The following is a 117,275-nucleotide window of genomic DNA, read 5'->3' as shown; positions in this document are numbered from 1 at the left end:
AGCTCGCTCGTATTCCATAGATCAGGGTCCTAATGACTGGGGGAGCCAGTCACTGGCTGAGGAGTGATAACTTGCAAGAGTCCTGGGGCAAAGTGGAAATATAACAGCTGCGCTACTAAGAACTTTAATTCAGCTACTTGAACAGGACCAGGAGCTGGATTGATCTCTTAGGGTTTGTCTACACTGCAGAAAGAAGTGTGTTCTCAACTAGAGGTAGCTAATTTGGGTTCAATTAGCAGTGAAGACCCAGCAACTCATCTTTTATCTCAGGTTGGCAGGTGGAGTTCAACCCCTGGCTGCCCTACAGGGCATGTCTACATTGCAGTTGAGGGCGAGCCCCCCAGCCAGCGGAGACAGACGTGCACTAGCTGGGCTCCAGCTAGCTAAAAAGAGCCATGCGGACTTCGGGTCTCGGGCGGCAGCTTGGGCTCTCAAGCCCACCCAACCCCCTGGGTCCAAGGTTGGGGGCTGGCGTGAGCCCATGTCCACACTGCTATTTTTAGCACACTGGCTGGAACCCCATTAGCTGGAGTCTGCTTGCCTGGGAGGGGAGACTGGCTCCCCACCGCAATGTGGACACATGCGTAGATTTTCATTTGGGCTGCGAATCCAAGTTAAAAAGCAAGTTTGTGTCTTTGCTGCCATTTTCACCTGTTATCACCACACCTTTTTTGCAGTGTACACAGTAAGTGGGAGACCACTTTCACGGACCTCTACCCACACACCTGCCCACAGCCAAGGGACCTTCCATTCAACTAATGACATGTCAGAAACATTAGCTAGGTAAATCCCAGAATGGACATAGATGGTCAGCAGAACATCTGTCCTTGGTTAACCAATGATTCTGGTCCCTGGACAATGTCACTTGGCTACCTATTAGCTGATTGTCTCTTTTGTGGGTGCTTGGAATGGTGGATTGTTACAAATCCCTATAGTACAAAGATGACACCGAGCACATCGCATCACAGCTGAAAACAGTCCCAGACACAGACAGCAAATTCCTCAGGCAGATTCTGTCTTGGTGAGTAGCAGCATTGTGCTCCACAGATAACCTCATCCGGAGCGGCACCTTGGTCTCCACTGGGAGATTAGACAGAAAGAGGATTTCAGAACATCAGACATAATCCAACAGTAGAGAGACAAGGTGTGGGAGGTAATATCTTTTATTGGACCAACTTCTGTTGGTGAGAGAGACACGCTTTTGTGCTACGCAGAGCTCTGCTTTGGGGCTGGGAAAGGTACCAATTTAAATGTTGTAGCCATGTTGGTCCCAGGATATTAGAGAGTGCCTTTCCCAGACGTGAGATAGAGCTGCGTGCGGCTTGACATCTTGTCTCTCTCAGCAGCAGAAGTTGAGCCAATAAAAGATGTTGCCTCGCCCATCTTGTCTATCTAATATTCTGTGACTGACACAGCTCCCATTAATTGCATATAATATAATAGTGTTATGCTAAAATGCAAAGCAAAGAACCTGTCCGTTATTTTAAGGCAAAGTAGAGAAAAAGCAGAAAAACCTTCCAGATTTGTGCTATTCTGAGATGGAAGAAACCAAATCTGTTTCTCAGCTACTAATCTGGGTGTTTAACAAATCCGCTCTGGCACCTTGGGTACCGCTGTGAAACTTGTCTTAGCAGTGTTCTCGGAATCTGAGCGAGGGCGTGAACATGCGTGGGAGAAGGTGGGGGTGTGGGAGAAGGCAGTTGTGAAGCTCCCCACAGATGCGAAGCAGGAATGGGGGTGGAGGATAAAAGAGCCGAGGAGGGGTCGCTTGATCCGCTTGTCAAGGAGAGAACACAGGGAGCCCCTGGAGAATCAGCTGCGTGAGGAGCCAGAGTTGCCATCCAGTACCCCCCTTTGTGGATGTCCGGATCTCAGAATGGCAATGCCGGCTCCAGCCCGCAGCGATTCTCAGCCGAGGTAGCTGCTGTAGCCCTGGAGGCTGTACCAGGGAGCCCACTAGGGAGGAATGGGTTGGTAGCAAGAGATAATCAGCTAGCCAGACAGCAATGGGTCCAGGATATGTCATCCTCTCTGTGCTGCTGCTCTGACAGAGGGCTGCTTCCCCTTCTTCGTCAGCAGGGGCTGGAGGAAATGACCAGATAACTCAGTACCCAGAGTAGAAGCTTCCAGAAAGGGGACAAATTCATTTACAAACCCAGACCTGAATTTGGCGTGATCCCTCCGTCTGTCCCCTGGGGCTGCTTCCCCTCAGCCGTCCTCTTGGGGTGGGCGATACGAAGGGCCTTTCTGCTGCCCCTTTTTCTCCTTGTCCGTTTGCTGAAGCCTGGAAGAGGAGGGGGAAGCCAGAAAGACGCCGCACAGTCCGCAGGGTCCCTCCCCAGGTGAGAGCTGGGGTGCTTTGCCCTCCTAGGACCCCTCACCCAGGATCTCCAAGCCCTGCACACACATGGTGCATGTAGTTTGCAGCCCCCGAGAGGTCTCTCAGAGCCTTCGTCCCCTGTTACTGACTGGGCCCTGGTGCCCTGGGGGGTGGAGGGAAGCCCAACAAACAACCATACGTACAGTCAGAGCCTGCTGCTGGAAGCCCACTGGCCCCCGGGGAGTTAACCGATGACACAGCATGCGCTGGCTTTTCAAACTCCTGTTTGTGGGCCCCTGTAAGAACGGGGGGAGCGTGAAGAGGCCCAGGTGTTGAGCACTAATGATCTCTCTGTGTCTTTGTTTTTCTCTTTGTTTTTGCCCTGAAGTGAGAGGGGTTTATGGAATGCTTGTTATCCACTGGTGTGATGAATCTGCTAGGTGGAAACCACCTTTCCCATCAACCTCCTCCACACAGACTGACCGACCCCGGCTTGGCCATGCGGGTCTGGTCTGGGCCGAACTTGTGGGGAAGCAGCAGAGACTGGGTGGGGAGCCAATGCAGACACTCCACTGACCAGTCCCGGTCTAGAGACCTGCAAACTCCTACTCGCCTCCGGCAGAGACTGGGCTGGCGAGACACCGGGCCAGAGGGGCCCTAACCCTCCAGGGGGGCTTATAGATTCCAAGGCCAGAAGAGACCGTTATGATCTTCTTGTCTGACCTCCTGCATAGCACAGACCAGAGACCGGCCCCACAACAATCCCTAGAACAGATCTCTTTGAAAAACACCCAGCCTTGATTCAGAAATTGCCAGCAATGGAGAATTCACCAGGACCCTTGGCAAAGGGCCCAAAATAGGAACTGTTAAATTGCAACTGTTTAAGATCCCGTGTTTAGGCAATTTGCAACCTTCCCTTGCGTGCCGGCCTTAGTACGATACCCTTTCACTTAGCCACGTGTCTTTGTGGTCATTGGGTCTCACCAGGGCTAGTGCCAATGTTGTCTGACTTTTGCATCAAGTCCCTCTTCCAAAGCTTTAAATCACCCCCTCCCCTTCCCCAGCAATCTTACCCTCCCCCTGTTCGAACACGAGTGCACAATGTCGTTTCAGGTCACTTCATGGGAAAGAAGAGCATCTCCGCCTCCCCGCTGCTGGAGTCTCCGGGAGACGCTGCGGCGAACGCCATCCCGCTGGCTTTCAGCCCAACTCTCAGAGCCGTCTGGGAGGACATGAAAGAGCTGCTGACCCAAGAGCTCCTGAAAATCCTCTTGCAGGAGAGACTAATAGAGGAGAACCGAGGAAAATATGATCTTAGAAGCCAGGTGAATACTGAGAAATGGCGTGGAGAGAGAGAGACCTCAGAGCAAGAGGCTACAGGAAAGTGGGGGAGCAGCACAGGGCCAGATGGTCCCCTCCCCAAGAGGTGGCCAGAGAAGGGGCCAGGAAACCCCCCAAGCTGGGCTGAAATGGTTTCCCTCACATCTGGGCTAAGGAAGCCACATAGAAGGCCGAGGGGGGATGCAACCTGCTAACGCCAGAGGGAAGGAAACGCCTGTGTCCCAAGAGGGATTATACCTCCATTGACCCTGCCGCCTCCATTGGAGCCATGCTGCCCTGGGCAGAGACCCCTGCAGCTTGGCGTAAGCACCGAAGCAGCATTCGTTCTGGCTTGGATTTCCAAATGGAAACCCACCAGGTTGGCAGAGGTAATACTGGAGGCTGGTCTGCTGCTCCGATCCCTTCTGTTTCTGCCCCCAAACCGCTGCAGAGCACTGACACCCCCGGAACCCCAACGGGAGAGCTCAGCCTGGCACCGAGCGTGGGTAGGACAAAGACCAGAGCTGTAGCTTCTTCCCTTTTCACAGCCCAAGGGCAGATCCCCAGGGTCGCTGTCCCCTCTGCTCCCGGAGCAGTAGGGATGGTCTGAGCCATAGTGCTTAAAGAGGGAAAAGCCTGCGGTCACTTAGCCCTCGCCCGCCGAGGCCTGTCCCTTTCCGTATACTCTGGAGTGGTAGCGCCGAGGCGTCGCAGGCAGAGGGGAGTGGCCAGGGCCCTCCAACAGCTCTGTGCTGGGAATCCTGCACGCAGGCCAGGAAGACTGAAAGGAGGTAAATTCAGGAGATTCAGCGAGGAGCAACAGAATCAGGGGTGAGCAGGAAAGAGCGTGTTGCTAGATGGGTGAGAATCACCTGCTGGCTCCCTCGCGGCTGTGCCGTTCCAGTGACCTGTAACCCCGGCTTAGCTGGCTGGTTAGCGTCAGTGGAGCAGGGAACGCGGCCCATGTTATGGAGGCACGGGTCTCCCGCGATAGCTTCTGGCTGAGCTGAGTTATGTACATCAAGCGGGGATTCATCCACTTGGTCACATACAAAGGCCAGGGTGTGTTGTGTCCCCCCCGCCTCCCTCCCCCCCGGGCCAGCACTCGCTCCTTTGGGCACAACGACCGCCCTGCAGCGACACCGGGGACGAGAGGAAAACATTTGAATTTGTCCCTAAAAACAGTTTCATCTAATCCAGGCCCACAGCCACTGATGCGCATCAACCATGATGACCGGCCTGATGTCACCCCCAGGCAGAGGCTCCTCTGCTTGCTGCCTGACCTGTGCCTCTCCCCCGGCAGCCGGTTGGCGCTCTTGGCCGTTTCCCCTGAGCGCTGGCTGGCTGGGAGTTGTAATGCTGGTCTGGTGATTAACCTGCACGTCCTCTTAGAGTAGCTGGCAGCGTGAGCACGCACGGCTGCTGGATCTGCCCTTAGCAGGGACTGAAGCGCCAGGCAGGCGGAGCTGTCGGAGAGAGATCTGGCCTCTCGGCGTGGTCTATGCAGTGTTACACACCGAATGGCCTGTGTTTGTGTGGCCGCTGTCGGGTCAGCCCTGGGGGGCAGAACTCGCTGCAAACAAGTAGGGCGGAGGGATAGGAGGGGAGTGAGGGGAGCTACTGATACTCAGCTGGGGGGAGGAGGGGAAGCCAGCTCCAGGCTGGGAACGGGTGTTCTGGTAGTTCCTCTGGCAGTTCCTTGGCGGCTGGTGCCCGGTGCTCTGTGCTCCCCCCACACCTCCTCGGTGACTGGCAGTGCTCCTCTCCTGGGCCGGGTGTCTCTGCTGGGACCTGCAGTGGCTGGAAGGTGGGATGGGGCTAGGTTGGCTGCTGGCAAGTCATATGAATGGCTGGCTCTCTCCCGGCTGGCTGGCTGGCTCTGTGTCACCCCCACGCCAGTCCCGGTGGGCGGGGGCGCGCCCGGTGTGTCCCCTGCATGCCAGCCCTGGCCGGCTTGGCCACAATGGCCAACCAAGTGAAAGAAGACGAGGAGAAGGGAGCTGGTCCTAGCAGCTGGTCCAATCCCAAGCACTAGCTGCTCCTCCAGGGTCCTTTCTTGCCTCCATGAGATATTGGGGGACAGAAAACATTGGGGGTAGAAACGCACATCATCCCCCCCCCACACACTATTTCCATTGTGGGGCACTGGCCCCTGCCCAGCTCCCATTGCTGAGCTGTCTCCACCAACGAGGTCCTTCGTGAAACTCGCCCTTCTTTCTCTGGTTCCACTTACTGCACTGCCGTGGGTGAAAATAACCCAAAGATCATTTAAAAGGGGCAAAACGTCTGGTGGGTCAAATTGATGCTGGTCAGGCTAGGCCATGAGTAGTGGAGTACTGGACTCAGGAACGCAGTGTAAACAAACAGCCTTTTTGATTGAAAACAGGGAAAGGACTTAACCTAGTTCTGATACCCAATTTTATTTTAAGTTCACGTAGGAAGCACAGGGAGTCCTATGGTCATTCCGAGGCAAATTATCTATACTGCTTCATCATAGCCGAACAAGGGATCCGTCGGTGAAATTGAGACGCAGTCAATTTAAAACCAATGAATACTTTTTTCACACTCTGCCCAATGAGCCTGTGGAACTCACTGCCACAGGATACCGTTGAGGCCAAGGGAGTAGCAGGATTCACAAAAGTCCTGAGCCTGAATATCCTGAATTACGACAGTAAGGTTTGAACATAAAAAGCCAAGGTCCCGGTTCTGTGCTGCGCTCCAGTGCCTCTGTGCTGCTCTGGTGGCTGAAAGAGCCTGTGAAGAAACCGGATCCAGCCAGGTGAGAATTCCCTCAGCATCGGGGAGCTCTCAGGTGAAGCAAAGCTGGCATAACCACCTCCTACATCAGCTGCTCCCTGCCTGGCATGGGACGTGTCAGAAGGAGGTGAACGCTGGCACACTCCAGCATTCTGCAGCTGGCAGACAGCCCCTTAGAGCCCTGGCCAGATGATGTAAGTTAGAGCAACCCCAAGGCTACTCCAGTCTACATCTGGGCTGCATCTATGAAGGTGCACCATGACCTGTAACCAGCTCCCTGATGGCCTTTCCTTCTCTCCTGTGCTGTGCAGATCTCGGTGCAGGCTTGAATCTGGGTCCAAGAGTCTTCACAGGGATCCATATATTCCAAGGCATGAGTTAGCTCCAATTTCAGGGGGCTCAAGGGAAGCATTCCCTGGGGCAGGTCATCCCACATCTGCCTCCACAGGGTGCTGGCACCTTCCTGAAAAGGTGTTGGACCATTAGTAAACGGGGCTAGAAGGGCCCCTGGCCCAGTCTATCTTGGAAGTGCCTGTGTTCCTATAAGGGGCTGTTGAAATAATGGGCTTGTATCGATGGGAACGTGAGACTGTCTTTGCAGGTGAAGTTATCTGAGCAAGCGTGATCGAGACACTGCAAAGGTCTGCTTAGCTCCTGGCTATTAATGACCATTGCTGGCTTGGTGGTGTACAGCGAGGGAGGCAGGCAGGCAGCAAGCCTTGTAAAATGCTGTACCTGGGTCTTCACCATTGTAAAAACTCATCGCTCTGGGTTTGTTTTCACCTTGTCCCCAGTCCCCGTGCGATGTGATTGGCCTTCCTGTCAGTTACCGGGCAATCCGTGCGCTAGGCTTTTCCTGTGCCAGCTGTCCCTGAAATCCGACCCGGCTGGCTGCCATCACGTCATGGCAGGATATTCTATCAGGGTGGAAGTCACTCCTAGTGCGGGCGCCCAGGTGATCGGGCCGGCTGCAGGTGATGCGTGGGTGGGCTGGGGAGATGGAATCCATCCCCCAGCCTGGATCTGCAGAGCAGCTCCAGCCTATGGGCTGCAACACCAGCCACCGTGACTGTGCCCCATTTGTGTGTTGGGGCCAATGGCTCTGTAAAATCTCTGCTCCCCTCGCACATCCCAGACCAGCCCGTCACTGCTCTTTTGCTGCCTGGGACACGCTGGCCCCCAAACGCTCCCTGAGGAGCCGGGGACGCCTTGTACAGATGCCCTCTAGAGGGCTTAAGGGATTTCCCAGGACTTGCGCTGCCCACAGGCCTTGGTGAGTTACACCGGGCAGCTGTAGGGCCTGAGGCTCCTGCGGCGCGCCGCAGTGCAGGGACCCCTACTGTTGCTTTCTCTTTTCAGGAGACAGGGTTGTTGCTGAAGGTGCTGGAGAAATCGCTTTCAAACTGAAGAAGGGCCGAAGGTGCTGTGTACAAAGATAACCGATTCCAGCGGCAGGAAGGCCTTGCTGGTTTGTAGTAAACGACCGAGAATGGTGGAATGATGGTTCCGTGTAGCTGCATCACTCTTATGATTTCGTAGTACTGTAATATTGTGAATATTGACCATCTGTACGAAAAAAGCCCCCGGGCCCTGCCTGTATATTTCCCTTGCATTTTCTGCATTACTGCTGTGGTTAAAGAGCCCTTGTGAATAAAACCAACTCTTTGCACAGCACGTGTGAGCGCTTCCTTTGCCGTCAGCAAAGGCCAGCGTTCAGGGAGGAAGGTGGTAGGTTTCTTGTGGGCCTGAGCCTCATATGCACGGTGTGATTGGTAGGCGGGGCGGGATGCAGCAGAAGCGGGGAGGGTGCATGGGTCGGCAGAGGTGGGATTGCAGCTGAGTGAGTGAGGCCTGAGAGGGTCTGACTGAATTTTGTGGGGAGGATGCAGCAGAGGGTGGGGTGGGTGGGAGAGAAGGGCTCGGTGCATTTGGCTGAAGGGATGGAGCAGGTGTAGGCAGGTGTGATGCAGGCTGTGATGAAGGCTGTGCAGCAGAGGAGTGGTGGGCGGTGAGGATATTGAGGTGGTGGGGATGAGGGTTCCCCAGGAGCAGTGTGTTTGGGGCTGGTGGATGTGGGGGTATAATGCCGAGGGGTGTGGTTCTTGGGGTGGGTTGCTCAGAGGAGGGATCCTGGGGGGATGCTGAGCCTGATGAATGATTTCTGGGAGGGTAGGTGCCCGGGGAGGTGGGATACCTGGGGTTGCTGGAGGGGTGGGCTGGTGCATGGCGGGGGGCGGAGGGGCAGGATGCCCTGGGTTGGGATGCAGGAAGTCAAATGCTCAGAATGCGGGGTGGCCAGGGCTCGGATGACAGGATTCTTTCAGTCTGGGGCAGGTTACTAGCTGCAGAGGCTGGAGTATCACTGCTGTTTTGTTGTTGGATTTATTGCAGTAGCGTTTTGCGAGGCCCCAGTCAGGACCAGGGCCCTGGTGTGCCAGGTGCTGCACAAGCACGTTGTGAAGAGCGTCCCTGCCCCAAAACGCCTGCCATCTAGAGGTAGAAACCACAGAAGAGGATTTGTGTAGATCCCAAGGCCAGAAGGGACCACTGTGGTCACCTGGCTTGCGTTATGCAGGAGGTGATACTAGAGAGCTGCCCCTACGTCATTCCTAGGGCAGATCTTTTAGGAAAACATCCATTCTTGGTTTAAAAACTTGCCAGTGATGGAGAATCCACCATTGTTGAAAAAGATACCGTGTTAGTTTGATGGGATCTGTGTTCCATAAACCATCTTTATTTGCATTAATTACATGACCTTCTTTTAACTCTCTTAGTTGAGTGCTGTATCAGCTGCTCCATTATCTTGCTCAGGATAGACATTGGGCTCAGCGTGGTGGCTAGGGGGAGTTCGTATAAACTCTCCCCACTTTGCTGTTGTCAGTTCCCCCCTTCCTAGGCATTTATTATAAAAACTGTTCTCACCTGCCCTGCCACTCCCTTTGGTCCCTGGCTGGGCCATCCCAAGAGCTGCCCCATCTGTTGCCCACCCACGACCTTCTTCTGCTTCAAATGTCCCTTCCCCCAACTGAGGACCTTGGGTTGAGAGAAAGAAGAGGAGTGGGGCAGCCCTGCAACTGACCAGTAGCTGTTCCCCAGCTGCTCAGTTTCTGGAGCCACCTTCCATCCAGCTGAGGAGCTGGGGTCTCCTGCAGCCAGAGGGTTGGGTGGGGCAGGGACATGTCCTTGTGCCATGCTGTGACCAGCGCTGCTAGTATTGCTGCCCTTACCCTCTGCCCTCAAAAGGTTCAAGCCTGAAAAAAAAAAAAAAAAAAGTCCAGCGTAATTCTCCCCAAGGATTTGGTGCCCCAAATGCCAGGATTTGACACCCCTAAATGTGGGTGCTCAGGGCAGCTGCCCTGATCACCTGCCCCTCTGGCTGCCCTGCACCAGGATTCTGGTCTGGGGAGGGTTTTCCTTCAGGAGATTGTAAAGAATTGTTCTTGCCTCCAGTGTGCCTTTATCCTGCGCCTGCTGCAGGGCCCCAGCAACGAAGGTGAGCAGTTTACACAGCTGCTGCCGACCTGCCCTGGGTGACAGAGTAGCACGGCCGCCCCAGGATCGCGTGCACCGCGGGGTGGTCCACGATGTTGTGGAGCATGACACGCGCCCGCGGGCGCTGACACACTGAGCTATGCTTCCCTGCGGGCAACAAACGAACAGCAGGTGGCAGCAGCTACAGAAAGTGGGCATGAAACCCTGGGGAAGCCACAGGGACATGGTACAAAGTGTGTGCTCCGTGCCCCTGAGGACTCCGGAAGGGAAATGCCTCCGGGCACGGTTTCCTGCTTCCCTCGGGTGGACCCTGCAACAGCATCAGCCCTGTGGCATGGGGCAAAGCCACGGGCCACGTCAGCGTTCAAGCTGGAAATGCAGCGGGCGAGTGATCAGTGTGAAGCCCCTGCGGTGCGAGGGCAGCTGTGGACCTGGCTGGGCCCTTTGTTCTGAGCGGAGCTGAAGACCCCTCTGCTGTCTATGGGCCGGGGATCCTGCAAGCCTGGCTCTGATCTAACCATTCGTGGCCATCATATCTGAGCAGCAGCTGTCGCAAATTCCCTGTTGCCGGCATTAAGCAGAGGGCTCGGGTGGGGGGGTTCGAAGTTCTCATAGTGGGGGGAGAAATGGGCCTAGTCTTGTTTGTTGATCTGCCAACAGGCTCATGCCAGGCTCTCGGTCATTCCGGTGGGGGGTGGGGGGTGCCGCTGAGCATAATAATCTTCCGTAGCTTGGGAAGAGAGGAAAGGCAGACGGGGTTTGTCCTTGCCCTTCTCCCCCCCTCTGCAAGACTTGGGAGGCTGGGGGAATCCAAGGGGAGAAGAAAGGACGTCTCGGATTGCTAGGTGTCCTTGCTCAGCTGTGATCTGTTTCCTAAGGCTCAGGTGATTTTGACAGCTTTGGGTGCTGGAGGGGAGTGGCTGGGGTCACTGGGTCACAGCAAGGAGAAAACCCACTCTGGATGTCACAATGGCTGCCTGCGCGAAGATGGTATTTAAACCTTCTGGTCCAGGGTTTACGTTGATCTCCCACGATTAGACACCAAGAGGAGACCTAACATGGGGCCAGTTATTCCACATTGCTTCTGCAAGGGTCTTGCATCTTCCCCTGAAACAGCAGGCGCTGGCCACTCCTGTGGAGAGGAAACTGAGCTAAATGGACCTAGGACTGCTCCGTCTGGGCAAGTCCCTATGTTCCGAAGTGAACCCACGTTTGTAAAAAGTGCTGTGAGATGCTGGGGTGCAGGGAAAACTGTTATGATTTGCACAACCCAGAGCCCCTGGGATAACACTACCAGAGCAGCCAGCAAAGAGACTCCATTTCACCCCCACTGAGCCGAGTCCCTTCTGGGAATCCTTTCTCATGCTGCAGGAAAGCCTGCTCAGAGATGGCTGCTGCCCTGTCTGGATACTGCTGGGCGCCCCAGGGGCAGTCCTCCACAACAGGGAAGTGAAGGAGCTTGTTTAAGGGAAGGCTTCACCCTCTTACGCAGGACCTTGGAGCTGACCGAGGATCTGAAGATCAGGTCTTTGAGGATGGAGGTGCAGGGTGTCACCGTGATGCCTCCTCCCAGTATCACAGCCACTTGAGACTTGTTCCACGCCGGATGGCCCTTTCCGACCGGCCCGTCCAGCTAGAGACAGAAAGGAGCCGGACGTTAGCAAAGCTTCCCTGCCTGCGCTGCTGTCTCAGGGGTGGGGCTGGCTGTACAGAGCCAGGCCAGGGAGGAGTACCAATGATCCCTCTAGGGTGGGGCTGGGGGGGGCCTCAAACCCAGGAGGAACCTGAGACAAGTCGGCCTTTGGTGATGAGCGCAGTGTCATCCTTGAAATCCCCCGACTCAGCCACCCCCTGGGAGCGTCTGCACATTTGCCGGGGGCTCAGGCTGCAGGAGCAGGAGGAGCACGTTGGGGGGGGGGGGGAAGAGGAGGGTCAGGCTGGTGGGAAGAGCATGTGGGAGTAGGGCATGAACACTGGCCTGTTTTCTTTGCCTACATTAATTCCACCTCAGCCCCCAAATCAATTCTGCCTCCCCAGCCCCACCTCTGATCCTCCTGGCATTCTTCATCTCTCTCTTCCAGGCCTGGGGCTGCAGTGGGGCTCCCTCCCCCTTCCAGCGCGGCGGGGTGGCTCCAGGGACTCTTCACCCCCCTCTTCCCCTTCCCAGGCAGGTGCTGTGGGGGGGAGAAGGGGCAGAGTCACTGTCCTGTCCTGGTTGCTCACAGACAGGGAGGGGGAAGGAGGGAGTGGAGCCACCCTGAGATGCTGGGGTGTTTGCCTCCCTGCCCCTCCTGTGAGAGCAGCGTTGGCTCCCTAGGGGGCGGGGAGCTCTGCCTGCTTCCTGCAGCAGCTTGATTGGCTTCTCTTCCCTAGGAGGCAGGCGAGTGAGGAGAGCAGCCAATCAGAGGGGATTTTCCCGGAGGGCACTAAAAATGGTCCCCTCGGCTGTCTTCTTAGAAAGGTTATTTCCCGGGGCTGCAACCCAGCGCCTCTTAAACACTGCCTAGAGGGAAGGTCTTGTAGGGTAGTGCCCAGTGCAGCTCCCGCCTCCCATCATCTTCCCCATGCCCCACAGTGCTGCTCATCACACCGACTGCTGGGAGAGACCAACACCAGACGCACTGGTGAGAAAATGCCGGCCGTACCGTGGGCTATCTACTGATTTCAGCCATGCTCTCCGGGGAGTACAGCTCCCGCAGCCGGGTGGTCCATGGCCCTGCTGCATGGGTATGCAGGCTCAGTGCGTCCTCATGGAGTGCAGAGGGCAGGGTGAAGGGGTGCTATTCATTCATCACCAGGGACAGGCCGGCAATTCGCACCCACTGCCCGGACTCGTAGTCAAAATCCTGCGGCCGCTGAGACTTGAGATGAGAGAAGGGTTTCAAAGGGCTTCCTAGCTGTGATGCTGTTTGGTGAGAAACTCAAATCCAAGCCCACAGAGCCAACCCAAGAGAGACCATCTGGGCATGGTCCTGACTGATCACACAGAGACCAGCTGGCTACTCTGACACATTGATCCAACCCTAACTCTGGCTTTCACCGAGCAGGACACTTCTGAGCCCTGCGTCAGTGGCAGGTTGGGTTCGTTCTGTTGTGACACCAGCAGTGGGTGTTTCTCATCTATCGTTTCCAGACTTTTACTTGTTTTCATAGGGTGGAATTCCAGTTCCCATATGGGCATGCTGGGACAGAGCCAGTGCCAAATGACAGCTGAGTTATGAGGATGATTCAAAGCTTTCCCTCCTGCAACCAGTGAAAGCACGGGCACTTTGTGTCATCAAGATAATAACAGGGATGCTGCTATCTGCAGTTGTCATTACTCTGCCTTTTTCTACTGTGGGCCCAACCCTATTCCTAGGCAAGTCAATAACAAAGCTCCCATTGACTTCAGTGGGAACAAGCTCTGGGAGTTTCCCCAGCAGAAAAAAAAGGCCATAACACAACAAGGCAAACAATGACGACAGTTTTTTTGCATTGCGTCATATTTAACCAATTCCGACTGAAATAAGGCATGCATTTTTAACAGCGAGTTCAATTAAGCATTGGCATAATTTACCAAGGATGGTAGTGGATTCGCCATCGCTGACCATTTTAAATCACGGTTGGATGTTTTTCTAAAATATCTGCTCTAGGAATTATTTTGGTTCTCTGGCCTGTGCTATGCAGGAGGTCAAACTAGATGATCACCATGTCCCTTCTAGCCTTAAAATCGATGACTCTGTGACACCTGTGGTCCAGCTGGGTGAATTTTCACAGCATCTGCTTGCTTCAGTGACAGAAACACAGCCCAGACTTTTGAATGCTTTGAAAATATAGACAAACTTTCAGGCTGCCCACAGATTTTCAGGCACCTAACTTAGACCCGTGGCGTGAGGTGACAATCTGTCATGCATTGCAAACTCATTGAGAGATAGAAAACAATGAGCAGGAACACATGGCTAGTGATCAGCACGGAATGAGGGTAATAGCTGGGTTTCCCAATGGACCACACAAGGCCCAGTTTGCTTAATTTATTTATTAATGATTTGGGAAAGGGGGTGAACTACAGGAAAAGCTGCAGCGGGCCCAAAATGATTTAGGTGAGTCAAGACTGGAATGGATTGTGAGGAATTTCAGAAGCTGTTAAAGCCAGGCAACTGGGCAGCACGTGGGCTGATGAAATTCACTGTAGAAGTGCAAGAACAAGTGCTGGTAAAAAGCAAGCTGACCTACTCTTACTTACAGCTAAGCACTAAAATAACTGCAACTACAAAGGGAAAAAAATCCAGGTATCACTGTGGCCCGCTCAGTGGAAAAAAACAAACCTTTGCTCAGTCTCTGCACTAATGGTCCATGATTCAGTGCTCTCTGCCGTTGCTACCGCAGCCAGCAATGCATGACTGAGTTATCAGGTGGATCTTGGGGCGGGAAGGCCACAGCTACTCTCTTGTAAAGCCTATAATGTGATCGGCTTACCTAACAGTCAGCCACTCCGAGGTGTCAGGAAAAGTCTCCTGTCCTTTCTAAGAATAAGCTGATCTCGTCAAAGTGTGTGTTTAGGGGTCTGTATTTCAGAATCTACCAGCCCGTAACTGAAGCAGCTGACAACACTTACTTTATCTGGTGTAATGACAAACAAGAATCACTGGGAGAAAGTCGCATTCCCTCTTGTCTCTTCAGATTCCCCACCAGGTATGTGAATGTCTGGGGGAACCACATTCATTTACAGGAGGGGGCTTGTTAGATAAGCAGTCAAGCGATGAGTGTTTTGCTTGCGGTCGCTCTGTGATCTGGAGCTGTTCCTGGCCTCAGGAGGGATCTCATCATTTGGGTCTCTCGTAGGTTTCCATGTGCTCTCAGAGATCCTGGCAGTGGAGAAACACAACTGCCCTGATGACTTCTTAAACATCTGCAGGCATGGCAATGTCCAGGTCAGCTCTGGAGATGGGGGGCAAAGGCAAACCCCCAGGCAGGTAATGAGTCTGGAGAAGCCTCATCCCCTGGGTAAATAGCATAGAGTTGTTTGACCTGGCTAAAGAGGCCAGGCAGACAGAGAACTGAGATCTGTAAAAGTGGCCCACCTGCTATAGGGATCCAGTCCAAAGCCTGACATCAGCCTGTGGCCAGAGGGACTGAAGTGCGTTGAACCCTGCCAGGTCTTCTAGTGGAAGGTGGGGACCCCTGGTAAACTAGACCTGTAGAGAAGCCGTTTATTGGTTTTAAGATCTGTTTTCTCTGAAATGGTTTTGTTCCGAATAAATAACTTTTTCTCTCTGGGGCAATGGTGAGGTTAACCAGTGACCCGCCAGCCTCCATAGAGCAATCATAGAATATTAGAGTTAGAAGGGATCTCAGGAGCTATCTAGTCCAACCCCCTGATCAAAGCAGGACCAACCCCAACTGAACCATTCAGCCAGGGTTTTGTCAAGCCAGGCCTTAAAAACCTCCAAGGATGGAGATTCCACCCCCACCCTAGGTAACTCATTCCAATGCTTCACCACCCTCCTCATGACAAAGATTTTCCTAATATCCAACCTAGATCTCCCCCACTGCAACTTGAGACCGTTGCTCCTTGGTCTGTCATTTGCCACCACTGAGAACAGCCTAGCTCCATCCTCCCTGGAACCCCCTTCAGGTAGTTAAAGGCTGCTATCAAATCCCACCTCATTCTTCTCTTCTGCAGACTAAACAAGCCCAGTTCCCTCAGCCTCTCCTCATAAGTCTTGTGCTCCAGTCCCCTAATCATTTTCGTTGCCCTTTGCTGGACTCTCTCCAATTTGTCCACATCCTTCCTGTAGTGGGGGCTCCAAAACCGGACACAATACTCCAAATGCAGCCTCACCAGTGCCGAAGAGAGGGGAATAATCACTTCCCTCAGTCTGCTGGCAATGCCCCTACTAATGCAGAACAGGACAGGAGGTGCTGAACTAAACTCAGCCTTGTTAAGGGGATCACAGCAGACTGCAGCCTAAATTCCCGGCCTAGAGGGAAAGACTCATGGGACTCCACCTTGAGAAGGGTGATTTCTAGAGGTCTGAGACCTGAGCGGGCATCCTCAAGGAGGCCACAAGGGGAGGGAGTCAGAGGTGCAGTTACCTAGGGACAAGTGAAAGCCTCCGCCACTGGGAATGCCTGGCATGGTGACAGGCTCTGGTGCGGGTGCTGAAGGCCAGACATGAGGGGCACTGGCAGAATTGGGGGGCACAGGACTGGAATAGCAGGGGCAGCTGAAGGTCAGAGCTGTGTGAGGGGAAACGTGCACAGCACCTGTCTGCAATGTGCCCGCCCTAATCAGTTTTATTAACCTCTTATTCTCATGCACACGGCAATGTCATTTAATAGTTAAGTCCAGCTGGGAGGTTTCCAAGCCGAGAACAGTAAGTTTCTTGTCTCTCATTTGACAGCAGATTTACCGATGCCTTTGTTTCCCCTTCGCCGTTTCCCAGGCTCTATCAGAAAAAGCACCAGTTCCCACTGAGTCATGCTTTCAAGTTTTACAAGGCAGCAAACGCAGCACGCCAAACCTCCTCTGCCCACCGCATGGGCACATCCCAAGGCTGGATCGCCCCGCCGCTCACCATGGGCACTTCACATCTCCTAGCGCTGGAAACAATGGGGAGAATAAATCCCATGCCTGACATACAGCCCATGCGCCAAGTGGGAGGGGGTTGCAAAGGCTCGCAGACAGCCTTACCAAAGATGCTCCCAGAGTCTGAGACCCCCCTCCCCCCACTTTTTTCAGACCACTGCAAGCCCCACACGCCCCAGAGGCTCCCAGACCGCCGGGATGGGAAAGATCTATGTAGACCCCCATTAGTCGTCCCCTCCAAGGTAATACCCGGGGGCCATCCGTACACTGCCTGCCAGAGCTTTGTCCAGTTCAGCTGTACTTGACTTAAGCGATGTGGCCTCCACCTGTTCCTTTAGGAGACTAATAATTAGTACCACCTGGCTCAGCATGGCTAGTGCAGTGATTTGATTACCATGTATCTGCAGCAGTGCCTCCTGCACTGGAATCTGTGCACCGCAGATCTGTCACAGGCCCCGTATCGCTCACCAAAGCTGGGGTAAACCAAGCGCCCCCCCAGACTGGGCTAGCAGGCCAGGCACCAGTCGGACTGCTCTGGGATGCCCCACGCTATTTTGCAGTAGCTGGTGATTGCGGGGGGGGGGGGGGGGGGGGGGGGGGGAGGGATGACACCAAGTGCTCCTGCCGAGAGGCGCGGCGTGGCTGAAGCGTGAGCTCGCAGCCAGCAGCCCATGCTGGATGGACACCGATGTATTTCAGGGCGGTGCAGCCATCTAACAAGGGAGCAGAAACAACACCATGTGACTTAGGTGACCCATCCTAGTTCTTGACTAAGAAATGGCTAATTGTTATTCTTCTTTATATTACAGCAGCATCTCGGAGCCCGGTTGAGATCCAGAGCCTGCTGTGCTGGGCGCTGTACAGACACAAGGACAGGCAGCTGCTGCCCTGAAGAGCACGGAAGAGAAATGGACACGGCAGAGGATGGGAGTAAGAGAGAGGGAATGGTTTGCCCATGGTCACCTGACAGGTCTACGGCCCAGAAGCCGGGTCTCCCACACTGGCTGTACAGAGGGGAGTAACCACCCACGTTTGCTCAAGCTAAACAGCTGGTGACTAGCGAGTAAACTGGGTCAAATCAGCCCGTGCAATTCACAAACAGGGGAATAAGCTAATTCCATTGACACTGTTGGCCCGGCTCTGCCGCTGACAGAGAGCCCGAGGCACCCCAGGGCCCGCCCTTGCACACAGCAGCAGTTGCAGCAAGATGCGGGCCACCTCCTCCCAGACAACGCATCTCGCTCGCTGCCACGCCGAGACATTTCTGTACAGCGGCAGCAATCAAGTGGGGCTAGAGCCTGGGCTGCAGCCAAAGGCGGGGGCTTGTCATCCGGTGCGCTTAGAACACCCCTGGGGGCAAAGGGCTGGGTTTGTGAGCTGGCACTTTTCGGGCACAGCTGATGCCTGACGCAGGCCGCAATACAAAATATGGCAGGCGTCTCAGCCACCGCAGTCTGGAGGCACGAGTCCTTCTGGCTATCTTCACTATGGCCTGGGTTCAATTCGCCCTGCGTAAGACAGGATCTGTCTCACCCGCAGCATCACCTGCAGTAGAGGTCCAGGGGCTAAGCTGGAAGAGGACCAGGCAGCCATGTGGAGACTCCTGGCGCGTTCATGGGGGCTCTATGCCAAGGCCTGATTCTGCCGTCTTTAGCCAGGCGGGGGGCGTGAGGGGAGCGCTGTTTTGCTGCTTGCTGCGGAAGGCGCAGGGGAGGCTGTGTAACCCCTGCTAGAGATCCTGGCCTGGGTCTGCGCCTGGCTTTGCCTGGGTTAGATAAGTGCTATGCTGTGCTTTGGTATGGGGCTTGTTCCAGGGGTTAACTCCCACCCCCTAGGAGGGGGGGTGATATTTGTACCGAGGCACGTGGCTGGGACCTGGGACCTCTTCCCCAGGCAAAATAGCACCATCCTCCAGGAGTAGCCCCCTGGAATTAATGTAAAACGAACGACACTATGGCAAGCAATTAAGCACTTGCTTAAGTCCATGTCTGTTCAGGACAGCACTTAAACGCACACTCAACTTTCGTTCCATTGAAGTCACAGGTCTCAAGTTAATGGAGTGGATAACGCTGCCCCAAATCAGGGCCGGAGCACAGAACACAGGGACAGGGGACAGAACCGGACTCTGCCCTGGCAGTTCAGCTTGACCCCGGAAGATTCCCACCCTTCCTTAATTGGCTGCTTGCCTCTTTACACGCCGTCACTGCAGGGACTTGGTGATTTTATCACACGTGAAATGCTTTGGAGCTGATTTCGTTCATCTGCCGCCTTCCAAAGCCGTGTAGGAAATGGTCTGTAATCCGGAACTGAACAAAACAGCGCAGGCTGCCGTGCTTCACGAGAGGCCTTTGTGCAACCCGGCCCCACGGCCTTGGCTACGCACCAGGTGAAGTGTTCTTCACTTGAAGGCTTCGTGATCACAAACGTGTTTAGGTGAGCCCCAGCCAGCTGCCAGGCCAGCTCCGCAGCTCGTGCCGCTTCACTAAAGTCAATGCAAAGTTATGCCAGGCGAGGATCTGCCCCAGGACAACAACAAACATCTCTGGAGAACTACAATGAAAGGGTTATTTTTAAAACAACAAATATCAGGGCTACAGGATTTAAACATAGTCTGGTCACAGATTCACTGCATTCAGATGCGGTAAGTCTGTGTCCCCCCACCCGCACACACACGTTATCTGGTCAAGGCTGGACTGTATTCCCTTAATTACATTCCCGTGTGCGTTGTCCACTTGGATAGGTAAAGATGCACTTATACAAGAGGAGTGCATGGTCCCAGAGATCTCTGGGGTTGCTTTGCTCCATTGCATCCCATTTGTGGAGCTGGGGGGAGAGCTCCCTCACCCTCCCCTCCCCTGACTACTCTGCACAAACCTGATTGGCTGGGGAGGGTGCCAGTCAAACACCCATATTAACTCTGACCCCTGGGAAAGTTTGAGTGAATAAGTGGGGTGGGGAGAGCCCAGCCCCGGGACCTGGGAGACTGGAAGAGAAGACAAGAGAAGGCACAGGAGCCTTGGGTGACACGTCAGAGGCAGCGGCTGGGAGGAGAGCCAGCTGCTGGCCAAAGGGCATGCTTGGAGACTCAGCCTGGAGATGAGCCCACGTACCTGACCCACCTGTCTGAGCTTCCCCCCGCACCAGGGCAGAGTGCATGGGCAGGTGGGCCTAGCCCACAGGAGGTAGGGGGTTGCATTGGTGCAGGGCAGAGAGTGTGTGTGTGTCTAGCCAGGTGGGGCATGAGGGGAGCGCTGTTTTGGTGTTTGCTGTGCCAGGGTGGGGGAGTCTGTGTAACCCCTGCTAGAGATCCTGGCCTGGGTCTGTGCCTGGCTTTGCCTGGGTTAGGTTAGTGCTGTGCTGGAGTTCAGTGTGGGGCTTGTGCCAGAGTTAACTCCCACCTCCTAGGAGGGAGGGGGTGATGTTTGCACCAAGGCTCGTGGCTGGGACCTGGGATCCCTTCCCCAGTCCTGGCAGCCCCCCACCTAGCCCATTATTCCTAGTTCATAACGTCACAGCCCTGCTTGTGTGCGGCTGGAGCTACAGTCAGAACACGGCATGTGTGCAGGCCAAATGTCAGGGAAATCCTAGTTCAGGCTGGCCTTTTCATGGTGCCTGGGTCAGGTGTCCAAATTCAAAGGGATCTGGGCACCTAACTCTCTTGGATTGCTTTGAAAACCAGAGCCAAATTTACAGTCTGTCTAAGGTACAGACCTGACCCGAGCATTGTAGCATCTGAGCACCTCAGTCTGTAATGCCTTTTTCCTCCCGACACCCTGCGACTGAGGGAAGTGCTGTTATCCTGGCTTCACAGCAGAGAGCCTGAGCCTCAGAGACTTGCCCAAGGTCCCAGGGGAAGTCTGGGGTAGGATCCTTGCCATGTGGGGACTTGCATCCCCTCGCCTATGCTGGCCCATTCTTCCTCTGCAGCTGTGCACTCTGCTTCCTCACTTAGAAAAGGGAAGAAGAAGTGGAATCGTCCTCTAGGTTTGTGGCAAATTGGGGCACCTGCCTGACACAGGTTTTTGTGAGGGCTGGTGAGTGATTATGTCTCTGTGGACACACACAAAGAATGACATTTCAAGGCCTGGTCCTGTCAGGGCAATCCCTTTGTCTCCCCTGGAATTTGCTTCAGGGCATGCAGGGATTTTTTTTCTTGCTTGGTTCAAATTCTTGCCATTTAAATGAATAGCGGCTAGGAACTGGACTCCCTGAATCATACTGACAGGCCAGCTTCCAAAGCCCTGCCAGGCCAGGCTCCTGGGTCACACCGTGACTAAAGTCTGTGTCACATAGTTTAACTGTCCCGGAGACTGGGCAGAAGTTCAAGGGGATCCATGACAAGGGGGCTGTGGGTTAGTAGCAGGGCCTGTGAAATCTCGGCCTGCTGACACAGCCAGAGGCCCCGTCCACACCTGTTTTAGCACCATGAGGTTAGGTGATGCGCAGCGCCTGTCCGAGTCGCATGGAATTGGTGTTTGGACCAGACAGCGTCAGCCTGGGACCTGACAGAAATGAGGCACTAAAGTCATTCTCTGGAAATCTCTTCTGTCTTGCTGGGCTGTAACAAAACCTGCCTCTTTCCACCCTGCACCTGCCACCCTCGCCAGAGGCTGAGATCTCCTCTTCCAGAGCGGACGGGGTGGGAAGCCTTCCTCCCCCAGTCCTCGCAGGCCTGGCTTTAGGGGCTGGCCAGCCAGGTTTGCCCCCGTGCTGCAGCTTTGGGACTGAGCAATAAATCCTGGTGGGCCCTTTAGCAAGGGCATGGGACTCCGGAGCTCCCTTCCTGGGGAACCCCCCGGCATGACAGGCCCTTCCCTCCCTCCCTGGCCCCGAGATCAGTGGCTCCTGCAAGAGTGATGTGAAGGAGGATTCTTGTGTCTCTGCGGTGGCTTGCTCTCCTGGTACCTCAGCAGGGTTGCCAGGAAGAGTTACTGAGCTGCTCCATGGCTTGCAGTGGGTCAGCCAGGTCACAGTGGGGCCATGGGGCGTCCCCAGAAGCTTGTGGCTATGTCCCCTCTGGGGATGTCCGTGTGGCTCTCTGCGTGAGTCAGCCCTGTGCCCCATGAGTGCAAGCCGCAGAACCAGGCTATAGCTAGACAGAGAATTGTAGCTCTGTCCTAATAAAAGGCTGACAGACAACAAGGAGAAACGCCATCCGCCGTGTTTCCCCCATGTCCTCCCCCGGGGTAAACTAGCCCTGACTGTTGGTCATTCTGACTGCAAGTTCCCTCTGCACAAGTGCTCTGGGTCCATGGAGCTCCTATGGGCGTGCTGTCCATCTGACCTGCGCAGCCGAAATAAACCCAGCGAGAGCCTGGAGTTCATGGCAGGTGTTTCCATGGGAGCCTCTGGGGCAAATTCCTGGGTGCTTCTGAAATGCCACACTGAGCTGTAAGGGACTCACCCCAGACTCCAGCGTTAAGTGTGGCAGATGCTCGGGGCTCCGTTTCCCAGGTCGCTCAGAGCCCAGGGCAGAGACAGAAGAAGCAGACGCTCTAGCAAGACACAGCCATACAGCAGCACTCAGAGACAAGGGGACGGGTTCTACTTTTGGTTTTGGCTGGTGTTGGAATGGAACAGAGAGTGAACCATCACAAACGGGGGCTTCCCCCTGAACTTCCCATTCCAACCCCCGGGAAACTGAACTCTGGTGGTGGGTCCTGGGTGATTGAAAGTGTCAGCCCAGCAGAGACCAGCAACCCAGGAGGCTGAGGCGCGAATCCAGGTCAGGCTGGCCATTGGTAGTCTAACTGTCCATTGACTGCGGACTAAGGAGCATCTAGGGGCGAAGACCATGTTAGAAACCCTCTGTTTACTCTGGTTTGGGTTTAAGCTGGTCACCGATTACAGTTCTGCGTCACCCCTGCTGTCTGCCTAGGCAGGTGCTGGGACGGAGCAGGGTGATTTGGGCCTGTTATAAGTGTTGGGAGTGGGGGGTGTAAGGTATTGTTGCTTTTTTATTATTCTAGTTACTCTGGCTTTTTCCACGTCCCTTATCCTTTGTTCCCTGTACCTAATGAGTTTCCCCATGTTGGTGGTATCGTTACTTTGGGGGTTGTGGTCATGATTTTATTCCTTGTGTACTGGACTACGCTCCTTTTGGTAGGAAACGTTTTCCCAAGGGACAGCGTACCTTGTGTCCTGTGCATTGCGAAGGGTCCCCCTGGGATGGAGGCACCAGGCGCCAAGACACTGAACGCAGGACTCATGCCCCTAAAGTGAGAGGGGAGAAGTTGCTCCAAGCAGCAGGCACCAGGGAGAAGGCTTAAGCCATGCCAGGGGGTCGGGGTTACGCTGGTGCAACTTCCCTGCTGGAGTGGAAGTGGGCAGAGCAGGGAATCATGAATCAGGCACCTAAAATCATGAGATTCTGAAAAATTTAAAACATTCAAAAATTCTTCATGCTGGGGTCTTTTTGACTGCCTTCTAGTTTCTGAGCCTTGGTGATGGTTTCCAGCTTTCCTCCACAACCAGCGGGGCTATTTATTTTCCCCATTAAAAACTGAGATTCTCATGACTCCAGGAGCTGGGGGCTTAAGCATAACAACACTTGTCATGAGGCTCATAATACAGTCATGAGAGTGGGCAGCCTGGCTGCATGCCAAGTTTGGGAACTTGTTTCATCTGCTCTGAGTGGTTGTCCTGTGACACCCCATCTGCACCCCTGGCATGTCATGGGTTTTCCTGCCGAACGGTGCAAATTACTGTGCAGCCCCACTCACTCCTGTGCTCTCACCAGCTCACCCCAGCACCAGACTCGGATCTCAGATATTCAGAGCTGAGCCCGGGATGACCCCAGTGCGCGAGGCCGTTGGAAGTGAGAACAGGACCGGCCCAATGGGTAACATGCAGCCCGGGGGCCTTGGCAGCCCAGATTGCCTCACTGACGCAGTGCTTGATCGACACCTGTTCTGCACACCCCCGCCTTGGGTTTAGGGATGGAGCCTGTCCTGGGGAGGGTCAGAGAGGAGTTCAGCTGCCCCCGAATGGACTCCCTGGGGTGGGCTCATTGAAAAAGGCAACTGGAGCTTTTATCCCCCCAGCTTTTAGCTTGACTGAAACAAAACCACAAGCTGGCTCAGAATCCCCCAGTGCATCCAAAAGGGCCAGCAGGGGCGGGGTGGAGAGTTTGGAACGTGCCTCTCCCCTGCGCCCTTCCAGCACAGCAGGGGAGCTCACCCCCGCAGCAGGCGTGGAGGAGGTCGTGTCTGCGGCTCTGCCGCCTCCTGTCTGCGCCGGTGGGGCTTGGAGTGAGTGTGGGTAAGTGCAGCAGCAGGAAGGTGCTGCTCAGGTGTGGGTGGGGCTGGTGCTTCCCCGAAACACTCGGGCAACCTGCTGTGGTAGGAGTGCAGGAGGCGTAGGCCACAGGGAGAAGCACAGCCAGGACACGCAGACCTGGCCTGCTGCCCATGGCCCAGGGAGTTCCTATATAAAGGGAGAGAGAGCCAGTGCTCGGCAGCTCAGCCGGCCGTTCTGGGAGCAGCAGAGACGGGTAAGATGGCGTGCGTCCCTCCTGCCTCGGTACCGCGTCCCCAGACACAGCCAGGCCTGACAGGCGGGGGGACGTGGGCATTTCTGCAGGCGGAGCGGAGCCTCTGGCCATGGGCAGTACGCGCTTCGCTGCCGCGGTGATAGGGGCTGCTCTGGACATGGGTTCTTGGGGGGGGCGGGGAGCTGCAGCCCTGCTTCTCCGGGGCCATAGGCAGCTGAGCAGGTGCCTCTGCCATGATCAAGCTCATTGTCCATGAGACACAGGAGACACTCCAGTCTCCTGAGCTGTGGGGCAGAGGGTCACTCACTGCACCCCAGAGCCACCCGCCTCCTCTCAGCACAGCCGCAGGGAAGGGGCAGGGTGGGCTCGGCGACAAACAGTGCAAGCAAAAGGGCCCCTCACCTGGAGCCTGGATCGGTCGGTGCCTGGGGAGCTCACCCCCGGGGGGCTGAGCAGTGTAATGCATTCTATCACGCTGGCCTGCTTGGAGGCGCCCTCAGTAGCTCCCCGTGTCCTTTCTCTGAACTGCCCGTAGCTCTGAGAGCCCTGTGTTCCCCCCCTCCCCAGCCCCTTTGTGCTCATGGCTGAGCCAGGCAGGGCATTTGCCCTGGCACTGCTCCAGACCCCAGTGAAGTACACTTGCCTCTCCCCTGCGTGTGCCCGCCCTGCACAAGGCCCCAGCCTCCTTTGCCAGTGCATGCCAGGTGAGCCGATTTCCCTGCGGAGGAGGCAGTAGATGGTTCAGACGTGCGAAGAGGCTGTGAGGGAGTTCTGCAGCGTAGCGCCAAGTCCTTGGGGTTCAGGGCAGGCATAGTGAGGGAGGGGGGCAGCCATGAAGTATTTGTTCTCATGACTTATTAGTTTCCCTTTATTGACTGGAGGCACCTCCATCTGTGACTCATGGTGACTCACTGTCTGTCAGCTGTAAATCGGCGGCCTGGAGGGTGGGCAGATTTCTAGCATGCTCGATGCCCACACCTGGGCCAGATTTTCAGTAGAGCCCCATGCCCATATTCCCAGCCCACGATGCTGAGTTGTCCTGAGAAACTGGCCCATGAAGCAGCCAGAGCATCTGCGCCAAAGCCAGCCAGCCTGTCCCCTCCCATAGTTAGGTGCTTCCTGCCCTGCGCCGGGGCGTGGAGCGAGCATGGGTAACTGCAGCGGTGGGAAAGCACTGCTCAGGTGTGGGTGGGGCTGGAGCTTTCCCGCCACACTCCAGCAACCCAGTTGGGTGTGATGGGCCCAGGCTGTGCTGTGTGAGGGCTCAGAGCCGGGACAGTGGGTGTGTTTCCTCTTTTCCCCAGAGAGGAGGACAGGTGGGGATGTGCCCCAGCTGCGCGGGGAGGAATAGCCGGAAGCGTTCGTTTCACTCGCTGTGCGTGTTGTGTCTGTAGATCTCCTGCCTCGCCCAGGCATTGCAATGACCTTGTTCGATGGCTCCTTCCCTTTCTACCCGAACACCAGGACGTCCTTCCCCTTTAACGCAACCTGGGCCGTGATCATCTCCGTGTTCCTCACCATCCTGGCCACGTTCATTCTCATCCTGCCAGGAATCCGGGGCAAAGGGGTAAGGGCAGGGGGCCAGTGAGGGGGTGGGGGACACACAGCTGCCAAGCCTAGGCTAAAAGCGAGGGGAGCTGGCCCATCTCCTCCTGGCTGGTGCCCTGAGACCCCCCTCCCCCCCGGGTGTCTGGCACAGACTGAATGGCCATGATGGCACAGAACAGCTGATACTCTGTCTCTCGATGGGGGAAACCCTCCAGGAGCAGAGGCTATTGAACTCACGTGCTGGGGAGGCGCGTGGGGGGCTGCGGGTTGAGTGAGCAGCAATCGGGCCACTAGAATAACCCACTGAAGTGCAGAGTAGGTGGTGGGCCCTTTCCTCCCCCACCCCTGGAGAGACAGAGACATGCTCAGTGTGTATGAGACACCAGGCGGACATGTCACTCCCCTAGGAACCAAGTCGGCAGCACGGAGGGGGCCAGCCTGGGCGAGGCCACTGGGTCAGAAGCCTGCTTTTGTGGGTAGGGCCTGGGACATTTAATTGTCTAGAGTCCTGGCGCTGGCTGTGAACTCCATGTCTGGCCCCCATCTCGTGGAGGTCTGGACCCACTGCCGGGCTCGAGCACCCTGAAGTGCAGTGGCGTACCATGGGTCTACCATGCCCAGGGGGCCAATGCTTGCATTTGTGCCCCCTCCCTATCAGAGGCAGTGACAGTGCCCCGCGGGGGGTGGGGGGTCTGTGAGCCTGTTTTCTGCTCTCCCCCCTCCCCTCACCCCCTGCTATAAGTGCAGCTGGGAGTGATGAGGACAGATGCCCCCAGGCCACCCGGCAGCAGGGGGGTGGACGTGACGGGTTCTTCCCCGGAGCCCTGCCACTGGGTTGGCTGCCTGGGCCCCGGTGCGGCTGGGTCCCTGCGGCTCCCTGGTGTCGTTAAACTTCCAAAGCTGGGCTGTCTGGGAGGCAAATCATCCCCTGAATGTGCCTGGGACAGCAGCCACCTCCCCCGCCTGAGCAGCCCTGTGTCTGCTGGTGTCCCAAGGAGCTTGCACCTGCCTTTCTAACGTGCCAGCGTGTGCAGGTGAGCGGCAGATCAGGGTGAAATCGGCAGCATCTTCAGCAGCTTTTCCCTGTGGGGAAGCGCCGCAGTGTCTCATGAGAGTTGCAGTTTCCTGCCCATCTCAGTTTGTTTCAGACTCTGCTGCTCATAGACTCATAGACTGTAAGGTCAGAAGGGACCAATGTGATCATCTACTCTGCCTGCCTGCACAACGCAGGCCACAGAACTTCACCCACCTACTCCTGTAATAGACCCCTGACCTATGACTGAGCTATTGAAGTCCTCAAATCATGATTTAAAGACTTTAGGTACAGAAAATCCACCAGCAAGTGAGCCGTGCCCTATGCTACAGAGGAAGGTGAAAAAACCCCAGAGCTTTTGCCAATCTGCCCTGGGGAAAAATTCCTTCCCAACCTCAGATATGGTGATCAGTTAAACCCTGAGCATGTGGGCAAGACTCACATGCTGGAAAGAATTCTCTGTAGTAACTCAGAACCCACCCCATGTAACACCCCTTCACAGGCCATTGGCATATCTACCACCAGTAGTCAAAGATCAGTCAATTGCCAGACTAGGCTGTCCCATCGTACCATCCCCTCCATAAACTTATCAAGCTCAGTTTTGAAGCCAGCTGGGTTTTTGCCCCCACTGCTCCCCTTGGAAGGCTGTTCCAGAACTTCACACCTCTGATGGTTAGAAACCTGCATCTAATTTCAAGTCTAAACTTCCTGATGGCCAGTTTATATCCATTTTATATCTGCTGCTTTATATATGCAGCATCCCGGTGGCTCAAGGACCTGACCAGACATCCTGATATTGTCAGGACCTTCTGATATTAGGGGCTTTGTCTTATAAATACAACTATTCCCCGCTCCCAACCCTGAAAAAAAGTCTTGATTTTTCTCACTTGCTCTCTGGTCACCACACTCAGAAGAGGGGCAAATTCTAAAATGTGGCGATTCGTTTCGGATTGACATGTCTAACTGAACGCGTTTGTTTCGATTGTCCCAATGGAAAATCCCTCTGAATTCGAGCTTTTCCTGCAGAAAGCTGTGATTTAAATGAAGCCATTTCCTGAAGGGGAAAAATGTCTGGATCAGAAATTTCTGGCCAGCCCTGGCCTGTGGGAACCATGAGCTAAACAGAACTTCTCCGGTTCTGGCCTCATGTACCGCTTACCCCGGTTGAGTTCACAGCCCGGAGAGGGGCGCATGGCTAGATCCTGATCTGTCTTGTCCTCCTCACAGAGGTTCTTCTGGCTCCTGCGAGTGGTCACCAGCCTTTTCATTGGAGCAGTGATTCTCAGTGAGTATTTGCTGCCACGTTCCGGGTTCCCCATAGTCGTTTGCCCCGTCAGGCAGGGAGGCTGGGAAATAGCTAGAAAACTGCCTCGTAGAGAGGGGAGGAAGAGCAAAGGTTCATGAAGAGCAGGGAAGGCGGGGGGGAGGGTGCCATCGAATACTCCATGGGGAAAGAAGGAGAAGATGCGTTTCCATTTTTGACTAATGTTCTGGGGCGTTGGCTCCAGCAGAACAATTAGCGAGCAGAGGAATGGCTGACCCAGGTAGGATAAATTATTTGCAACAAGTCATTCAGGCAGCAATCCTCTGGGGACTGATAGTAAGAGGCAGGGGTCACCTCCAGGGCACTGACACAAAGCCCCCACTGCCGTCTGCTGGGTGGCCCTCGTCGTGAATGTGTCTGCATCCCAAGCATTAGACCCTCGGCTGGACCCTTTGTTGCATCTCGGCAGAGAGGCCTGGGCTGAATAGGTGTGCCATGAACTACTGCCTCCTCCTAAACGCCCTCTTTCCCGGGCAGAGTTGTGGGGCGAGGGTTGTGGAAGGAGGCACGGCTGCCACTGTCTATGTGGAGTCTGATCTGTGGATACCGAGGGCATTTCAGTCCCTCCGGCTGTCCATCCAGCCCTTTCCCTTGGTGCTCAGTAGGAATGCAGGACTGCAATGCCCTGGTTTTCCAGTAGCACAGTACCATCAGCCTAGCAGCAGCAGGGAATTGGCAGCTCTCAGAGGAGAGGCCTCTGACATTCAGTGAGTGGAGATGTTGGAGCCATGGTACAGGATGGGTATTTCTGCAATGGGTGTGAGCGTAACGTGGGGACGGGGGGATACTCAGGCAATATTCAGCATAAATAGATACTCCCCTTCCTCCCGTATCTCAGCTTACCTCTTTGCTGAAGCACAGGCCAAAGTTCTGCCTTTTTGGAAAAACATTGCACAGAGTTAACCTGCCGGGCTAGTGTATGTAAAGCCCTGATAAATGGATACTAACAATTCCCAGTCAGTTTCAAACAAAGAAAACCAGACACTCTCTTAGTAAAACAACCATTTAATGCACCCAAAAGAACATACTGTAAATAGTATAAAATATTGTAGGTAGTGTTTGGAATAGTAGAGATAGCTTTAAACAAAAGCTATCAGACAGCACATCTACTGCTCTTCCTTATACAGACTCTCCCCCTTTTGTTTGTGTTAGAAGCAGGACCCAATCCCATATCTTCATGTTTGCCCCCCAAAGGGTGAGTTATTGACCTCTGATGCTGCCATTTCTAAAGCATTTCTTGACATTTAGGTATCACCATTTTGCCTTCCTCTGAGAAAGCAAAGAATACAATTGCAACAGAGGACGTCTAATGAATACTGTAAGGCAGTGCAGGGCCCTGCTTTGTACATCCAGCTTAAAGTCACTTCTGAACTTTTGATTTGCTCTCTGACAATTTAATGGATTTAGTAGATTCACAGATTTTAAGGCCAGAAGGGACCACTGTCTTCTAGTCTGACCTCCTGTAAAACACAAGCCATAGAATGTCCCCCAAATAATTCCCAGTGCAGACCTTTTAGATCAGCGGTGCCCAACCCGCGGCCCATGGGACAATAGTGGCCCATGGGGTCTTTCAGGGTGACCCGCAGCTCCCCTCCCGCTGGTGCGTTGCCGGTGCAGGCTCCTTGCTGCAGCTCTCTAACTGCAGCAGGGAGCACAGCAAAGTGCTCTGCCTGGGTCCCTAGGCGTTGGGGTCCCTGCTGGAGCCAGAGGGAGGGGAGCACTGATCTCCTGTCCCCCAGGCTGCAGAAGGGAGTCACTGCCTAGGGACCCAGGTGGAGCGCACAGTTTCCCCGCTGCAGCCAGAGGGATGGGAGATCCTCCTCACTGAACTCCTTCCCTCTGGCTGCAGTGGGGGGAGAGGTGAGGGGGGACGCGGGTGCTGCTGGCAGAGTCCGGTGGTCCTTCAGGGTTGTAAAAATTATATTTGTGGCCCTCGAGCCAAAAAGGTTGGGAACCGCTGTTTTAGATAAACATCCCATCTTGATTTTAAAACCGTCAGTGACGGACAATCCACCACAACCTGAGTAACTTGTTGTAATGATTAATTACTCTCACCATTAAAAATGTACACCTTCTTTCCAGTCTGAACTTGTCTAGCTTCAATTTCCAGCCACTGGAGCGTGTTAGACCTTTCTCTGCTCAGTTGAAGAGCCGATTATTAAATATTTGTTCCTTGTGTAAATACTTATAAACTGTAATCAAGTTACCCCTTAGCCTTCTCTTTGATAAAATAAATAGATTGGGCTCTTGGAGTCTATCATTATAAGACAGGCTTTCTAATCCTTTAATCATTCTTGTGGCAGTTCTCTGAACCCTCTCTAATTTATCAACATCCTTCTTGAAGTGTGGGCACCAGAACTGGATACAATATTCCAGCAGCCAGATGCACCATTTCCAAATGTAGATGGAAAATTACCTTTCTGTTCCTACTAGAGTCCCCTGTTCATGCATCCCAGGATCCCATTGGCTCTTTTGGCCACAGCATCACACTGACAGCTCATGTTTTGCTGATTATCCTTCATGACCCCCAAATCTGTTTCAGAGTCACTGCTTCCTGGGATAGACACCCCCCCCCCATCTTGTATGTAAGGCTGGCATTCTTTGTTCCTAGATGTATACATTTACATTTAGCCATACTCAAATGCATATTGTTTGCTTGTGCCCAGTTTACCAAGCAAGCTAGCTTTCCCTGCATCACTCCCCCATGCAATAACAGTGTTAAACATGGCACTTTCATATAACGAAGAATTATCATTGTACCAAAGAAGCTTAGTGAGTGCAGTTTTATAACCATCTTAGAGCCGTATTTCAGTATATTTCTATATCTCTTTCAAACAAGCCACCTTTCCAAATGTGAAGCATATATAAGTTCCCTTTGAGAGACATACACTTTAAAAGTGGGGATTTTAATAGCATGCTTTTAAAAATATGTAGTGATCTTTAAGACTGGAGGTAGAATACAGCGCATCTGGCTTCTTCTGTAATTCTGACTGATCAGCAGCAAGACAAGGTGGGTGGTCCAAGTTTATTAGACCAGCTTCTGTTGGTGAGAGAGACAAGCTTTTGAGCTAGCTACACAGAGCTCTTCTTCAGGCCTGGGAAAGGGTCTCAGCGTGTCACAGCTAAAAACAAGGTGAAACCGAGTGTTTAGCATAAGTAGTTAACACATTTTGTAAGACACAATTCAAGGTGAAGTGGTCAGCTAACACCTCTGCAGTCATAAGACAAAAACGAGAAGTTAATGGATTATAGATTATTGTAAATCCAGTGTCTTTATTCAAGCAGTTTGGAATATCATCACAGGAAGAGAGCGAGAAACATCAAGGGTGTAACTGTCAGGAAAGCCATCCACAAGAGCTTGTTTGAGCAAAGGAAGTTTTAGTGAATGCTTGTTAAGGATAGCATTTATTTTAATTTTGAATGAAACATTAAGATCTAAAGGCCCCTCTCTTCAGCAGAGGCCATCTCCCTCCAGTGAAGAAGGCAGTTATTTTGATTGCAAACAGTCACTCCGACCAATTAAACAAATAAAAGTAGGGCTAGATTTTCTGATGTGACTAGTAACAATGCATGCCCTGCGTGACACAAGAGAGACGGAGTTGATTTGCAGAGGACAGGTGCCCAGCAACCTCTGGAATGCCAGCCCTTTTGAGTGGGCTGAAGTTGGACACCCAGAAACAAGGCCTGCCCCAAAACTTCTGGAAGTTTCTACCACTGTCTTTAATGTTTAGTCCCGGGGCCGGGCGCGCAGGATTTGATCCTACGTGCGCCAAAGTTGGGAGCAGGGAACAGGGCACTGTCGCAGAGCTGTGTACTGTACCTCGCAAAGTAAATCAACCCTTCACGGGGTGGTTGCCAGCACTCACCCCCCTGCATGGGGCCGACAGGCTCCTTTGCCCTGCCTTGTGGAACAGGTTATTCACACGGGGGCCGGAAAGTGAAATCCAGCCCACAGGTGAGCTGGGGTCGGGCATGTGTCATTCAGGCTGCCCAGCAATGCTCTGGGGCTCACGGGCACTACAGAGGCCAGCTGGCTTTTGCACGTGCTCACCCGAAGCCCTGTTCCCCTCAGATTCCAGTGCCCCATACAAAAACCCTCCCCTCAAATTCCACTGCCCCTACAAGCAGCCCCCTCCCCCCATGCCCACACACAGCCCAGTGCCCTCCCCCAGCCTAGCTACCCCCAGGCTGCACCCGGCCTGCTCTGTGCTGAGGGGGGGGGGGACCAGGCGCCTTTGCCCTGAGTGAAGCCGCTTCCCTCACCAGGCGCCACCACGGATGGCGCGTCTTCAGCCGAGACTGGAGGCTCTCTGTGCTGAGGCCGGGGCAGGCAGAACGCGCTGCGTTTTCCGGGCGGCCAAGCTGGACAGGCTCATGGGGAATCCCTCTGACGTGGGGCTGCCCCGTGCTGCCCCTGCAGTCGTGCTGTGGACCATGTCCAGCTGGAGGGCTGTTCCTGCCTGCCCGCCGCTGGGGGCTACGTGGGGAAGTTAGAAGGCAGCCCCACGTGAGAGTGATATCCATGCGCACCCCATCATGTACAGCGCTTGGCTGCTGCCGGGGGGACGAGGAGATTGCCATTAGCTATTTGTACACAGTCAATGGCTGGTCCAAGAGCACAGAGGCCACGTCTAATCACAGCCGCCTTCACAGGTGTTAACTTCTCCAGGGACTGGGAGACCGGCCGGGTGACAGCGAACACCCCCTACAAATCCTTCAGCCGCGCCGTGGTGAACGCAGACGTTGGCCTGCACATCGGCCTGGAGGGGATCAACGTCACACTCCTCGGTGAGTCCTGTCTTCCAGTCAAGAGCGAGGGATGGGGAGACAATGGGGTTGGCAGGACGGAGGGGCAGTGAACTCAGCAATAGCCCCTTGCCCTTGGTGAATGACCAGCTATTCCCAGGCTCCCAGCTCCCCTTCCCCATCTTCTCGGTCTCCTTGATCTGCCGCTGAACAGAAAAGTTCCTCTTTCCTGCAGGGAACCCAGTGAATCAAATCAACGAAACCATCAACTACAACGAGCACTTTGCCTGGCACTTGGGAGCAGACTACGCCCAAATCTATGCCGAGGGCCTGGCCAAGGGGCTGCCCAGCCCCATCCTGTATGTGGCAGAGAAGTTCAGCCGGCACAGCCCTTGTGGCATGTACAGCCAGTACAGGATCTCCGGCCACTACACCTCCATCACTCTATGGTAAGGCCCAGCGAGACGCCACACCTTGGAGAACCGGCCGGGAGGGGAGGGGCTCCTCTCTGGTGGAAGGTCAGAGAGCTGCAGTGGCTTCCTAAGATGCACAGCGTGGCTCAGTGTAGCATCATAACAGGACTGATTTCACTGTCCATAAACCGTCCTTAGGAAATGACTGTCCAAGGCTCGAATAGCAGCTGACAGATCATCCCCGTGATGAGCTGTCTGCAGAGTCATTGAGACGCTCTTAATGATGCGCTAAGGTTCACTTAGCTGGGCTCCTGGCCTGCTGCCATGCTACCTCAGAAGCTAAGCAAGGCCAGGCCTTGGATGGCAGGAACCCCTGCTACATGCTCCAGAACTTGGCCTTGGTGGTTCTGTAGCTGGTGCTCTTCCTCCTCAGTCAGTGACGATTCAATGCATCACACAGGGGATTGGCGGAGGTACCACTCCCAGAGGAGACACAGCCACGGCACAGGCCACCCAGGGTCAGTAAAGGTCACATGGCATTTTTGCAGAACTAGGGATGTTAGCCTCCATCCCAGCCAAACTCCACCTCAGGTAATTGCATTCTGCCTCCCTAAAGCCCTCCTGCAGCGGGGTACCATGTTCTTTCTCGCTTCCTCTCCCAGACTGCAGTTTCCGTCTTGCTTTAGAACGAGGGGCTCTATTGATTCCAGGCCATGGCCCAAGGTGCATTTCTGAATATTCAGAGCACCCCCCCCCGGCAAGGCCACTGTGCGGGGCCAATGTGTCCCTTGATAAGGCAGTCTGGCCTGGGTAGTTAGGAAATTCTTCTGCGTGCGCATGTCCCATGGATCCCAGGGCCCCTCAGAGGGAGCTGTTCCCCTCGGTGAGAAGCGGCGCGTCCTCGCGTGGCCTGTGATTGCTGGGACCCCTGGGCTCACAGAAGCAGCCTTGCACAGTGGATGGGAATCCTTCGGAGAGCACCAGCTGCAGCCCCCGGCCCAACTCTCACTGTACGCCATCGCCAAAATCTTCTGTCCAGGCCCAGTCCTCCCTGTTGCTGAGGAGAAGACAGTTCCCAGGGCAGGTGTGTCAAGCCAGGCTCCTCTAACAACGTCATCCTTGGCACTCAGTGGCATTTCGCCAGGGTGAGCTCAGCCTGAAGTGCCCCTGGGGCAAGGTGGGAGGTTGGGGTCAGAGCAGATGCTGTGGGATCCGTGGGTCTGGCTGTCTGCAGCCCCTGCACCTTGGGCGGTCACTTATACCAGTGCAAAGCGGGCGTAACCTGCCGCCGTTGTGCTCTGCACAGTCACCATCCTCACTTTGCACCCGCGTGAACGACGACACCAGGTGCGGGTGACGAGAGCGCCGCCCCCTCGTGTTTGGAGAGCAGGTCTCGGGAGCAGCCCAGAGCCGGTCAGGATAAAAGCGAGGGGGCAGCCTCTCGCTTCAGCCCCGCTGTTCTCGCGCAGGTTGGCTTTCTGCACGTGGCTCATTTCCAACATGCTCTTCGCCATGCCTGTCCTACTGTACGGGGGCTACATGATCCTGCTCACAGCAGTGCTGATGATCTGCTCGCTGCTCTTCTTCTCCATCCCGAGGAACTCCCCCATGTGCGCCATCCAGTTCGGTCCGGCCTCCTTGCAGACAGTCTATGGGGAATCCTTCTGGCTCACGCTAGCAACAGGTCAGTCGACAACTCCTCTGAGTGAACTGGGGTTCTCCTTTTCTCCAGGGCTGCTGTGTGATGCAGAAACACAGAGAAGGAGAGAGGTGGGACCCAAGGTCACCAACTCCCTGCCCGCCACACTTGGCCCCAGAGAACTGATGGGCTGGAATGTTTCCACCTGATTCCAGCAGGGCAAGCTGCCAAGACCTCTGCTAATAGCCCCTTGAGAAAGTTCTTTCCATACCCCACATGCAGCATTATGTCAGCCACGAGGACTGAGAAAGCCCTGGGCTGTGGTTCTGGAGAGATGGATCAGAACAACATTGAAGCCCAGGGGCCTGCTAGGGCCTTGGATCTGATTAAATGCCAGGTCAGACAAATTAGAGGTTTCTAATCAGACAGCAAATTTCTGCTTCCCCTCAAGGGTGGATAATCCCGTTTACCCGAATCCCTCCCCCTGTTGGGAGAACAGTGCAAGAGGAAAAGCACTGGAAATTCATGCCCATGCGAGAGTTAGTATATTTTCAAGGAAGGCATTCACCGATACAGCATGAGCGAGTGGCTAGAAGGTCTGGCATATTCAGCCCAGCTAACGTTTACCTTCGGGCAGTACAGCTGGGACTGGTTTCATACCTTTATTAAAGACATGGAAAAAGAACTGAGCAGTGAGGTAGCAAAATAGACAGATGACACACAACTATTTAGGAGAGTCAAGACTGGAGAAGAGGGTGTGGGACTTTAGACAGGGCTAACCAAGCCAGGTGATGGGGAGATCTGATGGCAGCTGGCATTCGGTGCTGCTGAATGTAATGTCATGCCCATTGGAAACAGCAGTTTTAGCTATTCAGACTCACCAGTGGGTTCTAAATGATCTGTAACTACTGAGGAAAGGGGCCGGGCTCCCCACAGACAGCTCAGTGATGTCCTGCTCAGTGTGCAGCAGGAGCAGGGATCTGAAAAGCAAACAAGATGTGAAGGCGCTCAAGGAAAGGGATGGATACTGCAGAGGATGTTCTGGGGGCATTGTATAAATCAGGTAGCAATCTGCATGGAACTTGGAGGGACCGGCAAAGCTGCAAGAGGGAAGAGGAGGCACCAGGCTGTCAGTCTGTGTGCGTATGGCTGGGATGCCAGCCCGTGTGAATAGGTCTCTCCATAGCAAGCTGGGTTAGCTTTCCAGGCACAGAGTCCTGTCGTGTCGTTACCCTGCACGTGAGACATGAAACAGGGAGGCCAGCGGCCCTGGGAGGCCATAGTCCATTCTGGTCACCCTGTTCCAAATCCTGGGCTGATTTGCACTGCGCCATCAGAGCAGCGTGGTGCCAGGGCCGGGGTAGTTGGCCAGGCAGTGCAGCCAAGCGCAGGGAGCCCTCTGGTGGCAGAGAGTCAGCATAGTGCTGGAAAGGATTAGAGCTGCATCCCGTAACTAGTCCCCCCCACGTTGCGTTGCAGGGCTGCTGTGCTTCCTGCTGGGGCTGGGTGTGATCGTCATGAATTCTGTGCAGCCCGAGAAGCTGAAGCTTGTCTTTAATCTGAGGGAGGAAGAGGAAGGGGGAAAGGAAGAGGAAGACGAGGGGCCTGCCGAGCGACCCCCGAGAGACAAAGCAAGCTCCTCTGAGCAGGACGTGCTCCTGGCGCCCCAGAGCGAGCATTGCAAAGTGACAGTCACCGCGCTGTAGGGAATCCCTGCTTGGTGCCCGCCATTCCCTGCCTGCCTGGGGGAGCTGAGCCGCGGCGGGGAGGTGTAGACCTGTGCTGGTGCCCGGGCTGCGTGAGGGAACTCTCATGGCCTGTGCACCATTAACTGCCCCCCCTCCCTGCCGCTCAGCTCTGCACAGCTGCATGAGGCACGTGGGCCTGGCCCGGACAGGCCCATCTAGCCTAGCATCCTGCCTCCAACACTGGCCAGCGCCGGATGCCTCGAGCACAGAGGTTTCCAGCCAGCCGCTCCCAGCCACGGGCAGCTCTTTCCCCTGAGTGGCCGTGGTTTGTGTAGGAGCCAGCCACGTGTGTGGACAGCTCTCACGTGCACTGCCTTGCGTGAGCCAAGCCTGATTTCCACTGGCCGCTGTGCTGCCCATTCCCTTGGCTTCCTGCGGTCCCGTTCAGTCTTGCCTAAGCTAAATAGCTGTTGCCACTGCTCCCCGCCTTTCCTAGCTCATTAGTGACTGTGTTAAACGGCACAGCCCTGGTACGCCGCCCTTGGGCAGCCACGCGAGCACTACCCAGCGTCGGGGGGATCGTACTCTGCGGCCACACGGCTTATTTAGCTGCTCTTTGCAAAGATGGCGTCACACAGCTCCCCTGGCACTGCAAGAAGTCCCCCATAGCTGTAATTCGCAGGATCCTCCCGCCTTCCAAGACAGGAGCTGATTTTAATGAGCTCTCTCTCTTAGCTGGATCCTGCCTAGTCTTGGTGATGGGCTGTTCTTTAATTTATCAGCTGGGTCCAGCACCTCCTCCTCTGAGACCTCAGTCTGACAGCACCTCGTCTTCACTATCAGAGAGGAGCAGGGCTGCGGTAGATATCTCCTCAACCTCCTCCATGCTGGAGAGTGATGCATTTAGCTTCCCCTCTGGATCTTTCTCCTCCCAGGGCGTCCTTGGGGTCCAGCAGACCTACTCATCCACTCAGGGGCTTCCAGCTCCCGAGATGCTTTGAGGATTTCTTGCGATTTGTTTTTGTGCCCATGGCTGTTTGCTCTTCGGAGTCCCTCTTCACCTGCCTAGTCTCCATCAATCAGCGAACCCGCTGAAGGTGATGCTACTGGCTTCACTGAGGCTGGATTTCCATCTTCCAAAGGATACCTGGTTGCTTTAAATACCCTCTTGAAACTTCTCTCGCTCTTTGGGTTTTATTTGGCCAACCATTGCTGTAGCGTCTGAGCACCTGCCACTTCAAATCCATAGTATTAGCAAAGTCTCAAGGGGACTTTATATGTCTCTGGCACGTCTTTTAGGGCCAAATCTCTGCTTGTGGGAGGATTTGTGAGTTTTTAAAATTGTATTAGTATTGAGGATTCTTTAGGAGATTTGTTTCAGGTTTCCAGCGTGGTTTTGTGAGTTGGTTGGCAATTTTTAGGTAGAAGGAGGTGTCTGTGTTGTGAGTGTCCTTTTTATGGTGGAAAGATCTTTTCAAAGATGGAGATTCTGCAGTGTTTCCCAAAGATGGTCATGCAATACCCTAGCCTGATATCCTCTGGATGGTTGGCCCATAGCCAGATGGCACCAGCTCTCTGGCATTTTGTCCTCCAGTGTGAAGAGCCTCTATGCCAAGTGTTAGGATTCAGAGTGTCTCCCCTTGTATTTTAGGTCTTTTTGATGAGTTGTATTGGGTTTTTTGGAATCCTGCTGTCTAAAGATTAGCGGTGCAGAGATGTGTTTTTTAATAAGATTCCTCCTACAGGGACACAGAACTTAATTAGACCAAGATCACTGACTCTTGTTTGGTGGCTCAGCTATAGTCACTTCTTGACCCATCTCTGGTGCATTACTTAGGTTTGAATTGATTCTAACCTCTCCCATTGAGCGCCGTAGAACTTGATCTTCCAAGGGACACTCATGTAAAGTATCGACAAGTCTCTTCTCTCACCCTCATCCCCACATGACGTTTGACCAGCTTATGTTGGTCTGTAGCCTGATCTAGTGATTATATATTGATTACTTAAGAATCCCCAGTTATCACGTTGAGGGTTGACAAGTTCTTGTCCCAAAATCAGGCCCAGTATTAATCAAATTATTATATAGTTGGGAAACCCGATGTGAACAGCCACCACACTCACCCTGTAGGAACTCTTCTATATTTACAAATAGTTTATTGATATGTTTAGCACAGTCACAAACACCCCAACTCAGTAAGGGAGACAGAGATACCACAGAATGTACATCTGCCCATCCATATACTCACACCATCCCTTGTAGGACAGCGTGAAATGTTAGCCAGCATCTTCCTCGTCACCATCACCTTCCCCTTCAGCACCAGTGGCCATCATTCTGACACCTCTCAAGGACTACATCTTTCTCCTACTGCCTCTAGGCTGGGATGTAACTTTTAGAATAGGATATGCTGAGGCCACTATGTTTGATGCATATTCAGTAGGGGATTTCCCCTTTTTCTTTATTTGTATTTGCTCACCTTACTAATGTTGGAGTGTCCTTCTCCTGTAGGTTGGTATATCAATGATCTCAACTTATTATCGTATACGTCAATTCGTTACCATGGCCTCCCATGGTTAGGTATCAGCAGACATAGCTCATGTACCTGTTATGTATGTCAGTTCGTTGCCATAACATCCTTATGGTTGGAGTCTCGGACACTCTTGTGGTTGGTTGTACCTGCGGTCAGAAATTCCCCTTAAACACTCTATTTTCAGCTCCCTGATACTTGGGGTTTTCTGTTGGGCCGTTTATCTGTTCAAAGTTTATCTGTTCAGAGTTCATAGGCCTCAAGCCTTATGTTAACTTGCTGAAGCTAATATCTTATAGGATACAGGCCTGTAGGATCCTTGCATTACTGCTGAATATAATGCAAATCAGTGAAGATCATAAAGGCAAGCTAGCCCTATGAGCTACACAGATTAAAATGGAAGTCACCCATTAATGCCATTTTACTGGGCTTTGATCTCCCTCAACAAGGTGGCCTATGTGGGTCTCAGTTGCATTCACACTAAATCCTGCTTAGTAGGTGTCACGTTAAGGGCCCTTCATGCTGCTATTGTAAAGCATTTTGGGATTCACTACATGAAAAAGGTTCATTTAACTGGTTTGATTTAAGGTGTGATTTTAAACTGATTTAGTGCCTGTGGCGGGGTGGACTAGGCCCAGAGACCGCTTGCTGAAGGCCTCAGTGTCCTGCCACACCTGTCCCAGGAAAGGACCAGTAGAGGAGTCCTCCAAGCAGCCTAGAGTGGCTGCAGGAGAGGCAGCCAGTCAGGGCTCAGGAGGGCCATATAAAAGGAGCTGCAGAGCCAGAGACAGTCAGTCTGTTCCCTGGTAGAGCAAGAGAAGTGCAGCTGGTGTGCTTGGCTGGCTAAAGGGAACTGCAGTACCATGGACAGGTCAGTGCTGGAAGGGAGTGGGCCACTGAGGATCTGCTCCTGGCTGGCTGCTGGGCTTGAATTTAAATGAGTCCTGAAGTAAGGGTGAAGCTTTGGTGAAGGCTGGGGCTGGAGGGAAGTGGCTCAGGGAACTGAAAGCAGTGTTGTTAAAGGGATGCAGTGGCTGCTGTTTGTATGGTCCCTGGGCTGGGACCTGGAGTAGTGGGTGGGATGGAGTCCCCCTCCCCGCATAGGCCACTGGGCAAATGTCCTACAAGTGGACAGATAAGCTCCCCCCCCCCCACCTGAACTGTCCAGAATAGTCCATGAGGGTGAAGGAAGGGAGGAAGCCGTGGGGGTTGGGCCTGATACCTGCTGCAGACACACCTGAGCAGAAAGGGCGCTCGTGTGTGGATGGGGGGTACTGTGCCGTTACCGTGCCAGAGTCTGTGTGGACCCTCTGATCTCCCTTTAAACCAGACTTAAGTCCATTAGGGACTTATCTCCAGGGTGATACTCTGCCTGGTGAGACGGGATAAATCTACAGCCCACAAGCCTGCTGCACAGCTACATCCCCTGTGGACACTGCTACAGCCCAACGAAATGTCCGTTGTCCACCCACCCCCATGAGCAGATGCTGCACGGCAAGTTGGCGCGCTGTAGATTCAAACCCTGGCTAGTCGCACAGTAACTTGCTATGGAGACAAGCCCTAGGAATCAATTTAAACTCCACTGAAATGACCCCCTTTTCACCGCTCCATGGATGCCCTTATTTCGGGTTAACGCCGCTTTAACGAAACCACTTTAAATAACCCACCCAACAAAAAACACAAGCGAAGTTACATAGATGCCACTTTCCTGTGCAGACTACATCTCCGCTACAGCCTATGCCGATGTAATTCTGTCTCTGAGGGGTGTGAATAAACCGTTGCCCAAGGAGCAGCATGAATTTACATTGACATAAGCGCTCCTGTCCACGGTGCTATGGCAGTGTCATTCCTAGCTTCTGTCGCTCCCAGAGGCGGGGTTTCTATGCCTGCAGCAGAGTCCTCTCCCACTGGCATAGAGCATCTTCCCCACACATGCTTCAGTGGCGCAGCTGTATTGGTGCAGTGCAAAACATTGAGACATGACATTGGAAGCAGACCCTCAGAGCGTAACAGCACGGAGCCCCCTCTGTTTTCCCATTGTTTCAAGCATTTTGAATGTTTCACGGCTCTTCTAACAGTAGCCCAATCCTGGTGAAACGGTGTGTTTTGAAATTTCATCAATGCATGAAACACTTAAATGAACATGATTTTTTTTTTCCGGTGAGAAGTGTCATTGTTGTAAAAGTCCCAGGCTTCAATAAAAATAATTTGAACCAGCTATATAGAGAGGATGGGGGAGATAGAGAGATGAACATTTATTGAAATGAAAAGAAACACGTTTTGACACCACCCATAATTCACCTGTGGAACTCATTGCCACAAGATGTGTTTGAGCAAAGGACTTATGAGGATCCCAAAAAGGATTAGACATTTCTATGAATCAGAAGAAGCCCCTGTGCCGTTTCCTAGGTGATTGTGTAGCAGGGCTATAAACCCTGTACTGCAGGCTGCAAGCTGAGCAGCAGGCTTAGCCACGGGTGGGTTAGTGCATCATTGGCCATGGGGCAGATCCTTGCACCCCCTGGGGCAGCCTGCGGGCAGGTACCAGACTGGATGGAGCCCTGCTCTGACTCACTGGGGCAGTTCCTCTTTGCTGTCCCCCAGGGAAAGACACAGAACACAGGGGCCCCTCTGGCCAGTAAGTGTGGGGTCCTGCCCAGCCCACAGGCGTCGGCGCGACCCTTCCCCACTGCAGGAAGTGCAGGGCCCACAGGGCGCTCCTCCCTGCCCAGGGCCAGGAGGGGGGAGAGACGGATGCCTGGTAGCCGGGGGCGAGGAGGGGGCTGTCTCAGGAGGTTGTGGGGGCCCGGGATCCGTCATTCCCCCCTCCCTTCCCACGGCGGCTGGGGGCTGGGGTCATGTCCCCGCAAGCCCAGGGCTGAAGCATTTCCGGGAGGTCTCTGGAAGTCATGGAAAAGGGGAGATACTCGTCTCCTTGGTGATACAGTCTGTCCCCCTGCTCCCCCCTGTGCCGATGCTGCACGGCTGCGATCTGCTCAGCCCCGGCCCGGCCCCACCCCGCTGCCCACCCCCCGCCTGTGGCTCGGCCGCTCTTGGATGGGCGCTGCGAGTGCCGCGGCGCTAGGCTGCCTTCCACCAGCAGGTGGCGCGCTGGCTGCGTGCCGCGCTGCTCCCCTAGCGCCGCTGGCCAGGGTTTGTGAGTCCCGCGCCGAGCGCTGCCCTCCCCGGCCCCCGAGTCAGATGGCGGCTGGGGTGAGTCCCCGCGTGTCCCTGAGCAGGGGAGGCCGCCACCTGCCCAGACCTGCCGCCTGCCCCTCCTTACAGCCAGGCACCCGCTGGCTCAGCGGTTCCCAGCCTTTTTTGGCTCCAGGGCCACAAATATGATTTTTACAACCCTGAAGGGCCACAGGTCTGGGCCAGCTCCCCCCTCGCACCCCGCCTGGGTCACCGGCCCCCTTCTGCAGCGGGGGGGGGCGGGAGATCAGTGCTCCCCTCCCTCTGGCTCCAGCAGCGACCCCAGCGCCCAGGGACCCAGCCCGCGGGAGGGCAGCACTGATCTCCCGTCCCCTTGGCTGCGGGGACGCACTGCACCTGGGTACTTAGACAGCGGCTCCCTTCTGCAGCCTGCGGGCGGGGAGCTGCAGGCCACTCCGAAAGACCCCGCGGGTTGGGATCCACTGCTCTGGTGCGCGCCTCTCCTCCCCCCCCAAAGAAGGGAACTTGGGCACAGGGAATATACGACTCATGCTAGGCCACGAGGGCTGCAGCTCTGGTTTATCGGTAACTTCTTCCACGGAATCATGGTTGGTTAGTTAGTGTGCACCCCGCCTGCTCACCCGTGGTCAGTATGCACCCCACCCGCCTGCCTCGCCCAGCTCTGCTCCGGCATGGCAGACTACCAGGGGAGTGAGGCAGGGTTCTGTGGAAGGAGAGCATGCGATTAAAGGGGCGGGGGGGGGGGGGGGCCAGAGGCAGAGGCATAAGGGGGCTGAATTAAGGCTGCAGAAGCAGGTTAAAGTTGGCATTTTCCAACTGTCAGGTGCTTGGCTTTGCAACCTCACTTGTGTTCCTGTGATGTAATTTCCTAGGGGTGAAAAAGACAAATGTCTCCTCCTGTTCTGTGCACCTGTAACAGTCAGTTGATCCCCTACCATCATCAGGCTGTTAACACGGATTATTCAGTGTTGGCTGCTGCCAGGTGGCCCTGGCTAGTATTGAATGGGAATGAGCTGTTAAAGGAGGTCAGCGACACACTGGGTTACCTGCGTGGGAGTGACCCGATTTTACAGGCAACCTAGCCCGGGGCAAAGAGAAGTGCTGAGACCATTGTGGCAAATGGCTGGCATTGGGGGGCCTGTAGTAGCATGGTGGGGTCTAGGCTCAGCTGAATGAAAACAGGGAAGGATACAGAATTCTTAGCCCCCGTCTGTAGAATGACTAAGTCGAGAGCTCCTGGGTCCCAGCTCAGTGCCCCTTCCCTAGCCCACGGTGTATTTTGACAGGGCTCCTCCTTGACCCCTGGGACTATCCCTTTGCCAGATCACAAGTCCTGCTACAGCCCATGGAGGTGCTGGAGATCTTTAGAGAAACCATCCCAAGATGTTTTTATAATGGAAAGTGTTAGCCAACCTTAATGCAGGGCTCTCCTCTGCTCTCACACAGCACAGCTCACCGTGTACGCGTGAGCGTACGTGCACACACCATCAGGAACTGGCGTTTCCCTGTAGGGGGCCCGCCAGATTCATGCTGCCAGCTCGGCCACGTTAAGTGCCGTACAAAAAGTAATAGCTGCTCTACCTGTTACAGCCTGTAATGAACTTGTTTTAGGCATTGGCCTATGACTTAACATCCCATCAACCTTCACACACCTTTCTTCCCGGACACTTTGTGCCCCACAGTCACCATTAAAGCATCTCGGTGTTGTTGCTACCCCCACCCTTGCGTAAACAAATCCAGCATCATTCCTGGAACGTGTGAGGGGTGTGGTTCTGGGACTCTGTGTCCTCGCTCTACAAGGAAGCATACAGCATGGTCCTAGCGAAAAGGAAGTGGTTGGCAGGGAATCGGGCAGGGCAGCCCCTATCAGCTCTGGGTAGATAATGCACTTCTCAGAACAGCTGCCTCTCATTACAGCACAGAGAGAGTGTGATAGTATCTTTGGTCAGTGATCTGCCCCTGCTACAGAGGCTGGTGTTGTGTCAATCCTGATGTCACTATGTCTGTTCAAAGCCTTTGATACCTGTGCGGATGAGGTAATCTCTGAGCTGCAGCTCCTCTGCCTAGCACAGACTTTTGCCATAAGCCATGCCCCCCAATGTGCCAGAAGTCAGAGGCCCACAACCTCAGGTAGGATGATGCCCATTTTGCAGACAGGAAAGCTGAGGTACAGGCTGAGGGTAAGTGGCATAGTGGGCTTGTGGCTTAGGTCCAGATCTTCCAAGATTATTTATGTGCCTAATTCCCATAGGTTTCAGTGGACATGAGGCGCCTAAATACCTTTGAGGATCTGGGGCTACATTCTGTGCTCCTCCAGCTTTATATCACTTTCCAGCCTCTGAATTCTGTGTCTGGCTGAGGGGACCTTGTCAGCCCCTGGTGCAATTAGAGCAGCCCATGGGTTGACTTCCAGGGGGACTTGTGCTCCTAAATCACTTAGGTGCTTTAGAAAATCCCATCGCACCTCTGCTTCAAAATGTATCATGTGCAACGTGCTGGGATGCTGACATCTGGCACTACTGAGAAAGTGGAAAAGGCAGGCGAGGGCACCCCATACAAGCAGTGGTCACCCCCGGGGCAGGGAGCTGTTCTGAGGCTCAGATACCAGTGCTTGGAGCTGTCCAAGCCTGGCAGAAAAGGTCAGGCACCTCCATGTTGCTACACTTCTGTTAGTTTTATTACAGTGTTCTTAGCATAAATACACAAACTCCAAAACGCAACAGGACGCATCACGCATCACACACACACAGACTCTGAAATGCTTCAGGGAATGGCAATCAATAGCAGCCAGCCCAGCCGAGGGGAGTCAGCCCAGAGATGAGGGAGTCACGGGGTAATGGGACACCTCCCCTGAGGCCCCAGGCCGGGCAGAGCGCCCACACTCCAGAGCAGCTGCACAGCACAGCTCTGTTGGCTTCACTGTTTGCACCTCAGCTCGCTTGAGATCACGCCCAGCTTTAGCAAAAGGAGCCAGGCCTCTCCAGACTCGCTGCTTTCCTTCTGGCCAGCTCCAGGAGTGGCGAATGCGCCCCAGCTGACAAGGGGCTCAGCACCTCACAGCATCGGGCCCTTTACTTGTATTACGGGCCTATTGCCAGCGTGGGCAGGGGAGGTTCTGTGGCTGTGACAACCCCTTCCCCCACCGCCCCCCGTGCCATGTCACCCTTACTTCTGCACTGCTGCTGGGCGCGGCGCTGCCTTCAGACCTGGCCAGCAGCCGCTGCTCTCCAGCCCCCCAGCTCTGAAGGGCTCTGGCTGTCAGCCACGCATGGGGCTGATAGCCACAGCATGTGCGGGGGCTGACAGCTGGTGACCCCCCCCCATAATAACCTCGTGACCCCTTGAGGGGTCCTGACCCCCAGTTTGAGACCCCCCGTCCTACTCCCTTGCTGTACTTAGTCCTGCGGTTGCTGCGGTGTTTAATGCAACGCTGCCCCCCCCTCTTGTCATGCCAATATCCCAGCTGCCCTCCCTAGCAGAGATACAGGTGCAATGCTGACCTCACCCCATCCAGCGGGAGGGATGAGGCAGCTAATTAGAAAGCAACATTCAGGAAAGTCATTGCATCGCTTGACGTTTGCGCCCCTTCTCTCCCCCACCCCCATCCACCCCCGATAACTGCTCATTGAACATACTAAAAAGCGTCAATATGCTTCATATTGGGTTAGGCTTTTTCAGTCTGGGACGTAGCATACTGGATGCCAGTATCATGCCAGCCCCACCGGCAGGATGCGAGTGTCTCACGTACGGGACGTGGCTGTCTCCGCTCCTCCATGCCAGAGATCTCCCTACGCGTGGTGTCAACTTCTGCAGCCAGCTGCGAGCCCAATGGCAGAAGGGAGGCTGACTCTGGAAAGGATGTGGAAGAGCCAGCGGAGCCCGTTTGAGCACAGCGACGACGCAGCTCAACGTGGCCTCGACGCTGCAAATAAGCCGCGCAGCTGGTGCACCGTGGGCGGGGTCCCTGCTGGCGCCACAGCAGCGCCTTCCCTTGCTCCGGAGGTCACCGCAGAGGAGATGAACTCAGAGGGTTCTCAGCCCAACAGAGCGTGGCGAGGCGCTTGCTGATTCCTAAAGTGCTGGCAGGACACGTGAGTTCGATCTCCATGGAGAACCGGAGAAGGATCTGGAGTCCCTGGTGCTCCGCTTCCTCATGCGTAGGGAGTGGCGAGGAAGGAAGGGAGGAGCTTCCTCTACACAGTCTGGATGGTCAGTGCAAAGTTATCGTAAGGACTCTCTTTGCTTGTCTTGAAGTGGGGGTTGACGTACACTTCCCCCTGCATCCCGTCCCCTGCCGGTTGGTCCTCACTCAGGTCAAAGAAGGCTTTCAGCACCTTAGGTCTGAGGTAGTGCAGCACAATCACTACCAGCCCGATCAGGAAACACAGCAAGCCTGGAAGACACAAGCAACCCATGCACACTCAGCAATTTCCCTACTGTGCACCATCCACAAGGGAGAGCCCCCGGAGCAGCAAGCCCTTCCTGCAAGGTGACTGATTGCACCCAGCTAGCTGGCTAGGACGCATCCCAGCTTCCACTCCGCTGATGCCCCCTATGCGTATTCTGGCAGGCTCCAGATGGGGAACTATCACACCACCTTCTGCTTCTCAGTGCAGAGACGGCACCAGGGGCTGCTATGCTGGCAGCCTCTGCCCCCCTGCTCAAATCCATGCCACACCCTACAGCGCCATCAGCTGGGCGTTTGTGGGAACATACATAGACTGTGGGAATTCTTACCCCTCGGCCCATTAAGTGCATGTAAAATCCACAATCTACTGAAAGTCCCACAGTGGCCTGGCCTGTCTGCCCACTCCACCCCAGCGCCGGGAGTGATGCTTTTCAGCAGACAATGTTGTGCAAGAGAGCTGTATGTTTCGCTGAGCAGCAGGCCTGTTTCTCCAAACAGGAAAGCTGGCCAGGTATGAGCAATTCAGATCCGAGTTCCACAGGGAGCCACCTCCACCAGCAGCTGCCGAGAGAGAGCTGTGCATCCAGCATCCTCAGCAGAGCTGGGTGAAAGATGATGGGTTTTTTTGTGGAAAATTTAGGTTCTCTCCTTTTTTGTTTTTAATTCCCTGTGATTTTTTAAAAAAAAATATTCAAAGTCAATCAAAAAAGAGTTGGTTTTTAAAAACTGTTTTCAGTTAAAAACCAAAAAGCAACTTTGATTTTCAATTGAAAGAACGTTTTTGAAAACCCAACCCAATTTTTTTCCCCAAAAGCCAAAACTTTTACCCAAAACCAATAACTTTTTCCTGGAAAACCTGAAAAACTGAAAATGTAAAATACCAGAAATTTGCCAATCAAAGTAAAACCTGTCCAATGAAAACATGTCAGCTCCAAGGGGAACTGCAGAGCATAGAGCAGCATGGCGAGGGTCAGAGCCGATGGCCGTGAGGGAGTTAGAACTAGACAATAGGCAGCAGGAGCGAATCTGCTTTCTTCTCGGCCCCTGATCTCGCTCGGAACCGTGTCACACACAAAGCAACCTGGGATGCTTACTTGTTGCTAGCGTGAGCCAGAAGGAGCCCCCGTAGACAGTGTGCAAGGAGGCTGGCCCAAACTGGATGGCGCACAGTGGGGTGCTCCTGACCGTGGAGAAGGAAAGCAGCGAGAAGATCATGAAGGCCCCCGTGATGAGGATCATGTAGCCACCGTAGATCAGGACGGGCGTGGAGAACAGCATGTTGGCAATGAGCCAAGCACAAAACGCCACCCTGGTGGGAAGAGAGAGGCCACAAAATGATTAGACGCGCACACAGCTGCTGGGGTTGGGCCACGGTCTTAGCACTGACCAGTCTGCTGGGCGAGCGCTGGCCTTGTAAGCCCCATGCTCCCATTCCTGCCCGACTGCTCCCCTCCAGGCTGTTGCTGGGCTTCCCCCAAACAAGGTCAGAACAACACACTGGATGCCCCTCCCGGCTTCCATGGGTTGAGACAGAAGGGCTGTTCCTGTCTACAGTAGGGGAGAGAAAGTGGCTCCCCAGCGTGGGTCGTGGCTGTTCCTTTGTAGGGAGTGGGGCAGCGTTTTCCTGTAGCTCTGCAGAGGTCCAGGAGGGTGCTCAAAGCCACTCCAGGGCGGGCTAAGGGAAGAGGCAGACTCTGCAGAGAATTCAGCCCCCGCCCTCCCCAAGAGGGTGGGCACCAACCCTCAAGTCCAGGTGCCAGCAAGGTTCCCAGTCACAGGGGAAGGACTGTATTTCCAGTCTGTCTGTCCAGACCCGCTGGAGTTCACCCACAGTCTCTCCACTCACTCATGCTTCCTGGACGTAGGCCCCAGGGGCCACGATTTTGAAAAATAGGAGCCTAAAGTCAGGCTCCTGCATCCATATTTAGGCACCTGCCTGCTCCTCAATGGTGCTGAGCCCTCTCTAGCCCCTGGACCTCAACACCTGTGATCCCCAGGGCCTGGTTTCTGCTATTTGGTCGCTGTACTGTTTGTGCGAATGGACTGATTTGAGTAGACTCATTCCATTCTTCCCCATTGCAGCAGAGGGAGACCGGCACCGCAGGCCCTGTCTGCTTCTGGGGAAGGGGAGTCCAATGTTGACTTTCCACAGGAGTCTCCTGGCACAGTAGGCTTTGTTCCAAACCCATCCCACTTGGAGCAGGTCCAGGCTGCACTGTCTCTGCTCGCCCTGAGAAGAGACTGTCCGGCTCCCCATGAAGGAGGAGGGGCTCACCACATGGTTGCTGATGCGTAGTGGCCGGAGATCCTATACTGGCTGTACACGCCGCAGGGGCTGTTCTGGGTGAACTTCTCTGCCACGTACAGGATGGGCCTGGGCAGCCCCTTGGCCAGGCCCTCAGCGTAGACCTGGTCGTAGTTTGTGCCAAAGCTCCAGTCAAAGTGCTCGTTGTAGTTGATGGTTTCGTTGATCTGATTCACTGGGTTTCCTGCAGGAAAGGGAAGCGTCTTGTGAGCCTTGGGGCAGGACAGAGATTTCGCAGTGTGGGGGGGATCCAGGGGCCTGGGCAGTAACAGAGGGGTCAGCTAATGACCTCAAGGGCAGGTCTCTTGCTGATCTTACCGCCCCTTCTTACCACCTGCCTGCCCCAGGGACATTCTCCCCAGGAAGATGAGAAGCCCGTTGTCTTCCTTTCCCAGCTCTGCCCAGGCTGACTCGTTCTGGTGGGTTGTGTGTGGCGGACTAGCAGTCAGACAGTACCGAGCGGGCTCGTGAGTAACTGCTCTACCCAACCTGAGACTGGGCTGCATGTTACAGACAGCTTCCTCCCCCACTGAACCCAGGGGATCCAGCAAGCCACCTGGGCAGGGCTGGGGCCAGGGAAAGATTCTCCCGTGCTATGCATGTGGGCCATGTCTTGCTGGTTGATGCATCCCAGCGTTGCACACTCACCAACCAATGTGACGTTGACCCCCGCCAGGCCGATGTGCAGGCCAATGTCTGCGTTCACCACGGCGCGGCTGAAGGATTTGTAGGAGGTGTTCGCTGTCACCCAGCCGGTCTCCCAGTCCCCGGTGAACTGCACAGCTGTGAGGGGAGAGGAATCGTGTGTGAGGGGCTGGCACTGGGCACTGCTACCCTCCTGGGGGCAGAATATAGGGATTACACCTAACCCCTGGACTCTGCACAATCATCTGTTCGATGACAGAGGTTGGCCAAGCTCTGAAAGGCCCTGACTGGCTTCTTGCTACAGAAATAAACCCTCCAGCCTCTCACCTAGTCCTGCCTGGGATCCCATCCCCACCCTGCTCCAGGCAGGATTGTCTGGCCCAGTGGCAAGGAGAAGCAGCCAGCAGCCTTCACATCTTGGATTCAAAGGGTCACTTTGAGTAGGGCTGTGTGATCTAGTGGATAGAGCACAGACCTGGGAGCCCCAAGCAGGGGACAGGATGCTCAGCTGCTCTGTGCTGCCCCTTTTTAAACAACAGACCATTTGTTCATCCTTGAAACTTTCAGATTAGAGATGTGACAAAACTGGAGCCTGCACAGCTTCACTATCTCAGGTCGGTTCGGTTCATAGGGCCAGAACCCCATCCCCCTGACCCTCCAGGGCACTGCCCCAGCCCATGGCAGATGCTCAGAGGTCTGGGAGTCTGTGTGAGGAAGGAGTGGGGTAGAGGGGGTGCATAATATTTTTCCCCTCTCCAGGCCAGGGGCATATATTGTTCATGCAAACTAGGGAGAACAGGCCTCTAAGGGGATGGAGGGGGAGGCAGAGGCCTAGAGTTCTCAGCACCACGGGTCCAATGAGACTGCATGGCCAGGGAATGGGGGAGCTGGAGCTGTCGTGATCTGCAGCGGGGTGCCTTCAGCAGCCCCTGTGATCTGTGCCAGGCTCAGGGGCTGAACCTCTGGCTTCTGCTGTGGTGGTACACACCGAGAGCTCTCCCTTTCATCCACGGGGATAATTCAGAGGAAATGCCCCACGGGCAAACTCTCAGATCTTGCTGCAGACACATTGCAGTCCAGAAGGACTTGGGGCCTGCAAAAATGGTTTTGAACCCCTCAGAGCTCACCTCCCTCCCCCAGTATTTGCTGGGGGCTACAGAGCAGAGGATCTGTCAGTGGAACCCAAACTGGATTTCTGGTTGGGGCAGCCAGAGAAATTCTTGGCTCGGACTCTGAAAACGATTAGTTTTTCTTGTGCGCTCGAGAAACACTTAGACATCTCTTTATGCTAAGAGCGGCCGGTGGTGCCTCTCAAGGGCCTCAGGGAGGGTGGACTCGCTCCCAGAGAAGGGGGTGGAAGTCACGCCCTCTGCCTCTCACCCCTTCTCTGAGAGCCAGTCTTCTGCATCTCCTCAGCATGCTCCCGTGTCACTGGGGCTCAGCCAGCAGCCTGTAAAAGTGGCAGGGGCCGAGCCCGAGGGCTAGTGGCTTCTGTCAGTTACAACACTTGGCATCTCTCCGGCACCTGCCTTCTGAGAGTCCCAGCGTGTTTTACAAACAGGGATTCAGCTGTGCTCAGCCGCCCTGGGAGAGAGACAAAGATGACCGTGCACACACACCACTGCCTACTACTGGCTGGAATCAGAACTACTCAGCTGTGTGTCATAGGCCCCCTCCTGCTTACAGCCATTCTCCTATAGATCACGCAAGGGGCTGTGTGTTTTGGCACAGGGGGAGCTGATTTCTGGTCCCTGAGAAGGTCCAAGTGGCCACAGAGAGCAGCACAGTGACAGCCACAATGTTCCTAGCTGGCCACGTCTTTATTAAGATACTCTCAATCCCATTACAGAGATGGGGAAACTGAGGCCCAGACAGGTTAAGTGACTTGTCCAGCTCATACAGGCAGATTTAGTCAGCGCTAGGAATACAGCCCAAATCTCCTGCGCTCTAACTGCTAGCCCATGCTTCTTGTGTACGCCACCCCAAACAGGAAGTGCCCCTGCTCTGGGGACACATCCCCCTATGTCACTGGCTGTTCGAGGAAGCACTTACCAACAATCACCACCCCGATGAAAAGGCTGAGGAGAACCCGGAGTAGCCAATACAGCCTCTGTGAGGAGAGAGAGAGGGAAGGGGGTCAGCTGCAAGGAGTGGCCCAACCGGTCCTTGGGTTCTCTCTGCGGTCAGTGAATATAACAAAACCATTGCAAAGGAGCAAAGCCAGTATGTGACTGCAAGTTCCCTGGGGCTGGGGCAGTGGCTCTGCCTGTTTGTGCAGCGCCTAGCGCCAGCCCTGATCAGAGCGCCCAGACACTACTGTAATAGAAACCACAACCGGTATCATCATTGGACTTACAGCAAAACTGCTGGGGGGAGGGGAGGGAGAGGCTGGGGCTTGAGTAGCAGGAAGTGCAGCCTGTGGACGGGGAGGGGCAAAGCCCAGGATTGGACTAGCAGCGGGTTGTGGGAGCAGGGCCCTGTGCCCTGGCAGAGCTGTGGTGCCCTGACAGCAAGGCCCCCACATGGGTGGGTGGGGGGAAAAGGGTACACTTCAGCAGGGCCCCCACATGGGTGGGCGGGGGGAAAAGGGTACACTTCAGCAGGGCCTGGGGAGTGTGGGGGGCCTGGCCCAGGCTGGGTAAGTTTGTACTGGGCCCTAAAAAATGATGCTTGGGCCCTGCTGGCAGGGCTGTGGGTACAGGGGGGCAGCGCCTGGACGGACTATGAATGGCAGGTCCAAGCTCCTGGGCGCTCGTTCTCCTAACGCCAGCCATGGCCCTGGTGTCACACTGGGAGCAGCTGGGCGCTGGGGCCACTCACCGCGCGGCCCCGGATCCCGGGCAGGATGAGCAGGAAGCTGAGGGCCAGCGATAGGAAGACGACGATGACGATGACGGAGCTGAGATCGAACACGAAGGCCTTCCTCGCTTGAGGGTAGAAGTTGTAGATGCCATTGAAGAGAGTCATGGTGCAGGGCTGGGCAGAGGGCAGGAAAGCTGGAGGCAGAAAGGAGAGACACTGGGGCTGAGCATGTGTCTCAACACCGCCTCTGGAGCGGGAGATCCTCGGGGCGGGGTGTGCACTGTCAGAAATACCTGCCGGCGGGACCAGGAGCTCCCACATCCCCTGGGGGACTGGATCCCCCGCAGGGGGCTGGGGCGAGGGCTGGGATGGTCCCAGGACCATGTCTCCCTGTCGTTCCCCCTCTGCTGCAGCTCTTTCAGGGGGCAGTTCAGCCCCGGCCGAGTGCCCCGCCTTGCCCTGGAGTCGCTGCAGGGCGTGGTGCTGGCCCAGGAGGAAGGCTGGTAAGTACCTAACCAGCGGGGCTGACCGCGCCTCCGGAGAGATGCCAGGGAACGTGCCCGAGATGGGGAAACGCGCCGGACAAAGGCGCAGGAGAGGAGAGGCTCCGAGTCGGCAGCAAGCTCCGCTACTCGAAGGGCCTGGCGGTTCTGCCCCGTTCTCCAGGGCCCCCGGTGTGGGCTGGGTTTGTGGCAGCGGGAGGGCGGGGAGAGCAGAGCCAGGTCCCCACGGAGCCTCCCGCTTTCCCTTAGCAGCCCGGACCGTAAAGTAGCCCCTGCTCCGCCCCCTCCCAGCGGGGATCCCGCCTGGCGCCGCTATTCAGCGCCCCCGCCTGGCGCCGCAGCAGCGGGAATCTGGGATTGCGCCTGTTGCCGTGAGCCCAGACGAGCGATCTCCGCGGCTAGCCGGTGCCCAGGGCCGCCCAAGGCTGGGCTGTGCCTGGGCTCTGCACTCGTGCCACTGAGGCAGCGATAGAGCCGCCTTTGTATGAGCCGGTTTCCTGGCCGTGCGCTCAGACGCGCGCCGGAGACAGCTCCGCCCGACTGCCGGGCGCACAGGAGCGCCAGCGGGCATTCCCAAAGCTGCCTAGGGGATTTAGATACATAGCCGCCGTCCGTGTTCATGGCAGCCGGGGCTTTGCCGCCCAATGTGATTCTCTTTTAAGATTGTGGTTTGTAATGTCTTTAGGCAAACATACCCCCATGTACAGCCCGCGGGGAGGTGTCTCATGCCCTTGGTCGCGCGCCTTACTCACAAACGGCTGAACTGGTTTTGCTCAAACCTTGCCGCAAAAGTGATTGCGTTTTCCAGGGGAGACCCTGGGCCTGCTCAGCCCAAAGGGGAAAGTTTCATATTGTAGCTCACAGAAAAGGGGAGGAGGCTCGAAAGGGCAGAGCAGGGGCACCTCGACTCAATCGAATCCGGTTCTAATACACCCCCTACGGGACCGCTGACTTAGCAAATGAGCGTATTTACTACCCGCTAGACTGCGCTACCCTTAAAGCACGCGGAGGGTTTGTCTACACAGAGAAAGTGAGGGCAATTCCTACTGTGGAATAAGCTCCCCCGCAATAACTCCCCATGTAGAAGCTCTTCCAAAAGAGAAGTCACTTTATTCCAGAATAATTAACGCATTTCCAAAGCGAAGTAATTATTGAGGAATAAAATTACATGAATTCTGGGGCATTTATGCCAGGAGAATTTTTTTCCGGCCAGTTTCCCCATGTAGACAAGCCCTGAGTGGAACCCACCTGCCTTCGCGGCGTTACTGGCAAGGGAAGTGTGAATATCAGGGGACCAGACTCTGGCTCTAAGGCGGCTCAGGCAGCCCGTGGCTGTTGCGATCGCCCTGATGGATTCGTCTAGAGAAAAATCCGAGAAACTGATCCGGCGGTGTCAGCCTGCCCGGCCTGGCATCCCCTCCATCGCCCAGGGACGCCTCTTCTAGGCAGGGGTTCGAGCCGGATCCAAGACACCGGCTCCAGCCTCAGCGGGCGAAGTCATTTCCCAGGTTCAGAGAAATCTCAGCACCTGCCCGTTTCCCCTCATGCATTTTCCTGATGAAAACCGGGGGTTTGTCCAAAAAAAACCCTCCCCCCCACAGGAAACTGTTACTTTCTAATCATTGCTGGGGGTTCTCCCGGGGCAATTTCAAAGCCAACCCGCAATTTTCATCTGACTTCTTGTCTGGGCAGGGACAGGTCTCGTCCTGCCCGCGGAGCGTTCTTCGAACCCTCCCAAGTCTCCTAGCCCGGGCGGGGATGGGGTGTGTGTGGATGTGTGTGGATGTGTGGGTGTGTGTGTGGATGTGTGGGTGGGGTTCATCCTTTCTGTCGCTGGCTACCGGATTTCTGGAGCGGGGCAGCGGGCGCTTTACTTTTTTCCTCCCTTGTTTTTCTTTCCTCCCCCCCCCCCTTAAACTTTTCAAGAGGTTGGGGCTGGGGGGGGGGGTGGAATTACAGAGCTGTAAAGCGATGCCTCTGGGGACCTGGCCGGTTCTGGCTGTATTCCAAAGGGCGAAGGGGGCTTTGAAACGTTAGAGCGAAAAGAAAAAAGAAAGAAAGAAAAAGGAGAAGAAGAGGAGAAGGGGGGAAAGAAAAGCGGGCGGGCGCGAACCATTCCGGGACAAAAGGAATCGGGGGGGCAGGCGGGGAGGGGGTGCACAGCTAACCCCGACCTTTTTTTTGGGGGGGGGAGGGTTGAAAACTGACTCGGACCCGACGTTTCGCTCCGAATCTCGCGGCGGGGACGCTCCGGTTTTGTTTCCCGCCGTTCCTGCCAAAAGCGTCTAAACGCTCGCTTGGCGGGGTCGCTCCGGGATAAAAGAGGCTTTTCGGAGCGCCCCAGCCCGAGAGCGGAGTCGAGATCCCAGCCGGCCGCGCAGGGCTTCCCGGAGGATGCCCAGTGCCCTGCCTGGCGGGGGGGAGCAGCCCGGGACTTGGCTTCACGGTCCTTGCCCGCGGCCCCCAGACGCCCCCGGGAGCGGGAGCAGGGTCCGGGCAAAGGGGCTGCGGGTCATGCCCCGGGGCTCACCGCGGGAAGGGGGGGGGGAATCTCCCTGGCAATGCCCTGCCGGGGAAGCATCTCCCAGCCGCAGCACCCCGCTTACCTGTCCGGCAAGGCAGCGCTCAGGGTCCGGCAGTGCGGGCAGCAGCCTGCGGGCCGCGCTCTTATAGCCCGCCCGCCCCCGCCCCGAGGGGCCCCCGGGCTCGGGGGCAGGTGACTTATGCAAATGAGGCCGCTGGCCCCGCCCCCCAGCGTTTCCTCCCGCCGCGCAGCCACCGCCCAGCCCCACTCGGCCCGGAGCGCAGCCGGAGCTCGCCGCAGGTGAGTGCGCCCCCCGCGTGGGGACCGCGGCTCGCACAGCCCCGCCAGGGGGCGCCGTGCCACCGGCCCCTCTTGGCTCACGCGTGGGAGCTGTGCAGGTGCCGGTGCCGGTGCCGGTGCCGGGCCCGGGCGTCCGGCCGCGGGCATCCCTCCCGCAGCCCGGGCACAGCCGCCCGCGGTCCTGGAGCCGGCCACAGCCGCTGCGCAGCGACCGCCGGGCCCCGGGGCAGCTTGGCACTTTGGAGGGGCTCCTGCCAACGCCGAACGGCGGTCCCCCCCCCCCCCGACACCGGAGCCCCTCTCCCCGGGCGGCGGGGATCCCCCCCCCCAGTTAAATCTTGGCCACGGGGATGCTGCTTCCTCCCATCCCGGCCCGGCCCGGCCCCGGCCTCAGGGCGCCGCTAGAGGGGCTGGGCTGGCAGGGCTGAGTCCTGGGAGGAGATGTTCTGCTCTGGGGCTGCCTCTGTCTTTCCCTCCACGAGCGGCCTGGTCCCCAGACCGGTACTCAGGCACAGTCCCCTCGGGAGCCTCCTTTGCGGGGCACATGGGCTCCCTGGATCTGTCCCCTTTGCCTCCCCCAGCTGCGGCCGGGCAGGGCTGGGGAATCTCGGCCGGGCGGCCTCAGATGCTGGTAATGCCTCAACCGCCCGTCAGGGGCTCCCCAGCCTCCACGGGTTTCGTTCTCTCTGCTCGATGCTCCCCGGGTCACAGCCCGCGCCGAGCACAGGGACAGCAGCAAGTCCTGCCCGCTCGCCCTGGGAAGGAGCTAAATCCCGCCCCGCCCATGCCCTGCCAGCCAGCCCTGGGCACGGTCTGGCCCCAGCCCCAGGGAGCTCCCACCCAGGCTAGAGCCCTTTTGGGGAGAGGTGTCTGAGCCAGTCAGAGCATCCCTGATCCACCCGGCCCTGCCGAGTGCACAGGGCCATTGAGATGCAGGGCTTGGAAATGTCATCGGGGGATGGGAGGGGACGGAATTTACTGTAAGATGAAGAAGCCGGAAAGCAGCCACAAGCTGGCATCCTGCAGCACTTCTTCTTTTTAAGGAAGCGTGGCACTTAATATCAGAGCCGGAGCTGAGGTCTGGAGCCGGTCAGCTTCCCGGGGCTGTCCCCTCACCTGTCCTGCCCAGCCCTGCTTAACTGAACAGAGCTGGGGTACTTGGGGAATTAAGGGCGCCGGGGAGGGTGTTGGCTGTGCTAGTTTGTAAAAGATTAAATGAGCCAGTGCTGAGCATTGCCGCTGTGCAGGAGCCGCCCCACGGTTCACACAAACGGGTGTGGATGTTTTGGGAAGCTAGTGTCTCTCTCTCTCACACACACACTCACTCACTCCCTTTACAGCTGCTCAGCCGTGGAGGCTGTGTAGCCTTAACATTCCTCCTAGAAGCACTTTGGCGTTGAGGTTTTGTTTGCATTCCCCTTATCTGGAGTGCAGTTGCTGAAGTGTTTGCAAGGTCCCTGTGGTTTTGGATACGATTCACTGGGCAATGTGATGAAGCCTGGAGCCTTTAGAGACATCAAGGGAACCAAGGAGTCCCACGCCCAGACTCCTTGCAGGAGTTAAGGACAAGGGCTTGGCCCCTGGCAGCATCAGGATTTGGTGTTTTTATGGGGCGGGGAAGCTTAAAGCTCTCGTGGGAGCAGGATCAATCCCAAATCCCAGAGCTGGACCAGAGGCGGATTTTTCCAGCAGGGACATGGGGCACAGGGAGTGAATGACCTTCCCAAAGTCATGCAGGGCACCTGGGGCAGAACTGAGCCTAGATCCCCTGTCTAGCATTTACCTGCAAGCACATCCTCCCTCTCATCACAGAAGAGGAGGGTTTTCAAACCTGGCAACCTCCCTGTGGGGCTCTCAGGGCTTGTGGAGCCAGTCCAAGTCTGCAAACTGGTTCCCTAGTGGGTTAAACCCATGTGTTTTCAGGAGTGGTTCAGATGAATTCAATAAACAGGTTTGCTAGATGCCATAAGATCAGGCATTTGTTTGGCGTTCAAGTGGCTGGCCAGCATTTCGGTGGCTATGCTTGAGATCACCAGCACCAATGCGCCTACCTGTTCTCCGAGGTGCTGGGAGAGAACACTGGCCTCCCTTGGGACAAATAGATCAGGGAAATCAGGCACATCAGCCCTGGATAAGTAGATGGCAAAGCACCAAACTGCAACCCAGGCAGGTTGGAGCACAGGTTGGCCACGCGTGGGAAATAGGCTCACGTGCTCAGGGAGACAAACCCCAGGAGACCACGTTATTCAGGCGTGGAGCCTGAAATGCAGGAATCAACAGCCTCTGCCGTAGAAAGGTCCTCGCAGCAGGCCTGAGGCTCAGAGCCCTTGCTCAGACTTGGTGGGATAGACCATGCTGCCAAGGTGCTGACTGGGTAGTATGGAGAAGAGAGAGTTCCCAAAAGGACAGGCAAGGGAGTGGAACATCGGAGCCACAGAACAATCTCTGGTTAATTATTCCCCGTGAGGATGTCGGGGTCTCAGTCCCTGTTGAATACTTTACCGTGGGCTCCCCAGCAGTCTTGGATTTGGCAGGCGATGGAGGCAGAATGAAATGGGTAGCTCCTCAAGGGCCAGGCCATGGAGAGATGGGACAGTGAGGGAAGAGGAAGGGGAGGAAGGATGGGCTATTGGACAGTGCATTTGGTTTGATTCCTGTGTGATCTTGGGTCTATCCCATAATCTAACCTCAGGTCCTCAGCTATAAACTGGGGATAGCACGTTCCTACTTCAGGGAGGGAATGTTAAGATAAATCCAGTAATGAGTGTAAGTTGCTCAGGCGCTATGAGGATGGTCTAGAGGACAGAGCATTGAACTGGGGTGCAGAAGACCTGGGCTTTGCCCAGTTCCTAGCTTTGCAACTGGCTTGCAAGCCATTGCTATGCTCTGTGCCTCAGTTTCCCCATCTGTAAAATGTGGCTAACAATAGTAACCTCCTTTATAAAGTGCTTTGAGATCTACTGAAGAAAAGTGTTGTATTAGAACTTAGTATTACCCTGGAGAGAATGAAAAACTTCATGGAGGCAAGTTGCTCGTTAGTGTCTCTTGCCATCCTGAGGCATATGCCCAGCTCATCACATTTCCTTATGGAAGAGAAATGGAGAAGTATGTGAGTGACTCGAATGGAGAAAGCCTTGATGATACCATGGCAGAAAAAGCACTATATAAATGCCTTGCTGACAGGGACTAGAGTCTCGCTTTGCAGACATACTAGAGGACTGGACATTCCATCTGTTGACCATCTTCTAATAATTTCTTTTTGCATCATAATCCATATTTCTCTGCTGTTTATCTTACATTCCTTTAAACTAGGCCAGGAGTGGAAGTTTCTTGTTAATTTCATACCAAGCCTGAGCATATTACAGTCTGGATCTGCAGTTTTCTGCTTGTGAGACAGAGCCATTTGTGAGTGGCCACGCTTTCTACTGGTGCAGTGAATGATGCTCTAGCATGGATTCAAAGCACTAGTTGGATTGGAGCTAATGTTAATGCTACACCCAGCTGGCAATTTTTGAAAACGCGATTGTAACTCTTTCCTCTATAAATGATATTGTCAGCTGATAAATACATACCCAGATGCATATGTATCCATGCTGCTTGCAACTAACAGGGGATGTTGCAATTCTGTTTTTGGTGTCCTGTGCTTTTAAATGTCGAGGAATCTTTCAGCATTTGTTAGATCTTACATCCATCTGTCATAAAATGGAATTTTCTTTCAAAGGCTAAGGAAGTGGTGTGCTTGTAATAACACTTGATGAGGTATGGGTCTGAGATTAGCTCCTGTAGAATGAGAGGAGATTTATACAGCGTTATGGCTTGCAAGCAAAAGAAAATGTATTTACAGTGTATCAAACCACCTGTAATGGCATCATCTGTTCAAAGTGCAACAAAAATAATGGGTTTTAGAGTATCTCCTCTTGCACACAAACTGAGGCCTGCGTTCTGGTGATGGTATCCAGTGTTGTGGGCGCATTTAGAGCTTTCACTGCTGCACTGGAGTTAGAGGTGCACGTGCTATAATTGGTGCCTGCTGTTAATTATAGGAGAAAAGTCCCAGGTATCATTCACTGCAGGTGCAAAACTGAACCTATCAAACTGTGGTCCCAGTTGAAGGGTTTCTAAAAATCAGGTACAATATGTACGTTCCATTAGCCTCTACGTTAAAAAAAAAAAAAAAAAGATAAACCCAAAGTGTCACTTTGGCCTGGAATATGGGAATGTGTGAAAAGACGAGAGTTTCTGACAAAGGTTACACAATGTCCTGAAAGCGGTTTATCCAAACCATGTGACTTCTTGGCAGTGCATTGAGATGGTCCTTCTACAGAGCAGGTGAAATTGAAAATAGCGCTGGAAACATGCCCCCCAGGCTACTGTTTGCTGGAAGTGCTCAGCAAATGTGTGTGAGCTTCTCTGCAGCCTCTTCCCCTTCTGGACAGACTTGCTCTTCAGAATTGTACCTTATGGACAGTAACACTGTAGAAATATGTAGGCGAGGCATTTTATGTGATGAGGAGGAGCAGCTCCCTTATAACTTTTATCCTAGTGGTTAGGGCACTCACCTGGGATATGGGAGAAACCCCCCCCCAGTTCATGTCCCCTTGCTGCCTGATGGGGAGAAAGGATTTGAACAGGCATCTCAGTGCTCTAACCACTAGGCTATGGGATAGTCTGACATGGGACTTCCTCAGTCTCTCCTGTTGAAGCTGTTCCACTGTGGATAAATAATTAAACCATTATGGGAGCCGGGGGACTGGATCCTGGGTCTCCCAAGTCCTGCGTACGTACTGTAACCAGCAGGCAACAGAGTCATTCTCATGCTTTCTCTGGCCTCCTGCACTCTGTGAGTCACCAAGGCTTCCTGGGGTTTAGAAATTCTTCATGGGGCTCCAATTCACCTGCTTTCCTCTCTGTTTTCAGAGGCATCAGTTGGACGCTCTCCCAGGAAAAGTACAACAGTCATGGCCAGGACTAAGACTCGGATCTTGCCCTTGGTTTGGTTGTTCCTCTGCGGGACGTGGGGCACAGTGGGTAAGTACCATTAGCCTGCTTATGAAGAGGTGAGATCCTGCCCCCTGAGTGTCAGCCAGCAGCAAAGGGAGCTGTTACAAATTGTTAAGCACCGGAACACAGAGCTATGGACCATTATTTTTGTGAGCAAGAAGAAAATAGAAAACAACTTAGACTCCAGGGCAGGGACCATGTATGTCGAGTTCTGTGTGCGTGCAGCACCTAGCACTGTGGGGCCCCACTCCTGACCAGGGCGCTAGACACTACTGCAATATCAGTAATAAATAATGACACTGATGCTAATTCCACCCAACCCCGCATCTGCGGTTACTGACATATTGGAATGTCTGAAGTTTTCTCACTTCTCTTTGGGCCTCCTTGATTAGAAAGAAACTAGGGTGCAAGGCAGCATTTCCTGGGAGAGGAGGAGAAGTGCTGAAATACGAGTGTGTCCTGGCCTGTGACTGTGAGATGGATGGCATGACTCTGTTGTGTGCTGTGAATAGTTCCATGTGGGAGTGACCGTCACTGACTTGGTGCTGTGTCCCATGCAGGGAGTCCCTGGGCTTTGATTGATCAAGAATGTCATTTTGATGTTCAGTTCACGCGCAGCCCTTGGGTCTGATTGACTGGGAGGCAGTCCGGCCCATCACGCCGAGAAAGGCAAAAGCCCAGTGACACAGAAATCCAGCGTTCCTTGTGTAGCCGAGGGAGTTATCGCGCCCCACTGGGAAGCACGTTCTCCATGCCAGCTTAACGACCCTTCAGCAGGCCGGGCTACCAGCGCACCAATCTGGGGCCCCTCTCAATGTTTTGTTTAAAATCTCAGGAAACTTCGGTGTCAGTTTGCTCTGATCGTGACTGTCCAAACCATACCTGCATCTGGTTCACGGGGTGCAGTCCCCATCTGCTCCATGACAGCTGCCACTCATGCTTGTGCCATCCCATCTGAATGTGGCCCTGGGGTTGGGTGTCTTCACAGGTGCTCAAGAGAACGTTCCCTGGGAAGTCCAGCGCTACGACGGCTGGTACAACAACCTGCTGTACCACAGCCATGGCTCTGCAGGTGAGTGCGGGAGGCCATTGGTGGCAGCAGGGCAGAGCCAGCAGCTTTGATGTCTCCAGTCAGAGTCGATGATCTGGCTTCTCCTGCCTCTGGGCAGAACTGTGGATTTCAAATTGGGGCCTTGAAGGCTAAAGCTCCGTTCAGACCAGCCTGAGCTGAAGATGGTGGCTTGGGGGAAGCAGCCAGAGGAGATGGCAGGGGGAGGTTGCCCACCATTGCTTGCTCATGGGTATCACTCAGGGCTCTTGTCGGATCCCCAGCTGGAGTAATACAGCAGTGTCCTGTAAGGTGTTTGCCACCTGCACTTGGCTGAGAGGTTGCAACCATCACATTCCGATGCAGGCCTTACTGCTGTCATCCGTATCTTTGTCACCTCCCGGGCAGGTGAGCCCTGCTCTGCTGGCCTGCTCCAGAGCTCCCAAATCTTTCCATTGATTTCAGTGGGCTTTGATCAGGTCCTAAATAGGGCTATGCCTTTGGGGGGGATTTTCAAAAGCATCTAAAGGAGTGAGGCACCTGGTTTCCACTGACTTTCAGTAGGTGCTGGCACCAAGCTCCCTTAGGCATCCAACTTTCACCAACTTTCAGTGGATGTTGGCACCAAACTCTCTTAGGCACCCAGCTTCCAACAACTTTCAATAGGTGATAAGCACCAAATTCCCATAGGCACCCAGCTTCCACTGACTTTTCAGTGGGTGTTGGCATCAAACTCCCTTAGGTGCTTTTAAAAATCCCTCCAGAAACTCAAGCTGGTGGCGTGTGCAGAACTTTGTTTATTTTGGCCTTGTCTTCAGTGGTGAGCGCTGGCCGCTGTCGTTCTACCAGGATAGCTACACCAGCAAACTCGCCTAGAGGAGACGCTGCTCATACCAACAAAGGAGTGCTTTTGACAGCATAGTTATATCATTTCCCCAAACAAACTAACCTCTGCCAGCAAAAGGGCTTTTATGAACTATAATTGCATCTACAGTGGGGCTTTGGCTTTGTCAGTTTTGGGGGGTTTTCACGTTGCTGACTGACATGGCGATGCCAGGCCTAAATGTTTTTTCTCTTCTGACGCATCTGGCATTGACTGCTGTCAGGAGGTGTGGGGTTGGATGGTCAGTGCTGGTACAACAACTCTTATACTGGTAGTTGACCCTCGTAAATTCCCTTGTGCCCCAATGGAATGAGAAGATGCTGTGGTGGATCTGATTGTCCGGAGGATAAGGAATGTATCTATTTGGCTTTTTAGCACACTGCAGTTAAAGAGTCCCTCTCCAGTGCCCTGTGGCCCTGGCAGTCTTTTACAAATATACTACCGATGGCTAGGTTTTCTAGAAAGCAGGTTCCTAAACACTCCATCTACCTTGTTTTCTCCTCCCAACCCTGATTTCCGAAGCCCTCTGGGCAAGGACCCCTTTTCCCCTCTATACTGCCCACAACCTCGGAATGATTTAGCTGAGGTTAGTCCTGCGTTGAGCAGGGGGTTGGACTAGATACCTCCTGAGCTCCCTTCCAACTCTAATGTTCTATGATTGTATGATCCCATCTGCCCCGAGGACACTGCATACAGTGACATGTTGATGTTGTATCATCAGGTTCCACACTGCTGCGTCTCCTGCCAGCTAACTATGCTGACGGTGTGTACCAGGTTCTGCGGGAGCCACACGTGCCCAACGCTCGCAAACTCAGCAACGTGGTCGGACAGGGGCCCTCCGGGATTCCCTCCAGTGGGAACAGAACCGTGCTGGGTGTCTTCTTTGGTAAGAGCTGGCTGGCAGGGCACTGGGTACAGCTTTTGGGGCAGTTCTGTACTCCCATCTTTGTGATCCCTCTAGCTATCCTCCAGCAAAGCCCTTGGTTAGACCGATTCAAATCCATAACTTCAAAACCGAGAAACCAAACCTTGCTAAGCCAAGGCTGTGGTTAGTAACAAGGATTTGAATGGAAGGAGTCTTAATGACAGCTGTTGTTTGGAAACTTCCTTGTTGTTTTAGATTTTTTATACCAATAATGCACGGGCACTTGGCATAGATGGAGTTGTTACTCCACCACAGACTTTTATGTAGCTTGTAAATCCAGTGCGGGTTTGGGTTCCTCTGAGACTCAGAGCTGGAACTCCCTTCACCCCAGCACACTCTGTCTGGAAAGAATATCACTGGGAAACTGTCACAGCAGAGCAGGCGATTTAGCTACACATCTCCCATGAATTTTAATTTATGATTTTAATGGATGCACGTGGCTAAATCCTCTGCAGGGGTTTAGAAATCTCTTCCGTGAACCCTTAAAGCCAGAGTGCTCTGCAGCTCTCCCAAACTCTGTCCCCTCCAGTAGTGGAGATGCAAAGCTATGGACAGTTTCTGATGCACACCCCACGTCAGTGCCAGAATCCACCCAGGAAATGTAATGAAAATAGTCCAAGACGCTAGTCCTCATGGAGGACAATGGACTAAACCAAACTCAGAGGTTCTAGCCTGAACTATGTTTGTGGTGTGACAGGCCAAAGCACTGCCAGGGAAGGTCTCAGTCCATTCACTTACAGCTCGGTTTTTCCAAGTGCCACTGTTCAGGAACTCCTTGTCTAGCCTCTCCCAGCTTCCCAGAACATTCTCCTCCAGCACTGGGCCAGGCAGGGGATGTTCCAGGCAGATTCGTTTGTTTCTGATTAAAACTGAGGGACATCAGAATCCGAAACCAAAATCCTGACCTTAGCTCCAAAGAGACCATGGCCTCTGGAGTGCTGAATGTTAGACCTGCAACTAACACCGGCCGTAAAGAGGCCCCCTCCATCCCCAAGGAGGGGAATTGCCCCCTCCTTGCCTAGAATGCAGATGCTCAATCTTTATCTGGCCTGTTGCTGCCCTGCTTCTCATCTGGAATTCTGCAGCCTTGGGCACTCTGGATTTGCCAGGCTGGGCTTTGTTCCTGCAGCCCTTTCTCCAGGGGCATGTCCCTCATCTGTCTCAGAGGATGTTCCTCTCGGCGGGGATGTGATCAGGGCTCCTCGGTCACTGGGGCCTCTGGCTCTGCTCTGCACACTGGTGATTTCCTCCATCTGAGTTATGTTTGGAGAGTGTAATCCCCATGAGTATGTTCAGACGGGCTGAGCAAACAGGCAGCAAGTTTCCCAGAAGCCCTGGGCCCAATCTCAGTGGAGGGGAAAGAACAAGAGGAAATGGGGTTCAGATATTTCCTCTAATCTCACTGATTCGAGAAGCAAAGCAAACACAGGCTCACCTGGGGCAGTCCCTCTAGCCTGGGGCACTCAGCAGCGTCCCTGCTATCTGCAAGAGGCATGAATCAACACCCATTCCTGTCTCTTGCAGAAATGCACCCATTCATTAACCGTGTCACAGAGCGGTTGTTCCAAGGTTTGGGTTTGGGGCGTGGATCACAGCGGAAGCCTGTTACAGCAGTGCTCAGCGCAGAGACTTTGGCCAAGATTCTGTTCTCTCTGCAGTTTTATCTCAGATTTCGAGGCTAGAGGGGGCCATCCCGACTCTCTCGCCTGATGTCTTGTGTAACATCCAGCCCCAGCCAGCACCAGGAGCTCAAAGGCTCCTGACAAAGAATGGTGTGAAACGTCCAGCTCAGGCTCTGCCAGAAGGACAGACCTGGCTTCCTGTGCACCACTCAGCTTATGGCTAGCAGCAGACAGGCTTGGAGAAGAGCTCCTTCCATTCCCTCCAGGCTCAGACTGGCCTCAGCGAGTGGCTCAGAGGAGAAGGGGTGGCCTGGCACTTCCAGGAGTGAGTACATGCGGGGAGCCAGACACCAGGTCAAGATGATGAAAGGCAGCACCTACCGGGGCTCTCTGAACAGCCACTGTCTCAATCAGATTTAATCCCTGCTGACAACATGACTGTTCACGAGCCGTGTTTTCAGCTGCCCAGCCGCACACAGGGGCAAAGCCCAGCATTCCTTACAGTACTCAGTACCCTACGCCCTATGCCCAGTACCGTACCCTATAGCCCCTTCCACCCAAGGATCCCACTGCACTGTAGAGAGGAAAGTACCATCGCCCCGTTGACAGCCAAGGAATGGGGGAACAGAGACATCAGGTGTCTTCCCCAAGGTCACCCATCAAACCAGTGGCAGAGTCAGAAGGAGAATGTGTCTGACACGGCTATCCACTCCGGGTGCATCCCCCAATCTGCGTCTCAGCTGACTCACTCTGAGTGAGCTGAAACAGCAGTTCTTGCGCAGGGTCATGGGTCATTTGCTTGAATCTCATTGAATGCTGTAATTCTTAGGTGGTGGATGGTGGGGGCGCAATTTGCAACCTCTTCCCACCCAGCTGTCCCAGTCAGTTTCTCTGCTTGGGTCTCTCGTAGGTTTCCATGTGCTCTCGGAGATCCTGGCGGTGGAGAAACCCGGCTGCCCTGCTGAATTCATAAACATCCGCATCCCTGCAGGAGACCCCGTGTTTGACCCTACGAGTGCTGGAGACGTGGTTCTGCCCTTCCAGCGCAGCAAGTGGGATGTAGAGACAGGGCGGAGTCCCAACAACCCCCGAAAACAGGTGAAGGCCCAGCATTTCCTTTCCTGTTTCCCTTTTAGTTGTATTTATTTCTTCTATTATTTGTTTACTGGAGCATTCCACGTAACATTGAGAAATATTTTACGGCCTGAGCTGACTCAGGGCATGTGTCAACAAGTCTCTGGCAGAGCGACGTAAAGGTGCCTCATGAAATTAAAAGCACAATAAAGCAATCTAGGGCATAGGCAGCAACCCTGTCCTCTGCACACACCAGTCACTGTACCCACCTATTAATGCCCTTAGTGGCTAGAGAACAGCACACTTCCCACAAGTCACCCAGTCAAGACGCAAGAGAGGAAACATTACAATAAAATGGATTATGCAGCAAATGCATTCCTGAAAACTTAGTGAGCAGGAGCACTGGCTTATTTCAGGGACGCTTCATCCCTTTACAGGCATTAATGAGCCAGCCCTTGCAAGGGGAATAGCCCTTTCACGGACAGAAGGCAAACTCCCCAAGGTCACACAGCCGCCCCTAGAACGACGTCCTAGGCGTCTAGCTAGGAGCTCTTAGCTCGACCCCTGTGTCTCCGGCACTCAGTGCATGTGGATGTGGGGCAGGAGGGAGAGAAACACAGAGAGTCTCCCCTGCCAGCACCTGGTTTATTTCAATTCTCTGGCTCTTTCTGTGGGACGCTTTGGATAGGCCAGGGGACCTGGCCCTCTGTCAGGCTTTCCGAATGAATTCAGATCCAATGGCACGTGCTCCGGATTCGCTCCTCGGTGCAGTGTGCGGAGGAGGGCGGGCCGTTACTTAGAAGCCTTTTTATCCTTGCAGGGACTTACGCAGCACGGCTTTGTTTGGACTGCAAACTGAGTTGCTCTCTCACTAGTTTTAGGCCCTGGATTCCTGGAGGGCATAGCTGTCTGCTAACTTCAGTTTAAGTGGTTCCTCCCAATGCTTTTAGGACAGGAATGAGCTCTCCCCGCGTTGTCCCCGTATCACACAGAGTTCCCCTCTCATAGGAAATAGCAGGGTGGGGATTTTACGGATCTTTCTCCCCACAACCTGTCCACCCTCCCCCAGCAGAGAGGTCGTGGCCTGTAACAGGACTTGGTTGGATGGATGGCATGCAGCACGGGGCACTGACTGCATTACGGTCCAGTGAACAAAGATTGGGAGCTAACATTTGTTTTGTTCAAAAAAAATTGGTGAGGAAAGACAGTGCAAAGTATCTTACTCATGTACAAAATGCCACAGAGATGGGACAGCCAAGCTGTCGGTGCACCTAGACAAAGTCCGCTTTAGTGGTTGTTTGGGGGGCAAAATATTTGTTATTTACAAAAAGAAAGCCCGACAATTTCTGTAGCTTGACACTGAACTATCCATTTGAATTGAAAATCAAGTCTCTCACAACTTGCTGGGAGGCCAGTTGGGGGAAAAGCGTAGCCACATCAGGTGATAACCGTCAGGAATTTCTACCGCTTTAGTCAAAATGCCCAAGGGAAATGTTAGTGCCAGGAGCTGAAGGGGCTCCAGTGGGTTAGAAATGGGTTATGAGTAACATGCCTTTCTTTAATTGTACTCCTGTGTTGCATGTGATTGGAAATAAACAAGCTGTTTTAGGCAGTAAACTCTTTTTATCTTGGTGTAATAAAGAATAGAAAGTGTGCGATGCGCAAATGAACTGTCACAGGCATTTCAAAAGGATAAATGCATTATGGCGACTTAATCCTGAGCATATGAAAAAAACCAGCAAATGCATTTCCACACAACAGCATGTCTGATCAGTGTAACCTGGTCATATTGCAAAGTGCCAGGGTATTGGAGCAGGGGATACCGTCACCAGCAATACAACCGCCGACAGTAGGCAGAGCTGCTGAAAAATGCAAACACATTGCGCATGTCATTTCATGCCACTGGTTTTCAAAATGGGCTGATTTCATTTGTTTTTTAAATTGCCACAGATTTTTTAAAATTGTTTTTGAAAATCAAAAATCCCCATAATGAAACTTTTTTTAGTTTTGAGATTGAAAAGTCGCACTGGGCCTAATGTGGCCAATCAGAATTGTCCAAGCAGAAAACAAAAGGTCTGAAACTGACACCTGATGAACACAAACTGACAGGTCAAAAATGGGACAATCAAGATGAAGGCTAATTAGCAGATTACATTTTTAACCAGAGGTTTCCACAGAAAAATTTCAAATCCTGCAAAGTTTTTTAAGACACCAAAATGTTTTCAAGGAAATTTGTATTTTCAAAAGAGGCCATTTTTCAATGAAAATGTTTTCCCCGTGAAACACGTTGCCCAGCTGTAGCAGAAGCAGAGTTCACAATGCAGCAGCAGGAGATGTGAATCTAGGAATGGATGAGCAGAGGGACTTTGATTACAACACCTGCCTGAGAGCAAGTTTGCAAGGATTACTTCCTCTTGAGCTTTGACTCAAGTGCTTCTGTTTGAGGATCTAAACAAAGGAAAGCAGGAAATGAAAAATAATGTAGAACAGTCCCTGAGCTTCCTCAAAGCATGGGGAAGGCCCCGTATCTGGATGAAAGGTCGTGGGGTTCAGAGTTTATCCTCACGGGCACGCCCATCCCTCTCTTGCTCATTCTGGTGACTTCTGCTCCAGATTGTTAAGATTTTGGTTCCTGTTCCTTGTGCCATGCTTGCTGTTCAGCTCACGCTGTGGGTAGCTGGCCATCAATATATACAAGCACGCTGAGCTTTGGCTAAGCCAAGACCCCTTTCCGGCCCCATTCTGAGACCAGAAAGCAGCCAATCGTCCTGTCTTCACCCCTGCTTCTCTCCTCAGATAAACGTGGTGACGGGCTGGCTCGATGGAAGTGCCATTTATGGGCCATCTCATTCCTGGAGTGATGCCTTGAGGAGTTTCTCCGGTGGGAAGCTGGCTTCTGGCTCTGATGAGAGGCTCCCAAAGCAGTCGGACGGGGGACAATTCATGTGGAAGGCTCTGGACCCGTCCACAGGACAGGGGGGCCCCGAAGGGATCTATGGTAAGGAAGCCTCCTGTCCCAGTTCCCCACTGCACAACATTCATCTTTCAGCCTCCTCTGGTGCATTTGCAAGGTTGTTTGACACCCTGTTCAGGCTGAAGTCTCCAGCTGACCCTCGGTCAGAATCCGGCCCCAAGGTGGCCGGTTGTACAGGCTGCTTGCGAGCCAACGTCTCCTCTCATGTTGCGGATTAATGCAGAAATGGGGTTCGAACGCCCAGGCCATTCCCTGTGCAAACCCGCTGCCAGGCAGGCAAGAGCATGTGCGTCTGAGCAGAGCGTCCCCTCGACGCAGGGAGCAAGGGGTTAGGTGGGTCAGACAGATCCCCCTGGGCAGTGGTGCCGGAGCAATTTTTATAGTGGGGGTGCTGAAGGTGGGAAACCGTGTCTTTGTGGTGTTGTTACTGCTGCACGTCGGGGAGTTTGGGAGCACCCCGAGATCCCGCACCTGTGCCCCTGGGTCTAGGGAGCCTGATGCCCAGTCCTTGCCCCAGAAAAGGCGGCCGAGTGGAAATTCCCAGACACAGACATGTTTGTTTCCTGGGTGTGGTGGAACCGAGGTGCATTCAGTCAGCCGGGTGCTATCCTGCTGTGCTGGTGGGTCACCTTGTGGACTTTAAGGCCAGCGGGTACCTGATGCCCAGCCCTTGCCCCAGAAAAGGCGGCCGAGTGGAAATTCCCAGACACAGACATGTTTGTTTCCTGGGTGTGGTGGAACCGAGGTGCATTCAGTCAGCTGGGTGCTATCCTGCTGTGCTGGTGGGTCACCTTGTGGACTTTAAGGCCAGCGGGTACCATCAGTCTGAGCTCCTGCACATCACAGGCCACAGACCCTCGCTCCCCTCCCCACTCCTGTCATAGACCCTCACCCCTGGCTGAGTTACTGACGATGGGATTTAAAGACTCCTGTGTAATGTATATTTCCTGGCACCACCTGGAGGGAGTGAGGCAGTGATCAAAGGAGGCAGAATCCTGGTCAGTGCCCTAAGGCCTGCCGGGGCTCTCCCTAAACATCCCTCCAGGGGACTGCTTCTGGCCCAGACTTCTCTCCAGCCCACAGAGCCCTGGTGGTTATTGGGTGGCGTACGGGGCAGAACCTCCCCACCAGGCAGGGTGAGAACTCTGCCCAAAGCTGCCACAGCTCCACCCACTCGTTGTAGCAAGTGCAGCTCGTTAAGGCCATCCAGACAAGCCAGACTGGTTCCCTAGAGAGAGGGAACCAGGCCAGGGAGGCCCCTTGGGGCAGCCCAGCTCAGGGAGGAAGGCCCAGCGAAGTTTAGGGTTGTGATAATGCTGGGCCAGTTCACAGTGGAGTCAGTCCAAGGCAAGCGGGAAAGTTTTGGAAACGCTCAGCCTGGGGACCCAGCTGGGGGAGGGGGCAGGGACCCGGCCCCAGAGGACGAGAAATGCCCCATCAAGCAATGGAAGTGGTACGGACCTCTGCATAAGTTGCAGATACAACCTGAAGTTAAGCAGTGCATTGCTATGTCAGTGTGTCAGCGCCCAGCCCAGCCTTAACTACATCGACATAAACCCCCTCTAATCTGAAACGACCCAGGCTGCAGGAAATGGTAACGAACCTGCTCTGCTTTGTTTGATTTCTTTCCCTGTCCATCTTTTGCTTCCTTCCCCTTTACCTGACGCGAGGAAGAGCCCAGCATCTCCTGTGGCTACTGTGCCAAAGCAGGGGGCTAGCTCATGCCATGCTGCAGATGAGGGAAGTTTTATGATTGGAGAAGCGTATTGCTCACCATAAAACTGTATCAAATGCCTGAAGTGCATCTAACAGCTTTGTTTGTTTGGGCTTTTATTTTTTCCATGAGGAAAGATTGAAAACAATAGGACAAAGAAACAAGAGAGAAATGTAACCTCTTTTCTTGACCACACCTTGTGGCAGTGAGTTCCACAGGCTATTGCTTTTTAAATTAATCAACTGCCTCCTTGTTTTTATATGATGCAAGACTTTATTTTCTATTCCTCTGCTGTGCTTCCCCATCTAAGAGATATATAGAGAGGACTATAAAATAATGACTGGCATCCTACAAGAACAAGGACAGGCTCTCTTATTCTCTTCTACCTTTCTTCTGCTCCCCTTGGAATGGCCTCTGGTTGGCAGACTTGGGCACTGGATAGCTTCTACCCAATGCCAGCGCACACAGCCCAAGGAGCATCACCTCCCCAATCTCTTCTCTCCTCATAGCACAAGGGAAACCATGTCTGGGAATCTAGCAGCAGGCTTCCTTTCTGTCCCATGGCAGCAAAGGTTGGCTCTGTGGTGTACTGAAAACTGTCTTAAAAAAACAAGCTGCCGCTCTAAGTTTCAAGGCATTTCCTGGTTCTGCTCACAGGGTGGGGGGCTCCGTAGGGAAGTATGCAATCTGGGTCTTCGGCAAGCAGTCTGCAAAGAACTGTCCTAGAGCAAGAGTTGTGCCTCGGTGCCCCCAGAGAGCAGCCTGCTTTGTCTCTCTCTGTTTGTGGGTCTGGTGTGGTAGGGTTTTGGATTCTAAGAAGTTAAGTTGTGTCACGTGGCAACCTGCCAGCAAGAGTATTTGATGTTTTCATTTGACATTTCTGTGTGTGCGCCACAAACGTAACAAGCCCTTCACGGGCTCCTTGACTGTTGTAGACTTTGGGAACGCCAGAGGGAACGAGAATCTTTTCCTGCAGGCCGAAAGCATCGTCTGGTTCCGCTACCACAATTACTGGGCCTCAAAGCTGGCCGAGCAGAAGCCGGGCTGGTCGGATGAGGACGTGTTCCAGCATGCGCGCAAGTGGGTCATTGCCACCTACCAGGTGAGGGAGCCAGGAGCCCCAGGAGGAGGGGCTGGCGTGTGGGAGAGCCCTAGAGCGATGATGCTCGGTGGGTGTTTGCACTGACATGGTCTCCTCCTCTCCCCTGCAGAGCATCGTGCTGTATGAGTGGCTGCCGAGGTTCTTGCAGAAAGACATCCCGCAGTACAATGGTGAGGGGAGTGAGGGGCCCTGGGGGGCCTGGGTGGGGAGCCCTGGGTGGATGGGGGGGGGCCGCAGGCAGTGAGTGGCAGGTGTGAAGGAGATAAGGAGAGGTCTGGTGGGGGCAGGGAAGGCCGGGCTGCTGGGAGGCAAAAGGAGCATGAAAGCCCCCAGGGAGCCAGGGCCAGGGAGAGCAGGGGGCAGGGGGGCCACTGAAGCTCTTCACAGCCCCCCCCCCCAGGGAGCCACAGCCCAGCAGTTGCTCTTCGTTGCAGGTTACAATCAGCATGTGGATCCCAGCATCTCCACAGAGTTCTTGGCGGCCATGGGGCACTCGCTGGCCACCATGGTGCCCCCTGGAGTCTACAGGAGGTAAGCAGAGCTGCGCGGCTGGGGGCGTGGTGGGGGGGGGCGGCCGTCAGTGGGGCAGCAGCAGTGCCAGGTGGTTGAGGTGGAGGTAGCAGGTGGGTCGGGTGCGCAGACCGGGCAGATTGCTGCCGGGAGAACTGCTCCCAGCTCTGCAGAAAAGCTCGGTGGGAGGAAGCAATCCCCGCAGAGCTTCTCCCAGCCCCACCGTTATCCCTGCCCAGAGGGACCCTGGGCCTCACCCTTCTCCTCCTCCGTTCCAGAAACACGAGCTGCAGTTTCCAGGCCGTGCTCAAGTCAGACGGCGGCAAGTCGCCGGCGTTCCGGCTCTGCAACAGCTACTGGTGCAGAAAGGTACAGGGGGCCTGGGACGGGCGGTGCCTCCTCCACGCCCTGGCTGAGGCCAGGGACTACGTGTACCCAGGGCCAAGTCTTGTCCTCATTGTGCCACCTGGCAGAGCCCCAGGAGCAGGAGGGCAGGATTTGGGCAGCTGTTCCATGTTTTTGCACAGCAGGTTTTTGACGTTCCAGGAGCCCCACCCCGAAACTTGGCTGCGCTGGGAGTAACTGGATCAAGGCCCAGGCTAACCCTCCCCCCAGCCGGTCGCTGCCCACCACTCGCGGGGCTCCAGAAGCTGCAGCTGGGGCTGTGTGAGGCGGGGGGCAGACAGGGAGCAGGAATTCCCAGGGCTCTCTGACTTTATCGGCAGCTCTAATGACGCGGGCCAGCTCCTGGCACTGCCGCGTGGCACGCGCAGGGTGCCCAGTCCTGCAGAACTGGCTACGGTCGCAGCGAATGGGCTGGATTCGGGTCTCTGGTTCTGGATGCGCCTGCAGTAGGGAATAATGGAGCACTCAGGGCAGTTACTGGGCCAGCCCGGCGCTGGGCTGGCTCACCCCGCCATGTAGCGGAGTTTGCGTTGTCAGGCTGTGAGGAGGGAGGGTTACCGGCCATCCCAGGGGGTCAAAGCCGCGCTGGTTGTTAGGGGCCGAATGAACTGTTCCAGGAGGCTGCCAGGGGGCGGCTGGGGTCACCCCATCCCCCTGCCCAGCTCTTGACTAAGACAGTCACGGCTCTGCCTTAGCACATCGCTGCGAACGGACACGTGAGGCATTGCGCCGCTTAGGAGAGCCGGGTGGGAAGGGACCCTCTTGAGCGGAGCAGAATTTCCATCCCCCCCCAGAAAGTCCATTAGTTCCACGTTTCTTCCCATCCCCAGTCGCGAGGGAAGTTGGAATCCTGAATTCCTTTGGGCAAACAAAAGTCCAACCGTGTTTCATCTGGAACTGTCGGAACGTTTTACCCCGAGTCACTCGCTACTAAACTGCATCTGCCCGCACTGTTGCGCGGCCTCGGGGGAGCTGTGTTCACGTTCCTCCCGCCCTCAGACTGCCCATGAGCTGAGCTCGCTCGCCACACTACACCTCCCAGCACATGCCACCCGCGGTGCACCATGCAGGTTGGGCAGAGGCAGGACCACAGGCGAAAGGAGGGGTACGAAACGATTTGAAGCGACACACTTTAGTGCAGTTGTATGAACTGAACTGTTCTCATTTGGGTCGCACCAACTGCAAACAAGATATTTTGGCTAGGTTTGCCCAAGTGATGCATTTTGGGTAAATGCAAATTTTCCTGCAGAAAAATTGCAACTTTGCAGAAACTATTTTCCACTGAAAAATGATTTCAGCAGAAAATTCCCAACCAGCTTGACTCCTGAAAAGCGCCTTCTTGCTCTCTGAAGCTGAGTCTGTTCCTCAAGCCCCATCCCTGGGCATAGCCCCTGCAGACAGGAGACTCAGACAGGGCCAAAATAATGGATCTGTCCTATGGGAGCCAGATCTGGACAGTACCATTTTTTGGTACTGATTGTGCAAATGTCCCTGCAGCAGAACCCAACAGTTGTGACAACTGCTGTGGATGAGTTGGAGAAGTAGCTTAATGAGCCACAGGTTCCCCTCTTTGCCTGTCCTGGGCATTAACTGAACAATTCTCATTAAAGTCGAAGGGCCAGCCCTGCCGCTGGGGTAAATCTGTGCAGCCCGGACTTCGGTAGAGTTCTGCCAACGTACGTCAGCTGAGGATCTCGCTCAGCAGTTCCCAACGTTTTCGGCTCGAGGGCCACAGATATCATGTTTACAACCCTGAAGGGCCACCAGTCTCTGCCAGCTCCCCCACACCCCTACTGCAGCCAGACGGAAGGAGTTCACAGAGGAGGCTGCTTCCTCGCTGATCTCCCGTTCCCCTGGCTGCAGCAGGGAAACTGCACGTGTCCTGTAGCCCTGTGTGCTCCAACTGGGTCCCTAGGCGGTGCTTCCCTTCTGCAACCAGGGGGACGGGAGATCAGTGCTCCAGCAGGGACCCCAGCATCTAGGGACTCAGGCAGAGTGCTTTGCTCCCTGCCACAGCCAGGGGGAGGGCAGCGCTGACCTCCTGTCCCCTTGGCTGCAGCAAGGAGCCTGCACTGGTATCATAGCCCCGCAGCAACGCGCTCTGCCTAGGTCCTTACACAGCGGCTCTCTTCTGCAACCAGCGGAGGGGAGCGGCGGGCCACTTTTGGCAACCTTGTGGGCCGCTTTTGGCCCGTGGCCCACAGGTTGGGAAGCACTGATCTAGCTGGGTGCCCGCCAGACTGTGCAGGTCTGGGGAAAGCTGAGAGATTCCAGCTGGAAAGCAGGCGCAGCTTTCTCAAGCTTTGGCACAAGCTACCAAGAGCCTGGGTGGAGCCTCCATCTCGGGGTGTCTTCAAATCCCGCCTGGACGCCTTTCTGGGCAGTGTGCTTCAGTCAAACACCAGGTGGTGGCTCAGTAAAGGGGTAGTGGGTGAAAGTCTCTGGCCTGTGCTGTGCAGGAGGGCGGACTAGGCGATTTAATGGTCCCTTCTGGGCTTAAACTCTATGAACCAAGGTTCCTGTGGGTGCTGGGTCAGGCAGGTGCTAACATCTCTGGCAGCTCCCAGGTTTGCACCACAGTGACCCGGCATCTCTCTGTCCTTTAGAAGCCCAGTCTCCAGACAGCGCAGGACGTGGACGACCTGCTGCTGGGGATGAGCTCCCAGATTGCAGAGCGGGAGGACAACGTGGTGGTGGAGGATCTCCGAGGTTAAGACACTTTCTTGTTGCAACGGCTGCAGTTCGGTTGAGCCTCGGTCTCTTTTGGCCGTTCTGAGGGGGGTGGGGTCTCGCTATCCCCATTTTACAGCTGGGGAAGAGAAGCACAGAGAGGGGACGTGACATGTCACAGGGTCCGTGACAGAGTCGGGAATGGAGCCCAGACGTCCTGACACTCTCCTGCGCTAACCACGGAAGTGGCCGTGCTCAGCTGCTCGCTTTCCTCTAGCCCTTCGTAGCTAATGCTGGGCAGTGAGCTTCCCCTCGAGATGAGTCCATGAGGGAAGGGGACTTGGTGAGGGGAGAGGCCAGTGTGCAGCACTATCCTTTCCGGGGCCCTGCGGCCCCCCGCTGTCCTGCGTGGGGAGGGTGATTGTTGGAGGCTGGTTTTGCATTACCGTGACTTTCTCTCCTCTCTGTGATCTCCCCAGATTACTGGTACGGGCCTTTGAAGTACTCTCGCACCGACTACGTGGCCAGCTACATCCAGCGGGGGCGAGACCTCGGCCTGCCCACCTATACCCAGGCCCAGGAGCTCTTCAACTTGCCGTCTGCCCAGGACTGGTCGTTTTTCAAGTCCCTGGATGTACAGGTCAGAAGCACTGAGATACAGTTTAGCTTCAGACACCCGCTGCCGGGGGCCTCATCTGCACACAAGAGCCGCACGGCTTTAGCCGTCCCGGTACAGTCAAGGCGTTGCAGCACCCTAGTGTGGACGCAATTATGCTGCTTTAAAAGTGTTTCTGTTGGGATAGTTATTCCTGAAGGGAAGGGGAGGAGCTGTGCTGGCAGGAGGCACCTTTCTCCCCGTGTAGCTGCGTCCGCATTAGGCTTGTGCCGGTGTAGCTATGTCAGTAAAACCCACGGCCCTAATGGATCTAGCTCAAACACGGCGTGTAAATCAGGCCTCCGTCTGGGTTTAAAACTGGCCAGAGAGAGAGATCACGAAGTGGTTGCCTGAGGGGCTGGGGTCCCAGCTGCTGCCCTCAGACCAGCCCTGGGGTCTCAGGCTTTGGTGACGGATGCGATTGGCCGCCCCAGTGGCGAGCTCTGTGCTGATCTCCGTGCCTGGCGGCCTCCCATCTAGCCGTGTGCAGGCTACTCCTCCCTGCGGCTGCCCCTGGGCTGAGGTTTGGAGCAGCCCGCACGTCACTGCGGGTTGGAGTCAGCACAGCCCCTTCCCCTCCCCCCGACTTGCCATCTCTGGTCAGAGCAGATCTTTAGGCTACGTCTGCAAACCTGCAGCTACCTCGTCTGGCTGGCGCGGCTGGTTTTGGCACGCCAGCATGATGTGGGTATGTCTGCCTGAGCTGCCGTCACCCCTCCGATGGCCGTGGGGATGTAGGCTTAGCAGGGCAGAGTATTGCCCGGTTCTCCCCAGTCCTCACTCCGACCTGGCTACAAGTATCACCAGCCCCGGCACCCAGCTGCCGCAGCCTCTCCCTTCCCGTAGCGAGCGGCGTGCTGGGAGATCCTTAACCTGACGGCAAGAAAACAGAGCCCAGCTCCAGCGAGGATTGTTCAGTGAGAGTTGGAGTCTATGAGATTGTGGGGAAGGAGGCCCGAGGGGACCTCAGCGAGGCGCTGACTGTGTAGGTCACAGACCATTGGGGGTCGGTCACAAAGGGAAGCACAGGGATATGCCTGCCAGTGACAGAGCAATGAACTTGGGGTGCTCTGGAGCAGCAAGCTGGGGCTCTTGGCCCTGCCCATCCCACACAGACCAATTCTTGAAATCTCTAGGAGGGGCGAAGAGGGGCAGAGGGGATCTATTGACCTTGGTCCATCCTTCCTTCCTTGGCCTTTCTGCTTCAGTGGGAAGGCTGAGACACCCATACAGGGGATATACACAGCTCTCCTTGTCACCACCGCCAGCTGGCTTTGCCATAAGACCCCCAAGGGTGTCCCAAGGCTTTTTGATACACGGTCAACATCCCCCGACCTCACCCACTAGTGCCTGGGGGACTGAGTGTCATCAGCCCGTCCTAACCCGGGAGACTTGTTCTCCGGCTCCTTCAGGGTGTAGCTGCCTTGTATGACGATGACATCCACAAGCTGGAACTCCTGCCCGGGGGCATGCTGGAGAGCAACGGAAAACCCGGAGACCTCTTCGCCGCCATCATCTTGGATCAGTTTCAGCGCCTGCGTGACGGGGACAGGTTTTGGTTTGAAAACACTAAGAACAGGTAAATGGCTTTTCCAGCAGCCCACACCTGGGGTGGTCTCTGCATTGTCCGTGGTTCCCCTAGAGCACGGCCCTGGTGGCGTTGAGCAAGTTTATCATTCGGTAATGCACAGTTACTGGCCTGATATTGGGCCTGGAGTCGTGCAAAGTGGGAAACGATGGTGCAGCACCGGAAGTAGTTCAGTCCAGTGGGGAACAAGCTCAGACTTTCATGTGGCTGAAGAAAGCTGTCCCAGCAACGCACTGACAACCCAGCGACAAGCTGCTGTGGTGCCTTGATCTTTAGTCCTCTTCCCCAGTTCCTGAGATGAGGTGGGTGGGTATTGCAGAATCAGGTCTGTGGTATGCAATCCTGGGACTCTCCTGCTACTGATCTGGGGAGGGGGGTGAGCTGGGGGTCAGACACGCTCCTGATGTGGGCTGGGATGTCTGATGCCTTCACTGGGTTCCACGTCTCTTTCCCCAGGTTATTCACAGATGCAGAAATTAAAGAGATTCGAAATATCACCTTCCACGACGTCCTCGTTAATGTCACCAATGTGGAGTTGACAGACCTCCCCGTGCAGGTGTTTAAGTGGAGTGCCGGTGAGTGTTTCCCTTCTGTGCTGCTGGGGCGCTGACCTAGGGGAGCCCAGCTGTTGTGTCCCTTCATCTTTCTCTTGGGACTAGACAGCAAGGTCTCACACAGCTCCCAGCCCACCAGCTGGGTGGGAGGTTCTCCTCTGGGGCATCATTCAGAGAACACCCTGAATGGCTGCCTTCTAAGGCTCCCCACTGCACACTGGACTGCATGTTCATTAGTGGTATGGGTTGGGCAGCATAAACTGGGCACAGGGGTAGATGGAAAAGCTATGGAACTGGTCTGAATTTCCAGGGCTTCTAATAGAACAGTTATGCCAAGAAGGTCTGTAGGCCGAGATTGATGGAAACCCCTTGCAGTGAGCAGAGCCAACTCTCTTCACGTGGGAATGGCCCAGAGCTTATGGCCCGGCCTGGCCACGAGTCATGTCTGAGCTGTTAAAGCAGTCTGGGTATTGGCACACTGAACTGCACTGCAGTCAGGCGGGAGCCCAGGAAATCCCAGGCCAGCTAACACAGCATCCATTGCTTTTCCTCATTCACTGTTCCCAGCTTTGGCCAGAAGAAAGTCAGGCAGGGTTTGTTTGTGCATTGTGGTCATTAATGTTAGTGGACATTTCACTGCTGTGTTTTTGCCAAACCCTGCCCTATAAAGTTATCCATTTACCGTGAAAACATTTTTATTGCATTTGTCCAATCCCATTGCAAGAGGTTTTATTGATTCTGTTAAAAACACAAAAATCCTGTCAACCTGTAACTGTCCTGAGAGTAATTTCCAGAATTGCAACACCCCAGCGTGCCCTGCGGCACTGCCGTACGGCGCTAAAACCAGAGAGGAGCTGAGCGCCTGACCCAGAGTGCCTGTCACTTGTAAGACACTGTAAAGTCCCTTCCTGCCCATTCCCACGTCTAGCGGAAGAGCGGACGCTGTTGTACAAATGGCTTCTCAAGGAATGCAGAGCACCAGGGCCAATTCAGTGAAATGGGTGCAGCAACTCGGGGACTGGAACCCATGTAACTGACAGCAAGGATCTGACCCCTAAAACGCTGAGCTGAAGTTAAATGTAGGGCCCAGAGCTTTTCCAGTTTCCTCAAGGCCTCCCAAACTTTAGAGGAACCTGCCATCCATCCCATGGTGAGTGGGCAAAGCAAGCATGAGCTGGGTTGGCATCATGGCACTCAGATCCTCTTCTCTCTGCCAACCAGGGGATCCATGTCCTCAACCCCAGCAGTTAAAGGCGGATCTTCTGGCCAACTGCACGCCCATGACAGTGCTGGACTATTTCGAAGGCAGCGGGGCCGGATTCGGGCTTATCCTCGTCACCCTCTGCTGTTTCCCGTTAGGTTTGTTCCTGTCTTTGCTTCCTTTGTTTATTTCCCTTTTGCTGAAACGCGGCTGTTGTGTCACGTTCCACCCGGGGTGCTGAGCACCCGTGTCAACGACCGGCGTAGGTGGGAGCTGCAGACACTCAGCCGCTCTCGGAGATTTGCCTATGGTAGCTCCATGCGGTCCCCTGCTCCGGAAAGGCCTGGAGTGGAGGATCTCTAGGAGATGCTGAGCACTTCCTGTTCCCACTGCGGTCACTAGGGAGGGAGGGCACTCGGCAGCTCCTGCCAGACTAAGCTGAGGGTCGCTTCGCCATGCCAAGGTCCCTGGTGACACGGGGGCCGCATGTAATGGGGAAACATACCGGAGATGGTGGTTGGGTGGCGTTTAGTGGCCTGTGCTCGACTGGAGGTCAGATTGGATGCTCGGTCTCTTCTAGCCTTGAGTTCTCTGAAGGTGGGACGGGAAGCAATGGGCTTAATCTGCAGCAGGACATATTTGGGTTAGATATGAAGAAAAAACTGTCTAGCTGCACGGGCAGTTAAGCTCTGGGAGAGGTTACAAGGGAGCGTGTGGAATCCCTGTCCTTGGAGGCATTTAAGAACAGGTTGGACAAACACCTGTCAGGGATGGTCCAGGTTGACTTGGTCTTGCCTCAACGCCAGTGACTGGACGACCTCTCGCGGTCGCATCCAGCCCTGCATGTCTATGGCGGTACGACTGTATGATCCCAGCAGCAGCAGGAGCCTTTGGTGGGACATTAGAGATGTCAGAGATGGAGGCGGAGACACAGATGGGACTGGAACCCTTGATGAAATACAGCGCTTTGTGGTTGAAATGTGCTATCGTGGGGGAAGGGGAACAGTCCTATATTTCCTCCAGGCTCTAGTGGGGGATTGTCGTAAGCCCTCCTAGGTTAACTGCCAGGAGGTAGGTAGTCCCGTGTAGCTCTGTTACCTCATTTCTGCCTTTCCTGCTCATTTGCTTCTCCAGTGAGTTTATTTATTGCCTGGATCGTTGCTACTTTCCGCAAGCGAGATTTCAAGAAGCTGCAGAGAAAACAGAATCCCAGCATGAGGAGAGAGGTGTCGGGCGAGGGAATACCGGGTAAGGGGGGGACCTTCGGCCGGCTTTGCGGGGGCAGGATGGAAACTCCTGGCTCACTGGAGTGGGGTGTTTCCTCCGTAGTCCAAGTCATGCATCCACCAAACATCCTTTGCTGTCAGCATGGGTCACCATCTAGGGCAGGGCTGGGATGAAGTTCTTCCTTCATCTGGGAGCTGGGAAGGAAACTCCAATACAGGGCACTGATGTGAGTGCAGGTGGCAGCTTCTGGCATTGGTCCGAGAGCAGGCTACAGGCGTTTGATCTGGAAGCTGTGGGAATTCTCTCCTGCATTGCCCAGTCAGAGTAAAATTCCCCTCTCACATCTGCGTGGCTGATCTTTGCTCTGATGCTCCGAGAGCCATGTGGATAGGACAAAGGAATTTTGCCCTCTCTATGTACGCCTTGTTTTTCAGTAGGGCATCTGGACACGGGTTACTGAGTAATACATATCCTCTGTAAAATGGAGACCTACAGCTCTATAAAATTCTTAAAAATGGAGCCTGGTGACCTGAGCCTGATCTCCCTTACAGGAGAGGTGTAAATCAGGAGTGACTGTACTGAGACAGTGAAATTCACCAAACAGAACCAGTTCCTGTGAAACCAAAATTAAGCTCATTAGCAATTCAGTGCACCCTGCAATTGCTATACACCACTTGAGCAGCAGAGGAACAAAGGGCTTCTGTTATCCATCCCATACATGAGTGCATGTATTTGCAGGCCACTCTCCCAGTGAAGGAAGGTATTTGCTAACACTCGCATACAATCGTTCTGACACAACTCTCTGCATTCTCTCCCGCCAGCTTTGGAGTGGCAAGGGCCCAAGGCAGACAGCTATCTCATCTACCTTCAGCTTCAACCAGACAAGATTATCAAAGTGCTGGACAGCCGGCGAGCTGTGCTCCGGAGTATCAGTCTGAAAAACCAACAGCAGGTGGACGTGGTCTTGTCCATCAACAAAGGGAACAAAGCTTTGATCCTGAAGATTCCCAAAGAGTATGACCTGGTATGTAAGGTGACACATGAAGTGTGCCTGGCATTGCCTCTGGATCCTCTCTCTGCCCTGCTGTGCCAATCACAAGGAATGAATTCCCTCCCCTGCACATCCCTTGGTGACGTGTTCTTGGGGGGCTGTAGTTTATTGCTGGGGTAGCCCATAGTGCATGTCTTCCATTGAAGGTTCTAGGCCAGTGGATAATAACACCAATGTTTTGTGCTTATTCTGAGAGAGCCTTTCACCCAGGTCTGTGAGGTTTAATCAATGTGAATTTCTAGTAAACCTGACTTCAAATGAAGCTCCAGTGTCCCAAGTATACATGAAAGAAATGTCAGGACTTTACGTAGCGTTGGTAAACCAATCGAACAGATGGAAACTCTGCAGGCTATAGTAAGCATTTTCATATCACGTGGTGTTTTGGATCCTATATTTCCACTCTTTGTACGTGCAGCATGAAGCCTGTTAATAATGACTACACCTGCCCACCTAAATAACAACCAGCGTTCCAGGGGAACGGCCCAGAGGTGTCTGATGGTCTGATCTAGGCAGGGAATGCTTCAGGTGGGCCCCATAGTTTCTGTTCTTTAGTTGCTAGAAGCTGTAGCCTTCTCTCAAACAATGAACCCACAACATCCCCATGGAGACAGAAACGTCACGTGTTGGGTGGGTCTTCCAACCGCCAAGACAGGACTCACACGCCTAAGCAGAATGTGAAAGGGAAGAAAAATGAGACCTTAAAGCAAGAGACTGATTAACTGTTAGTGGTTTAACATGCTCGTGAAGTCCCACTCCCGGCCCAGCTGAGAACGGCTCCAGCTCATTGTCTCATTCTTCCGGGGCTCCTCTAGGTGTTACTTTTTAATGGCGAGGCAGAGCGCAGTGACTTTGTCCAGAGGCTGACGAATTATTTGCGGACGAATGGGCTGTCTCTCAGTGTGGCTGACATGACAGAACAGAGCCTACTGAAGAGGGCTGTCACCAAAGAGCGGCGGAAGCAGATCCTGGAGACTTTCTTCAGACATTTATTTGCCCAGGTATGGCCCAAGCCCGTACATAGGTGTGGTGAGCACTCGGGTAAATGGAGGACAGCTATTTATATTGACTGCACCACAGCTATTGCACACATTGCACATGACAATAGACAAACCACACACAAGGAACAAGCTGCCAATCTAGTTGACCGTCAGGAATCCTTATTATTTACAGAGGACTAAGGAAATGGCAGTGCCGGGATATTACCGCTCACCTCCTGGAAGAGGCTGTTGCATAACAACACTATGAACGCACTAGGCCAATTAACGTCCTCCAGGGTTTATTGCAATAATAATGAACGTCGGATGGGAGTCATCGGAGACTTTGCTATAGCATCAGCTATTAAGCCTGTGCTAAGAGTTGGGGAGGAACTACCAGTTGTTGTGTGGAACGTAACGGGTACGGGCTAGCCAGGTTCTGGTGTGTGAGTGCTGAGCATGATCATTCTTTGGGCGTAACCCTCGGCCTGCCTCTCTCATTGCAGGTGCTGGACATTGACAAGTTAGACGCTGGAGACCTCAACTTTGAAACATCCTTGGAAGCAAAAGAGTCTCTGAAGTGTGAGCTGAGCAGGGCCGAGTTTGCAGAATCCCTGGGGCTCAAGCCCCAGTCTATGTTTGTGGAGTCCATGTTCTCTCTGGCTGACAAAGATGGCAATGGATATCTCTCCTTCCGAGAGTTTCTGGACATCTTGGTGGTCTTCATGAAAGGTGAGATGTCATTGGAGGGCTGGGGGAGAGTCGCCGACTCATTCTACCAACAGGAAGCATCAGTTGCAGCTCCACCTAAACCACTCCCTCCTTCATTCACACTCTGCTCACTAGCCAGTAAGCTCAGCTGGACCTTGGCATGGTCCATCTATCCAGGGAAACAAAGTCAGGTCCTGTCCACATGTAGTCACTGAGGTCCAAGTGAGTTCACAAAAGCGAGGCTGTTCAATCTGATGCCTCAGCCAAGTTCCTTCAAGCTCAGAACACAAATGGGGGGATCACAATCCCTCTCAAAAACTGCCTCTTTCTCTCTGTAAACTGTCTGCAGACAAGTTATGATGGTCTCAGACTTATTCATTATTCAAAATCACTACAGATTTCCACAGTGAATTGGTCTTGGTTGGGAGCTTATAAAGGAGATTGTTGGAAATAGTCAAAATTTGTGCCATGTTGGTTACTTAAATAAACATGGGTATTGTTTCTGACAAATTATATTTATATATATATTATATTGTATATTTATAAATATATTATATTTATATCACTAACTAGCACGGTGTGAATGGTGAATTTCACATTTGAATATGTAATAAAGAATTTGCACTTGACGAACGTTCAGTTATTCAAGCTGTAAGATTTTTCTCTTCATGTCTATTCATGCTGGTAAAGCGCACTTGACAGCATTTATGGAAATCCAGCACAGCAGAGCAGCAAACACAGCTGAAACAAACCTGCTTAAAAATGCCAAGTCACATTAGCTGTCTGCTTTTTTCGCAGCATTTTCACAGCTGGAACAATGACTGTGTTACTGTAAAGTGCATGGAGACCCTAGTTTGCAAGGCACTACGGAACTAGGAAGGGCTTCTCATTACATCTCTCTTCTTCCCGAACAGGGTCCCCGGAAGAGAAGTCAAAGCTGATGTTCACCATGTATGACATTGACGGGAATGGCTTCCTCTCAAAGGAAGAGTTCTTCAGGATGCTGAGGTATTCCTCCTGTCGGCGCGGCACTCGGCTAGCTAGTCGGCATACAGCTTCACAAAAGTGGCAGCTAATGTGAGGTGCTTCAAGTTCTGGGTGTCCAGTGTGAGACCCCCCTGGGTCCAGCGTGAGACCCCCTGGGTCCAGTTCTTGGAGCTGAGAATCCCCAGATGTATCCTGATGCGCTGTCCAGTCTCACTGAAAGTGGCTTCAGCGATAGTGCTGGCACCCCTGTTTCCCCGCAGGGATCTCTGTGTAACCCTACGTCCCCCCCCCTCCAGTCCCCAAGGGAAAGTACCGTGCAAAGTTAGGCCCATATCCGTGCCCTCGGAGAGTCGGCTGATTGTTCTGAAGCTCCCAGCTTTGCCCCCTCGCTCTAGGTCCTTCATCGAGATCTCCAACAACTGCCTCTCAGGCAATCAGATGGAGCAGGTGACTGAGTCCATGTTCCAGGGGTCGGGCTTTCAGGATAAGGAGGAGCTGACGTGGGAGGATTTTCACTACATGCTGCGGGATCATGACAGCGAGCTCCGCTTCACCCAGCTCTGCATCAAAGGTCAGTGTGGGGCGGCCTGAAGAGCAGAGACGGACGAGGTGACCGTGCTGCCAGGGGTGGCTGTCAGGGCAGAAATTAGTCCTGTCTTTCCTCCAGTGTCTTTTCTCCAGCCGCAGCCCGCACAAGCACCGTTCGCTACAGGAGGGTGGGGCGGAGTTGCTGTCTGCTGCAGAGACTCTACATCTCAGCCCTTCACTTGAGCAGAACAGGCTGCCCCGAGCACGTCCCAGCAGAGCCGCTGACCCCGAGCGGAGAGCCCAGGGGCATGGCAGGTGTTCCTGGAAATGTCCTTCACCTTTGTCCTTTCTGCTTCCCACAGGGGTTCCTGACGTGTTCAGGAAAAACATGACCAACCGCGTCTCCTTCATAAACAAATCCAAGACCAACGGGTAAGCTGTACCCACTGCCCTGCGGCCTGCTCCTGGCCAGCAGGCAGTGCGTTGCTGCTGCTGCTTTATTCTGTCTTCCCACCCCTTCTCCTCCCCCTCCCCATGCGCTGACTCGGCCGTTGCCCCAGCAGGATGAGGGGAGAGAAGGAAGGCGCATGGCTGTTTCTGAAGTTCCAGCTTGTGTCACCCCTCCCAGCTCTTGGCCCCTCCCATCTGTCCCCACGACTCAGGTCTCGGCTGGCTGCTGAGTTCACACCAGCTGGCGAGCTCATCATTTCTGGTCCAGAACCCCCAGGCTTACACTGCATCATGGGAACACGCAGCCGCCTGCTTTGGGGAGGGAGCCCTCTGGCTCACCGGGCATGGTGTGAGTCTGGGCCCTTACACTGCAGTATAAGTGTGCAATCACTACAGGGTAAGAACCCGGCCTGCCAGGCTCCCACTGCACGAGATCCTGGCATGGCACAAGAACCCAGTATGCGCTGGAGAATTCAGAGGCCTCGTTTCTTCCTGTCTGTCCCTGAGCCATGCCACACGGGTTATCGCAGAGGCATCTTTGGAAGATAAATAACTCCTTTGGCAGCACGATCCCAACCAAGGGGGAAGCCCCGACTCTGGAAAGTCTGGGGAGTGCGAGGGGCCAGAGCTGAGGAAGAGGGTGGGCCAGAAATTCGAATCCATCCCCTCTCCTTGGGCACTGTCTTGAACCTCTGAGCCTGCTGCCCCAGGTGACAGACTTTGGCTCAGACGTTGCCTGTTTTGGTGGCCACTAATGCAACTGTTCTCTATGGATGGAGACTGCAAAAAGGGCACCGAGAGGGGTGCATATCACTTCCCTGCTCTCTGGGGCCTCTGCTTCTTTATCCTAATCCCCCTCAACAAGAGCGGGAGAGATGAGAGACCCAGCCCAACTCCTCTAGTGACAGCAAACAGCACCAAGGAAGGAAGCAGGCAGCTGGCTGTTTAACGTTCTGAACTCATGTGAATTTACCCTTGGAATTCCCAGTCTTCTGCTGTGTCCTTAGTGCATTTCCCTGAGGCTTCCTGTTACAGTACGTAATGTCCTTTTATGGTTGCTCTTCACAGCATATCTTATCTGCCTTTATTTAAGTATCTGTTTATTAGTTATTATCACTCTCTGTCTAGCACGGTGCTGGGCTAACCGTTTCCTGAGAGCCAGCTGGCACATTACCTAATGCACATTTGCATGATCTTACTCCTCTCATTTATTATCTGTATCATGCTAGCGAGCAAAGGTGCCAGTCAATGTCCTAGCTGCAGCTCAGCTGCAAAGCAAAAGAGTTTCTGCCCCAAGGAGACTGCACGCTCAGTAGCATTAAGAAACTGCCGGGTTCCCATGGTTACATGGCTGAGCAAACCCAGCTCTCTCGCAGTCAGCTGGAGTTTTGTCATCAGCTCTGATGGGAACAGTGCTGCGTTTGCTTAACCGTCAGCTGTGGCCATTCTTTCCAGGGTGGCACTTCCCCAGCCAAATTTATACACCGAGGCGCAAAGGACAAAATACCAGAGGAGCAAAGTTTGCCAGAAGATCCAGCAGTTCAAGCGTTTCATCGAGAATTACCGGCGCCACATCGCCTGTGTGGTTCTGTTCTCAGCCATCACTGCCGGCGTGTTTGCAGAGCGAGCGTATTGTGAGTGTCCATCTCGCCCGGGGTAGCCCCTGCTGGCAGGGCAGGCCAGCGTGCCGTCATTCGGGGAGGAGAGAAGCAGGAACATGTGCCTCTGCGGTGCACCAGGAGCAGGGCCAGCCTGAGAGGGGAGTGATGAGGGCTGAGAGAGCGAGGGAAGGCTATGAACCAGTTACACACACGGCTGCATCTCATTTGGCATGGGGGAGAGGAGAGGTCGGGGCAGATGGCTGGCCACTGCACCATGATGTTCCACTGGGATCCCATACAGCTGTGGTGTAAATTCAAAGAGGGCCCCTGCATCCTGGGGGGGCCAAGGCTGGACTGGCACAGATTGGCCCTGAGAATCAAAGAGCCGTGGTCAGCCTCCTGCTCTCCCAGCCCTGCACCGCACCATGCCCCGCTGCCCGTCCCCTTGTCGAAATGAGCAGGTGTGCTGCCCCTCTATTACGGAGCCCCCGAGTGAGCGAGCTGCTCCCCCGTATCGCTTGCAGCCTGCGAGTGCCGTGCTCTCTAGCGCTCGCCCGGTGTAACGCCCCTGCCCTGCTTTCTTCGCAGACTACGCCTTTGCATCGCCAGCAACGGGAATCGCAGAAACCACCTACGTGGGCATCGTCATCTCTCGGGGGGCGGCTGCCAGCATCTCCTTCATGTACTCCTACATCCTGCTCACCATGTGCCGCAACCTCATCACCTTCCTGCGCGAAACCTTCCTCAATCGCTACATCCCCTTCGACGCCGCTGTGGACTTTCACCGCTGGGTTGCTATGGCGGCCCTGATCTTTTCAAGTAAGTCGGCTCTTGGAGGGGAGCCTCCTCCTAGCCCCGAGACTGACAGGGAAGAGGACGTCAGCCATAGCCAAACTGGTCCGCATCCTCCACAGCCAGAGGGGCAGTTCAGGACCGACCTTGTGGAGGTGTGTGGAACTCGTAGAGGAAAACGCTGAAAATTGATGGTGTGACCTGCTTATGTGCACCAGGAGAAAGGGAGGGCGAGTGGGACTGCATCCCTCCCATTGTACTGTGAAGCACTAGTCGTTATCTAGCTCAGGCTGTGTGTGTGCGGCTCTCCAGCACAGATATCTGCCAGTGCGTGACCATGTCTTTGTCTCTGTGTCCTGCAGTTCTCCACACCGGGGGCCATGTAGTGAATGTCTATATCTTCTCGGTCAGCCCGCTCAGCATCCTCTCTTGCCTCTTCTCCAATGCCTTCATGGATGACGGGTGAGTGCATCTTGCCCTCGCTGACAGCTGTCTCGGCAAAGCCGAGCTGTTTGGGGAGCGGCTAGGTAAGACCACAAAAGGAGGACGGTGCAATGCGGAGGGCTGGGCCAGGTCACCTACATGGCTCGAGAGAGCTCTTCCAACCTGCCCCTGAAGCGATCGCTTTGGGGAGTCTGTGGATGATACGGCACCATCCCCGAAGGGCACTATCGGGTGCCCCTGAGCTGTTTGTGGAGCGGAAGGCCAGGGGCCAGCGGGCATTTGGTGTGTTCTGTGGAGAAGTCAGTGATTTGATGTCAGAGGGTTAAGTCATCTCATTCCTCTCTAGGTCACAGATACCCCAGAAGTACTACTGGTGGTTCTTCGAGACCGTCCCAGGTAATGGTGGCCATCCGTGCACGCCATGTTCGGTGGGGGCCGTGTCTGCCTAACTCCCATCTACCCCCCGCACTGGTGGTGCCAAGCAAGGAGTGGATCTCTGCTTGGCACAGGCTATTCCAGTGACCCTCGCCCCTCTTTCTGACAGGCATGACCGGGGTGTTACTGCTCTTGATTCTGGCTGTGATGTACGTGTTCGCCTCCCACCACTTCCGGCGCATCAGCTTCCGCGGGTTCTGGATCACGCACCACCTCTACGTGCTGCTCTACATCATGGTACGTGGCTCGGAGCCTGCGGCCCCGCTTCGCTCTTGGGCTGACCCTAGCTATTGGACGCCAGGCATGTTTCGTACCTGGTGCAGAGCATTGCTCACAGCCATTAGCAAGGCGCCAGCGTGATGTATCGGGCGTGGATGGGGTTCCCAGCTAGTCTTTCACCTCGGCAGGTCCCGTGGGGGTGAGCGCAAGGTGCAAACCTAGGTGGGACTTCTTATTTGTCGTCCGCTCGCGGCAGGACCAGGAGTGGTGGAGCGGACGGCAGGAGGAACTGCTGAGCAGAGGGGAGGTTAATGTTTCGCGGCCTAGCGTGTATGTAGAAGAACGAAGAAGGTATTGGTAGCACAGAGAATGTGCTTCAGCACAGGGCAGACGGGGGAACGTCCACTGCGCACCCACAGAGATTGTAGCATGGCCCCGCGAGTAGCCAAGCTGTCCTGGTTATAAAGCACATGCAGGTGCTGGAACCATGTGAACCGAGAGAGTGGGCACCTATGGGAGGCAGCGGGACCTAGTGGATAGAGCCCTGGCCTGGGACTCAAGAGACCTGGGTTCTAGGCCTCACTCAGCCACTGGCCTGCAGGTGTCCTTTGGCAAGTCACGTCCCTGCTCTGTGCCTCAGTTTCCCCATCTATAGAACAGGGATGCAAAGAAGTAGGGATTATTATTGTTCTAACTAACAGGTGCTTGGGACTCCCAGGCCCCTCCATCCTAGCCTGACTCCCCAGTGGGTAGCTGTACCATTGCACTCCTCCATTTGGGGCACGTTAATATGTGAGCCGTTTCCTGCGCTGAGTGGTGTCATCATGGGGATGGTTGGTGCTGTGTTCCCAGGTCGTCATCCATGGCAGCTATGGCCTGGTCCAGCAACCCCGCTTCCACGTCTATTTCATTATCCCGGCTCTCATCTACGGGGCAGATAAGCTGATCAGCCTGAGCAGGAAGAAGGTGGAGATGAGCGTGCTGAAAGCTGAGCTCCTCCCATCAGGTACGGTGGGGACGCCCCCTCCCCCTGGGGCCAGCGGGGGTGTTAGCATGCCAGGCAGTCTGCGTGGCCCTCCGCAGGTACGCAGCTTTCTCAGAGATCTGGAGCCATGCTGAGCCTTGTGCTCGGAGTTCTTAGCATCCCAGGTTAACCTCCTGCTGCCTGGACCCAGAGAAGGCACATGGGTGCGTCCCTCCGGAAGTCTGTTAACGACCCTTCGGATGTGGCGGTGGCACTGCCTGGCAGCTGGAACGGGCATCTCCGGGCTGCTGATGTCACAGGAGCCAGCTGTGCCCTGTGATAACAATGACGCTCATACGCCCTCCAAGTGCTTGGTAACCCGATGACCCTCCCAGTGCCCTGAGAGGCAGGGGAGTGCGTTCCACCTGGCTCCCAGGGGTGGGAGCTGAAGCACACCTGCCTGCCTGAATAGGATTAAAGATGCAAATAGGAAAGGAGAAACCAGGGCAAATGATTGGTCAGAAACCTCCACTTCCTGACTCCTTCCAAAGACCAAACCATTACCCAGCAGCAACAGACACAGTCTCACAAAGCTGGCAGGACTCTTCCCCTGGCGTCCCCTCCAAGCAGCTTGCTCAGCTGGCCTGCACCCTGGGGCTAAGCTCTGATCTGCCGGGAGCTCCAGGGATGGACTTTACACCCCTTGTCCGAGCAGCTTCCCAACAGCCAGACTCTCCCTGCACCAGATCTCTGCCCTCCCCCATCAGGCAGTCATTCAAGGGGGTGCGCTGCCCCACCCTGCTCAGTGCCTGGCGGCAGGGCGAGCGGTGGAGCCTTCATTTTGACGTGGCGTGCGTCTCCCACCCAGTCAAGTGCCACGTGCAGAGCTGGGGGAAGCTGGTTTTACCGAGTGGGCAGCTGTTCTCTTCAGAAAGGTGCTAAGGAAATTTTTGCCTTTCTCTTAGGTGTTACTTATCTCAAGTTTCAGCGGCCGCAGGATTTTGACTACAAGTCCGGGCAGTGGGTGCGAATTGCCTGCCTGTCCCTGGGGACGAACGAATACCACCCCTTCACCCTGACCTCTGCACCCCATGAGGACGTGCTGAGCCTGCATATCCGCGCAGCAGGGCCATGGACCACCCGGCTGCGGGAGCTGTATGCCCCAGAGAGCGTGGCTGAAATCGGCAGATATCCCAAGGTACGGCCAGCATTTCCTCCCCCAGCTGGTGCTGGAGACGGGGAAGAAAGCCACACCTCTGGAGAGGGGAATCCTCTAAGCACCACAAGGCACAGCAGAGTGAGATGTGGGGTGGCTAATCAGTGTGGGGGGCAAAGGGGTGAGCTTAGACTCCAGAGATCTAAGCCTCGGGCTATGAGCACCTAGATTCTTTGGCGCCACCAGTTCCACTTAGCCCGTCATCCTCCACCGGCAGGTGCACTGATTTCTATTACAGCTAGCTGCGCGTGGGATGTTCCAAGGAAAGGCAGCAGGCTTGGATCCTGTCTATTCTAAGCGAGCATTAGAGATCCCTGAGCGCTGTTTGTAAAAAGTCCTCTCCACCCATCCCGGGACGCTCTGTGCTATGCCAGCTGCTTTCTGCTCCACCCCGCAGAGATGGCTGCATTTCCTGGCCAGCCCCACCCCTAAGACAGCAGCGCAGGCAGGGAAGCTTTGCTAACACCCGACTCCTTTCCAGCTCTATCTGGACGGGCCGTTCGGCGAGGGCCACCAGGAGTGGAACAAGTTTGAAGTGTCTGTGCTGGTGGGAGGAGGCATCGGGGTGACTCCCTTCGCCTCCATCCTCAAAGACCTGGTTTTCAAGTCCTCGGTCAACTCCAAGATCCCGTGTAAGAAGGTGAGAGCCCACAGAGAACAAGAGACTCCGCAACCCCTCCTCTCGCTGCCCTGGTTACGTGGGAGGAACGTCTGATGACTGTCCCGCACCGCAGCGCCCAGGAGAGAGCAGGCAGCGAGGCCAAAGGGTCTGGCTAAGCCCGTCTGCTCCCTGGTCACTCCGAGGTCTCAGGGCTTCCCCAGGCCTGTCCCCATTGCCGTCCATCTCAGACGGCCGCAGTGTGTGATGCTGTTGTGAACGTGCGTCCCCTGGCCCTGCCCTAGTCTCTGAGACCCAACCCGGAGCGGGGCCTTTACAGGCTCTGAAATGCCCATTGACCCAGCTCCAAGTTTTTTGCCCAGCACTCCCAGTGCCATCTCTGGGCTGCCACCTATCACCTCCCTCAGCACAGAGCTTTTATCTTTGCTGTCATGGCTAGAAATGCTGGTGGAGCTGCCTGTGGGGCATCCCCCAGGGCGGGCTGGCTGCAGGGATCCCCTGGAGGGACACCAGCTTCGGGTCTCTAGGGCCCTGCCAGTGACCTCCTCTCTTTGCGCCCTCAGATCTATTTCATCTGGGTGACACGGACGCAGCGGCAATTTGAGTGGCTGGCCGACATCATCCGCGAGGTGGAGGAAAACGACCGGCACGACCTGGTGTCGGTGCACATCTACATCACCCAGCTGGCGGAGAAGTTCGACCTGCGCACCACCATGCTGGTGAGCGCCCCACGCCGGGGCTGCCACCCCGTGCCGAGAGCGAGAGCCTGGGAGAGGGCAGGGCAAATTTCACCTTGGCCAAGGCTGGGCTAGGGTGGCAGGGCCATGTCAGAGCGGGGAAGCCCCTCTCTTACCCGTGGTGCCTTTCTCTTTCAGTACATCTGTGAGCGGCACTTCCAGAAGGTCCTGAACCGGAGCCTGTTCACAGGGCTGCGCTCCATCACGCACTTCGGGCGGCCGCCCTTCGTGCCCTTCTTCAAATCACTGCAGGAGGTGCATCCTGAGGTCAGTGCCGGGCCGGCCCTCAGCCCCACCGACCTCCGCCCAGCCACGGCCGCGGGAAAAGTGGCAGCTGAGAAGTGTGGCTGGGGAGGCCCCTGGGAGCCCCCCGTGCAAAGAGGGCCCGGCCAAGGGCTGGAGGAGACATTCCCAAATGGCCAAAGGGTGGGGCTGGGCCGGAGAGTGTCCTGAAGCCTTGCCAAAGGAGGGGAGAGGCGGCTGCCAGTCCTACCGCCAGGGAGAATGGCATCCTTACGCCAGCTGGTCTGGGCTGACCCTGCCACTGGCCCACGTTCCCTTCCAACCACAGGCGGTCGGGCAATTCCCAGGCCAGGCCCTAAAGAGTGACCAAAATCTCTTAGCACCTGCCCACTGCAAAACATGAGCCCAAGGACTTGGGAACATGGGCTTGGAAGCCCGGCCCCCAGACAGCGACACACACCGGGTAGCAGTCATCCCGAAAGTGACTGGGGCGTGAGCGGCTGGTGAAGCTACCCCTAGGGAAGGCGAGCGCCCCGTCCCGCCTCTTCTGCCCCAGGCCCTGCTCATACTCTACCCCTGCTTCGCCCCATGGCCTCCCACCTCCTCAACCCCCACCCCCACCCCCCTCGCGTGTCTCGGCTCCCTGGGGGACTCCCTCGTCTCTCTGTCGCTGTCCCTGCTCCCTCCCGCCAGGCCAGCGTGAGCTGTTGTGTGCCTCCGTAGGCGACTGGGTGGGCCTGGGACTGGAGCCTCAGCCGGTTCCTCCCTTCCTGGCTGAGAGGGGGGTGGTGGGACATTGGTAGGAGACAGGGGGGCATTAAACAGAGCCACAGGGAGCTTGGGAGAGACGCAGGAAGGTCGGGCAGGAGGCAGGAGGGGTGCAGACAGCCACGCGAGAGGAGGTGAGCTGGGGCAGAGAGAAGGCTCCATATCCCAGGAGACGGACCTGGCTGGTTGGGCGTCCTCCCTCCACCCCTTCCTGCTGTCCTGCTGCTCTGGCCTGTGTGCTGCTGCAGCAGCTCCCGTGCCCCCCTCCCTCCGCAGGGCAGGGGTCTGTGCGAGCCCTCCCCTCCCCCATCTCACCTGCGCGTTCTGCCCCCAGCACTGGTGCACACCAGGCATCCTCCCGGCGCTGAGCGCTCCCCGAAACACACTGCCCCTCCCGCCATGCCCAGCCAGCCGGCCCGGTGCTGCTACCCTGCCCCTACACCCCTCGCCCCTTCCCAGCGTGCCCCAAACTGCTGCCCTCGCCCGCACTCCGGCCATTGTCGGGTTCCCAAACGCCCCGTCGCCCAATGCAGCCCCTGCTGTGTTGTGTCCCCCCAGTGCTGCTCCACCCGAGGAACCACCCCACCCCCCCGAGTCTGAAAAACGGCCAAGGCCACTTTGCACCCTTCCTTTCACCCCTCCCCCAACCCCCGCAGTCCCCTTGCCACGTGTGCAGCCGCCCCCTCCCTGCTTGGCCCCCCTCCTCCACACACACACCCTTCCCCCGAGGCCCCGCCACTCCTCCCCCACCGAGCTCAGAGCTCCCCCCACCACTTCAACAAGTAAAAAAAAACGTGGGGGGGAGCATTCGCTGCCCCCAGGTGCCCGTCATTGCCGCCAGCCTGCCGCTTCCCTCGTGGGAATGCTCTGAAGGGCTCTGGGCCAAGTGGAGGGGGATTCATTCCCCCCCGACCACTTATTGCTCAGCTCCCCAGCCCTGCACAGCTGGCCCTGGCCCTAGGGACTGGACAGCTTAGGGGTGCCTGCCCCTGCCCCACACTGAGTGATGCAATTCCAGGCCAGCCCTGCAATGGCTTGGAAGGACGGGCTCTCCCTCTGCACAGAGCACGAGGCTGGCCTGGTGGCATCTTGTCTTGTCCAGCTCTCTCACCTCCCGCTTTGAAAAGTGATGCTGAGAGCGGGCCCTGCTTCCCCCCAGCACACACCCACACTCCTCTTCTGGCAATTTGCTCCAGCCTCCGCGGGAGGCGGTGTCCCATAAAATCCCAGTCTCCTGTGATCCAGGAGGCGTGCATTGAATGAAAGGGGATTTGTGAAAACACTTAGCACGTCTAACGCGCTTTCCAGCTGCTGACCTCAAAGCCCCTAACCAAAACCAATGAATTAAGCTACACAATACTATCAAGTATCATCCCTGGTTTTTGGATGGAGAAACTGAGGCACAGGCTGATTAAGTCCCCTATATCCGTTGCCGTCCTAAATCAGTGGAAAGACACTCCTTCAGATCAAGCCTTAAATGACTTGGTGGTCCAATGTCACACTGCAAGTCTGCGGGGGGAAGGGGGGGGGCATTATAAAACCCCAAGTCTGCACACTCTTCACTCTGCTTTCAAGCCAAGCCATGCCGCTTCTGCTCTTACATTTCACTTTCCATTTCCCGTAGCTGAAAACCAAATGAGTGTCCTTTAAGGGACTCTTACCTGGTGACTCAACAGGCTAGGGGGAGGAGGAGAGAGGCGGCGTGGGGCTGGGGGGAGAGGAGATGAGGAACCGGTCTGGCAAGCACAGAGAAGCACTGCGGCAGCAGCAAGCAGTCGACTCAGGTTACTGGCGGGCAGACTGCGGGCAGAGCAGGTTCAGACTGTAGTGCTGCCCAAGCCCAGCCAGGTGGGCAGCGCCAGGCAGAGCGAAGCGAAATTGAAACTGAGCCCGGAGAAGCCAGGTTAGACGCTGGAGCCGGGCTCGCGCTGCCTGGCCTGCTGGGCTTTATCTGCTCCATGCAGGTAGGTTCCCGGAGGCTGAGGGGAACCTGCATGGAGCATGAATAGTTCTGCCATTCCCAGCAGGGAGGGCCAGGAAAGAAACGGGGCCACCACGGTCTCTCCTCAGCCTCCCCCCGGCCTTTAATACCAACCGCCCGTGGACTGGGGTAGACGGAAGCCAGCAGGCCGGACATGAGTTGCGATGTGCTACGGCAATGCTAGACCAATACCGTCCAAGGGCTGCCCAGGCAGAGTCCTCTCCTCTTGGGGCGGGGGCCGATCGTCCCCAGCACCCCCTCCCCGCTGCGCTAGTGCGCGCCCCTGCAGCGGGCAGGTCCTGACCAACTTGCCCACGTTCAGAGCAGTGAAAACCATCAGGGCGGGACTGGTGTGTGAGGAAGGCTGAGACGAGCCAGGCCTCAGGGAGAGGTGCCTCAGAGTGCCTGGGTGGGAAGGCAGGGGTGGGCTGAAATGAACTGCTGTGTCTCCTGGCTGAATGTCAGGCCAGGCGTCCCAGTGGGGAGATGTGCCCGGCTCCCCTCCCCCCAAGAGAGCCCATAGCTTGGGGAATGTTAAAACTAGACTTAAACGGGGCGTGAACCTAGCAAATGCCTTCCAGGGGACAGTCCTGCCCTGGGCTAGGGGACCTGACACCGCCCAGTGCACCGCTGATGGGAAAGGGTGTGGGGCATCGAGTCCCCTGAGCCAGCCACGCCTCCACCTGGTGCGTTTGAGCCGCTCGCTCGGCGGGGAGCGGCTGACTGTGAACAGAGAAACAAATGCTGCTTTTGTTCGCCCGGCCTGCCCTGGAGCTCCAGCCTGGCCCTGAAGGCAGGTCTCTTTCGGAGGCATTCACTCCTCTGGTTGAAATGGCAGGTGCCGAGCAAACAGGCGGAGCGGAGCGTGGTGGGGTCAGGTGTGGAAGAGCTTCCCTGGAAGGCAGCGTCTGCCCTGAGCATGCGTGCGCTTACCACCCCCCAGGGGGCACGCTTGCTCGCCCTCCAGCCCCCATTCAGAGTGCAGTTCATGGATTCTCCCAGGGGCTAGGACCATGAACCGGGGCGGGTGCTGCAGGGTGCTGGGCGGGGGGGGGGAGGGGTGAGATCGGTGACCCTTGCGGCCTGGGTCTCCACTGCTACCCCCATGCATTGCTGTGCACGGGCAGGTGGGAAACTGTCGCACCCCACCCCAGGGCAGCAGAGCGAAGACCTTGGACCTGAGGCAGCCGGTGTGACAAACCAGGCTGGTGCAGTGGGTGGGCTGGGGGGAGCCCCTTGCTCTCTGTGCCTCCGTGGTGCTGTTACTTGATGCCCCTGCGTTTGTCCTGCTTCCCCAGGTGTGGAAGATCGGCGTCTTCAGCTGCGGCCCCCCGGGGATGACCAAGAACGTGGAGCAAGCCTGCCAGCAGCTCAACAAGCAGGACCAGACCTACTTTGTGCATCATTATGAGAACTTCTAATCCTCCCTCCCTCCCCCTGCATACACCCAGACTGCCCCGGCGTGAACACTGCTGCCTGGCCTGCCGTGGGGCCAGCTGCTCTGTGGCCAGAACTAGCCGCTTCTTGACCCTTGCGAAAGGTTCCCTGATGCTTTTCAGATGGGAGCTGCTGGGTGGCCGGAGCAAGGCTCCCGCCCAGCCTTGCAGAGACGCCCCTCTGGAGCCGCACCGTCCCAGGCTGGAATTGCAAGGATGCGGAGGGTCTCCCCAGGCCAGCGGTAGAAGGTTCACTGAGGTCATTGCCCAGCGAGAGTGGCTTGGCCTGTGATTTACGGAGACCCCAAAGGCAGCGCAGCCAGCCAGCCAGCACGGCTCTGCCATCCCGCGGGGATGCACCAGTCCTCAGTCAGGCATCTCTTTCACCGTTCCTTGGGGCTTCCCTTTTGTGTTTGTCTCTGACCTTCGGAGCCAATGAAAAGGAGCTTTGATTAGGCTTGTGTGAGCCTCGGTAATAGCATCCCGCAGCTCTGTACTGGGTCACGTAGCCCCTGAAACAAGGGGCTTTTATGCCAGGGCAGCATCACTGAAATGCATTCCTCCTGGATCTCACTCCTGCTTCCCCGGGGGCAGCGCCCAGAGCCATGTGTGCGAGCGAGCGAGACAGCTGTGTTCTAGGGCAGCGGCTGGGATCTCCCCGCGAGACACTTACATTAAGCGACTGAACTGCCAATCTTACGGACCAGAACGTCTTCAGACAAAAGAGCCCTCTCACCCCCGCTGCTATTAATGGCAAAGCTGCCACTGACGTCAGCGGGGCCAGGGATCTCGCCTGCACTCAACCCACAATCCGACGCAGATCCAGGGGGAGACGGCCCCTCTGCCAGCCAGGTGCAGCTGGAGCAGCTGGGCAGCAGTGGAGGCAGCGTAACGCCTGTAAGGACCTGGGGCAATGTGTTCACTTGGGGCCCTGGCACCCCCCCTTTTTGGCAGGCGTAACGTGGCCCTCGGAGGTGCTCAGCACCACGATTTGCATGTCCAGGCACTGACGACAGCAGCAGCTAGGGCGAATGGCCAGGGGATCCTGCCACCCACCTTGGGGGAACCAGCAGTGCCACGCCAGGTTGCTTTGGGCAATGAGGGTCTCTGCACAACTCTAACTGAAGGGGAATCCTCATCTGAGGGGCTTGGGAGGCTTTTCAGCCTGGCAGACCCCAGTACAGGTGGCAAGTAAATCCCAGTATCGAGCCGGTTGCTGGGCCCCCATGAAAGGGATTCGGGGTACGTTCCCACTCTCTGCCAGTGACCGCAGCCATCCGTGCAACGCAGCCCAGATGTTTCCTGCTCCAAAGATGGAGGAATCAACAGCTGTTCTCCCATTCAAACACATTTCCGCCATTTGTCCAGCTGTTGCCTGCGCCCACACGACACCAGCGAAGTGTGGCGCTCTTGTCTGGACATTCAGTCGTGAATTGGCCTGTGAGATGTGCATGGATTAAACCAGTGCTTGCTCGCTGCTACCGAAAGAAACTGATTTCCGCATTCATCCAGTGCCCTTGCTGCTGTTAAAGTTCTTCGCACTTTAGCTGTATTTGTTCCCTGTATGCATTTAAAGGCTTGGGCCATAATCTCGTGTTGTTGTTGGCCTATCACCAAAAGGTTTTGTGTAATTTGTTAGCTACTATTAATGCCTCTTGAAATAACGACACTAATGATTACCGCAAAGGGTCAAGGCATTAAAATGCCATATGCATTACTTTTGAATGCTAAACTAACTTTCTGTTTGGGGAGAGAGGAAATTATTAATAGAGGTGAGCTGTGAAGGGGTAAATTCGAATTGACGTTGATTTTAAGGCACTTCCAAAATAAAACTGGTTAGATTTTGAATCAGTCGCTCGGCTTTGGTAATTATTGGGCTTCATTCTCTGCTGAGTAGCACTAAGCACGTCTTACCCAGAGGGTACCTCTGTTCCCTCCCGCCGGAAGCAGCCAACCGCGCAGCTGAGGAACGGCAGCGCTGAAGGTGATGGTGGGCTGCTCGGCTGAAGCAAGAATGTGCGAAGAGCGTGTTCTGTAATGCGCGCTAGTGGGACCTGCAGCAGCGGGGTGTAATGACTGCCTCTCGGCTGACAGCAGGGATTTAGCCAGGGAGCCTCCCGCGACAAAAGTCCAAGTCTCTAGAGCTGCAGGGCCAAGCTCTGTGGGCGAGGCCGTGGCAGGCTCAGATCCTCTGTGGGGCATCAGAGGGGTTCGGATCATGTGGGGAATCTGCCTCTGCTACGGGTTCTTTATATGTCTGCAAACTTCGTTTTGGATGTGCGGGTCTTCACCTCTGTTCTCCTGAGCCTGCCAGGCCTGGCTGTGAGCCCACGGGCAGTGACACAGGGTTTACAATTGAGTGGCGGTACAGCGGCCTCCTCCTCTATTCAAATACAAACAGCCAAGACGCCTGGCTTCCACACAGGCGTGTTGAGCCATGGCTGCCTGGCAATGAAGTCATTCACAGAGGCTCACGTGGGAGACACTGGACAGAGGCCCTGAAAGGCTGTAAAAGGACTCACAGGAGACGCCACGTGAGATGCACAGGATTGTGGCAGGGGGAGGGAAGGGGCTGGACCAGCAAGGTCAGAGGGGGTGAGGGGCAGAAAGCTCCATGTTTCAGACCAAAGCCCTGCACTGCATCCGCAGGACCCTGGCTGGCCCCAGACAACCCCCAAAATGCTCTGGTGTGGGAAGGAAACTGAAGTGGGGCCATGGGTGTTCGGTTTCTTGGCTCTGTCTGGCTCTGGGTGTGTCACCTGCTATTAAAGACAAAGCAATGGCGGTTTGGAGAAGCGGGGCCAAGGGCAGGGCTGTGTTAAGTGTTTGCACCTACTGTGTGCTCCTGGAAGGGCCAGCTTAGCTAGCGCAGGCCCCTCTGGGGGAGGGGGGTGCTCAAGCTCCAGCAGAGGCTGTGGGCTCAGCATTGGTGCCAGCCAGGGCTGGGCCATAGGGTGACCAGTTGGCGTGTGTGTGTGTGTGTGGGGGCGGGGGAGGAGGGGTAATAGGTGCCTATATAAGTCAAAGCCCCAAATATTGGGCCTGGTCCTATAGAATCGGGCCATCTGGTCCCCCTACTGGCTCACGGCATGTCAGCGTTCAGGCACACGTGCGAGAAGCTCTGCACCCCCAACAGTGCGGTCAGTGGCCCTAAGCTAGAGCCTGAGGCTGAAAACCCCCAGGCTCCATGGTCAGCGGAGTGGCCAAGAAGGGGAAGGGTGGCAGAGGGCACATGACACACGTGAGCCAGCAGGTTACCGCTCCCGTCTCCGGTGAGAGGCTGGGACCTGCTGGACGGGGTGGGCTGCTCAACAGCTACAAGAGCTGGCAACCCGCTGCTGCCCAGGGCTCCCGGCAACTCTGCAGCGACACCCGCAGGTCAGAGCAGGGCACAGCCTCTGAACTAGCCACCTGGGCCGAGGGACCCTCCCGGCCCCCCACTGACTCTGACCCGCTTCCTATTGTTAACTGAGAAAGAAGGGCGCCGAGCGCTTGCTGCAAAGTGTCACCAGCACAACTTCAGCCTCAAGGCCAGTGGGACCCGGCCCTGCACCATGGGACCCCCCAAGGCTCCACCGCCTCAAATGGAAATGAGCCCTGCCCTGCAGGCCAGGGACTAACAAAAGTAAACTTCCAGCAGCCACGTTAGCGCTAGCGCCTCGCCAGCCACAGCCTCGCCCAGCCCCCGGCACAGAGCTTGTCTGCACCTCATGTAGGCCAGTAGTCCCAGCATTGCTGCTGCCCTCCCAGCCGGGGAGCATGACAGAGTCCGGGGCTTGTCTGCAGTGTAAGGGGCCGATATTTACTGTCCAGGCACAGCACTGCTGGGCTTGTTGGCAGACTGCAGGAAGTCCCGGCAGCCAGAGAGTTTAGTGAGTCATCGGCCAGCCCAGATCAGGAGATGCAGCACCAGCATTTTGGGTAATTAGCCCCAGCGCGCCTAAGGCACAGCGTCACAGGTGCTGTGTGTATTGGGCTGGTGGTGGGTTTCCCAATGAGTTGCCTGAATTCAGGGGCACTGTCCTCTTAGATTTGTGCCATAGGCTGTCTAAGACTCCTGCCCCACCCCCCACGCACCACGCTGCTGATCAGGATACATGCCCCAGCAGAGCCCTGCAGGTGCTAAAGCGAGTGCCAGTGCTAAAGGGTCACAGCAGCAAAGGGAAACATCTGGAGCGGGCAAAAAACATTGCAGCCCTGGGACAAGCCAGTGTGTGACAGCGAGAGACACGGTGTCATCTCACCACAGGGCAACAACCTGGTGTGTGGCCCTTAGCAGCCTTCATACATGCCAGCAAATCCCCTCCCAGACGGCAGAGTGCCAGAGCCAGCACACACGCCTGCCAGCCCAGGGCCGCTCGGAGTCAAAGCGCCAGTGCACAAAGCATGGGGTGAGGCTGCAGGTGCGCAGCTCCCGCGTGCTGAGTCAAACTCTCTCAGCAGAGCCAAACTGTGCAGCGACCTGGAAAGTGAGACACTTAGGGGTTCGCTAGAAGGGGCTCGGACACCAGGGGGCTGGGCCCCCTTGGAGCCCTGGGTAAGAAAGTGTAGACCAGAAAGGGTAGCAGGGCCCGCCCCCCTCCCCCCCCTCCAGTACTTGGGTAACACCTGTGTTCAGCTCCGTACTTGGAATTTTGCTTATCATGCTTAGTGCCAAAAGCAACCACGCTAGTAGGCCGGTAGTGGGCCTGCGCAGCCACCTTGGCATAACTGAGCAAGCAGGAGAGGGCAGTTTGGGTGCCCAGACGAAGGAAACTGCTTGCTTAACATCTGACCCTGCCATCTTCCTGATGAAGTCGGTACTGAGGCCTGTGTTTTAGGAAAACAGAAAGCTTAGTTGCCTTCAGGGATGTGTTTGGCAGGAGCCTCAGACAGGTGGACTTAAAAAACCACATCTGTCTAATCAATGGGCCGAGGAAACCGCTTATTTGTCCTTTGAAATTATTGCTTGCTTAACAAGCTTTTTTTTTGTTTGTTTGGGTTGTTTTTTTTTGCTTGACAAGTTATTCTCATAGTAACACAATAAATAAGGGGAAAGGAGTTTGGACTAGTTGGCTCGCTCTCATCCTTGAATACATCTTGGGGACCCGCATCAGCAGCTGGAAGACTGGCCATTGGAAGGCTGCCCCTGGACCATTCAAGACCACCACCAAACTTGAGTAATTATTGAGGGTTGGGGGTATTTTGCTAACTGGTGCGGCTGTGTATGAGCTGGAGCCTAAATAAAGTCAAGCGTTAAGTGACAGCGCTCTGGTATTGCACTGCTTGTGCCATCCGGCTAGCGGTCTGACGGCCATGTCCCCACTGATTTGTGTCCTGCCACTGCCTCGCCAAGAGCAAAAGAGACCACGGTCAGAAAATCCAGGCAATAGCTTGGCCTTGGGAAGAGAAGCTGTCTGAGTGGGGGTGGGGGGCCACATCCCTTCAAATGTAATGGAACTAGGGGCTCCAAATCCATTAGGCAACGCTGAAAAATCTCAGCCTACACACATATAAATAATGGCACCAAGGACGTGTACTGCAATGCATCAGCTAGTGTCTAATTAGGTACTGCCCGCTTTTCAACTGCATCTCAGAGGCCCTCTACTGCTGGCGGTGCCAGAGAGTCTCCTGTGCCTCGAGGGGTGGGTGTCTGTGGCCCTGGGCTGGAAGGACATGCAGTCTAGCCCTGCCAGTGCTGTGCAGGTACCACGATCCGTGGCACTCAACATAGTGACACCTGCAAAGCTTCCACGTGGTCACAGATCTGTAACTGGGCTCAAGCCATTCATGAGCTGGGCAAGCCATTGGCTGGCTGCGCTGAGACGTTCAGGCCTGCCCCACGCTGGGAATGAGCGTCTGCAACGGCAGCGAGATGGCCCAGCAAGGCGGTATCGAGGAGATGAAGGGTGAATCCTGAGCCATTTTATTACACATTGCGTGGCACAGGCGTTGCCCTTGCCGTGTTGCCCATTCCCGCCTGAATTGCCTCACACAGACCTGTTGGTGATGTCTACTTTGATAACCACCTTCCCTCCTTCCAGCTTAGCCACAGAGAGAGACTGGCCCATTTTTAACACTTTTAGTGCCTCAGCTAGTGTGAATTGGTGAAGGGACTGTGCCGCTGGCACCTGCCCTGTATGAACAAACCTGCATGCACATCCACACGTACACACCTTTTACTTCTTTTCGATTGTATCTGAACGAGCCAACAATCCAGTTAACCACTAGATGCATCAACAGCTGGCTCTTTGCCACAGCTGACTCAGGCTACAAAGATCAATTCATAACGAGATATGAATTTATAGACCTGAAGAGGAAGTGAACATTGCTTTGGGACAATGTCAACCAAAAAAAAAACGGGCTGAGATTTTGTTGCCCCAAGTTACATCATCCTTCAAGAGGTGAGCTCCCCTCTCTTCCTTCTTAAAGCCGCTTCTCCTTTCACAACTGGTTTTTGCAGGTGAACCTTGTGAGGAATGTGAATAAGGAAGCACCTGTCATAGCGGAGAGCTGCAATTGCAACACGCGTGCAAGATTACTGAAGGGCGGGTCGCTGGAAGACGATGCCCTATACTGCAAAGGCCAGGTGCAACAGCCCAGGTGTTCGCGCCGCTGCCTTTCCAGAGTGGTCTTTCCAGGAGCAACTCAGCCTGTGCCTGGCTGCTGCAGGGAGAACCGCATTAAAAATTATTCCATTGCCCAGAAGGAACAGGCCTTTGGAGTGGGTTAGCAGGAAGCTCATGTCAGGGTAACTTAATTCAAACTGGCCCCAAAGGGCAGCCACGTTTGCTCCAGACACGCCACTGTGCTGCCCACCCCAAAGTTGCCGCACCATCAGATCAGGGTCGGTCACAACCTCCCAGCAAATTCAGACCAACTCACGGCCTTCTGTGAGCTCCAGGCTGATCATTGCAACTCAACGTACCTAGGTGTGAGGCTGCCCATCCTGCAAAAACCCCAGGGGATAAAACGCAGGTGCTCGTCTGCGAGCGGCATGAGTTCCTAGTAACACGGCACCCCCCGCCCTGCACTGGCTCCCCATGGGTGAGAACACGGTTTGAGGGCTCGGGCTTGAGAAGATGGTCCAGCGAGCTCCTGGAGCAGAAAGACTGGTCCAGGCTCGGATGGATGGCCTGCTTTGCTACTCCGCTGCACATTTACGTGGGTGCGCGCGCACCTGCCTGCAGTCCTTTTGCCAGGTGTAAATGCCAACGCAAGGAGGGGGCAGGAGTGAAGCCAGCTCACTGTCTCTATGGCGCAGCGCTGAGATTGATGTGGGTGGAAGCTGCTGCCGGGAGCCCCACCTGCACTAGAGTTTAAGTCAGTTTCTATGGCCTATTTGTGAAACGATTTTCCAGACCAGTTTAACCCTTCCTGCTCCCCGGCCTTGTGATGTGCTAGGTCTCATTCCAGCCTGCCAGCGCTATGCTGGAGACGCAGCCTCCAAAACCCAGACACATCGTGAGCTGCCAACCCAAAGCCCCACTGCAGAGGACTCATCTCAAGCAGGGCAGAAGTGCCCTCTCTTTCTGCTGGCCATGGGGCATGCTCCTTTGCCCTGATGGAGCTGCCATGTCAAATGTGAAGAACGTGAGTCAGGGGGGTCATGGGAACATGATTTTACTTTGACTTACACGCCAGGCCAACATACATAAGAACATCAGAACGGCCACACTGGGTCAGACCAATGGTCCATCCAGCCCAATGCTCTGTCTTCCAACAGTGGCCAATGCCAGATGCTTCAGAGGATATGAACAGAACAGGTAAGCAACAAGTGATCCATCCCGTCGGCCATTCCCAGCTTCTGGCAAACAGTGATCCCTGCCTATCCTGGCTAATAGCCATTGATGGACCATCCTCCATGAATTTATCTAGTTCTTTTTTGAACCCTGTTATAATCTTGGTCTTCACAACATCCTCTGGCAAGGAGTTCCACAGGTTGATGGTGCGGTGTGTGAAGAAATACTTCCTTTTGTTCATTTTAAACCTATTAATTTCTGCCTATTAATTTCATTTGGTGACCCCTAGTTCTTGTGTTATGAGAAGGAGTAATTAACACTTCCTTAATTACTTTCTCCACACCAGTCATGATTTTATAAGCCTTTATCATATTCTCCACCCTTTAGTCATCTCTTTTCCAAGCTAAAAAGTCCCAGTTTTATTTCTCTCTCCTCATATGGAAGCTGTTCCATACCCCTAATCATTTTAGTTGCCCTTTTCCATACATTTTACACTTGTACATCCATGCATGGCATGCAGCATGTAAGTATGTCATTGTCCTCTACAGGAAACAGAGGATGGTGACTTGTATGGAACTGATTCAGGTCTGTATGTATTTGTATACTGGGGAGAGATTGTTTGCATTCCCTGTAACCTGTGTTTTGCTGGTCACGTGAATTCAGCACTTGCTTTTGGTTCAGTTAATCTCGGCTCACTTCATAGATTTACAAACTCAAATGTCATTTTTGCCATTCTAAAATTACCGGTTAATAGGCACTAGGTGCAATATACGAATCAAATGCTAGATTACAGTTCCTATATATGGGCAAGTCAACACTACAAAATTAAGTCGACCTAAATTACGCCAACGTACGGCCACTGCAGTAATTAAATCGCTTTTGCATGGCTACATTATGCTCCTTGCATCAGCTTTGTGCGTCCGAACCAGGATCTCTTGCACTGATTAAACTATGAGTGGGGCATTATGGGATGGCCTCTGAAAGGCAACAACAGTCGATGTAAGCAATGTAGTATCCACACTGACACTGTGTTGCCCTAGCTACATCGACCTAAACGCTACGCCTCTGGCGGAGGCGGTGTTATTAAATCAGTGTAGTGGGCGAGTTACATTGGTGAGAGTTGCATTTCACTGTAGAAACTTACAGAGTTAGGGTGCGGTAAGCTGCCTTATGTTGATGTATCTCTGTGGGGTAGACCAGAGCTAAGGCAGCAGTACATTTGTTTATCTCCAGAACTATTTGTACAATAAGGAATGGGAATGCATCACAGCAATAAGAACTAAATGCTAATGAAGGATAGGCAAAACAAAAACATTTCCTTGGAAGCCATTCACTTCTATATTAATTTTCCACACCCCTTCTAGCCAATGAGTCAACTGGCAAAAACATTTACTGAGCTCATGAATTGTAAAAATATGGCCGAAAGCCAATTTCAAATATGTCACTGCCTTTATTTCCAACTAATCGTAAGAGTTTCCCATAATCAATCAGGAAGCAGAAACATATCATGTCACCTAACCATCCAAGCAAAAACTAAAGACATAAAAATTTCAGATGGTTTTGTTTTTTGCTCTGATGAAGAACAGAACAAAATGCCAGAACCTCAACATTTTTCACAAAACAGAATTCTTGTTTTCCAGCCTGCTCTAATAATCTGGTGACCATTTTAAATTAATTAATGAATTTAAGAAAATCAGGAACTTACTGTAAAAAAAAAATCCTGGGCAAAAATAGAGGGGAAATTCATGGAATAAATTATTTGTCATGGGTTATTTGCCGAGCTACAATCCTAATACATCATAAAACAATTGTGGTGCAGAATATTTACTTCTCCATGACTCACTGATTTTGACTGCTCTGGCTCTATACACTTAAACTGTCTCTGGCTATGGCTATAATACAAATTGCGTTGATGTAATTTACGTTGCTCAGGTGTGAATAATCCACACCCTCGAGCAACGTAAATTATACCGGCCTCGTCACTGGAGTAGCACTATGTGCACTGGCACGGCACTATGTTGGCAGGAGAGCTTCTGGACTATAGATTGGGTTACAGATTTCAGGGTCTCTATTCAGTCCATGATTTTGAGTGTCTAGCAGAGTTCTGAATATATGCTCCCAGGTTTGTCTTTTGGAACTGTTAGGCAGGATTCCTTTGAGGCTGAGGCCTGAGCGGCGCTACGGCTGCTGGTTTTGCATTTGTTGTTGTGGCAGGGTCTGGTGCCGCTTTGAGTTGGTGCATCCTGGTCTGCAGGGAGCTTGCGTCTGAAGCTGAGTTTGGAGAGGCTGGGGGGTTGTTTTGAAACCATACTGTGTGGAGTAGCAGGCGTCTTTGGTTGATTTGTGCAGGGAATGCAGGTCCAAGGGCTCACAACACAGTCATGCTCCAGGAACACTGATTCAGCTCTTAACTGGGCCACATCATCAGGGAATTCTGAACAGCCCCGTCAGACTCAGCCTTCCCCAAGGACACTCTGCCATGGGTGTGGGGCTGGCGTTTTAGCAGTTTCCCGGCCCTAGCTTACTGCTCATGATGGATCACTGCCGCTGGCTCCCCCGCCTTCCTTGAGCAGTCACTGAGGCAGGGCAGGAGCTGGCAGAGGCTGCGTGAGTTTGTGCTCACATGCAGCTTGGTGGAAGTGCCCAGAGTGCACAGGTTAGCGGGAAGCTTGTCAGGTCTGTGTGCTAACCCTTTCTAACTACATCAGCCGGCCCAGCATAGCCAGGGAGGGGGAGAGATTGAACCTGTGTCAACTCTCATGGCAGGTGTCCCTGCCACCAGCCTGCACTGTGGGGCTCTACTGCATATTTGGTACGTGTTCACAGCCTGGTGACATTCACACCCATCCTGAGGGCCAGCCCAGGGCCCGGGCCATTCCCAGTGAACACAGGGCTCTTCAGAATTAGGGCCCAGTTGCTCAGGAATCCTCCCCCTCCCCTTCCATCTTGGACACCAATAGTCTCCCACTGCAAAGGACTTGCTCCCTCATTACTGTGATGAATCTGGTAGCAAGAAACTACCTTTCCCATCAACTCCTCCCCACCGCACATCCTCTTCCCCAGCCAGATGAGGGGGAGGGAACCCTGGCTCTTAGGAAAACAGCTTGGAAGGCAGCTGCAGGAAAAAATCCCCAGGGAGCTGTGTATAAAGCTAACTGCAAGAGCAGGCCCTGACCGCAGGACCTGACGGCTCTGGCTGTGCGGGACTTGAAGGGAAGCAGCAGCGACTAGGCAGGGAACCAGTGCAAAGCGAGGGCCCACTGGCTGCTCCTGGCCTGGAAACGGCAAACTCCTATTTGCTGGAAGAGACACTGAACTAGAAAGAGCAACCCAGACACTAGGCCTGAACGCCCTTAGCTCCGAGGGGCCTGCCACCCGACCAGGGCCCAGCCAAGAACTGCAGCCGGTGTCTCTTTCAACTGTAACTGTTTAAGCCACGGTACTGGAGCATTTGCCACCTCCTTTCATGCCAGCCTCAGTAAAACGGCCCTTCCCTTTAGCCATGCATCTGAGCGGCTACTGGGCTCCACAGGGGCTAGCACGTACAAGGTTTAGCTACTGTAGTGCCTGCAGTCCTTGCCGCCGAGTCAGAGCACAGCAGGCATGTGCCTGGCCCATCGGGCTGTGTATGCTCCAGCTGCCAGCGGTCCCAGTAATTATATTCTAATGAGGAGAGAGGAGTGGGGGCAGCCCAGAAGGAAGCTAGATCTTGTTTGCTTATTTCTAGCTGTGTCCTGTGTTTTGTCCCGGGGGGCGTCCTCAGGATCAGCCCTGAAACAGTCAGCTCTGTGAAGGCAGCAGCATTGGAATGCCAATCTACAAAGGCTGCAGCTTCTGCAGGCGGAAAGAGCTCTCTGCTCCTGGCTCCCAGTTGCCCTACAGATCTTCCTAGTCTCTAGCTCCCTGCCCATCACTGGGGCTCAGCTGCAGCTGCTTCCTTCTCTTCCTGGCCTGCGGGTGCCCAACTGGGTGAGGCAAGCCACCTCCTTTTTTCTGACCTGTTGCTGTTAGCATTCGTGGCTGGGGAATTTCCCTCTTTTTCTGCTCTGGGCTCCACCTGCAACGTCACGCCTTTTGTCACTCATCACACTCCTAGGTGGAGTCGCTGTTTCAGCTGTTGTGGATTATGATGCATGCAGGTCTATAGCAACGCACCAGAGCTTGATGCTTAAGCACAAGCTTTTCCTTTTTACACAATCACCTGCCCTTTGTCCTTCCGTGTGCTGTTTGCATCCCCACAGTTACCAACGACCAGAGCACTTTGCACTTGGCCACTGCCCCTCCCCACCCAACAATCCCTTCTTTCTCCCAGCATACACTGGCTGTTGAAAGTCAGGGGCAATTTTCCCAGGGGTTGTTTCAGACCCTTTGTGGTTTAATATTCAACATAGCAAAATAAGTTATGGTCATGGAGTGAGAGAATTCTCCTCGCCTCCGAGGCCAGGAGGCCCCCCCTCCTGATCCAGTGCCATCAGATCAGATAGCTCACCCATCCCTGAAGGGTTTATGCCCCAGAACTCATCCTCAGGAAAATAGAATTCCCCAGAGAATTTACCCTATTGGAAAGTGGCAGAGTCCGATTTCTTAGCAGCTAGACAATGACAAACCCAACGTGTTGGCTTGATGCAGGGGGAATGTGTCTGCAGTGGAGTTAAATTGGGTACTTACCGGTATAGTAACAGTTGTCCTTTGAGATGTGTTGTGCATAGTAGGTGAGTGCACACCGGAAGCATTTGAGTCAGAGATTTTTGACAACAGCATCAGTGGGTGGAGCACGCATCCCCGCTATCTTTGTGCTTGGAGATAAGGGTATAGAGAGGCGTGGCTGCCAACTCTCTCTCATTGATTAAAGTTCATGATTACGCTCCTTATTAGTTTTGTCCCAAGTGGACTAGTGAGAGAGAACGGGGAGAGACCATCAAGACTGGGAGTATGTTTTTAGTTGTTAGGATATGATTTATGTTAATTGGTTAATTGGCCAATTACATTAATTGGTTCCTGGAGCAGTCTTTTCATATTTTTAAAGTGTCAGTGCCAAAATCAAAAGAGGCATTCATTTTTGTGGAAGCTGTGTATAAATGAACATAAAGAGAAGAGGAGAAATTAAAAAAACTTCAAAGAAAAAATAGTAAAACTAATAGTATACTACACCGCTGTTGAGTATAATAAAATTTGTTATAAATACACCCATATTTTTAAAACTAACAGTATTAAAAACTAGACTAATCATATTTGTCATTCTGTTGGGAAACTGAAGAGAAACTCCTTAACCGGAATGTCCCTGGGTTAATTTGAGTTCAATATAAAAGCTGTTGCTGAGCAGGAGAAAACACCATTTGGGTTTTAAATGAAGGATTTGGGCCATGTCTGGTCTAAGTAGCTGCATCAGTAAGAGTTTAAAAAATTACACTTATAAATAGTGTTAACATTTGAACTCTGAAGTTTTTACTGTCCTGATTAATGTTTCCAAATGCCCTATGCTTACTAAAACCATGTGATCTTAAAATTGTGGTTACATCTGATGTACATTTGATTTAGTTGGGGTTGGTCCTGCTTTGAGCAGCGGGTTGGACTAGATGACCTCCTGGAGTCCCTTCCAACCCTAATCTTCTATGATTCTTATATAAAAATCATAGTCTCTCTCAACAAAACAGATTCCTGTTTAATAGCTGCATATTCTGTTAATGTTATAATTTAGCTGAAACGGCTCTATACCTCTGCTCTGTTAGAACAAAAGTAGACAGTGCAAAATAGTAATAAAGGTACAGCTAAACATTCTTTACTATTGTACATTTTTATTTAAACACAGGAGAATAATTTGTTTTTGTAAATTTAAATGCAATTGCTACCATTTTCTTCCTGATTTTTAAAACATCTGTGAATAAAGTTAAGGTTCATAACCAATCACTAGTTTTCATCTTTCAGGAGTTCGGTGCTCACATTGTAAAGAAATCTTTTACAAATTGAACATGTTGATTAATTAATTTATGAAGAGACAAAGCCAATGTATAATAGAAAAATATAATTATATTTTTCAGAATGGCCAGTTAATCCGTTAGAGATTCATAGAATGATAGAAATGTCAGGCTGGAAGGGACTTTGAGAAATCATCATGTCCAGCCCCCTGCACTGAGGCAGGACCAAGTAAACCTAGATCATCCCTGGCAGGGGTTTGTCCAACCTGTTCTTAAAAACCTCCAGTGATAGGGATTCCACAACCTCCTTTGGATGCCTGATCCAGAGCTGAACTACTCTTGTAGTTAGAAAGTTTTTCCTAATCTCTAACCTAAATATCCCTTGCTGTAGATCAGGGGTGGGGAACCTTTTCCCTGCCAAGGGCCATTTTGATATTCCTACCTTCATTCGCGGGCCATGTCGCCGATTCCGCCGCCGAATTCCCCCCATCGCCGCCGAAAAGGGGCAAACGGCGGCAGGGTTTCGGCGGCAGGAACCGCGCCGCCCCCCCCCAGAACCGCGCCGCCGCCGACTCCACCCCCTCGCCGCCGAAATGCCGCCGCCGTTTCCGCCTTTTTGGCGGCGCGGTTTTACAGTGTCCGCGGGGTGCTGTGGGCCAGTAACCGCCTCCGAGCTCCCGCCGCCGCCGAAAATGGGCAGACGGCGGCAGGGTTTCGGCGGCAGGGTTTCGGCGGCGCGCACTTCCCGCCCGCCCGCGGGCCGGATCAAATTCTTTCGCGGGCCGGATCCGGCCCGTGGGCCGGAGGTTCCCCACCCCTGCTGTAGATCAAGCCCATTACTTCTTGTGCTCGCTTCAGTGGACATGGAGAACAATTGATCTCCACTCCCTATATAACAGCTCTTAACATATTTGAAGACCATCATCAGGTGAGGTTCCCCCCTCAGTCTTCTTTTCTCAAGACTAAACGTGCCCAGTTTTTAACCTTTCTTCATAGATCCGATTTTCTAAATGTTTTATCATTTTTGTTGCTTTCCTCTAGACCAGTGTTTCTCAAATAGAGTTCCGCGGAACCCTGGGGTTCCGTGCGCTGAGTTGAAGGGTTCCGCGAAAAAGCGGAACCGCGCCGCCGAAATCAACACAAATCGCGCGCCGCCGAACAGCCGGCAGCGCACCACCGAAAACTGCTTACAGAGCACACTGCCGAAAAGGGGAAGATTTCCTGGACTTGCGGCGGAGGGTATCGCTGGCCACGCAAGGGTGCCACGGCGAAATATAATTGAGAAATACTGCTCTAGACTCTCCAATTTGTCCACGTCTTTCCTAAAGTGCGGCGCCCAGCATTGGACACAGGATTGCAGCTGAGGGCTCACCAGTGCTGAGTACAGCAGGACAATTACCTTTCATGTCTTACATACAACACTCCAGCTAATATGCCACAGGATTATCAGCCTTTTTCAGAGCTGCATCCCACTGCTGGCTCATATTCAGTTTGTGATCCACTATAGTCCTTTTCAGCAGTACTACCACCTAGTTAATTATTCCCAATTTTGTAGTTGTGCATTTGATTTTTCCTTCCTAAGTGACATACTCTGCACTTGTCTTTACTGAATTTCATCTTGTTGATTTCACACTAGTTCTCCAATATGTCAAGGTTACTTTGAATTCTAATCCTGTTCTCCAAAGCATTTGCAAACCCCCCCCCCCCCCCCCCCCCCAGCATGGTTTCATTTGCAGATTTTATAAGTATGCTCTCCATTCCGTTATCCAAGTCATTAATAAAAATATGGACTAGTACCAGACCCAGGACTGAGCAATAAGGGACCCCATTAGCTACGCCACTCCCCCTGCCCCAGTTTGACAGCGAACCATTGAATACTAATCTTTGAGTATGGTCTTTCAATCAGTTGTGCGCTCACCTTGTAGTAATCGATCTACACCACATTTCCCTAGTTTGCTTATGAGAATGTCACATGGGACTATGTAAAAAGCCTTACCAAAATCAAGATACATCAGGTCTACTGCTTCCCCCATAGCCACTAGGCCAGTAACCCTGTTGAAGGAAATTAGGTTGGTTTGGCATGATTTGTTCTTGACAAACCCATGCTGGCTATTCCTTATAATCCTATTACCCTCTAGATGCTTACAAACGGATTGTTTAATTATGTATCTTTACTCCATGCAATGATTCCAAGTACTAAACTATATTTAAGGTTCTAAATACTTGCACTCAGAGGAGAACCCTTGGCCAAACAAAAAGTTTCCCAATTGCAGAGATTTTTAAGTTGGAATAGTTGGTGCTGAGGGATCTTTTGCAAAGACTGATTAATCAATGCATTTATCATACAAGGTGCTGTTGAATGAGGCAATTTCTTAGTCCCTAGCAGAAAAAAATTACAAAAAAAAAATCATAAGCTTGGGGTAGAGATTATCAGGACATATAATGCATCCAAGTGAGATCCAAATTAGCTGGATTTCTGAGGAAGGCCGGAGTGTAAATAGAGCAATAGGGAGTTGCAAATTTTCTTATGGAATTAAGGTGATAGCCCCAAATCATACTCTAACTTGTTAGTGTTGAGTGTGGACTTTAAAAGGATAAGGCTAATAATTTTCTTTCTTCTTGGTTTATTATATCTAATTGCAAAATGGTAGGATTAGAATAGCTGCAATACCCTTCTGACTTGGAAATGCCCACATGTGAAACAGATGCTCAAAAACAGCTGCCTGTAAATATGCAGTAACCATTTTGAGAGCAAGGATCTCCTACCTCTACTTGACAGTTGTACACTGCTGCCTAGTATCATGGTATCTGTGCCTTCCACGTAAAAACAAAGTCCTTACTGGACTTCATGGAGATTCTGGCTCTTCTCTCATTTCAAAGTAAAAACTCTGCTTGTTGTTTGATGTTTTCATGTTGGGTTTCTTGGTGTTTGGGCAGGTGGGGCTGTCGGTGTTGTGGCAGTCCTGATTCAAACAGACAAGGCTGATATGGGTTGCATAAATCAGCAAGGAAGCCATGCTGGTGCAGGTCCATCCCCCAGTGTTCCTCACTGCCAATGCCTGCAGATGCCAAAGTCAATTAACAAGACATCCTTAGGAGTAGTTTCTGTAGCATGGAGTAACAGACCCGGATTTTCCTCCACTGGGAGACGCTAGAAGCTGATCTCCTCTTGATCATCTGGACAAGAAGTGGATCATTCTTCAGCACATGGCAATGAGAAACGTTTGCACTGGCAAGGGACTCCTATATGCATTTCCACCAGTCCCTCTGGAGGCAAAGGACCTGACAAGCTCAGAGGAGACACTTTTAATGATCTTCATAGACTCTGCTAGCCCAGGTAGGTATAGTTCTCAACTCTACTGTAGACATCAAAGTCAATCCCATTAAGCAGAGACTGGCCTCTGTTAATCACTCTAACCAGGGCTCTTAGCTCCATTCCAATTTTGCAGGCCTCTCATTGACAGCCATTCAGTTTGAGTAAATTAAAACCACTTCTAACCTTGGCATCATTGCCCATCTCTTCTCCATCTTCATAAGAGGTCACTTATTAGTGGCCTTGGGTATTTCTTAATCACTTTTTAACCTTTGACAAGTCTTAGATCATTTTGCCTTTTTTGTAATTATGATTCTGTTCAGAATTCTGAGTTTTTTCATACATTAAATAAGATGTGAATTAGCGTCTATTTTACCCACAAAATCTCAACTACCTTTTGGACTGCGTTGATTTCTGTTAATCTTAATCCCTAGAGTGTTTTAAACAAGTGGAAATTCTGACTGTTTGCACACGCTTGTTTATACAAAGAGATGAGTGACGCCCAAACATTCAAGCAATCAGTAAAGACTTTTAGAAAAAGATACAGATGATTTTTAAATTAAAGTTGTAGTTGGCATACTCTCTGCAATCTGAATGTATCAAACTGGTGATTGCTTCCTTCATATGATCATTTGAAAAAATAGAATGTGTTTTGTAATGTATGAGAGCTAATAAGTGGTATGTAGTATGCCTTAGATTAATAGTTTAAAAAAGACCGCAAAGACTGAATACTTCTGATTATGTTTGAAGATTCAGAATTTAGGATTTCTGCTTTTTGCAGAACCTTTTAAAACATGGAAGCAGAAAGTTACCTGTTCCCCGTATTATGTTACTGGCATAGATTCTCTCTCTCTAGTCATTCCAGGCTTTCACCATCTTGAATTCTAGGGGATCCATGATTTATGCTTACCCAACAGCTGTACACAGGATAGCTGCCTTCAGCATAACAAAGTGGAATGGGATCACTCCAGCTATCTGCTGCATTACTCACTAAAGAAGACAAGCCCTTTGGTTATTTAGAATGTATTTCTGGCTCTGTCAGTGACTTGTTTCGTGATAAACAGCAAGTCACTCACCTCCCTGTCTCAGTTTCCCCAACTTAAAAATAAATTGGCACCCCTGTGAATGCTGGCTGAGTGCTTTGAGACTTTGGGTAGAACTGTCCGGCAACAGGCCCCCTTGCAAAATCCCGCCACCGAAAAGGACTGATGCCGCGCCGCCAAAAAGGGGAAGATGGCCCAAATTGTTCGGCGGCGGGTATTTCATGGCCCCTGTGAAGTGCAGGTTATGTGAATTTGGCCCATTACCATCAGTGAGTTTGACACCCCTGGGTTAGAGAGTCCACTGTCCCCTCCTCGATCTAATTCCACTGCCCAGCCACCATTTACCAGCCACAAAACCAGCTGTTAGGGCCAGCTGTATCAATCTTTCATACCTTGCACTCCCCATAGCAGCTGGAGTCCTGGCCCTCCCATAGCCCATGCTGCTCTAACCCAGAGATCACATTTCACCTCACGCCCTTCACATAGGCTCCAGAGGGAACATCCTCCTTGCCAACCCAGAGGTAGGTGCACTTCAGCTGTGAGCAACATGCTTTGAGCAGCACTCTGCACTCCTCTGGACAACAAGGCAAGAGAGAGGCGAGCTGTAGTTGCAGTGTAGAAGCAAAGTTGAATGTTTTTACTGGGAGAGGTTTTGATTATTTAATGAATAAGATTACTGGGACTCAAGCCAGCAGGGCTTGGGTCAGAATTACAGTTGTTGACTGAGTTTCCACCTGCTTAATTCCACTGAATTAAGGCAGGCTGATTTTAGGGAATCAACTGGAGGAGAGGGTGAAGAGAATGCCCGTCTTCTTGAGTCAGGGGTTTTGCCCCCCTTCAGTGAAGAAAATTAATAAATGTCTCATAAAAGCGCGAGGGTGACTACTTTTGGATGTCCAGGTTGAAGCAGCAGCTGTTCAATAGCTAGGCAGTTTGCTCTTATCTGATAAGGCAAGCTCACCAAGGGTATCCAGGCCTCTTTCTCCTCCAGATTAAATCCATGCCAACGTGCCCTCCCTGGGGCTACACTTGAAGATCACCCTGAACCTTCAGCTCACATAGGGTGTGGTTGCCTGCTCTTGCTAACGTAGAGCAGCCATTTCAATGCTCTCTCTCACTGGGTCTCCCACCATGCTGTGCCTTTTACTTCTGATACCATGTGGTATCTCACTGATGAGCAGTATGGTCCTTCGATAACACTTTATTAGGAATGGAAACTATGTAGAGAAATAAGGTAAAAAAACTCCCTGCTACTCTGGTTGAAATCTGCACCTGCCCTGTGTCAGACTCCTTTGTTTCAGCTCTCCAGCTGGAGGCATGTCACAGGAACCCAAGACTGCATGCCGTGTGTACAGAGGGTGCAGCATCTCTAAAGCATTGCTCCACCACAACTGCTTTCCTGGGGATGGTCACCATCCCTCCCATCTGGCCAGCACAAGGACAAAAGCAAAGCAGCTTTCACTTCCTTTAGAGCAGGTTGGGGTGGGGGGGGGAAGGGGAGGAGAGGTAGAACAGGCTACAGCAGATTTGAGGACCGCAATGTCTTGTGCCCCTGCTGTAATGGGCCATAGCAACAGCACAGAAGTGCTGGAGCATAAGAATACCCTGACCAATCCCATGCCCATCCTGGAAGATGTCCTGAAGCCTGCTGCAGGGAAAAGAGTATGGGGCAAAGCAGGCAGAACTGGCTCCCATAGAGGATCTCTTGTACCAAGGGAATTCCCAGATGGGGTGGCTATGGCCCCTTTGTACTGGCGGCACGGGGTGAATTTCTGGGTAACTGAAGGGAAGAAATCAGCAGGCAACCCTACACTGGGGCAGCTGCTTCTCTCAGCCCTGCCCAGTCTCCAGCTGAAAGACCCTACAATAAACATCAACAGAGCAGAAACACCTCCATTAAACCTTAAATTTCTTCCCCCCCCCCAGCCTTCTAGGCCAGCTCTTCCCAGGTGCCACAGCAGAGATGGGAAAAGTTTGAAGCGGATGAGTACCCGCTCCAAAACCCCTTGGACAACAGTTCTTTGACAGCACTCTCTAACTATTTTATGACATTATCGTAATTATTACACATATTTTGGCAACTGGTTTACTAGCATTAAAGGGGTTAATTATCTCTGTTATCGTTTTGGCAATGATTGGTTAAAATTCTTAGTTATTTATGACTATTTCCCCATCTTTTGGTTATTCATTCCAAGAGCAGCAATTGAAAGAGACCCACCCAGCAGAGCATTCACATGGCACCAGGGTGATGTAGTCTCATGCTCATGTTTTGAGCAGAAATTCCATCTTGGATCTGAAGAAGTTTAGCCAGAATTGATGTATTCCCACAAAAGGGCTCGCTTCTGACAAACTACTGGCATTTCCCAGCAAAAAAATAAAACAAAACCAAAAATCTGTTTAGCTGAAAATTCGACTAGAATTAGTGCACTGTGCACAAGCAAAGAC

The 117,275-nt window shown here is 54.0% G+C and overlaps 4 protein-coding genes across 4 annotated transcripts in view; 3 read left to right on the top strand and 1 right to left on the bottom strand.

The window, feature by feature from the left end:
• NMB (neuromedin B) overlaps positions 1–8,068 on the top strand; it is a 9,988-nt gene extending 1,920 nt beyond the window's left edge. Inside the window, exons 2-3 of the mRNA XM_067556037.1 lie at positions 3,434–3,645; positions 7,757–8,068. Of these exons, the coding sequence (XP_067412138.1) occupies positions 3,434–3,645; positions 7,757–7,804 (260 nt within the window). The 3' untranslated portion in view covers positions 7,805–8,068. The remainder of the gene's footprint in view (positions 1–3,433; positions 3,646–7,756) is intronic.
• Positions 8,069–25,369: 17,301 nt separating this feature from the next.
• On the top strand, positions 25,370–36,383 carry DUOXA1 (dual oxidase maturation factor 1). The gene is made up of 6 exons (XM_067556035.1): positions 25,370–25,516; positions 27,758–27,815; positions 32,508–32,642; positions 32,836–33,049; positions 34,483–34,697; positions 36,132–36,383. The coding sequence occupies exons 1-6, from the start codon at positions 25,370–25,372 to the stop codon at positions 36,356–36,358; spliced, it is 996 nt and encodes a 331-aa protein (XP_067412136.1). The 3' UTR covers positions 36,359–36,383.
• A 3,301-nt stretch (positions 36,384–39,684) lies between these two features.
• DUOX2 (dual oxidase 2) lies at positions 39,685–98,759 on the top strand. The gene is given in 33 exon segments (XM_067556036.1): positions 39,685–39,736; positions 60,447–60,557; positions 61,519–61,602; positions 63,183–63,347; positions 65,919–66,106; positions 68,879–69,080; positions 71,706–71,872; positions 71,982–72,042; positions 72,307–72,403; positions 72,661–72,751; positions 75,394–75,496; positions 75,937–76,081; positions 77,485–77,691; positions 78,157–78,275; positions 79,476–79,613; positions 80,590–80,703; positions 81,504–81,706; positions 82,546–82,731; positions 83,214–83,439; positions 84,333–84,426; positions 84,801–84,976; positions 85,296–85,365; positions 86,839–87,017; positions 87,573–87,803; positions 88,139–88,238; positions 88,567–88,616; positions 88,765–88,892; positions 89,727–89,880; positions 90,804–91,036; positions 91,536–91,694; positions 92,237–92,392; positions 92,549–92,677; positions 96,701–98,759. Coding segments are annotated over 32 exon segments (4,548 nt in total). The 5' UTR covers positions 39,685–39,736; positions 60,447–60,487; the 3' UTR covers positions 96,824–98,759.
• On the bottom strand, positions 45,683–52,367 carry DUOXA2 (dual oxidase maturation factor 2). The gene is made up of 6 exons (XM_067556147.1): positions 52,221–52,367; positions 51,453–51,510; positions 49,404–49,538; positions 48,726–48,939; positions 47,545–47,759; positions 45,683–46,435 (listed from the first exon to the last, which is right to left on the bottom strand). Exons 1-6 carry the CDS (start codon positions 52,365–52,367, stop codon positions 46,236–46,238), a joined length of 969 nt encoding a protein of 322 aa, XP_067412248.1. The 3' UTR covers positions 45,683–46,235.
• Positions 98,760–117,275: the final 18,516 nt, after the last annotated feature.

This window comes from Emydura macquarii, unplaced genomic scaffold, assembly GCF_026122565.2.
Source record: "Emydura macquarii macquarii isolate MOO-44397 ecotype Brisbane River unplaced genomic scaffold, CSIRO-AGI_Emac_v2 contig_1644, whole genome shotgun sequence".
Lineage (NCBI taxonomy): Eukaryota > Metazoa > Chordata > Testudines > Chelidae > Emydura > Emydura macquarii.
This window is presented reverse-complemented; position numbering and strand designations above follow the sequence as displayed.

Bases quoted from the DNA above. Each gene is read 5' to 3' on its own strand.
- DUOXA1 (XM_067556035.1), top strand. From the start codon at position 25,370: ATGACCTTGTTCGATGGCTCCTTCCCTTTCTACCCGAACACCAGGACG. The intron at 25,517-27,757 runs GTAAGGGCAGGG...TCCTCCTCACAG, and splicing joins CAGGAATCCGGGGCAAAGGG to AGGTTCTTCTGGCTCCTGCG. The intron at 33,050-34,482 runs GTAAGGCCCAGC...GTTCTCGCGCAG, and splicing joins TACACCTCCATCACTCTATG to GTTGGCTTTCTGCACGTGGC.
- DUOXA2 (XM_067556147.1), bottom strand. From the start codon at position 52,367: ATGACTCTCTTCAATGGCATCTACAACTTCTACCCTCAAGCGAGGAAG. The intron at 51,511-52,220 runs GTGAGTGGCCCC...CTCTCCTCACAG, and splicing joins CCGGGATCCGGGGCCGCGCG to AGGCTGTATTGGCTACTCCG. The intron at 46,436-47,544 runs GTAAGCATCCCA...TGTGTCTTCCAG, and splicing joins CTGGCTCACGCTAGCAACAA to GCTTGCTGTGTTTCCTGATC.